This window comes from Paralichthys olivaceus, chromosome 4 (assembly GCF_024713975.1).
Source record: "Paralichthys olivaceus isolate ysfri-2021 chromosome 4, ASM2471397v2, whole genome shotgun sequence".
Taxonomy (NCBI): domain Eukaryota; kingdom Metazoa; phylum Chordata; class Actinopteri; order Pleuronectiformes; family Paralichthyidae; genus Paralichthys; species Paralichthys olivaceus.
In genome coordinates, this window is record NC_091096.1 from 15287230 (window position 1) to 15431408 (window position 144179).

At 42.1% G+C, this 144179-nt stretch overlaps 1 protein-coding gene and 2 long non-coding RNA genes across 18 annotated transcripts; 1 reads left to right on the forward strand and 2 right to left on the reverse strand.

Annotated features, from left to right (window-relative positions):
- Positions 1-5565: 5565 nt before the first annotated feature.
- Positions 5566-41453, reverse strand: LOC109633710 (uncharacterized). The gene is made up of 4 exons (XR_002203010.2): positions 41032-41453; positions 27474-27580; positions 9376-9474; positions 5566-5877 (listed from the first exon to the last, which is right to left on the reverse strand). It is a non-coding gene; the product is annotated as an uncharacterized lncRNA (long non-coding RNA).
- A 1038-nt stretch (positions 41454-42491) lies between these two features.
- LOC138407488 (uncharacterized) lies at positions 42492-45951 on the forward strand. The gene is made up of 2 exons (XR_011240906.1): positions 42492-42895; positions 45172-45951. It is a non-coding gene; the product is annotated as an uncharacterized lncRNA (long non-coding RNA).
- Positions 45952-47549: 1598 nt separating this feature from the next.
- Positions 47550-119689, reverse strand: mef2cb (myocyte enhancer factor 2cb). 16 transcript variants are annotated; one of them, XM_069523890.1, is made up of 13 exons: positions 119428-119689; positions 111948-112075; positions 87973-88223; positions 78582-78785; positions 62830-62973; positions 62486-62623; positions 59829-60006; positions 58961-59008; positions 53499-53671; positions 53005-53028; positions 52052-52181; positions 51585-51720; positions 47550-51341 (listed from the first exon to the last, which is right to left on the reverse strand). In XM_069523890.1, exons 3-13 carry the CDS (start codon positions 88024-88026, stop codon positions 50993-50995), a joined length of 1578 nt encoding a protein of 525 aa, XP_069379991.1. In that variant the 5' UTR covers positions 88027-88223; positions 111948-112075; positions 119428-119689; the 3' UTR covers positions 47550-50992. The 16 variants fall into 16 exon arrangements, with proteins under 16 accessions (XP_069379991.1, XP_069379989.1, XP_069379998.1 ...); XM_069523888.1 differs by having other exon boundaries at positions 59829-60009; XM_069523897.1 differs by lacking the exon at positions 62830-62973.
- Between the last annotated feature and the right edge of the window lie 24490 nt (positions 119690-144179).

The window sequence follows — 144179 nt, forward strand, 5'->3', positions numbered from 1 at the left end:
CCTATGGGTGGTTTGACACCGGCATATATCTCAGAGGTATAGGCTTCAGCAGCTGTGAATTCCCTCAAAGTAAATCACCAGGCATGTCTGTCTCTTATTGACCTACATAAGGAATTCCCACCCACCACCTTCAAGGCGGTGGCTCATTTGAGCCAGCAATAAATATCATGTTATATATCAATAAACCCATCAGAGAGGAGGGTACAGTAGGAGTAGCAGGGAGGAAGAGGGGTTAGATTGAAAAGGGGGAAGGATGTGGAAAAAAGTGAGGCGCTGCTCGTCTGTTTTGGCCCCGTGGTCTTGTGCCTCCTGGGATAGGCCGAATACTCTGTCAAGATTCCACACTTCAAAATCAATCACTCTCGACCGAGCATGCAGGGAAAGACACACACATGTGCGCGCTCGCTCACGCAACCGAACGTACTTTCAACATCTTCTGTCCTCGTATATAGCTTCTACACGGCAACCTCAGCATGTCACTGTGGTGTGATGTGATGATTGTAGGGGGAGAAGAGAAGTCATAAGATCAAGATTTCCCAAAGTTAAGCAGACATACTTTTATAGTGTTCAGCTATATCAACGTTCTAGGGTGAGTTGCTTGTGTATACATGGAGATATTGTGTAAACTCATTTAACAAAACTGAACAAACACAAAACAAAACAACAGAAATGCGAAGAGCATAAAATAATGGATAAACAGTTGAAATAGTTGGCTAAAAATCACTCAGCCAAAGTGGCAAAGCTAAAAGCAGCCACCTAGGCCACAGAGTACTTGCTTTGAACTATGCATACACATAATGGCTGCCTCGCATTTCCTGCATTCAGTTGGTGCATCGGCACATAATGCCGGTAGGAGCAATGGAACAGTGGATATCCGCCATTGTCACGTTGCTGATTTAAGGGGCTCTCTCACCTTTTACAATGGCACTGTGTTTGCTTTTTCTGCCGCGATCTCAGAAGTAACCATAAACTAACCTCCTCTGGTGTGGCCATGCTTGTTCTTCAAAACTGCAAATCTGGAAGTTCTCTGCGTTCTCAGGTCTGTGGTTTGCCCTCTTGTGGAATACTCCTATGGGTAGAATATAGCTATTATGTGAATAATTACACTCACGGTGTATATGGTTATCTATGCCAACACTTGGATAAAAAGCAAGTATTTCTCCAGTCTTAATGGTTGAAGCTTAGCTAAGGTCCTCATTAACTGTAAAGCTTTCATTTCTGTCGAACATCACAGAGGAATGTCACAACAAATAAGAGAACCTCCAAAATAACCTTCAGGAGATCATATAGCTGATGTTTGCCAAGGACCTTATTGGGATAGTTTGTTTTTCACTGGGAAACATCTGACAAATTAAACAGTTGTGGTACAAATGCAAACATGATCACACCGACCTAACCAGTGACGGTTAATTTACAGAGTGATAAATAACATCCAGTTTGCATTCAAATCAAGGCCTGTGGAGGTACATCAGTCACAAAATGGTGGGATCCACTGATCAACAGAATTATTTTGGTTCAAGTATGTGATACAGACTGAAAAGCAGAAAAGGAAAAAGCGAAACCCTTTTTACCTCAAATTTTGAATAATCTAATCAAACTCCAGTTTCAAGCACCACATTCCTGTTTTGATTATAAAGATACTCCTTTTTTAAAATCAACACATCCCTGTGTTGTATAGTACTGTATAGTTCTCCAACATTATACAGCCACTATGGTTTCCACATCTTTTGAGGGAAAAACCACAGAGTTTAACACGCACCAAAGGTAGTTCCGGTAAGACCTCATTTTTCTAGCTGTAAAGTTTCCAGACTTGGAGTTCTGTATCTCGCCGTCTGTTGGGATCATGGGGCGAATAGTTCTTGTGAATCTTCTCCCAAACAATATAAGATAACACAAAGTCCTGCTATCTGCAGATAAAAGTGAAATACTGTGCCGTCTAGTGGAAAAAAAGAGGAGGGAGACAAAAGGAGGAGCAAAAAAGGTTCTATCACATAATGGAGTTTAGAAGTTTTATTCTTTACTTTTCCTCGCCAGCAGCTACCAAGGTCATGTTCATGGGCCAAAAAAACACTTTGATGTAAAAAAGAGATTTACTTTTTCAAAGCTCTAAGTCAATAGTAGAGTTCTTGCATTTATTATTTTACTGCCTTCAAGAGATCAATCTTACGTAAGTGCCACGTGAAAAGTCATTTGAGATCTATGTGGTTCCCAAATGCTTTTGGCTTGGTTCTGTCGTACTGAAAGAAGCAGACAGCTGCATTATTATCCCAGAAAGACCTATTTAACCATGTCTTCACGTGTTTGAGTCTGTCTCTGTTGGATTACACTTCACATTCATCCACCAGCCCAGTGTCATTCAATATGATATGTGGAGAGGATTCTCTTTCATTGATAATGCCAGATAGTTTTTGTCAAGATTAATATTCTTTTAGTAACTTATTTTGGTCTCTAACAATTAAACAAACTACAATCTTAAAAACCTAGCTCTATGTAATGTAAGCTTGAGCTAATAATGTAAGCTTGAGCTAAATTGTGCAAAAGTGTATCTCAACTTATAGTGTGCACACAAAACAGGCCTGTGACCTATTCTTTGTCCTGATTCAAACTGTCCTCGTGTTACCCAACACAGAAAAACAATGGCTTTGCAATGGTGTGATGTGCTTTCATGAAAAAAGATGTCGCTGCACAGCATTCCCATGGGTGCACAATAAAAGAACCATTTGAGCACTTGTGAGAGGAATAGTTTATTCAAAATAAGGCTCTGGCATATTTGTCATGGTGTGGATAGAAATAACATACAGAGCAATGCATTCTGTTTTCTATTAAAAAATAAAATCCATACCAAAATATATCATTAGGGATTGTAAACACAATAGAAATAAATTATATGATATTTAACAAATCTTCATCAAATGTCTAAAAACAAAGAGATCTCTGTTTTATATTTGTGGAATCTTCTTACATTATTCCGAGTGTTCCCAACAATGTTTAGAGAAATGTCCAATTTTATCCAAGATAATTGGACTTTTCATTTTTGTTTTGATTTCGTTGTTTCCACTTTACGCGTGGCTTTGTCCATCTACAACATACGATGAAGGAAAGCACACTGCTTGCCAGTTTCCCAGTCTGTTGTTTTTCTTTTCAGTTTGTATTGGTCGCTCTTAATGGATCACAATTATTTTTTTGCTGTGTAACGTATAGTTATATATCATTATTATATATCACATCAGTTACATTTTCAGTTGTGGCGAAGACAACCACTACCATGATCCCACACTACAAACTACAAACCATTTTTTGTTGTTGTTTGGATCGGGAGATCCCTCGTAGCTGAGGTTACATATATTCTACATTTAAATTGACAATTTTTTGTCCATTTTCATTTTTTGCCGTGCGTTGGAACAACTGAATTCTGTGACCAACATAAGAATAAAATAAAATTTGAATAGAATTTACTCTATAATTTTAGAAGGTTACCAGTCTGGTATCTTTACCTGTTAATTAGCAGTAAGATGAATCCGCAGGGTTTTTTATCGTTTAGGCCAAAAGGCCCCAAAATGATTTAAATAAGAATAAATCTCTTATATCTCAAATAAAAACAACTTGTGTTAAGCGGTCACAAGCCAAAAAGTTAGGAATCCACGGAACTGCTGTATATTAATATGCATTATAAAGGCTTCTATAGATGTGTGATGACCTTCATCTTCTGTTGAAGCATTGCTGGAGCAAAAATGTGTTTGATATGTTTGTTTCTTGGGCCACACCCACAAACACTGCAACAGGAAATGGGTTGTATTAACAGTTCCTACAAGTGCTTTAATATTTATTTCATAATTCAAGTACATTTTTCAAATATTTGCCCTTTAATAGACATTTCATGACAAAACTCAAAACTTACAAGATCCTTGAGAATTGTTAATATAAATTATTAACAAAAAAATTGATTTGGTGAGAATTTGAGACCTATAAAATGAATTAAGATTGTGCAGTTGTGTAACAGTTCTGAAAGACCTCTTGTCAATAGAGGTTCAGTCTGCTTTTTGAAGGCATGACCTTATCTGTGGTCACTGCTTTTCTTTGGATGGAATTGTCCTTGTGAATAATAATTTCATCATGTATAAAAACTGTAACAGTATATTTAAAGTCTGTAGCAGCAGGACTGACTGGATTGCACACGATCTCATGTTACATCCTTCAAGTTGATACCGAGACAAGTTGGAGCTATTTTAGCCTCCCGGGGAAACTTTATTGTTGACGGTTCCTTTATTTACCTGTAGATGTGACACTGCTGGCTCCAGGGCATCCTTTGTCTAATCACAAAAGCCACTAGCAGTTGATACAAACATCTCTGGACACTCTCGGAATACCACACCGTCTCACCTGTCACACTGTAACAATCACATCGACAACTCGGTGCAAACATGAGGTGTAAAAATGTGCACAGACACAGCCATCAGCTTGGATTCCTGTCCCATACGACCGCTGATGTGTTTGTGTGAGCATGGCCGCGTGTACAGTTTGTGTGTGTGTTTGTTTGTCTGTACTGTACGTGAGTGTCTGTCTGTCTGCGAGGGGATAGGTGGAGGCGATCTTTCATCTCTGGCTGTGATCAGGTATTCTACATGATATGATATGATGATACAGGCCCAATTAAGGGATGGGGTTGTGTGAAAAATGTGATGACAGGGCAAGCGGAAGACTAGACTATGATCTGACATCTGAGAACGAGAGAAAGACAAGGCAGGGAGGGAGAGATAGAGAGCAAGAGAGCTTGCAAAAGAATGAGCAAGGGTGGGGGAGGACAAATGGGGGGGCAGATGGGACTGAAAGATGTAGGAAAGAAGGGAAGAGTGATGCGGGTAAAGGAAATGAAGACTTGGCAAGCAGGAGATATATAGTGAGAATGAATGTTAAGCAGGGAAGGACAGAGAATTAATACGATTAGGAAGTAGAAGGGAAAATGGTCACATAAAAATGAATGAAGGGTAATGAACGACAGAAAAAGGGAAGAAAAAATAGGCTTCGTCCCCACAAGAAACACTTCAGCAGAAGTTGTGAAGCCTACTTTTTATCCTTACAGTTATAGTGTGAATACAAGCTTAGGGAATTTTTACTATAGGAAACAAAAGTCAGATTGTCCTATTTGTCTTTCAGAAACCTACGCCTGATGTGCATGGGCAGAGAAAGGCAGAAAAATGTTGTAGTTGTAAAGAAGGTGCAGAAGATAAGCAGAGAATCGTTAAAGTTTCAATTGTTGTTTCGTATTTTTCACCTGCTTGATTTTAAAGATCTGCACTAAACACTTTGGAATGAACTGATTTCAACAGGGAGCCTTCTTGCCTCCACGTTTCATAAGTCTGTCAGGATAACTGTGTCAGGTGTGTGATTTTGATCAGTACGTTAGCTGCTTTGATCACGCTGTTGCCTTTTATCGGCACGCCTGCTCTTTTCGCAAAACTAAATGGGACCCAATTATGTCAAGTACTATTGTTCTTTACCTGGGGTGCACAGAAACAGCATTGCACAGAAACAGGAGTAAAATAACTTACACTTAAAAAACATCACTTAAAGTAAGAAAAGCGCTTTTATTAAGCTGTCAAAAGATAAACTTGTTAGACTCAATCAATTACATGAAATAAATGGGAAGTTTATTAAAAAAATAAACATTGAAACAACAAGTTACAGTTTGTAGTATATTTCCAGTGTATTTTAATATAATACATATGCATATTTGTCCACGGCCGCAGTGATTGCATCATTATAGGTCATTGCGAAGGGTATTTAACCAGTTGAGAGAAATACAGAAGGCAGTGTTTAGTGTTGTAGAGAATATGATGAAGCTCCTGGCACTTGTCAGAGACATCTGAGTCAGCTTACCTAAAAAATGAGAAAAATATAAAGAATTATTAAAGGACATTCCAGAAATCTCAGTTGATCAGTTGCATTGTTTCACATTCTATTGCATCAAAGCTTTAGGGAAAACTTCAGAAAAGTTGCCCTTTATCCACAACAGGCACATAATCTCTGTGTGCAGTGTTAAAGTATGTGTAACAGCACTGGTTGTAGAGTTTCATCTCATCCCGATGTGAAATCCTTGAATGAAAAGAGTTCAGTGAGTCCTGAGTTGCCAGTGTGTACTTGAAGGTGACAAAGGCCTCGACAATTATCCACTGACATTAGTCCCCCCTCATATCACACTGCACTTTCCTCCCATTGTTCCCGCTGCACTTCTCACATGTATTGTCTTACATGATATCCTTAGAACCCGATAAGACGCCCGGTGAAGGTTTTTGTGGCTGAGGACACAGGCCTGGGAGTGTCTCAGGGTTACAGCTGCTTATTATTCTCCCATAGAAGAGACCGAGAGACTGCAGGGTCCAGGGAACGCCTTATCGGATCCCCTTTACACCAAGCCCAACCTGGGGTCATACCTGCATCTCTAGCCCTTCCTCCATTACTCCCTCCATACCTGACACTCCCTTCATCCAGACAGACATTAAGGTATTACATTTCTGCCAAACTATAGAGACCTGCTGACAAGCACTGGAGGTATTCTGGGGCCCGATATGAATGTATAGGGCTGTGCAAAACAGCTGGGGTCATTTGAGAACTTAACTAACTCAGTTATATCTTGACTGTATGGTGTCATTGTCCACATTGGTCAACAAGGACATAGATGCATGTTATTTTAGCATCCCATGTGTTTCCTAAAGGTTTGCTGTAAATATATTTGGAGATTTATCTTGTGAAAACAGCTGCAATAAGTCATCAACTCCCCTTAGTGTTTTTTTTTCCTTTTCAGGTAATTCACATTGCACAAAACTACTGCTTAGAACGGGCCTGTGTTCTACAACCCATTTCTCTGATGTTTGGCTGACAGTACAGAACAGTTTGTGGTTGGCAGGGGGTCCCTGGGTCATCAACAGCCAAACTCAGACCAACTCCAAAAAGATGAAGGGAAGTGGATTCAGACAATTCAAGCAAACTAGCCTGCCCGCTCAGAGCACCTCAAGGGCACAAGCTGGCTGCCTGGCCTGCCTGTCTATCTGTGGCAGCTGATCTTAGCTACATGTGCCTCTCATCTTTTCTGCTGACACTGCACTTTAAAACCTATATACTATATAAGGGTGATGTCTTCAGTGTGTGTGAGTGTGTGTGTGTGTGTGTGTGTGTGTGTGTGTGTGTGTGTGTGTGTGTGTGTAGGTGTGTGTACACATGGTTCCAGAGCCTCGCTGATTTTTCTCTGTATGTCTGATATTTTGGTTGCATCAGACAAAGCATTGACAGTCACCAGTGTAACAGACAGATTATATGAAATGATTTTAACAATGTTCTTTAGAGGTTGATTTAATGTTAAGCAAGTGGCATTTCTGGCCGCGAGTGATGTAAAAGCAGATGTTCTGCCATGGATAGAAGGGAAATTACATCAGTTACGGACGATTGTGCTTTATTAAGATGAGAAATGAGAAAAATCCCTGAAGACAGATGTACATGTACATGTGAAACAACAGTTGTAAAAGTGAAAAAAATGTTTCAAGGAGATTTTGGCATGTTGGCGAGATAATAGGTGTGATGTCTATCTACTCTACAAAACGGGATATATTTTAGTTTTTCATCTTAACAGGAAACAAATCTTTCAACATCATAGTTTGGGGTAGTCTTCATTACCCGTTGACCTGGATATTCACTGACCAAATCTGTTATCATGCTTTCAACCACAATGCACATTTATGTGGAAAAATACAGGAATTTTTGGGAGTGGTCTCCCCTCATCCACAAAAAAGGATTTCATGTCAAAGTGTCCCTCAGGAAATTGACAAAGGCAGAAAGCGGTGCCTGGTGTTGCCCCAAGTCTGATAACAGGAAGGAGGAGATGTATGACTTGTTCTCCGTCTGCTAACTACTCCCAGTGGACCGCAGTCACATGCCTACACTATGAGGAGGCAACTGATGCTGCTGCTGATCTACTGAGACTGATACCTGACTGAAGCCTTTCAGGTCTGAAAGAGGCTCTATATATATGAGCTTGGTGCAGGAGAAACTTGATACATACACATGCATGTACATGTGTACAGGTAAACATGTGCTTGCACTGTGTGTAAGATGACTTCAATTGCATTTTGTAATTTAGAACCGTCTCAACTGTCAATCGTGATGTTACACCATTTAATAGCATCAAATGACTAATTAAAACCAAACTTACCAAGAACACTTGATCATACATCATTGTGATAAGACCCATACTGCAGCTAACCAACAGGTGGCGATCATGACACTCTGGCTTCACTTTTGGGGAGATGGTGTGTCGTTTATATTTATATACAGTCTATAAGCAAGAGACTATTCAGTATTTTTTTAAACATGGCTTAATACAGAGGTGTACCTTTGGAACCGTTTTATAACATGTCATCTATATTGTGTTATGTTTTATTTGTGATGTAAGGTTTATAAATTGTTGTATTGTCAAATTACCTTACAGCTAACTCTGGTTAAATTGTTGTGTTGTACATGGGCCCTATTAAATCCATTAATAAACTAAACTGAACTAATGGTCGATGGTCTCAATAAGCTAGCCTGTGACAGGCTGCTGACCTGTCCAGGGTGTACCCCACTCTCACCCAGAATGAACTGGGATTGGCTTCACCCTTCCGTAAAAAGGTTATGAGGTACAGCCAGTGGATGGATAGATGGATGTTTGGGAACATAACACTGTACATACAGATTCTAACTAACAGACTGGGTTAAAAATAAACGCACATGTTCACGAATGCACAGACATGCACAGAGATATGACTGACACACACAGAAACACATCTCCCTGCCATCCCATCCCTCTCCTCCCTTCTCCATCTATCTCTGTCCATGCTTCTGAACCTTGGGGAGACATATTCTTTTTCATCTGTCAGTATGGATGGAAACAGACATGTTCAAAACACACAACAATGGCCGCACCAGCACCAAGGAGGCTCTATGTTTTGTATGCTTGAAGCACTGCATTATTTCCTAAGTGTCTTGCAACCCCAGTATAGTAAATAATGGATGCTCCCCTTCCTTCTGCAAAACCCCCTTTTCACTTCGGGGACCAGTCATGGTTTACCTGTATAAATGCCCTTTCTGTGTCTTTGGAGAAATGGATAGCACTAAAGGATGTGGGTCAGACGATTTCATTAGCACAGCATTTCTCTCTGTCTTCTCCGATCTGTCGTTCGACAGAGGCAATGTCACTCAAACTGTCTCACAGACACTTTTATATGGAATTCAGAGGGTTCAGAGTGAATGCAGAGGCCGTTGATCTATAGCAAGGAATTTGTGAAATATGGCCCATATAACAAGAGGGCAGAAACAGTAATGCTTGAAAGGAGAGAGCGCAGTCACCTCTGATATCAGCTGAATATCCTTGACATCTTCAGCCTGGAGGCTTCAGTCATTATGCCATTTGTTTCTGGGTCACAATCTCCGAGGTCTCCATGCAACCTAAAAAGACAGGATAGACATCATGTTTAGTGCTGTATGTTCGTATACACTCAAACATGCGTACATACAGCGGATAAATATACAAAGAAAACATGTTGCTGTACACATTTAAAGACATGTCATGAAATCAGACTTTATTAGACGGTGAGTCATGTCTGTCTTATCAGGTTTTTGCGTTTTTGACCTACTTGTTTTGCTATACTTTGTAGAGTTAAGAAAAAAAAACTGTACAAATGGTGTGCAACTACACACCTACATCTCTGGCCTCCCTCCCCCATTCATTCAGGGCTTACATCGAAAGAGTTTCAGCTATTGTGAATTATTTACTTGATTCACTGTTCGGCCCTTTAACCCCTCAGCAAATGCACAGCCAGCCAAGGTTAAAAATATACTCCCACTGGATCTGAGTTTGACTCTACATACGTTGTGTGTGTGTGTGTGTGTGTGTGTGTGTGTGTGTGTGTGTGTGTGTAGGGATGTAGGTTAAAAATATAAAACAGTATATAACCCATGACACATAAGGCACCATCCATTCTCTCTCTTTTAAAGACACTCTCACACACACATACACACATACAGGAACTCATCAGAGCATCATTATGTGGTTACTTTCTGAGTGAGAATACAGGCTGTCCCTGATGGGATTATTATAACACAGCTTGATCTGTGCTAGAGCTGAGATTGTGATAGTGCGAGTGTGTGCGTGTAAGAGTGTGTGGATGTTTGTTAGACATTAAGCGAGCCCTGACCCCTGCCTTATGACCTGAGTGAATGTGAGGATGCACCTCTGTGAAAGTCTGAAATATATAGTACAAGCTTTTAAACTGTTCCATGCCAAACCCCTTAGCGAGAAGGTGCTAAAACACTGCAAAAAAATCTGGCTTACATGCACTTATAATATGGGAGTATGTATACAACGGACATATTCACGTTGGGCCTCTGAGTCAAAGGCTGCAGTAAAGGTGCTTGAGATACATGTGTGTCAAATAGTGAACTGATTGAGGCTGCAGCAGTTCGCCATCTGAGTGAGTGAATATTAATGTCGCTGAGATATGTGGGACTTAAACACACACACATTTGGCCATGTTGCCGTGGTATGTCCCTGGCATGCAGCAGTGTTGTCATGGATACCCTGAGACACATCCGCCATCCCATATGTGGGGGGATGCTGAGCACTTCAGAGGGGCTGGCGCCACCCCCCCACCCCCAAACCCCTACTCTTTATCCCCTTCCCCCCAGAAGGAAATCCTTGTCGCCTTATTCTCCCTCCCCAAAAAAAACCCTCCTCAGCCTCATCAACTGAGTATAGACCTGGAGACACACATCAGCTACAGTATCTCCTCGAGTGTTGGTGTCCTCCTCCCTCTTAACTGGGATGGCTTGTAATGTAACCCAAATGTGGATGGAACAATTAAGAGTGAAATATAGGTGGAGAATACTTCGCCAGCACCAGTTTAAGTCTTGTCTCAAGATTAGAAAAGGTAAAATAGATGTTGCACAGGGAAAATGAATGACTTGGTTGAGTGTATGTGTGTAAATGTGTGTGTGTGAGTGTGTGTGTGTGTGTGTGTAGCCCTCAGGGCTATGGTTAAGCCTGTAGTTCATCCTGAACTGATCCTTTTCATTAGCCATTATCAATAATTCAACATTGCACTTGCTTTAATGGTTTAATGTGGGCAAACCCTCAATCCGCACACATCCACACTGACACTCACACACTCTACTTAATAGCACTCAGTCTCTTGGCCTGCACCCAATGCCACTGAGGTGAATATAGATGTGTAAACGTGGACATAACACAGTCAGTGCACCTGAAGCTTTCAAAGGTAAAATAGCTATCAGTCAGAAACACCATTTTGCCTATATACCAGGCAGTCACACGATCCCTTGATTTAGGGAAGAAATCATTTATTATTTCCCTACAAAAGTCTGTTTTACTGTATATCCAGTTATATTTGCAATAAAAAGGCACATCAAACCCTCTGCTCTGAACTGTGTAAATGAAAGGGTTAATCTTTTATGACGTGTCCCCTCCTGTCTCTGCTCTCTCTTGCCCTCCCTTTCATATTCTCCGGTATGGCTGTGCTCTCTGCCTGCACATATGCCGAAGAAAAAAATAATAATCCTCTTTGATTGGAAGGCTAATTTGAAGTGTCAATTATTCTTATGCAAATTACGGTACAGATTCTCACGTCTGAAATGGGTTGGGGCACAGATGGGTTCATGTGTGCCGTGTGTGTTTGTGTGTGTGTGTGTGTGTGTGTGCCAATCTCTCTCCAAAAAACATACAGCACCATTCCATCCCCCTCCAACTGTTCATCTATACCTCTTAGGGAGGATAGCTGACATACAAAGACAGGCGGCATAATGGGACGAGGATATTTGCATGCACATTGTCCACACTGAACGCCAAACAGATCCTAAATTGAAGAGCACAATGCCAAAATAGTGACAAAGGTGTAGAACTGCAAGTCAGCGCCCAAAACATTCAACAATGCCCAAGCATGGTTCTATGTTGTAACGTAAATAATGAAATGATGTTGGGTAAACAGGAACAGAACAGGAGCCTGCCTGTATCATGGAAAGCATTGTGGGCCAACAAAACAATTTACCAGAGCTTTTGTCATCTAAACACTTGCCACTAAATCTCTCTTTTTGCGATTGTCACACCAGAGGTGCAGGCAAGAAATGTAATCCTTGTGTCTGCTGGGAAGAGACACAAGAAGATCATGTTTAGAGAAAAAAAGGGAGAAATCAAGAGCAACAGCATGTGCCTGAAAGAGTTTATCTTGTGTCCAAGTACAGTATGTGAATGAGTGCACATTCCTCTTTATGGTAATTAAAGCTTTGGGCACAAATCTGGAGTCTGGATGAGATATTTAGTTCGACAAAGACCAACAAAGTGAGGATGAAAAAGGAGAGAGGAAAAAAAGGAGTAGACAGACAGAGAACTCTACAAATAGAGTCTGTTGTCTGACCCTCTCAGCTGATGTGGTGATTCAAGTAAAAAAAAAAAAAAAAGGGCTTTTCAGGCCCGATACAGGATCAAACAACCTGCTGTAGAGTCCGGTTACACCGTAACAATGGCTTACATTCACTCCCAGCCTCAACACACAAGCTTTTACCTCAAAGAGTGCAGAGCGAGAGAGAGCGAGTCTAGTTTGGAGGGTGGTGGGTGAAAATGCGGGTATATGGAGTGGAAGTATATAGCGATATCTTATACGATAATGGCGTCCAACTGATTAGATGGTATCGGCCTACAATGTTTGTTTTCAACTGTCGGCTGCTGCGGCTTCTACTGAGATCTATGGTCGACCCTGCAGGCACTCTCAATCTCAAGGAAACCTTCAGATATTGCCGGAGTAAGTGAAGCGCTCTGATAGATAGCATTCAAAACTCCCAGATAAAGGCAAATGGTGAAGAGGGAGCAGCTGAGGACAGATCATTGTCTACCGAGCGAAATGCGCCGACATCTTTAAAACCAGCGAACCTGCCATTCTCAAAATCATTTATTGTCCGACTGATCGCATTTGAACATGTGATGGACTTTTAATTGACTGCTGAATGAATTTTTTTTTACTCTTCCATTCAATATCTCAGGATTTTAAACTCAGACATATTGACGGATTCCTAAAGATACCTTCTGGTCAGACCACAACAGTGGCCCCTGTAAGCTGCTCTGTCCACAGCAGACAATCTGATTAATCACACACCCACAACAATAGCTACTATATGCTAACCTTCCATGGACCATGCCTCTCCAGCGATGAACGGCAGCCCTGGCAACTCGTATTTGTTTTGCATTGGTTCAGTAGTTCTGGGGGAAATTAGTATGCAGCCAGGGATGGGTGAGCTTGTCAAGATCAGGGGGAAATCTCTACCCACCCACTGGGTGGATCTACATGAACAAGGTTGACAAGAAAGCTGACTAGTGTAAAGACAAGGAGCAAATAAAATGGTGGAGAACACCCTGAATATTCTTTTTCATATGAGTGCACTGAGAACACCTTCATAGACAGCACTGTGCTTTATCTGGCTGTCGTGCACGTCTGTTCATCTGTCAGGACACTCACTCTCGCTTTTTTTTCTCTTTTTCCTATTTTCAAGCCCCTCGTCTCTTTTCCACAACTCTGTGTCATGCACGTCAAAACGCTAAGGCCAGTCCTTTTTGAGGGTGTTCTGGTGGACCATGGAGCGAATAAACATCCATGTCAGGAGAAAGCGATCTGGTGCCCTTCTCTCACTGAGCCTGAGCTCTCCTGGGAAACACACAGCTCATACAATGGATAGAGGAGGCCTTTTGTTGAGTCGCTGGGAGCTGCAGGGCTAGCTCTGGATCAAACAGGGGTGTGTGTATGTGTGTGTGTGTGTGTGTGTACATTTTGGTGTTTCACACATGCGCATGAACACATGCACAAGTAAACTGCACTGACACGCGAGAGTGCACCTTCGCCCACACACACACTTGAATCACAGACTTTCCTCGTCTCCCTAAACTCAGTGTGACTAAGTAAACTTCTTCACCCTTTTTGCAGTAGTTACCGAGGGCAGGAAGATGAATTTAAAATAGCCAGCAGGAGAGGAGACAAAGAGGAGTGGTGACGTAAATCAGTGTTGGACTGATTTAAACTGGTTTAGTGTCCGTCTGAAGGGGCTTTCTGTTGTACTATACACGGTTCAAAGCCGGTGGCTAGGCTCCCTCCTGGGGTCCAAGGCAGGGAAATCCTGCAAGGCAAGTGTCTCATACTTGTGGGTAGCCTGTGTGTGTGGTACAGTTGTTTATTATGAAGGTGAGAGAGATATCTCAAATATATGAGATCACATTGGAAAGAGATTAAGTGGTAGGGGGCTACAATTGTCAACAGAAAACTGTGGGGGCAGGAGGTAAGCGAACGCACACTGCTTACATTTTTTTAAATTTAGCACATTCTGCTGATTGTCTGTTTATTGTGTCTGGATAATAGGAGTAAACATGGAGATAAACCTACACCAGGATAAGTTTCTCTCCTTATCCCAGAATGCATTTTAATACATTTCCATTCAAGCCACTGCCTTGCTCCTGGCTGTACGTCACACATTTATGTGATACTGCTCACAGAGGTGAACTCACACCATATGACCCTGGGACTCCCCTTTTCCAGTCCCCCAGTTTCCCACAGCGCCCCCCCTCTCCTGTTCCACTCTCCCTTTTGCAATCCTTCCCATCTTCCTCCCTACCTTCCCACTGCCCCCCTCCCTCCCCGCACTCCCCTCTCATCCCGAGTCTCTGCTGTGCTTTCAACTCCAATTTTGGGCACAATGAAGTTGTTCTGGCTGACAGTTTGGCCAGTAGAATAAGTGTTGTTTGAGCCCGCTGTGTGGCCCTATAGTGGTCCCATTCTCCCCCTAGCTGGCTCAGTTACAGAGGTCCTCGTTGGTGGGACATGGAAGCTCTCCTTCCCCTCGCTCCTGCCCCTCGCCCAAACAATTAACATGGAACCACACTCTGGCTCGCCTTCACCTTCTCTTTAAACAAACCTGAAACAACTGGTGCTTATCATCTAAGCATCCACTTTTTAGTGGAGTAGAGTTTTCGAGATTGCTAAATACCCTTAGACCTCTTTTCCTCCTCATTGTTTTGACTTGATGTGGTTCTCTTCCCTGTTGCATCTGTCGTAGTGTGGTCGCAGCCTTACCACAGCCAGGTTGGCCTGATTTACTCAGTTACTCCACGTCTTGTAGGACGTGTCAGAAAGGACTCTGTATTGGGGTCAGCTGGAAAGACAAAGCCTGCAGCCCTCTCTCCTCTGTCGCTTTCGCTAAGCATCAACCAGCCTCCCCTCTGCACCCCCACCTCACCCCTCACTCCTTCTGTTTCTTCTCGATGTTTTCTGTTTCTCTCTGTTCCAATGAGATATCAAACAAATATAAAAATGCAGGCTATAAATATTCTTCTTGGGGACCGCTGACATGCACGCACACAACAGCACACACACACAACAGCACACACACAGAGAAGCCATGACATGAGAAAGTGACTGGGAGAGGCCCTGATGGGGGGACCATATGTCCAGGCGTTGTATATCAGTGGTCTCACCCCCAGCACTCTGCTAGACCACCATAACTTAGTTTGTCTTCAGCACAAAGTTTGGTCCAAGCTTGGCTGGGTTCATTAGGAAGCTATTCTCTGGAGCCAATGAAGCTCAACAGACCTCCAACAAAGGAGCTAATCACACCCACTGCTGCTCTCTCTCCCTCTTTTCCTCACCTTCACTCCAAAATACTTCATCGCTACTGTTGTCACAAGGTCTCACTGCGTTAGTAAATAAAAACCAACTGTGTGCAATCGGACAGCACCAAACAATGGAAACTGTCAAGCACATTTTATACAATACAGGACAATCTGTAGCTGAAGAGCATTAGGAATAAATTATCACGTTAAAAGAGCTGCAGAAAAGCTAAACTATGGCCCGAAACAGCATTTGTCCAATATTCACATCTTTCATTCTTTTGTGTCCATACACTCAATGCTTCATAAACATAAACTACTGCATTTCCATTGAAGATCTGCAACTGTTTGTGTTTGGGATTGGACTTTCCAAAGTGTCACGTTCTCACCTGACAGACACTTTGCTAACATCTCTGCTGTTGCTAGTGTTAGTGAGATGCCGTGTGTAGCCTGCACGCCAACCAATGTGTTGTGTGTGCATATCAGTGCAGTGTGAGCAAAAGGATGCGATGCACCAACAATGGAGAGCCCCGGGCTGCTGAATACTTGAAATGACCTTGAACCTCAGCATTCTCCATTCCCATGGCTGCAGGGACGGTGAGCATGTCTGTATGTTTGTATGTGTGTATGTTTGAGAAGAAGAACAATGAGGCATTGCACTTTGTCTGTGCACATAATAGCTCTTCAAAAATGTGTTACACAGACAGCTGGGGACAAGATATTTGCAAATTATCTACTGCAAATAATGTAGGTTAGATTGTATGGCCATAATATGTATAAACTAGTTTTTATTGTCCTGGAAAAAAGTGAAATTTGTATATATTCTGTAACATTTTAAGACCGATTGTCATCATCAGGATATCCCTCATGTGTTTGTTGCATCATGTCACATCAGCCTGAGCTCTCCACTGTCACATGTGTACCACACTGCCTCCCAGCCTACAGTGACTGTATTTGCTCCGCCTGCATCCAGCAGAGAAAGAGGCTTGTTCCATACTATGTCCCCTACTGTGCACACAGGGCTACAGGCAAGCATGGACGTGGCTGATCTGGACATGGCTTAAACACACAGACACTGTACACACAGGAAGGACCCAAAGCATGCAAACACACACAAACAGACACCTATCTGTGTGCACGCTGATGAAGAGGACTTGGTGGGTTAAGAATGACCGTAGGGGGTAGGGATGGTGAAGGGAGACCCAGCGAGGGGTGGTAAAGGCCATGTCAATGGGCCCTGCTTGGACACAAATGTCATCAGCATGACTGCCTGTACATGGAGAGCCAGCGGTGTGAGAGCACAGAAGATGATCAAGATAAAATGAAGAAAGAGAGGAACAGATGCCGCCGCCCAAAACAAACGGATCTGCAGTTTACCAAAGAAAGCTTATCAACATAAAGAACATATTTTGAGATTCCTTTACCTTGAACCTTAAACAATTTAGGATTTAAACACAGTGCAAAAAATAACCTGTGTCTTTTTATCTTTCATATTTTGTAAGATTTCTAAATTGCCATTTGTCAAAATGTGACAAAAAACCTCTTTCAATGTAAAAACAGGTTTTCATTGTTAACTTATTTGAAGACCAGTGGCATGTTAATGGATCTGACTTTACTTAAGCAAATCTCCACACAAAATCAACACATGGTGGTTTTTATTTTCCCCGGAACTCTCACCCCACAGCCAGATGTATTACTCAGACAGATGCAATAGTGTGTGCAGCCCTCCCCCTCATGCTCCATGTTCCCATCGCTGCTGCCCATCCATTAGATGTTGAGCATTTCAACTTTTAAAGTGGAGAGACACAATGCCCTCTGCAGCTTAAAAAATACTGAATACATTATAAGCATTCTGAGACTTGCACTTTCTATTCTACCAAATATAAATATATAAGCACACATACAGGAAATACTGAGATTCTGAGGAGAAATACATACATTTTCTTCTCTCTTTGAAAGGTCAAAACACAATCCTGCACCAGTCCAAGGCACTCTGAAGACCGACAAAACACTTCTACACATGCACTCAAAGTGAAGAGATAAAAAAATCCACTTTGTAGCTCCTTAGTTAACAACAGACACAATATACAGTTTGACATATTTTCTATTCATCTGTTTGTTAGTGAAGAGGCTCGTACAGAACGAGTGTGTAAAACCAGTAGCCTATAGGATTTCCTGTGCCGGTGATCAACATGTGAGTTTGTGTTTTTTTATATACTGGTCCAAACATCACACGTGTTGCAAGACGTAAAGAAAAAGTCAGTCACAAGGCTAAAGAAAGACAAAATTACATCAGGGATACAAGCTTGGATTCCGATGGATAAATATTAATAAATAAAATGATCCATTTTTATTGAAGAATGATTGACACAAGAGCTTAGAGCATATTGTCTTCATTTTTACATTGTAAAATATGATATATGTCATGTTGCTCCAATGAAGACCAAGGTTTTACATGCAAGATGAGGCGCAAAGAAGACATGTATTGCTAACAAAAAGAATGTGGAGTATGGTATTTATAGAAATTCTATTATCTGCCCATATTGCAGATTCTGCAATTGTTGTCTAAACACAATGCATCCTCAAGATACACACCAAACATAATGGCATTCCAAGTATTTGGCTTGTTGTCAGTGTAAATACAGGTGGAGAAATATATCTCTATATCTCAAACAAAATAGCTTCATAGTAATTTAACAAAATCCAATTATTATGTCAAGAAATGTTTTTTTTTAATGTAGCGTATGATCATGTGATCTGAGGCCAACTTAAAAATGCAAAATAAAATTAAAACGTGATTGAAATACACACACATATACACACACACAAAGCAATAATGTAAAGTGTGAAGGCTATGGAACCCAAACCCAATGCCTTCTTCCTGCAGCATGCGACTTTACAAAAAGAAGCAAACACATACAGAAAAAAAAAATACATCCTGACTTGTGATACAAATTTTCTTTTCTCTTTTTTTTTCCTTCATTTCCTTTTGTTTCCTCCATTTCCAGCCTCGGCCCGGAATCACATCTCAAGTTCCTTATAGCAGAGGCAGTGTGCTCTACTCATCACCGACACTTTCTGCAAATCCAGACAGTGGTGATTTGTGCCTGTGTTAAGGCAGAACTACACTTTGCCTCTTTCACAATATAGATTGCTGCCATTATCTGGAGCTATTCCTCTGGAGCTGACACAAAAAAAAGAAGAAAACATAGGAGGCTGGCGCGGTGTTGGTTATGCTGGTGGTGGTTGGGGTGGGATGAAGAAATTTCACCCAAATGTTGTATGAATTGCTCATGAGACCTGAGTAAAAATTAGATATGCAACTGCCAGGGTTAGTCATATAGGGTCATGTGTGATTCTCCTCTTGCAGGCCCAAGCTTTGGTTTCCAGGATCTTAGACTCTAACGTAACCTGACTAATATTCCCGCTAACGTGCAGTGAATATGGCGGGAATGCAAATTTAGCAATGCCCCCTTTCACACTGAGGAATGAAATCAAATCTTTTGTGGCCGCTGGGCATTGAGGGTGGGAAAAAAAAGTATGGCGAGGAGAGTGGGGGGGTTCCTCAGGTCACCCGTTTGGGCTGTGAATGAGCCGGTGCCAGAGCGCAAAAGATGGTGTGCCACTGGTGCGCTCACTGCTAATTGATTGCCTCTACTAACAAGAGCATAATGTATTCTATTGTGATCATCCTTCGCCCATGTTCATTAAGCCAGGAAGCGGCGTGATCTTCTCTTTTTGTCTCGCTCCTGCCCCCTTTTTCTCTCCTCTGCTTCCCTCTTTCCCCCTCCCAGTTCTCTGTCTCCATTCCCCTCTTCCTCTCTCTCTCTCTCTCTCTCTCCCTCTCTCTCTCACTCTCTCTCTCTCTGCGCTGGATTGGAAAGGTGATGCAAAGACGGTATGACAGGCAAAGCATCCCTCACCATCCCAAATGCAAAAACGAAGAGGAACAAAGGACAGATGGAGGGAATAGAGTAGGTAGCTGGTAAAATGATGAAGGATGGAAGTATAGATGAAAGGATGAGAGGAAAAGACGGGGAAGAGAGGTGATGGCTGAGGAGATAGAAGGATATGGAAACAAGATGGTGGAAAGAGAAGACATAATGAAAGTGTGGGAAAAAAAAGATGAGGATCAGAAAAGCACCTCTCGCCCATCTCCCTCCATCTCTATCTTTTTCTTCCACCTCCCCCTCCCCACCCCGTCCTCTGCTCCTGTCAGGTTCCCACCCGCTCCTGCCCCCCCCCCCATTCCCATTCTCCCCTCTTGCCCCTTTTTCACCCACCTCCCTTCTCTGCCTCTGCTACTCACTCCATCTCTGGCTCGCCTCTCTAATGAGAGCTGGCGGGACAATAGTGCCATTGTTGTTCGTGTTTGGGAACCCCGGACTGAAACAATCGCTGTTTACCCAAGCAGTGGTGCAGCCAGGACCCTCTCCTTCATTACGACCGGGCCAAGTCTGATTAAGTCGTTCCACAAGTGCCACAATGAGCCACTGAGCCGGCCACTACAACAACCCGCATCTCTTTCTCCAACACTTCCTTCCCTGTCTGTCCTCTGTGGTCTTAATTTCAAAATGATTCTCTCAATCTGTATAGTCTCGTCCTTGCTTCCAGTGGCTAGCTTGTGAGTGTAAATGATAAAGGTAAGCATCTCAAAAATCATTAGTCGAATCTGGTCTATTTTCAAAATGACCTTCATAATCTAGGACAAAGCTAATTTCTTTATTAGAAACTCCCACAAGGGTTGAACATGCTGCAGGCAGCAGCAACATGACTGACTGCAAGAAATAAGAGAAAACTCTCCATAATGGTCTCAGATCATAAAATAAATTGGCATGGAGGTAGTGTTATCAAGCTGATGCTTGTGGGGAGACGCACTGAATCAGTGGATTGAAAACCTTTTCACTCAACCATATCCCTCAGCTCCGCGGCTTGTAACAGAAGTATGCTACCAGCACTATGCAAAACAGCATCATGAATATGCGTAATTAGGTGGGACTGGTGTAATTTTTCTGGGTTATGGGATGTGACATTTGTGGGGCAGCAGCATACATCAATGTAAGCACGACTGACAAATGCATAATCCCTTTCTCTGCAATGAGGAATTTTACACTTTCAGTACAAAATATGCAGTTTGCCTTCCCTGCACTTAAACAGCCCGAAAGATGCATGCACAAATGCACAAAATCATCCAGATAAACATGCACACTCGGGCACGCATCAGCACTGTCACACACATGCAAAGACATGCACAGTTGGCCACATGCAATAAAGACATAGGGGAGAGAAAAGCACTGTGCATATTTGGCACTAAAATAAATCTGTGCATTTGAACAGAAATATTGTGTTGACTCTAAATCGCAGTCCAATTGTTTTAAAAGCTACAAATAAAACAGCAATAGAGAGACAGATAGTCAGAGTATATTTGAAATAAAGCTTGAGATGTGATTAAAGGGCATGTGAATATCAGATGGACACAATTCCTCAGTGATAATGGTGCAAACCAGATAGCTAAAGAATTAAATAAAATATGGTGCAGCCTTGGAAGGCAGAAAGACACAAAGACTGCTATTGCCAAGCAACAAGGTTAAAAGAGGACTGATCCACATGTTTAACATAATACGAGACTAGATATGAGTTGGCAATGAGCTTTAGACGTAGTAGTTAGTGACCAGGAAATGCAGCAGAAGTGTTGAGAGACTAAGAGCAAATTTACCTCCACACTCAAATGAGAAATACCTGGAAGTCTTGTATGATTTTATGCTTTTGTTACAACACTGAATTACTAAGCATCTATTATAATATATACTATGTTTTTTTTTCTTTGCTTCTTTTTTGTGCATTAGTATTCAATTTAGATGAAGCTTCAAAAGAACTGAACATGCGAATGCTCAAATAAGGACGGACACATAATTGGATCATATTCTTACACAAACACATACGCGGGCACACACGCGATCAACACACCTCTTCCGAGAGAGCCAATTTATAGCCACTGTAGTGAACCCCCCGCACCACCTCTCGTCTCTCTCTTTGCCTTACCATGCCCCTTCCCATTCCCCATTCACCCACACACACACACACACACACACAACGCCACTCACAGCACCCTTCTACAATCCACCACCCTGCCACACATACCGAAGGGGAGGACACATCCCTCATAGCACCCAGGAAATTAACTTGACATTTGATGCAGACAGAAAAAAAAAATATTTCGGTGGGGGGAGGGATAAAAAAAAACAAGAAAAAAAAAACTAAGTGTACCAAAGCCGAGATAGCATAAACCCATCGCTTGTTCACCCTCCTACACCCCACCCCCCTTAAGCCCAGGGATGCATTCGAGGGGGATTTCAGCGATCTGCAATGCAGACGCCACTGGGTGCCCACAGAAAAAATGAGCTTCATCTTTTGCCTGTCCTTCTCTGTGTACACTGTCTGTCCCTCTTTGTTTCCATCTTTTACGATGACGGCACTCCATTTTCCTACACACGTCCCCTCCCTTGTTTGTCTCTTTCTGTTTGGGAGGAAGTTGGAAAAAGAAATGTGATAGTATTGGAGGATCACTTGATGGTGCATTTGTATGAAATTAAGACACACCCTCTGGAAGCCAATGGTATTGAATACAACATTTTATTTTCTGAGGACGGAGGTGTTTTAAATTGCTACTGCCATCCCATTTCTTTCAGGTTAGCATTTATTTTCTAAAATCCACGATCCCTGTTACACACTGCTTTCCCTTTGTTGAGTTACTATATTCAAACAGCTATGTAAATCTGGGTTAATCGCTCCAACATTAACAATCACCTGAGAAAAGCAGCAATAAACACATATCCACTGGTTATGATTCTGTTCAAGGCAACAACAACAGTCGTTCCCGTTACTCAGATTGCGTCGCACCTACAATTTCATGCGAGCGGGCTGGAAAATGTAGGTGCGGTGATCTTGCATATGCTTGATGAGATTAACGATCGCATCAAAGGCCTTGTGGTAACCTCGGCAAGGAGCCCAAACACCACGAGAGAGCAGGCCACAATTAATACATCGTTATGCATCGCTACAGTGTACACCCATGAACACACACACAACGCACAGCAAGACCCCCAACCAGCTAGTGTCTGTCTCAATATCCCCTGCATTAGACATGCAGGAATGTTAACATCATTATGCACAATTGTGAATGTCTGTCTGAGCCCTCCCCCTTTTCTCCCCAACCATATTGTGTCTGCGGTTTAGTCCACATGTGTGTGTGTGTGTGTGTGTGTGTGTGTGTGTGTGTGTGTGTGTGTGTGTGTGTGTGTGTGTGTGTGTGTGTGTGTGTGTGTGTGTGTGTCTGAAAGAGGGCGGCACTATTTAAATATGATCTATTTTTGTATGCAAGTTGAGACAAATTACTGATTGTCATATGTCTATGAGACTCTGCATGTTAAACCGTGCATGTTAAGCCGTGTCTACATTAATATCAACATTTTTCCACAGAGGGAAGTGATGCTGCAGGAATTAATTTCATGGAAAAAATACTTGCTTGGCAAAAATGATTCAACTCATGTGTAAGGACATTAATGCATCAGTCTAGAATTTATCTACAAATTAGGACTGAACCAAATAATTAATTTGTGATGAAACGCACATTGGCATATTTTACTCCACACACACACACACACACACACATTTTAAATGCTGTGCAATACTGTTTAGTGCTATGAATTATGAAAATAATGATATATAATTTAACATGAAAGCAAAGAGGCTTTTAACTGTTAAGTACTCCAGTGAATCTTTTTCTACAGTCCACACTGATGCATTTGTGATAATGCAATAACAATATTAGTGTTTTATCCACAGTGAGGATCAAGTCAAATATCAAGAAAAATAATAAGAGCGTGTTTTGCTGTATTCAGGCTCCAGGAGAATTGAGGCCGACCTGCACCATCATTACCTAATCCTTCTGTAACTGAACATAATTATGAAAATGTCACATGTTTGATAAAGCTGAAGAGTAGGAGAGGCGTGACTTTCATTAGCGGTGAGTTGCTAATGTCTGCTCTGCATTTCTCTGTGGCGGTACGCTCCAAATATTGTATCATGCAAATACACACATATGCTGCAATGCTGTTAGCAGCCACTGTATCGCAGCTGTATTAACACTATGCATCTTTTGCACCACAATAAAATAAACAGATAAAATACAAAGCACAATTTCCATCTCAAAAAGGAACAATACAAAGCTAAATGTTATTCAGGCATTGTAGGTTCATACACATCTATCCAGCAGAGAACACTCTAGGAATTCTTGAGATCAGATTTACAATCAGATTCAAAACCAATATATTTTTAGTTATCTGCCACAACTTGACGTGAGATTGTCCAGCAAGTATCGTACACACAATCCTCCGCTTATACAAACTCTCCTCCTGCCACCTCGCTGTTCCTTGCTGCCAGCGATTTGCATTCATTTGCATGATTTTTTACGATGTGCATATCCTTTGTTCTGACTGTATGATGATGCAGAAGAAACCCTCCCTATGCAGCGCTATTACACGGCCCCCTGAAAGCTACTTGAATATTAAATGAAAAAAAAAAACACTGTATGCCCATCTCTTTTAATTATAAACTGATACGACAACGATTCCACAAATAGCAGACTCATCCCCTGGTGTGCCCATGATAATGTGGTACATCAGAATCTGGGGTGAGATGAGTCCAGTTGATGTTCCAGTTCTGTTTAATTTTTGAAAAACCATGGAAAGGACACATTGTACTATCGCTAAGAGGCAAGAGCATCTGCAATGTATAGCACGGGAAGGAATTGCGTCCAAAAGTGAAATATGGATTGACTTGACAAATAGGAGACAGGAAAAATTAAAGAAGAAAACTAAATCAACAAAAAGAATGAAAAAAATACCTTTCACGTATTTTACAACACTCTCATAAATAATGTACTATTCTCTCCCTCACTTTCCTCCATGGTTTGAGTCCATTATTTATAATTGTTTGCTATTGTATTACCAGATTCTAAAAAAATTAAGCCTTTGCATTTACTGAACAATCCTCATTGTGAGAAATTGTCATTTTGATGTTTCTGAATGGACCCACTGCGAAGCCTTCCTGTTCGCTGGCATCTTTTGTTCTCTGTTGTTGTTTCATCCACGCACACAAACTCTCACACACACACACACACACACACACTGATGCGTTAGCGCTCCTTAATCATGCAGACACAAGCAGATGACTTCATTAATGGCTGAGGGCTACTACTGATGATACACAGACTGGCCTACAAGACCGGAGGGTTTATATTCACAAATGCGGGCGCCGCATTCTAAGTGCTTACTCCTGCTGGCGCCTTAATAGTAAGCAGCTGCACTGCAAATATGCATGTCTGATAGATGATTATGAGTATAGCATAGGAAATGAGGTGATGCCATGTAAACAAACCACACTGTATAGCATACACTGTGGGTATCTTGGGTGCTTATGTCTTAAATATTCAGCAAATGGCACGAGGCTAAATTTACAGTGTAAATGTTTTTGTGTTGTTGGATCTGCAGAAATATTCATCATGGCCGTAGAGATTTAAATACGGAGAGGGAGAGAGAAAGAGAGAGAGAGAGACTGAGACAGACTGAGAGAGATGGGGTGGGAACATTTACTGATATTCTCAAAGTACATCTGTATCTAAAGATGGAAAGCTGTCCTTGTTTCCTGTTTCAGCTTCAAACCCATGATCCCGACGTCGCCCGTAAAAAAGTCTACCTTTCTAACTAAATAATGCAAAGTCAGAAATATAGGGGCCACACTTAAAGGGCTGGGCTTTCAGCTTTGAGCGAGGTCTATTCAAGGTGATCGTTTGTAGGTAGAAGTCCTCCATAGATTTTGTGTTTCACCAAAAACTGAAAACCACCAACTCGACTTTTTCCAGAAAAAAGGTCGTCCTTTAATGTTTTCAGTGTACATCCTCTAATTATTATGCAGTGAAATGATCCCTAAGTCTCACGTAAAACCTTTTTTTTTCAAAGAGTCAGTGGGTTTCATTTTGGCTTGACCCAATTAACACTCATGTCACCTTTCACGAAAAAAGCAGTGATTCGCGGATGTTGATGTCATACTGGACAATACATTTACAATAAATACAGAAAATCACCAATGTTTAAGATATAAGATATTCTATGTGAAGCAGAGCTACGGAGGTGAAATGGTTAATTCTATACGAAAACATAATTCATCACCACTAGACACCATCTCTCTGTGGTATAGTACGGACTTCAGTGCTGGCTTTTCCCACCCAGTGACTCGCCCTGCCCTTCTAATTGGCCCTTCTGAGCAGTCCACCAAATGTGTGTGAGTATTGGGAGTAATTAGGACGAGTAACACTAACACACTGGGGCCCATGGGCGCTGACATACCACTCCTCCTCTGCCCCTTATTTTTATTTTTTTCTACTAAGGAATAAACTTTTAACTCTGAGAGCTCTCAACACAGAAGATGTGGAGTCACTGGGGTGTTTTTATTTGGTTTAAGTTTGTCATAGCAGAAGTGCACCGTGTGTGTGGTTTTGTTACCAACCATCAAGAGCAAATGCCAGGCATATAAGTACATGTGCTACTGTATATTTTCTGCTGACAGTGAAAGCTGTCAATCACTGCAGTTCGCTGTGCTCAGTGTGTATACTTCATAACTGAGCACTCTACGCTGCCTCTCCAGGTCACCTACACGTAAGAGAAATGGTGTCAAAGTTGAAATAAATAAAGCATGAATGGAAATTGACCGCTGCCGCTGCCAGCTAATATAATATCCTTTTCCTTGTCATAAGAGGAAGCTCAGCTCATTAAGGTTTGTCTTCAATAATGTAAAATGTCATGTGTAATAATGGCTGGAGGACTAATTGATAGAGCAAGATGTCCTGCACGCAACGCAAACAACGGCAGGGCGGAGGGCAATAACTGTTGCTGCATGAATTTCAATGGCTAGAGGAAATTTTTTAAATCACATCCTGGTTGCAGCTAATGTTGGTGTGTATCTGTGTGTGTGTTGTGTTGTGTTGTGATGCATTGTGTTGTGATGATGAACAGTGAACAATAACCTCTGTTTCCCCTGCGCTTCTTCTCTTTGGTATGGACCACAGGGCAAAGAATGGGTCATGGGATTTGATATTGCCCACGATCACCTCGCCTGAGCTCCCTTCAAACCACTGTTATTCTGTTTACTGTGTCCTCTGGACCAATGCTTACATCTATGCCTTTATCCGACACACACATGGGCTAACTTAGCTGCAGGCAAACAGACACACACACATCAGAGGAGATGGGCACAGAGGGGAAAAAAAAACAAACTCAAACCCCTGCCAACAAAGAAATGTTGCCAATATTTGACAAATCTTTCAACACTTGGCATAAAATTGTCAATAAGAAGAACTAGAAATGTTGATATGAATATCAAAGAATTAAGAGGATCACGTTTAATATGTTAAATAAATAAATCAGAGCTCAATAATTGTGATTCGGGAAGAAATTAAATAAAACATCACTGATTTGCAGAATGAGTTTCATTGACTTTTTTGTCCATGAAATTAAAAAGAAAAATAATAATAATTGTTGTTATTGCTATTCAAAATATCATGGTAAAAAGAGAAATATGGGATAAAATAATTTAGGTGTGATCAGCTTAAATTTTAGTTGTTTTTATGGATAGCAGAAAAAAGACATGTTCTGATTCTGCCATGATATTGCACATGCTTACACATGTGGCCATACACACCCACACACATTTTGGTTTATTAACCCAAGCTCACCTTATGTGGGCCCAGCGAAGAGCAAAATCCCAGAGATCTCATGTTGACCTCTACCTCTCGCTGCAGCCTGCAGTTCTCCACAGCTCCCTGTCTCCATCACTGCAGCACTAGGAGACAAACACAGGCAGGGAGTCAGTACATTTACCAAGTGCTAACCTTTACATATTGAATAACTCTTCTCGAGCAAATCACAATTAACGTGTCTCCACCACAGTGAAAAGAGGAAAAGCAAACGCTCAGTTATCACAGTTATATGGCAGAAGCAGGAAACAGCATTCGCCATAATTTTACTCGCAGGAATTCAAATTGGCAATAACTTTGTGCAAATGTCTTCTCAACCTTTACACTTTGCCACAAATAGCGAGAAAAACTTGGGACCTTTATGGCTCAAGAACAGCTGGTTTATAAATCATTTGAAGGTCACAGGAGGCGTGTTTTTACTTACTTCAAAACACCAAACAGAGACGTTGTTTAAATGTTAACTTCAAGACGTCTATAATTAAATCATCCAATTAGTCATCCAGACTAATTCTGGTGTGTTTCAGAAGGTATGTTGTTGAAACCAGTCACACTTGACCTCTGCCTCCTCTCACTGGAGAGTGAGCAGGTCAAAGGTCAAATGTCAAGGCCAAGGAAAAAGTCCATTTGAGGTCAAATGGTCAAACTAAAAGCTGGAGCTGTAAATGGTTAGTTTGAGACCTAAGTGTTGAGCTAAAATTTTAATTTTTAAATGTGAATGGGTGTGGTTTCACATATAAAGTGCACTTTTGACATCACAAGGATTTTTCCACATTTGTTTCCCTGTACATTTTGGTTTTGATCCAAAAAATGTGCAAAGTTAATTGCATTTTGTTAAGTTGACTATGCATTGGGAGGATATAAAGGAATGTGTACTGTATATAGTTCCTCTTTCCTCTGGATTTCTTTCCTGCTGTGTTCTGAAGTCATTGCTAGGTTCTTCTGATGTGTCAATATCAACAGATGCCACAATTTTAGAGCTTCATACCAAAGCACACACATGAACAAAACCACACACTGTGTCAGGGAGCTGCATGGCAATGATCAATAACACAACTACACGTGATACTGATGATTCAATTCTAAATTTTATTAATAATTTCTCAATACAAAGTACAAAAATGCATTTACATCAAGGATCATGAAAAAAAAACCTGTACATCAAACAGTTACATATTCAGTGAAAAACACTTAATAATATATCTGGATACAGATATGTTAACATAGGGCATATTCTCATACTCCCCATTGCAATGTTCTACACTGTTTTGAGTGTGTCTTGCGGTTGTGTGGCAAAGTGTGTGTGTGTGTGTGTGTGTGTGTGTGTGTGTGTGTGTGTGTGTGTGTGTGTGTGTGCGTGCGTGTGTGTGTGTGCTTTTAGCCCTACGGCAGGGTTTAAGGTAACTATACAGCGACTCCCCCTCCCCACCACCCTCACCCCGTTCCTTTTGCGGCTTGTGTGGCTTGTCTCATCCCATCTCCCTCCTGCTCCTCTATCTTCTTCCTGCGCTCCAACATCCCCCCTCCCCTTCTCCCAACCACCCCTCCGCTCCCAGCCTACATGCATGTGTGGAGTGGGGTGGGGGTAGTGGGGGTAGTGGGCTACGCTGGCGACGACAGTGCCAAGAATCAGACCCTGGCTTCTCTAAAGCAGCAGCTAGGCGATGCAGGGGGATGCTAAAATCTTGTGTGCTGTATACATATCACATTCATGTAAACACACACACGTTAAGTAATCTAAAGAGGAATATGAGCAGCAGCTGCAAGGATTGTTATTATATTTTAGAAATAAGAAATAGATTTAAGTGAGCAGCACTGATTTGAAAAATATCAAGAGAAAACTAAAAGAGGAAAAACGATATTTCAAGACAGGGCCTCTCTCACATTATGTGACTCCTCACCAACTGCACCTTCCTAAATGACAAAAAGAAGTAGTCATAGAACAAAAGCATTTCCTTTAAGAGAGGTGTGTCTACTCTCCACCCCGGTGGCTTACAGTCCCCCATGCTGCCTGTCTCATTTCCTACCGGTAACAATCCATTAGCCAACTCCAGGCTCAAACATGCAGCCGTTTAATTATCCTCACTTCTTTGGCAGCACGCCGGGGCGTACCACTCATCAGAGGAAACAGGGCGCCAGGGACGCAGAACAGCTGATAGTGTATACATACTTTGTGTATGTAGAAAGGGACAACAGGCTGAAAATGCTCACCTAGACATAATTTCCACTCATACACTTTAACACAATGGCTTCCAGGTGAATACGTACACTGCAATATACATGGATCTATAGAAACAAATTTACACATCAATGACGTATGTAAACTGAACCTTTAATTGTGACAATAAACACCTCAGATAAAATACGTCCTTAAACTGGGGAACTGCATATATATCGTTGTGTGTGTGCGTGTGTGTGTGTGCGTGTGTGTGCGTGTGTGTGCGTGTGTGTGTGTGTGTGTGTGTTGATGCACGGCAAATAGGGATGATGTGTGGTATAATTCATCTTGAATAATTTCCTGCGCATTCTTCTTCATGCTTTGCCTCAGGAGCACTTCAGGATGAAAGGAATGTTAATGCTGTGTCTGTATCTGCCCGAAGAATGTGTGATTTTTCACTCTGTGTGTGTGTGTGTGCGTGCGTCACCTCACTAAGCACATTTATGATAATTAACAGATAGGGGAGGTCAGCTAATGTATGTGTATGTGGCAGCGACAGTGAGTAAGAGAGGAGACAGAAAATGAGAAAGAGTCGAGCGCTGATTTACATAAATTGGAAATACTGCCATCGACTTCCTTTCTTTGCTCCATCATCGGTATTGTCATTTTTGATATAATAGTCTTAAGAAAATCATCTTTACTCTCGGAAAAAAACAGCAAGCTTTTTCAGTGACTGTTCACAAAAGGTAGAATGATGCACCTTTGTTCTTCACGTCGGTTAACGTACACTGATATATTTGTGATATAAATGAATAATGTGCAGACTTTTAGTTCTGATATTTGGAACTTTAAAGTAGCCAGCTGTTGTGAAAAATGAAGCCAATAAAATAGTTTAATTGAGACTGTAAATAAACACATGCAACTTGAATTATTTTAAAATAGAAATCCTGTGTCATATTACGATGTTTCATCTAACTGAAGCCAACATTCATAATGGGCCCTAAAATACATGAAAATACTGAAACTACTTAGAACATTAGCAAATACCAGTTTTTCGTTCTAATGACCACAGTGTTCTTAACTCTCCTAGCCAATAAATTGGGTTCAACGGAGAACTAAAATGACGGCCGATCTCGTAGGTGTCGGTAATCGAGGGAATTAATACATGCAAATGAAATGCTCAGCATGCATAGCCGCTGTTGACAGTAACTGAATAATTGACTTTCGGAGCTCCATGTTTCTGGTCCACATATGCCGCACACAAATTTGTATGCATTAATGTGTATGCGTGCGCGCGTCTATGCCAGCGGACATTTTAAGTCTACCCTCCTCACACTCTCACTACTGCCAAACGCCTTAAGATGGTGGCACCTTGAGGCAGAGAGAGACACTCGTAGAGAAAGCCAACCTCCTGCTCCCTCTCCCCCCTCTTCCACCTCGGGTGCTCACGACAACACAGGACAGAACCCCCCTTCCTCACCCTTCGCCCCCCAAATAAATATTTAATTCGCCCCTCTCTAATAAGGATATTAGGCAAGTACACCCCAGCCCTGGCTTATATGCATGAGTCCTTTCTCATCAAATTTACATAAAAGGTCCAGATGCTAATGCGAGCGTAGCAACTACTGCTCACTATTCTATATGCACTCGTACCAGCTCCCCGGCCTGAGAGCCCATATAATTTAATTGCCGAACAGCATATATTTTTCAAATGGTTCGCCGTATTCAAATTGCATCCAGGCCTCAATATGGTGCCTTACAAAGAGTGGAGAGATGGCCGTATTTTAATTGTGGTGGCGGAACGTCTACAGTATTTATGCTTATTTAATGTTTTCTGAGGACCCTCCACTTTTATGAACCCCTCCATAATACAGTGTTTATGAGTAGCATGAAAAATAAGGTAGACATACATACAGTGTATTATATATAGGAAATAACATCTAGAACCTTTTTAAATACGGAGTATAGCATAAAGCATTTTGAATGAGTGCCACGATGTTTGTAATTAATAGTGACTGAATAATGCAGACACGAAATATATTATTTACACCCTTTCATCTTTGAGGAAGATTCAAAGCATATTTCAGATGCAATTATACTAATTTATTTATAGTGCATATTATTTGCATAATCAAAAGCCAGCAGAGCACAGATATCTTAGGAGCCAGGCTGACAGCCAGCTTTAGACCTGTAGTGCAAGAATAGCATTTATGTACACAGCCTTATTGTGCACTGCTGCTGCCACAGCAGTGATACCTAACCATGAAGTATATTGTAGCAGCTTTCAGCATCATCATCGGTCACAATGTAAGTACAAAGTGTATAATAATGTTGTATTCTTCCAAATGTCCTGCCAATTCTGCAGTAAAATTATGTTTCAAAATAAATGGGTATCATTAAATGACAATGACAATTGTAAAATCAAGCAACAAACAAAATCTTAAATTCTATGGTTTTAGGAACATGATTTAAACTCTCTGAATTTCTTGCGCTACATGTTGTGATGATAATGAAATTCACACAGGATAAATAATACATTATCTTACTAATGTTTACAGACTAGTACAAATATATATATATATATATATATATATCTTTCATGTAAAAAATTCAGTTTAATTCAATGTGACTTTTCTTTTTCAGTTTTTATCTTTTTCGTCCATGTAATGAGCTTTTTTTTCAAACAGTGACCAGGGTCTGTGTTTAATACATTTTAGAGACTGAAATATTAGATATCTTGAAATGAAGGGAAATGTTATGGCAGGCTTTCAAACACACTGATGGAGATTTTCAATCAATAAGGCGGGTTTGGGCAAAAACCTCGTTGGCATTATCAATTTTTGAAAAAACTAATTTTTACTTCTCTATGGTTTTACATGTATACTTCACAGACACTAGAAAGATAACTACAAGCTCACAATTGTATTAATATTTACAGAACCTCTTAATATTTGTCTTGAGTCAGTGACAATTTATCCATTTTAAGTTTTCCTAACTTTCATTTAAACTCCATGTGTCCATGACAACGGATGAGAGGATTTTAATTCCACAAGAATAGCCCTATCATCCCAGATAACAACCGACCTGCTCCAGACAGGCAACACAACGCCCCCACTTTCAAACACAACCTCATTATGCTACATATGGTAGAGATCTTTGACGATATGTAAGTGACAAGGGTGCCTGGCAAACATGTCGGCCATGCATATCCATGCCGTTAGCCGAAGGGAAGGGTCGTACAGCGTGGCAGAGCACAGCATGCCCGCTGATCCCCACAAGACGCTCAAGTGGCCATGCAAGATGTCATTAAAAAGGGCCCAACCATGACATTCCTCAGTGGATTATTGGCAAGTTATGGCCGGTTGGTTTATTACGGAGAGGGGATTGATCAGACCCCTGTTAATTGGTTTGACACCATTAATGAGGCCAACGACACCTTTTGAGTGTAAGTGCGTGTCAGTATATGTGTATAAGACCTTGTTCTGCCTCAAAGATGAACACGCACAGTTTTTAGACTCACCTCTCATTAGGTAGCTGGATTGGTGTTATGACTTCACTTTGTAGAAAAAATACTGAAAATTAAACTAAATCAATAAATCAAAGCATGTGAGGTTACCTGAAGATACTGTGAAACTATTATATATATTAGCCAATGGTGAGAGGGTAGGGGGCATTCTAGTTTCTTGCATAGAGTACACACACACACACACACACACACACACACCAGGAACCTGTCCTGCATCGGCAGGGGCTGATGCTGCCATGCGCACGGTGATCTCACCTACCGTTGCCGTGGCGACACCAACCAGAGAGGAAAGCCTTGTTGTGTGTGCGCATGCGTGCGTGTGTGTGTGTGCGACTGTGATTGTGACAGAAGCTTGAGCTGGAGGAAGAGGAGGAGGAAGAGGAGGAGGAGGAGAAGGAGACGAAGAAGGAGGAGGGCCTGCAGGAATTCACATTGTGCCTGGCTTGTTTAAGGTTTATGCTTCGTTCACTTACTACCTCTTACCAGGGGAAATACTGAACTGGCCCTTTCAATTATCAAGGCAATAAATTCAGTGTGGCTGTGTCTTTATAATGGCAGCCCAGTGCTTTAATAGGAAGAGGGCTGGTATATGGGAAGGAAGGGGCTGTATGTCGGTTCATTTGCATATAGGCTGTATCCTAAGATAAAGATTAACAGGGATTCATGAATACACGCTCAAACACCGACAAGCATACAGACGCATGCAGGCTCGTATACAGCACACATTCATATAAGCTCCATACTGGCACATCCCCACTCCTGTTTCTCTTGAGGCAAAAATAAACTGCCCTACTACCAGCTGGTATTGTTGAATTCTATTAGTGATGAAGAGCTAACTCAGACTATAGGGGTCATCTGCTCATCAATGGGTGGCGGTGGCCTAGGCCTGCTCCACAGCCATGAATGCACTGAATTCATTACTCCTGGTGCACAGATGGTGTCTGGCTGCCTGTCTCAAGTTCAAGTTCATGTCCAGGAGACACACACACACACACACACACACACAGAAAGAGAGAGACATGGCCCAAGCCAGACTGACAGACGTTGTTGACTGAGACACAGCTATTGTTCCCTTTCATGATGTCGTAGCCTCACTAGCTATCCAAGACGCCTGGGTCATTTAGAGAGTCAAATGCACAGGGAAAACATACACACATGCAAACACAGACACACATGTATACATGCGTGGAGCCTCTCATCCCATCACAAGCTGCAGTAGCATGAAAATAATCCCTGCATTTCTGCTCAGAGAACGTGGGGGAAATAGTCTTGACTGGAGCTGCTTAATATCGAAAATGATGTTTCATGGTTGGTCAGAATATGACAGCGTTTTCAAAAAGAAGCAACGTATCTCATCACTTTACCATCACTAAACAATCTGGGCCACAACGAGAAAAAAAAAAAGAAAAAACAGCCATGCAATACATATATTAACAAATGACACCTGTATGAGGTAATAATCATATCCTTTGTCTGGTACAGAAATTACCCCGAGCTGACAATATTATAAAGCTGCCACTCACACTGGAGAGAGGCACAGAGGAGGCACATGAAAAGCACAGGCACGCTCACATAGAATATGCTGATTGCCCGCCCAATGAATATGAATACCCCCTCCATGGTCGCCATGGTTTTGTTACTCAACAAATCACGTGACATCAGTGTCTGTAGCGCACTGTATGTGTTAGCACAGAAGAAGGGCACAGCCAAGCGTGTAGTCCCCGTTTACTGAGGAGAGGGACAGGGGACTGTCGCCACCCATACACATAGGGTCACACGCCTGTGATTATATATAAATTCATACATGGCAATGGGAAATAAATGACTGCTTCCTAGTATTGCAGGAAAAACATGTTTTTACATGAAAATCACTTCTCATCGTCATTTATAGAGACACAGTGAAGAATAGAGCTGCACCTTCAGGTAAATGTGGAATTTATAGATATGGAGGCCACAGATGTAGAATACGGTTCATTATTCTAAGGACTCGTAGCAGCAGGGGTTGTCAGTGTTAATAACAAGCACTAATGTGAACCACATTTTACAGAGATTTACACGGCATCCAGAGAAAGGCAGTAAAGGCCGTGCAAACTGCTGCCGACCCACACTGCATTTCTCCTCCGTGCAGCCCGGCCGAGGCGGGAGACGCATGCATGTGTGATTTGCAGCTGTTTGAGACATGTAATACTGCTCTCGCCACTGAATCTCAGCAGTACATTACATACCCCACTGACTAGAGGCTGGACCTTTTTGTTAATTTGACAAGGCTATAGGGAATTATAAAGTCTTGATGTCAAAGCATGATGACATTAGCCTTTTAGCCTGAAATATACTGAAATTGAAAATGTTTGCCTTAAATTTGAGTAAACAAGAGTAAATTTAGTCTCTGTTTCTTGATTGATGAAGAGCTCATAAAATGAGCACAAAATAGGAAGCACACTGGATACGAAATGAGATATAAGTTTAGTTACAGACATTACGTTTTTTCATACTCTGGACTAACCTTAAGTGTGGCCCCCAGACTTGAACAACAGTGTTCCCTTTCATAAACCCAGATGACAATTTCAATCGACTTAACAGGACAATAACTTGTTTTCTTCGCTGCTGCTTGGCCCAAATTGTGTTCTCAAAATTTCTCTCAGGCGAACGACCAGGTATTGTGTGTAGTCTTTGGCAGGGGCCCGGGAACAAGAGACACTAGTTTTGACTGACGGTGTGAGAAAGTCAGCAAGAGACCTTTTCAGCAAAGGAGTTAGTGCTGGATCCAGCCACTGTGGCTCTGTTTAACAGTGCATTTGAATAATCCTCCCTCTGAACATGTGTTGAACTTGACCTATGACTTAATCAGATATTGGATAACCTGCAAGACAGGAAACTTTAAAGCAGGATAATCAACATTACTTTTTTTTTGTTCAAATTGTCATTTCAACAATCAGGCCTACTTTACACATGTGGTGTTCAGGGGGAAATGGCCTATGGTGGGCAACATTCACAGTAAGCATCAAAACTAAACTGATGATTAAACAAGTGCAACTCAGCTAAAAGTTTTAAACGTCTTATTGCAGTGTTTTCACCTATATGGCTTATATAGGTGCTATAGATATTTTTCAGAAAACATGTATTTTCTGAAAGTATGTGTAATATGTAAATAAAGTATGCTTATATTCTGAAAGTAGTTATACAGATTTAATGCTATAATAAAAACACACAACTTAATCTCTAATTGGTCTCAGTTCATGGTCAAGTTCAAGCTTGAACAATGCACTGTGATGTCACCTATTTATAAATGGCCCAGATTTCTCTTTACGCGTCATTATGTGCGTTATTTCTGATTCTCACGAGGAGTGAACGACGCCTGGGTCCGCGCGCTCGAGTGGGGTCCGCATGCAGGATTACAGAGCTGCAGCGCCTCCCTTTCAAATTCATAAACTCGCATAGTTTTAAGATAATGACCCGGAGTTCTCATCATCAGCACAATTGGCGAGACATTACGCATTCAGGGGCCGTTGCTACTCCAAGTTTAGGGAGCGCCGCGTCGGCTGGGGCTGGGAAAACGTCGCCTCTTTCTTTGGGGATGCAGATGAGTCTGGTGCACTTGACGTCTTTTCATGACCCCTGTCGGCCCCCCCCCCACCCCCTGTCCCCCCCTTCCTCCCTCCTCCCCAGCCCCTCCAGGCCCTCACGGCGCTGTCTGTCATATTGGGCCCGGGCATGGCATTGCCACTTGCCCCACCGAGCGTGGGAATGGGATCGTCCAGTCGTTCACATCTCCTGCACTGCGGTTAACGGAATCAATTAAGCAGGCCCGACCCCCCACACCCCCCTCCTCCCCACACACACACACACACATCTCCCCAATCCCCTCACTCGCACCCTCCCTCTTCTGCCACCTCCCTCCCTCTCCTAACCCCACTCCCCTGCTCTCTCTCTCCCTCTCTCCTTCCCTCTCATTTTTTGTCAGTTCAGTATATGTCCTAATTATTACTGTTTGGGAGGCCAGCGCCGTTGCCTGGCCGGACTCGAACATGCTGGAACAAGACGCGTGTAGCCGCACACGTGGGTTTACAAGTGTCACTCGTGAAAATCAGAGTTACAACGTCCAATTAAATTCAATAAAGTTTAAAACCATTGGGTAAATAAATAATGCAATATGTGGTCTGAAGTCAACCTCAGTGCGCGCGCGCGTGTGTGTGTGTGTGTGTGTGTGTGTGTGTGTGTGTGTGTGCGAGAGAGAGACAGAGAGAGAGTATACAAAATGTTTAAATGGGGATGAGTGCGCGTAACAGTTTTTAACAATAAACTCCATTATTCTCCCAGATAAAATGAAATTATAGAGAGCGCACAAACAAAGCTGCCCCTTCCTGTAACTTAGAAACGTATATGTTCATTCTGGAATAAATGATAGCATAAATCAGAATAAACTCAGTTGATTTAAAACATTTTCCATCTCAGGTCCATGGGATAATAAATGTCAACATGTCATGAGTCCGCCACAAGTCCTCGACGAGTCTGGAAGTAGTTTTTACTTTCGGTTATCTAGCTTTATGACGAGCAGAACACTCATACAGCTAGATAACCAAAGATAACAACCCACTTCCCACATCTTCAACAGCAATAATCCACATGTGCACGTCCTCTTCGTGGTCTCCATCCCTTAGAACTCAAAGTATATTAAGCAAAAGTCATCAGTGTCCCCTGTTCAAGTCACACTGCGCTTTATATTCCTCACATCCCCCTTTTTGCCATTGAGGGCCACTATTGCACAGCCTGAGCTGTCATACACCCGCTGGTAGAAAAAGGCTGCGATTCTTCGCAAAAATGATATAATCCCAGTGTTCGTGTCATATTCACTTGACATTAACCAATATTACTGAGTTGAAGTAGGCCTTGAAAATCGCGGGTAAGGTGCAGTCATCCTTGCACGGGGGCCCTAATTTGCAATGCAAATAGCTTCAATCCCACAAAAGGCTCTTTCGCCTCTATTAAGTCGTTGTGGCAGCAGCAATAGATATCCTGAGAGGCCGGCGGAGAAGAAACACGGCGGAGAAAGGGGGGAAATCCGGTTTCCTGTGGAAAGTGCAATAACAACACGGGGAATTACGACGCAAATGTTTCGGATTATGAAGACAGGAGCTTTTTTTTTTTTTTCTTTCTTTGACCAAAGAGTGTCAAGTTGTCCGTTTACATCCAGCGTGCACTTTAAGGGAAGATAAAGCCGATGACTGAGCCCAAAAAAGAGAGAGTCCGTTCTGCAGGCTGCGTGGTCGGTCGGTCTGAAAAGAGTGGGGGAGAGGGGGGATAAGGGCCATCCCCACTGGGTAAGGTGGGGGGGCTGGGGGTGGTCAAAATATGGACCAACCCCGGTGAGGTCAAAGGCCTCGGACCACGACAATGTAACTGCGGTGATGTCACGAAAAAAAGAATCGCAAATCGCACCCTCCTATCCGCACAATCTCCATCCATTACTGAGCGCGCGCTGGAAGAAGTCCGCCTCGCCACGAGCGTCCTCCTCTCTCTCACACGCAGGGTTTTTATTCAGACTGAGCGCGATTCAACTGCTTTGAATGGAGGATGCGATCGGACATACAGCAGCTCTTAATAAAAACGAAACAAGTGAGTGAGGGGAGCATCCTGGGGCTGCCTGAGCGCCTGCATCTTCCCTGTCTCATCCACCGCAGGCTGTGTTTTCTATTCGCTACAGCACCGCCACACGCACATCGCATGTAGGACCGCTGCAGGAGTTCACTGCGCGCACCTTGTCGATTTTTTTGCGTCGAAATTCAGACTGCTGTGTTTTCTTCGTGTGTGTGTGTGTGTGTTTTGTGATCGTCGCATCCGAAGGGTATAGACCATACAATGGTGTTCAGGTATATGGATGTGGCCATGTCGCCCTCACCGTGCGAAATAAAGCCCAGTTCGCGGTTGCAAGTCGTGCACACAGGCTATATGTCACCTTCCCACAAAAATGTAAAGTCAGCCCGATAAGCTGAGCACAATTGGGACAATATGTAAGATCTTTGCAAGTGAGTCAACAATAACAGGCAGCGGGGACATGTGATGGATCATGCGCAGGAGCGTGCGACTGCAGGTTAGACCGAGTCGGGTTGTGTTGAGCCTGTGAGGACAACTCTCAGTCCAGACCATAAAACACATGTGTATTAGAGGTAAAGTTAATCTCTGACAGTGATTGACTTAATTCATGCGCGTCTGTCTGTGAGTGAGAGCTCGTGCATGAGGGGGTGTGCCTGTGAGTAAATGACAGGAAAAGTGAATTATAAGGTGGTGATAAATATCTGTCTGTTAAAGTATTTGTCAATGGCATCATCGGCATATTTTCTCTTTTTCTTCCATCAGGCGCCCCCTTTACTCGCCACAGTTTTAAATCTGGCTCTCAAGTTTACTCTGCGGTGGGAGGGGCGAAGCAGAGATGTCTTAATGATCCGGTGTGAGCCACAAGGCCTGTGCATCTCAATAAGAGGTTACTATAAACATCAGTTTTATTCTCACATATTTACAGTCACAACCACTGCATTCTTACCCATCTCTAAATATCACACTCCACCTGCAACACATGACACCAGCCAGCAGCACGAATTTATCCAAATGTCCAAATGTGCCACGGAAAATCCTCAAAATCCCCTAATTTACGCACAAATTGTTCATTTATATATTTTTATTAAATGCATCGTCAATTTCCATTCAATCTGTTCCCTCTCCATGAGGTGGCTCAGATGAATGGTAAAGTGTGAGGCCAACTTGATATCATTAAGATCCACGATATAAAGCAAACCTCATTAGGCTAAAAGAGGCTTCAGAATAGGCCTCACACAAAGGCCATGCTTTAATTGTACTACAACCATGCAACCTGCTGATCCTCTTGAAATTATAATAAGCAATATATTTCCGCGAAGGTTAATGACACAGTAATGAGAAGCCAAAAAACATAAATATGTCAGAAAGGCGCAATTATATTCTTGTTACAGTAACGCGTAATTTTGTGCGTATAACAGAAATAAACACCTCAGTGAATGCTTTGTTTTCGAGTCATTGTGTGACGATTTTGGTGACGTTGTTCTTTCAGTGTGAGGTTAACTTTTTGTTTCATCACAACTGTTCAAGTCGTTTACTGAAGTTAAAAAATGAACTGGGTTTTTCTGAGAATCTTGTGGTTGTTTAGTTTTTAAATTTGTAAAATCTTATTTTCTCTGAAACCATCTCGCGCATCGCTGCCGGAATGATACCGAACCTAGTTCACACACAGACAGTGTTCTCACTAGTGTTGAAATGTGCCTCATATAAATAATAATTACAATTATTATTACTTCAGTCAACAGTTTTACAGAAGCTGTTTATGTGTGTGTTAATGCTAAAGCAGAGAATCCCAGATTGTATCCAGTGCATTCGAGATACTGCCGAATAAAACTCTCAGTTGGAGTCAATACCAGAGGACAGAATATAAAGCAAAGTCCCCAATAAAGTGTCAGAAATATCATTGATTTTAAAAATGATACAAATATGTAATCAGATCTTGAGACATTTTTGAAAGAAGCCACCGGTGAGTTGCGGTACCTACAGTTGCTTCGAAAAGGTGCCAAGAATGTGTTATCGTTGCGCCCTGGTGCCAAAGTGTGTGAGGAAACATCCTCACTCACAAACTTCACATTTCCCAATAAATACGTGGAATCTCTCCACGAACCATCATTCCACATCAGCTCTTAAAACAACACACACACAACCTCCATATATTTATAAGGGATACGCTTATATTAAACTCTTTTGCGCGAGGAGACCTTTTACGCACAAGATAGCCACAATACACGCAGCCCATCAAAGCAGGCACACAAAGTTGTACTTACTTCCCAAAGGTGAGTCAAATCACTGCACTCGATCAGAAAGGGTCCCGAGCAGGAGAAGCAGAACAGCGGTGATGAGTTGGGTCCGTGTCTGTCGGGCTGCGGTCGTGTACGTCCCCCTCAAATATCCCAGCCGTGTTAATTTGGTGGGGGGGCATCACTTTAAAATTGCCGCTAACAGTCAGTGTGAACATAGCCTGCATCATCAGGCGTGCTCCACAGCTGCTCTGTGCAGAGCCACGAGCACATCCCGAGCACATGATAGACGGAGGGAAGATGGAGAGGGACGGGGAGGGACGGCGAGAGGGAGAGAGATGCAGGGAGGGACACAACTTTCCCAAGCACCAAATAGAAAAAGTGCATGGCACAGTTGAGCTCTCAGAGTGTGCAAGTTTTTTTCTTCTCTCCCTCTGTTGGTGGTGGTGGGGTGGGATGAGAATGGGGTGTGTGGGTGGGGGGTGATGATGATGATGATTGGGGGGGGGGGGGGGGGGGGGGGGGGGGGGGGGGGGGGGGGGGGGGGTGTAAAGTCCATCCTTCTGTGTGAGGAGAGGACGTGCTCGGAAATTCAAACAAGTTCCCTCGGTTCTTTTGTTGCACGCACGAACTGAGGCAGCATTGTTCGCGCGGGGTTTGGCGGCGTGGACCTCTCCCTCCTCTGACACCCCCCTCTCCCCCTTTCCCCCCATCCTGACCAGGTTACGAAGTGAGCCTCGCAGCCGGGCTGGTAATGAATTTGCTGCAGGCGCTTCGCTAACACGTTTTGACAAACGGAACGCATTTACCGGGTTCCCAGACAGGGGGGGGGGGGGGGTGATTTGCTACATGCAATTCCCAAACTAAGTCTAGAATGAGGTCAGTAATAAAAAAGAAAAAGGGAAAAACACACACAACACTTTAAACTTCACTCCAAAATGTTTCGGGATTGGATCTGTGCGTAAAGTGCAGGCCTGAACACCGCATCGCTTATGAATTGACCTTGCTCCCAGTTGCCTAACAAGAGGTAATCTTATAAGACTCACACACACAGGCGCGTGCCCCCTCCCAAACTGGACACACACGCTAACACACAACCAAGAGAGAAAGAGACATAAATAGGGAGAATATCTAGAGAGAAAGACTAGAAGTTGTGGTGACCTATTTGACAGACTTGTTTTGCTTTTGTGAATCTGTTATAATCTTCACATTCTTGTGCAAAAAGAGAAGGAGCGCTTTACTCTGCAGGAAAACCATCCATCCATCTTTCTGTCTTTGGCATAGACGCGTCAGGCTCCCTGCTCGGATTTTTTTTTTAAAGTCACAATATTCACGTACTTGTTTTTCTCTAAAATGTTACTTTCTCTGAGAAAATAAAATGTCAGAAAACCATCTTGGATATGTTTATATATAAAAAACAGGCAATAGGTGCGAAAAGCAGCCTCTCTCATGGACACCCCCCTCCTCCTTGCCTAATTGCAGGCGTATCCATTACATTCAACCGGATTCACGTTTTAGTTTAACAGCGAGGGCACGTTCAATGACGTAGACAAGCATATCAGCTACGTGCAGCCATATTTAAATACATCAAGGCAATTAGCGCATCAAAATATGCAAATCCCGCTTACTAGGCTACATAGTCCGCCCTGCCGCAGTCGGAGTAATTTCCCCCTAGCCAGTTTCTTGGGTGTTTGATTGCCGTTTTGAAAGCCCAACATATAAAGTCTTTTGTATGTTTTTTTTCATCCAAAGAGGCTTCGTTAACGTGAACGGGACAGAAGAGAGACCATGAAGAGAAGGGGAACCGTGGCTCCTGCATGGAAAAACCGCCCATGCGTAATGAGACGACCCGCTCCGCCATTCTCAATTCTCCGACGCCGTTGGCTCTGGTGTGCGTATTATTTTTAATATTGATGCATATTCAGTGGCTAGATTTGCATTTAAACACTTTCTCGCTTATAGAGCTTGTATACGAGGCAGTTTAGCATGATTTTTGCTTCTTAAGATAGATTGTAACGCCCTTGTGCGTAGTCTGCTGCAGCGATGGCATTTATTACCTTTAAATTTCACACTGCATATTCAGGCTGTAGGTGAATATGATGCTGATGTGCACAGAGCCGCGATTTCAGCATCTCTGTCGTGTCAATAATTAAGATTTACCCTGATAATCTGAGTGATGTAAATGCGCTAAAGGCTTTGAATACGCATATACAGCATGCATGAACAAAGAGCTGTGTGCTGCGCAAACAATAGAGGAGAGGAGGAGGTGATGTGTTTCAGCCGCGAGGCGACTCGTGGCGCATCACAGGAGAATGTCTGAGTCTGAGAGGAAAAAACTAATAAACCAAAAAAAGTCTCCTGCGCTATTTGTGAGAGATCCAGTGACGCTGCGCTGACATTTAAGGCAAAGATTTCTCAGGCTGTCTTCCCGGCGCCTGTGCACGCGCGCACCGGTGCTAGCGCGCGCATGCAAGTGCAGTGCGCAGGGAGGATGTGTTTCCAATCATCGCGTCAAAGAAAATAGAAGAGAGACATTTCCAACATTTACAAGTACATCTTTTTTTCTTTTTTATATGAAACTGCCCTCGCTGCATGTATGTGTGTCTCCACAAAACCAAAGTCAACCTGTCCTGAGTCCAAACGTTTCAACTCACCTCTAATTACCCAAAATCCACTCAGGCTGCTGTTGCGTTATTGCTCGACATTACGCGCGACCTCTCCATGAAGTTTGGTGGGACGTTTTTCCAGCAGGGCAAACTTTTTTTTTCCTCTGCCGAAGCAGATCCACGCAGGCTACTCCCCTCGTCATCGAACCTTGCTCTGTCTTAAACTGCTCGTGGCTGAACACCAGTGGCCAGGCTGGCTGCGCGTAAAGACATTCAGAAGCCACAGGAGTCCGTCACTCCACCTATCCTGAGCTCCCCACGCTAAAAAGAAATGTTTAGCCCACTCGGTACCTGCAGCAAAATATTAGGATGTTACTTAATGTTCTTGGATGCTCTTAAATTCTCCACCCAGCCTTTGTAATGGCCACATCTCCTAAAATATGAAGGTGACACACACCTTCCTATTTCAAAAAAAAACAAAACACACCTCTTAAATAACACTTTGACTATTGACTAAATGAAACCACAATTATTCCAATGAGAAAGAGTTTAATTTCACGATGTGCTCGTTTATGGACGATCTAACAAAACCAATGTAATAAATTAATTACAATTGAGTGATTCGTTAAAAGCACTTTTCTCTGGATAAGGCAGACATTTCATTTTACTCTTTACTCACATTTTATTATGTAAAAACTCTAAATATCTCACACACAGGTCATTGGTGGGAGTTAGAGGGAACAACAGTCCGAGTGGTTCTCTGTTGAATCGAGTATTGGACAGAAGAATTCATAGACACCGGATTATCTGCTCCCGATCATACAGTAAATTGAATTTAATATAATAGTGTGGTGTGATTATACAGCCGCGTGGAAAAAACACCTATTATACGGATTATAGGAAAAGACAAGAACGTGTAATGTGAAAACAGAGAGAAACAAAATACAAGAGTTCGACATTAGTTATTTTATTATTACTTTCAAATGTAAGATGTGGGCTCTATTTAGCATATTTATATTCGATGAAATAGGAATTTCATAATGAGGCCATGCAGCACGTACGGTATATTTTCTTTTCAGAAATAATCAAGGAGTCTAAAAATGTGACTAGTCTACATTGAATCATGAATTAAAATGTGCAGTTTGTATCAGAAACCTGCGAGTCTGGACTAAACAGTAGAAACAAAGACAAAGAAGCTTGTTTTAGTTCTATACTTTCAGCTGGAGTGTGCGAGGTGTCTGCACCGTGAACTAGTGAAAAGTACAGGGAACAAATACTGTAAAAATCCTCTACTACCTCTCCTATAATACTAATTACACTTATTATTAATCTTATTTTATTATCATTATGATTATTAGTATTGATACTAGTGTTGTTCTTTCATTACTGCAAGTAGAATCTAATCGTAAAGCTGGAGGCTGTGTAAGTGATGAGGGATGAAGAGTCCCCACATTATCTCCATTGTTCATCAGCTAATATATGAAAATGTTGGTGAGGCAGTGAGTGTCGCACTGAGGCTTATTCACGTCTGCTCCATGTCCATGAATGGTGCTGGAGACAGACAGTGAGGAAGAGGAGGATGAAGTTTAGGAGCCTTGTCGACTACACGACTAAACGGTGACATCTAGTGGCGAGTTTGGAGAGCGTCGATGATGGGGAGAAAAACATCCTCCACGGTCAGTGAAGTGCACGTGCACCTGAACACCCCCCGTCCACTCATCCACATTCAATGCTCCAATCATATTTACTTTAAGTGAGGTGTGCACGAACAATCCAGGAATGGGTTTAAGTTATTGAAAGTTAGATAGATAAGATGTATCTGAAGTACTGACGTGTGTTTTAATTTACAGACACTGTCAAATTAATTTGTATTTAAAGAAAAACATTCATGCTTAACTTATTAAATGGATACTATCTTTAGGCCATTAACCTTTATTTAATTGCTATCACTATATTTATGTATATTTATATATTTTATTATTTATGTATAAGATGTTTTACCGTGCACCTTTTGATTATTTACCTCAGGTCTTTATGTGTTTAACAGTTGATCAGACAGTTCAAATGTGTGTTTGCGTCAGTCTGACCATCTGAGAATCTGTGAGAACCATCTGTCCCATTGTTTCTGACGGATAATAAACATGTCGTGTTTATATACAGTGACTTCATAAGCGCAGGCTCCTGGAACAAACCCTTTAATTCACTGGTCTCAGGTTTAATGTGATGAAGCAGGAGGAGGGTTTCATGGAGTTCAATTAAAACCTGAGAGGACGCACAGTTTCCCACGAGAATTCAAATATGACCTCAGTCCCTGCAGGAATGTAAGTGAGAGCAACAATAATAACCCCCCCCCCCCCAAAAAAAATCCAGTGTTTAGCAGCGGAGACTCACAGACACCACCATGGATATTGTTTGGACCAATACCACCACAGTTGGGATTTAATGTGAATTTCAAAATCTTATTCCGTTTTTGTTGCTGTGATAACAACAAGACTTTTTGTGAGATATAATAAATATATATTATATAATAAAACTAAATATGTTATAAAATGCAACTTTATGACACAACCTTATTATACAATGAGTTTTTTTCTTTTTCTTTTCTGTTTTTGACATTGTGGAGAAAATTTCGACTTCATTCTATATAACTATATCTATATAACTATATCTATATAAAGCTATATATATATAGTACAGTGAAAATACACACCTAATAAGACTTTTAGATTCAAAACGATCAATTAATTTAATGAAAGTATAATTGCATAATTTCGAAAAAAAAATGCTTTTCTACATTGTATTGCCATAAATATCTGTTTTTTTTGTTCGTGTTTCAATGTACTTCATCTTAACGTCTTTTTAAAAACTGATTTAATCTAATTTGTTGGATTAAATAAGAAGTGATGTGGCTCCAAGAGTTTCCAAAAAGCATTTGAACGCATCTCAACCTAAAAGCTTTGATGCACATTTAACTACGTGATGTGAATAAAATAGAAAATTAAAAACGACAGTCTGCGACGTATCTTTTCAAATTCTAACGAAAAAAACTGATGAAATAAAAAAAAGTCAGATAAAAGATCCTGATTATTATATAAAATAAGTTGCAGTGAAGGGACAAAACGAATAAAAGGCTCCAAAAGCTCGGTTTCGAATTTCAGTATCGGAATGGTTTCGTTTGATTATTGGTCCTCCTTCATATTAAAGCTCTGGTGGTTTTTAGGTTAAGGAAATGACACGTGTTGTGTTTATGTTGTTGGGAAGAAGAGAAACACAAAGGGGGGGGGGGCTCATCTCTAGCATCGCCACACTGAAGTCACATCAACACAAAATCAACAACTGTTGTTACTGATTGTTGTGTTTTCACGAGTCAGAATTTAATCAGACACTGGCGATGTAATTTTAAAAACAATTAGAAACCAGTGAGGAAAGAAAAAGAGAGATTTTAGTGATTGTTCTCTTTTCTTTCTTTCTTCTTCTCATGTGTGCTTCAGGGGGATTTTTCACATCCCTCGGATATGCAGCTCCCTGTGTTTGTAGATTACTGATGAACATACAGGGTTTTTTTTTCTCTCATTGTGAATTGAGGATCCATGTGCACTGTGTGTGTAGAATGATGTATCACTGAGAAAGATGATGCTTCTGTAAATTTAAGTGAGATAAACCTCGGCTTTAAATGTCAAATAAAAGCCTTTTTTGCATTAATATTTATGGCAAAGTGTCGGATTTGTTTTATTGTAAATGCAAAGAAGCAAATGTGAAAATGATGCCATTGTCATTGTTTCAGTGTCATGTAGTTTATACAGTTATCCTGACGCGAAGCAGAGTTTCATGCATAAATATGGACGTGAATGTGTCTTATTTGTTTGAGTCTGCAGGAGCCACTGTTTCTGGAGTGCATGCAGGAACAAGTCAAACACAATGAAATCACACCAAGTCATATCAGGATAACTAAGAAAGCCAGTAACTTTACTGAAATCTCTGCAAAATACAAATAGCCTTTCCCTCCAGCAGAGGAGACTTTTATTTCATCCCCATACGTTTTCACTACATACAGCTGAATCAAGTCCCTTGAGTTACAGAGATGTGGATTTAATTTAATACCATCTTAGTCTTAAGTGGCGACAAAGGCCAGCTTTTGCCGCTGAAAGCCGCTCTTGCGTTTCCAGAAAACATTAGTTCCAAACCTCCCCCATTTTCAGGTTTATACAAGCTACATTGATACTACAGACTGACTTTTTTTAAGCATTTTAACATATTACTCATTTTAAAAAAAAAAATCCTTTTCAGCTTCTGAATACAACTTAAATAAACCACAAACACGATGGAGCAACAGAGAATCCCATGTGAATACTGGGACCTAAAGCAATGGTATGTTACTACACATGGCTGTACAGGTGTATGGTCTCCCCTTTGCGCTGCAGGTGACTTATCAAAAACATCAGCTGAGGTACTGCTTGGGTCAAATTTGAGGTACCAACATTTAGTCTGTAATAATAGAATGACAGAGAACAACTGATCAACAGATGATGGAAAAGAATGGCTTCCGATTTAACAAAACACAAAAAGCAAAAGAAAAAAAGATATAAAGACAAGCTTTCTCCATGTTTTTGGTTAGAATTGATTCAAAACTACATAACAATCAGGACATGTTGGCATTAATTAATAATAAGTGTGTAAATGTGTTTCTGGTTTCACATGATCAGGCCTGAATGATTCTGTTGATTTTAAGTGAATAAAAATGGTAAATACAATATTTCTTTTTCTGTAGAAACCTTTCGTTGCAATGCACAGGGAGACAATGAGCAACAGAACAGGTAAAATACTGTGGTTTAGTAAAAGACAGTGCAGCTCGACAACTGAACGCTGCATCTGACTGAAATTCAACTGTGAAACCAATTGTACATTTGAGCAAATTCTTTTTATTGTGTTGTTTCAATGCTTGCAAAAAACCATAAATGAATGTGAAAATAAAAGTTGAGTTTACAACACAAAAAAAAATGCCACTGGCTTTGGTTTCTCCACACTTATGCTGCCTGAAACATCATGTTTATATATATATGAATATTTTTTTCTCAGCCTTTTTGTATTGAATTTTAAAAAAAGAGAGAGAAGAGAGAGAGAACACCGTTACAGAGGCTCTGCCCCTTTTTGACTACACAGACTGTATACAGTAACAACAAAGTGAACCTGCATGAATTATGCACATAGAAATATCATAACACTTAAGTGACAGCAGATACGGGAGTGGGAGGCAGAGAGATATGTGGCTAGTTTCGTTGTTTAAAAAAAGAGAAAATCAAAACAGCTGTTTTATCTAAAATAAACAATTGTGCTTCTCCCAAAACCAGCGTGGCCAATTTGTCCCTGTGTGTCTGAACCGAGCCGTCAGTGACACGTGGTACATGATGTGGAACCCTGCTCTGAAGAGTGGAACATGAGGAATCCACACAGACTGATGATTGGGGATAATTTATCACAATGCACTTTCAAAAATCATGTTACAGAAAAAAAATGATGATTCAAAAAGAAAACTGTATCGATTGGCCCTGTGCTCATGCAACATCCTGAGCACACGCTTGAGATCGGGGTGGAGGAGAAAACCGATAATGTCAAAAACATGTCTGATGAGATTAAATATATTGAATTAGATAATTAATGTGACGAATGAAATATCTGATGCATAAAAATGAATCTGGACTGAGGCCCGGTCATATTTCCTCATCAGTGAGACAATAATGTACATCGTGTGTCAGTGTTCATTTCTGTCATCCCCAGTTCCAGTCTCGTGACATTTTCCACTAACAGGTTGTTATTTCAGCATTCAGGCCCGTCTCTGCTCCGTCACACAATCTCTGGCAACGCCCTCCGGCTGGTTTTTTAAGGTTAGACTATAAGTACACCCCCGAACAGCACTGTTCAGGGCTCAAATGAAACAAACCAGACAAAATGTGCAACTGCACATAGAAACTCCACTAAGAAAACCAACAAAAAAAAAATCATTATATATATTTATATATTAGAAAGCTATACACAAGCATGTTAATTTCACAGATTTTTTTTTTTAAAAGATTCTTAATATTACCGTTATTATATATAATTAGAAATACACGTTTAAAAACAAACCTCTACAAAGATAAAACAGTTCAGCAAAGCATTGGATCTCAGTCTGTTTTTCATGGCTTAGGGCTCCGAGGCCCTGTCACTTCCCCTCTGGGTGAACTATCCATCTCTTATTAGCAAAGCTATCAAAAACACATTCTGGCTTATAGAAACTACAAAAAGCCACAAAAATGCTTTGCATTGTATTCCTTTCATATGAAAATATAAGCAAGTGTATCGTACAATTGTTTTTTATTTTTCCTTTTTTTTGTTTATTAATACTGAATAGTTAATACTAGATCGAGAGTTTTCTTGATTACACTAACGTAGCTCTTAGATCAATGGGGTGGTCCTCATGCAGCTCCTGTCTTTACGGGGAGCGCTAAAATTGCAGAAGGTCCCACACGTTTAGCATCAGATTTGTCTGTTTACCTGTACAATCCTTCAAATGTTGCATAAAAGCTCCTCATTTAGTGAGTAAATAAACCTTGTAACGTCTGGCAACTCGACCCATGCCCGTCCCCCCCTGTCACCCTCTATTTACATAAATACGTTGAACCTGCAACATGACATCATCTAATGTTAACACACATTTTTGCAAGGGAGAACTGCAGAGAAGGTATATAGCAATGAAACCGACACTGTACACATGTATTGTTTGTCCAACTCAAGTGCTAAGGTGTTTTCCACTGGACACACTCACATGTTAATGTTTTTTTTTCTTTCTTTTTTTCGTCTCTAGTCACTGATATATCGCTGAGGCAAATTGTAAGTACGTTTTATGAAACAGAGTACCTGACTATTTTTTTGTTTATTTGTTGATATGCATATATGTACACATACACACACGTGTAAAGATATATGCATACGTGATTCTTTTTATCCACACACAATACAATTTATGCATAGTTCCCCAACAAAAATACCCCCCTGATCCCATCCCAATCAACGCCCACCCTCCCAAACCCCCCATTACAACACCCCACTGGTTTATATAATGCCAATATGTATAGCACACACACACACACACACACACACACGCACACACTCAGCAAAAAGAAAACAAAAGGGAAAAGAAATTACAAACAGATTTTTCGAAAAGGGTCGTTCCTTTTCTTTCCTTCAGCGTTGGAAGAGATAAAAGGAGGCCATGGGGTTGGGTGGTGAGTGACTCGTCACGTAGAGCGAGAGGAGGAAAAGGAGGGGGCTGACTTTGGGGGCACTGTGACGATGCGTTGTCGGGGGGCTCAGGGCAACTCGGGGCACGGGAGAGAGGACAGCTATCATGTCGCCCATCCTTCTGACAGGCGCACCCGCTTGATGGAGGGGCTCTCGCGTTCATCCAGGGCAGGCCGGGACAGTCCCAGAGGTGAGTGGAACTCATTCCTGTGCTCGTCGCGGTCGCTGCCCTCGTGGGAGCTGCTACAGCTGCTCAGGCTATCAACTGGGGAGCGTCCCGAGTCCTGGCGGGACGAGGTGTTGTGGGGAGGTGGTACCCCACCACCGTAGCCCCCCGATGTGCTGCTGGTGCGATCTCTAGGAGGAGAAACAGGTTCGGACTTGATGTGCAGGCTTTGAGCAGAGGGCAGGGAGAGATTTGAACCCTGACATAAGTGAGAGCTAGAGCAATTTCTGTTGGAAGGAAAGCAAACAGAGGGGTTACAGAGTTACAGAGCAAGAAAATATGGGATTTTTAATGTCAGTCTGCAAATGTGACACATGCATTCAAACTCATGAAAACAGCAAGGTGTCATATTTGTGTTGGACCTTGCAAGTCCGGTTGAAAACATCGACTCTTAGATTTGTGAGTGTGGTGAATCTCTAGCGATGATTCATGTACGACCATCGTGCATTTCACAACACCTTGTCACTCACCCTAGCTGGCCGAGGCCTGAATGCTGCATGTTCTGAAGGTGTTGCTGTTGCCACCCACTCATCGAGCCAAGGTGAAGGGAGCTGCCGCTGTTGAAGCCGGACAGGGAGGACAGATCTGCACTATTCAGGGAATACTCTGTGTACAAACACACAGGGGGGATGAAGAGGAGGAGGAATATTATAGGTTGTTCAAGGAAGGTCAGAGAGCCTCACTGACAAATGCTGGGTCTGTGTTAGTGAGTGGGACAATAGCACCCTCTGCTGTTATAAAGCTGTATAACAGTTCAAAGATTTTCTAAAAGCATCACATACATTTTAACTGACGTAAAACCCGGAATTGTTGGGAATATATGGGTTTTGTTCTGAATTAAAACACATTACATTATCTAAAATACACAAGGTAATTAGAATAATCCTGCGTTGATGGAAAAATAAGAACTTGATGCTGACGGTGATAAGATACGTACCGGTACCATAAGAAGTAGAGATGGCAGATGGGTAACCACCCATGCCTTGTCCTGGTAGAGTGGGAGTTGCTACTGATACCACAGGGGTGGCCAGTGACTGAGCCGACTGAGAGTTGTTTATTCTCTGGTTCTGAGACAGATAAAGAGAAGGCACAGAGAGAAAAGAGAGATGGAAATAGCATGAGAACATGAAATCACCTCCCAGACAAAACAAACAAAAAACTGCAATAAGCCCAGAAAGTTTTTTTTTCTTTTCCATTTCTTTCTTCCACTCAACAGATGCTGAGAAAATGAATGTGATGCCAATTCTGGGGAAATTAATCACTTGACGTGCGGCACGGCTGAACCCTGCCAACCCTATCATTTACCACCCTTTCCGAGGGCGCACTGTCGCTATAGTAACACCATCAGTCTCCACAGCAACACAGGGTAGCGACGGCAAGGGAGAGGCTCTTTACTGTGGCAGAGGGGATGGTTGGTGCTGAATCTAACTGAGGTTTGGTGCAAAATCAAAGTGACATTTTTTGTTGATGTTCATTTCTATATTCTGATAAATAAAACTGTGAGCATGTAACGTCATACAGAGGTGTATTGATACAGGGAGCGGTGGGAAGAAAGGATTGATGAAGGCTGAGGCAAAAAAAAGAGGCCAGGCTGATTTTACTCTGATGCACCACTGGATGGCAGTATGTGCCCTCACAAAATGTCATGTGACATTGGCGTCTTCAGCGCAGTCAGCAACAATAAAGGTTAAAGTTACAGTGAAGTCGGAACCACTTGCCTATGACATCCTGTATGTGACTGTGACAATCATTAAGATGTTAGACTCAGGTGACTGCTCTTCATTCTACAAGGCACATTATGCTCTTTAGAACGACATTGACCAGTTTCAGACTGTCAAGGCCCTACTAGGGAGGTTTTGATTTCTAAATTTGAGTGGCAGTCCAACTTACCAAAAGCAGATCAACATCCTCAGACTGATGGCATTAAAAGCGGAGGGTGATAAAATCAAATTAGTGAGTGAGAATAGAGAAATACTGGTGAATCTAGGGATGGAGCTGCTGTTGGAACAAGGGAACAGAACTAGTGTGAAAAAACAGGATGCTAACTATTACGCACTAAAAAACTTTATCAGAAAGCGAGGAGAAGGTAATATTGGGGTCTGTAGTTTAAGTACGAACATTCACAAACAGATACAGCTGATGAAATATATCAGTCTTGGGGAAAAGGACATTTTGAAGAGGACAGTTGCTGATTCAAGAAGCTGCAGAGGCACATGAGGAAACAAGAAATGTGCCTAAAGTTAACCTCATCGACCCAAGTCTGATACAAAGAGCTGGAAGCAGCATAGAGGACGAGAGAGGAAATAAACCACAGTAACCTAAAAGATACAACAGGGAAGAGAGGGTGGTCAAAGGAGGGAACGATGGTAAGTAAGATTACTCACGATGGAGGGCATGTTGTTCTTGGCGCCGGGAGGGATGAGCACACGTAGGTCGGGTTTGCGATTGTTCATGCCCAAGTTCATGGGCGGGGGAGACTTTGCCTGCATGTTCTTGTTCATGCCGCCCGGAGAGACCAGCAGACCAGGCGAGTTGCGGTGGTTCCCATATCCATTTCCTAAAAGAGAAAGAAAGATATTAAATATACCTCTACCCCTGAATAGTATCTGAGCCAAAGGCACAGCTATATGTTATTAAACCTGTTACAAGAGTTTAATGAATCTTGGAGATCCTGCTGTCCATGATGGTGTAGCCTAATTAAGAACTACGGGAATCCATTTTCACCTCGTGCTCATTTCCAGTGTTTCTGTCTCATCTGCTCTTCCTGTGGTAGAATATTTTATGAGCTCACCAGTCTGAGTCATTAACAGATACTCAAACAGACGACTGTTTTCGCCTTGAGAATCGCCGCTGTTTGTTTGGCAGTCACACAATGAAGGCATCCACTGGAGAGGACCTCACCCTCCACCTCTGTCACTGTCAGTTAAGGCTACATGTGCCCTGCAACAGCCAGTGAGTCGTGTAAAAACGTCTAATTACGGGTAGCAAGACCACAGAGGGATGGGACCCATCATTTGGCCATCAGAGTTAAACACATGTGGTTCTTCCAGACAAAGACCCTGCCTTGGGGTTGCCACCAGATCTGCGTTCCCTTAACTACAGAGGGCCAAGTGCAGCACCCATTTCTCCCTCAAAAAACCGGTGGGGCGAAATCCTAGCAACGTCATTAAAAAAAATTGAGAGTGGAGCATTCTTGTGAGCAACATAGTCTTTGTTTCTAACCCAATGCCGCAGGCTGTTTTTCCCCTTACTTCTCCTTCCTTCTTCCACGGGGTAGAACACAGGGCACTGTGTGGACGATCCCACTTGAAAGACGGGCAGGAATTATACGTTAGACATAAATGAATTTCCTAATCATATACTCCAGGGGAAAATGAGTCGCAGATGTCTTCCTGGGCAATTTCCCTTCGCTGATCTTTGTTTAATTTGAGAGCGAGGTTTTTGTTGTTTGGAAATGAAAAGTCTAAAAAGCTCAATTTCAACAATCTGAAGAGTAAACGACCGCTAGCGGTGAGAGAAAATGAGACCGTCTGACAGAAAACAAGAACAACAGTGTGTGTGACTGCCGGTGTGTGTGTGTGTGTGTGTGTGTCTGCTGGCATGTGTAAAGTGTGAGCATGTATAAGTTGATGTTAACAACCCAGGGTGTGTGTGTGTGTTATTGTATGTTTTCCTGTAGACAATTTTACATGATTCTCTATCAGTACCGTTTTTCTGTCACATTATAAGCGCAGACATAGGCACAATATGACTTAACACCCTATGAGACACGACTGCTTATGCACGAGCGTGATGCATATGGATGCACGTGTGTGTTTTGTATTGGACCCTCTTAGTTCCAGTGTCGAACTCACATTGGCAAAGAGGCAGCTGCCTCTTCAGTTTCCCCACTCCCTTATTCTCATGGCTGGCCCTTTGTGCGACTGAGTGGGTGCATGTGGAGCCAGATGAATGGGACCGCACACACACATAAAACACACATACACTGCACACATACACACGCTTTAGTACATAACCCAGCAGGAAGTACATCAGTGTTTCTGTACGGATGAATAAAATTAAAGAGACTGAGCCATAGAGAGACATTAATACACACTTTGGTCAAGATGACACAGACTTCATCTTGGTGACGGTTAATCAGACATCTGTGTATTGCCACCCTGTGAAGATGGTGGCTGTCCAGTCAATTATGTGCAAGATGACTGTGATCACGAGCAGCACAGGCCAGTCACTTAGCACTTCAAAAGTAAAAATCACTCGCTAATTAAGCCAATGAAGCAAGAACTGTGGCTCTAATCTGTCCGTTCTGAAGCTCGATCCCTCTGATTTAAGGACGGTTGCGTTCAATAACGGCTGCAGCTGAAGACATGATATCAAGTTAAGAGTTCTTTTCCACTCTCTTCCTCTTCATGCTTCTTCTCACGCTGTGGCGCAGGCTGGCGTCAACCATTTAGAGGAAGTACCAAAATTAAACTCAGCTCACTCTGGGGTTTGTGTTGTCACTGTACGAAAGTAACGTGTAGAGAACGACATTTGATCTTAGAGTCCGATAAACTGCTTTTTTGCTATTTCAGTGGTGTTGAGGGACATCTGAGGTCATACCTTGGGGACGAGTTGCAATCGGCCTCTGTAGGTGCCACGGTTGAAGCACTTCAAGACGCACATGTGTGACAAAGCCCCCCTAAGAGTTTTTTGTTATTTCTCTCTCCCTCTCTCCCACACACACACACACACACACACACACACACACACACACACACACACACACACACACACACACACACACACACACTCACACTCACACTCACACTCACTCACACACAAACACACACACACACACACACACAGATACAGATACACACACACACAGATATAGATACACACACACACACACAGATACACACACACACACACACACAAAGGATAGGTGTGGTTAAACTCATTTTTAATGTCCTGTTGTGGTCTAACAGGCGCGCTCCATCCTATTCCCCCATACACACACATGCTTCCGTTGCGGTTTGGCCAAATGTGCATTAAACCCTGAATTCTCCAACTGAACTGAGGTGTCACACTCGCTAACAACTGTACAGTTGGTGTGAGGTGCTGCCAACAGTGAAACAGACATCATCTGATCTGTTGAACCCGACTTGTTGTCAGTTTCTTATATGTTTTCTTTCTTAACTTGCGTTTCTGTGGGAATTTGACCAGAGACGTTTTAAAGATGTACCTCGTATGTAATCCATCCGAGGATGTAGTTGGCCTGTGATCAAGGTGAGAGGCGAAAGGAGTTTCTCGTTAATTCCTCTCAGTGCTTTTTAGAGTGCTGATCCGAGTAGAGATGACAGCTACATAATTGCACAAATGGAGGTGGGAGGTTTTCACATGCTGGGTCCATGGTCTGGATCTGCGTTCATCAGCTCGCTTTCACTCACGCTCTGTCTCGCTCCTCAGCTCGCGCTCGCTCCTCACAAGCAAAGGATTTGACAGATTGATGACATACTGCATATAAATGAACGAACATATGCGTGAATATGCACATTTCAAAGTAAATTTATGTAATATATGATAACTCATTGGCTCCAGGACCCCCAGCGTCCCTTAAAGGAAGGATGGATGTGATAACTCAGCCTTTCAGTAACATGCCTTATTTGTACTAAAAAATGATCTGGGGACCTCGTATGAGTCAGAATTTACCTCCACAACTGAGTTTCAAGTAGCAAATATTCACAGGATAATCAGTAAGTCATTTTGAATTGAATATACAGGCAAAAATATAAAGGATTATCTTCAGATATGTCCAATCCTAATGCTGCAAAGAAAGGGAACTCTTAAGTTTGTATTTTCTGCATGGGAAATCAAGTACGTGATGCACTTGGAGTTTAAGTAGTTTATGAAATCACTGCTGCTTTGTCTTTCAAAAATGTGTAAATGATTTTGTTTTTTGTTATGTCTGTAGTCTATGCAAGAAAATTAAAAACTAAATTTCCCAGGTTCTGGCATGACAAAATGTCAGTTTTGTGAAGTGGGAGTTCTGTTTCAGTCATGAATGCCACATCAGTTCTTGTTCAAATGGACTATTCTAACAAATGCAGAAGCCATAGACCCTGGTAACCTTTAGATACATGAGCCTATTTTTACTATCAACACATCAATCAAGACATTGAAAATATATAAGACAAGAGAGAATTTAATTGAGATCAAAATTGGCACAAAATTTTAATTATGATGAGATCTATTTGGTGAAAAAAGGTAGACAATCAGCAGTGGAATTATAACTTTACAGAAGTGGCATCTTCTTACAGGAATCCTTCCAAACAACAGGAGGACCCCAGGTAATGCAAATCCCATGTGAGTTGGGGCTTTTAAAGCTGTCATATTCTCTCTGTGCAGACATCTGAGACACAAAGGAGGCGTTGTGTGTTTTTGTGCATGTCTGGAACACACACACATAGGCGCGTTCAAAAAGACACATAACTCGGCTCCTCCTATTTCACTAAGGCCACACCACTTAAGACACTCATGCACCGGCCAGACGGCTATTGTGCGATCATCTTATCAAAACATGTGGCGAGGAGCAGAGGAGCAGTCGCTGTGGTGCCACAGTGGCCGGGCCACCTCACACTGAGTCACTAAGAGGAACATCATTAAAATGGCTGACCAAGTTCACAGAACACTTCCATCTGTGTTCTCCCACTGTTTCGTCTTAGCACACATGCTTCAGCCATCAGTGGATATTCATCACTGGGTTCCCCCCTCTCCAACACACACACACACACACACACACACACACACACACACACACACACACACAAGATTTAAGAGAGCTTTGAATGGAATCTTTTAGCTCTGACATGATTCTCTCTCTCAATGTCGTGTTTTTCGCTGCTGCTGAGCGACGCAGCTCTCACAGAGTGCCTCTGTTCCTTCTGCGCGGTGACACAAAGGCTACATTCGAATCATGCTCTGCAGCACGCTGTCGACAGAACACACGCCACAACAAACGGTCCTGTTGTGTGTGTGTGTGTGTGTATGTCTATGTGTGTGTGATGAGTGACCAGACAGAGAAACCAAGCATTGACCCCTTGTGATGGAGCCCTAGGGGCCAGACAAGGCTGCCCAGCTGTGCCCCATTGACCCCCCCCACCATTCTCCATTTTTACACTCTGCACTGCCAAGGCTGTAAAACTTAACCCTTTAATTGGGAGTCTTTTTACCATAAACTTGGGATTGACATGTCCTTGGGGACAAACCCATTGACACACAGAGGCTAACACATAAGATTCCTTACAAATGCTCCTCAAATGCGGATTGTTCCTCGCGCCAAGGGATCAATATTACATGGTGAGCCACTGAATGAATCTGGTTGCACAGATATGATAGCAGTTATTGTATGTGAAGCAAGTTTCTCTGGCAAAACAAGTTGCTCCAAATAGGAGCTATGGGTGTTGTCATTTTTTATACGTACCCAAAGCTAATAGAAAAATAAATTATTGTACGGGGAAACAGAAAATTGGACTATTCAAATCTCATCAGATTACCTGTCAGTCAATCTGCTGCTGCAGCATATACTGCAATTTTATTTGTCTCCACCCCACTTGTTCTAGCGTTTTATAGCTGAATGCAGGCAGGATGTTTCACAACCCCAGCACTGTGCAAACATTCCCAGATGAACTCCACCACCACTAACATCAACACATCATGGACAAAATCTCCATTTGGGTTTAGGTTACTATTAGTCATGCAATTTATGGCCCTGAGTAGGTGAGTGGGTGCCATGTATGTGTGTGTGTGTGTGTGTGTGTGTGTGTTAGCAGACAACTGTGTGTAAAGTAGAGGCCGTTCTTACCAGCACTGGTGCCTGCGCCAGTGGTGAGGTCAGCACCCATGAGGCCACCTGAAAGATGAAAGAGAGAGAAGAGGAAAAGAGAGAAAACCATTAGAGGATAGACACCCACGTAACATCCACTATGGCTCCTGTCTTATACCTTGCTGACCTTTCAGAAACTAACTCAATTTAATCACAATACGCTGTGTGTGTATGTGTGTCGGCGCCTCATATGCGCAGTGATACCAGAAGTAATGCTGCTTCCCACTCAAACCTTAACACTTCGAGCAACTGGACACTGCGAGTGGATACATTACACAGGCGTCCAAGAAAAATGACACATTATTATTTTTAATCCATGTGAGGTGGAAGAGTGGGAGGGTCCAGAGCGTGTGCGGTTTGGTGTGGACGCTGCGAGCGCCAAAACTCATATTTAGTTTATGCTGGCACTCCTCGGATCCAGTTGTAATGACAGGGTAAGGGTGTGGGCAGCAGCCTTCAGACCAGAGGGACAGAAAAAGGACCTTGGACAACAATAACAAACCAATAGGCCTGATTTACTTATGTCACCAAGCAATTCAGTGCCCATACATAAGGCCAGAAATGTGTAGAACCTCACGTTAAATCAATGAGACTGTGGGCTGGGGTTTAATGTGTTCTTAAATCATCAACTCTCTTTGAAGAAATCACTGAGCTGACATTATGTGAGTACATACAGGAGACTACAGATTCATTCATTGCCTTTAACTGCCTTCATAAAGAGTCTCTGTCATAAAAGAAATTGAACATTTGATGTGTTTCTATGAACATGACAGGCAGATACACAGATGGAGGGAATGACAGTGTGTACATGGCTGCATGAGTGCAAGTGAGGCTCTACCTGTATTACCTGCACTGGGGGGTCTGTGTGTAACTCCAGGAGACATGCTGTTTCTCTGTAGGCCATGGTGTGCCAGTGGCAACAGGTTGTGGTTGCCTAGGGAACCACCGGGATGGCTGTAAATGAGATTGTTCTGGTTGCTGACAGGAATGGACACGGGCATGTCGTAGCTTGATGGGGGCACGGCCTGCTGAGAAAGAGAGGGGGAAAAAATAAAAGAGACACGAGTTTGATTAGACTGAAGATGCCAACGATGGAAGTGAGTGCACAAACTAATATGAGGCCTTCGAGTAAAGGAATGGACACAGAAGAGAGAGAAAGAGACATGACATGTCAGAAACACTCCAGGAACGCAAAGGAATTCAAAAATCCTTTGACCAAGTGTAACTCCAGAAGCAGTTGCACACAAAAGAAAAGACAGACAGCCAAGTTCAAAAGGACAAACAGGGAACTAACAATAGACAGCCATGCATAGTTGAGGAGAACAACTTCTCAGAACAAAGACTAAAAATACAGGACAGTGTGGTCGGTAAGAGGGAGCACTGCACAAAACTAAAGGGTAAGCACCTAGAAAACTCCTTTCAGAGCTATTTAAATTGCTTCCAAGATGATATATGGGCTAGAAACGCTTTGTCATTGCAGCTTGATGTAGCATAGGTAGTTAACTTTGAAGGCCACTAATAACTTTATGTAAAGGAGTCAGGTTTTGCCCTTGACATTTGTCACTGTGATGGCAAAAAGTTGACGTGAGGAAACGCTCCATTTATACTTCAGGTTTATTACATTTAAGAAATAAGAAGGCTTTGGTTTACTGGGAATAAAGCCAGTGGCGTCCCACTGTTTTAAAAGAGCTAAAGATAATTCAGTCTGTCTTCACCTCACGTAAAAAAAAAAAAAGTCTGCATGAGTAGCTTCACGACTGGAGAAGTGAATGCAATGTGGAATAATTTATTTTTCTGTCACAAGGAGCTAAGGCAAAGTGTTTATAAGTGGTGGACTCAGATCTGACAGCAGTCTCATCAGCAGAGGTAGCTCTCCAGCCCCAGGCATCTAGTTTGTCATGTTTATTGTGTCACTTGGCAGAAGGACTTAACCTTGGGAGTGCCCTGGAAGTGGTTGATCCTGCATGTTAGCTTTAGGAAGTAGAAAATAGGGCCGAAATTATTGCCATGTGTCTCAGTGCCGTGGACAGAGTGAGTGCATCAGCAGGATCATCGGGCCACCTTACATGGACGAGGGATGGGTTCCTTAGCACTATACTTCATCTTCTTTAATTTTCCTTGGTCAAATATTATTTCAACACATGACTGTTACTTTAACTGTATCTCATTGTGGGGCCTCTGCGCATTTTTGCTTTTACTGCAATTTTACACAAGAGTGGGCTCGCCAAAAACTATGGATGCTCTCTTTTATAACCAGTAAGGGGCTGTCTCTGGATCCGTTTTGTATTTGTCGAAGCCTTTGAGTAATTTCTTCCATCTCGTAGTCCTAGCAGGAGTTTTCATACCTCATGACTTCTCTGTGCCATGCTTTTAAGGAGTGCCGGAGCTGTCTGTGTGCACGTTTGCGTCGGCACAAACGCCCCATTGCTGTGAGCTGTCCTTTAACTGGTGCCATCCTTCCTGTTTCACTCATCTTCCTCCTCTGCCTCTCCCCCACACAGTCCCCTCAACAGTCCCCTGCAATCCAGAGGCCCAGTGCTTGGCAGCCGCCCTGACCACACACCGAACTGCCACTTGTTGTGTGCAGAGTCCCCCACCCGCCCCCGCTGTTCCACCCCCACCATCCACACTCAGCTCTGATCCCAAACCCACCCCAGCTCACAAACCCCTGCCTCGCTTCTAACCACATCTCCCCCAGCTCCACGTGGCTTAGACACTACTGTTCTTCTCTGAATTATCTACTGTGGAATTATCTCCTTCTTTGTGAGGAAAGAGCTCTAACCATTCCAATATGTTGCTTTCTGAATGAGGGGCAGGCTAAGTTTACATAGAAGGCAGCCTCTATTTTGTGGTTTCTGACAGATGGCTATAGATTAGATTCTTCTGTAACATTGTATAATATAAATCCAGCAGCTGAAGTATACTGACATTTCTACATCCACTAACAGAGATATCTTCGAAATGGTGTTTCCGTCCTTCATTCATTTCAGAGAGAAGGAGCGATCATTAAATATTCTGTGATAAGTTTAGGCATGTGTAAACGTCTGCTGATGCTTCGTTGCCGCGGCGTCTGTCCTTGTTGTCGTGGGTGACTGATTGCTGTGTTTTGGTGCAGGAAAAAGGAAAAGCACATGCAGACCACACCTCCCTGGGGAGCCAGGCAATGCATTATGGGTAACGGGTTCAAGGTGGGGAAGCCAGTGAGGTTAAAATTTGTCATGAGAGAAAGTCTGCAATTACTTCAGCAAAAAACGCCTGCTTCTTATGGTCATAGTTATGTCAAATTAGAGGACTGTACTTCAACTGTAATCAGGGGAAATCAAAGAACTGTAATTTTTTGTCATTGTCAGTGTAAACTCACTCTCGTCTTTACTGCACTTTCACTTTGAGTATTTAGTCTGGTGGCAAACAATGGTGGTTAGCTGGGTTAGCTCAACAGTTACCAGCCAGTCAGCATTTTGTTAGCCTGCTGAGGAAGCGGCGTGGCGTCAACCCAGTACTTACAGGTATCTTATGAGTTTTAATCATGTGATCAAACTCCTCGTTAATCTGTTTGTATTTCTCCTCAGTGCGTGGGGTGAGGATGAGAGCAGACTCGAGCTCCGGGCTCTCGCCGCCTTTGTTCTCCTTCTTGCTCAACGCCTGCCAGGTCCCACAACCACAGAGACGGACGGACAGAAGGACGGAGGAAGACACAGATGAAGTGACGTAGAGATGGGTGGTGGGAAGATGTGACGAGAACAAGGAGGAGACGAGGACGAAGCAACAGAAAGCACAGGAGGGGTGGGGGGTAGAAAGAGAGGAAAGAAAGGTGAGAGGAAGACTCGGGTTCAATGAGAGGTACTTACACACAGTCTCTGTCTGCTGATCATCAGATCAATGTCCTCGTTTATTTTCCTGTACTTGTCCTCGGACTCGGGGCTATGGCCAACCGAGTCGTCTGCGTCGGGGTCTGGGCTGTCACAGCCGTTTAGGCCCTTCTTTCTCAATGTCTGCAAACAGAGCATTTATACAACATAGTTGAAGGGGTGTTTGGGGTGAGGGAACAATGACCCAGGTGAACAGCTTTGGAGAGACAAATGGTCATGAACTTTGAGGTGGTAACTTTGAGAATCGATCCTGACAACACAAAAATCCAACCAGAGTTGTTGAAACCTTGTAGAGATTTATTTAACAGAAGTACTTCTTGTTTTATTTCATGGGATATATTTACAATGTGTTCTACTCGTTAGAACAATAAAAAATCTTTGACCTTTTTTTTTTTGATGACTCATTTTGGCAGGCTTCATTCTAACCTCCGACAACACGGGGTGACATGAGGATACACTGGCTGCTTTGTGAACAAGTAGACATGCAGCTAAACACTCAGGATGGCACAGGAGGATTTAACTGCGTCCAATAACCAGACATAACAAATGATCAAACTCTTGACCAAAATGACAAATCATGGGACCTTGAAACCTCATAATTACACAGAGAAACGTCATAAAAAACAAAACACATAATTTTTATAACCATAGTCATCAGTGGATCATTAAATAGATTTGAAATACAGCGGAGGCGCTTTGAGTTCATGTGCTGTTAAATGTGGCAGTTTCTGTTTTGGCCACCTGATGGCCACCTGCCCCCATTAGAGTGGCCAGGAAACAGTAGAAGAGCAGAAAAGGCCCACATGCTCTCCACTTGAGAGAGAGAGAGAGAGAGACAGAGACAGAGAGAGCCAGCGAGAGAGGGAAAAGGAGAGAAAGAGAGAGGGAGAGACAGAGAGAGAGAGAAAGAGAGAGCTATACCACTGTCCTCTTGTAGATATTGTTGACGGTCATAACAACAGGGACAAGTTTCAGAGCAAATTAGCGTGTGTGTGTGAGATAGCAATCTATGAAGTGTGTGTCTGTGTTTGCTCGCGCTTGAGCAGGCAGGCGTGTGCCGATGCAGGTGCTGTCTTCATTTGCCTCGCAAAGTGAGTGACAAAGGCTGCGCGGCAGAAGAGAAGGAAAAAGTACAGTAGCTGACAGTTAGAAGATCTCATCAAAGCTGCCCCCCTCCTCCTCCCCCACTATCTCCCTCTCTCTCTCACCCCCATCTCCCTCCCTCCTGGCTTTAATAAAGGGAGATTAGTCTACAGGAGGAATATCACGGGCCTGCTCGTGTCTGAGCAGTCGTCGCTTCACACCGCGCTCTCCTGCTTTCATCTGAGGCTCCATATCAGACAGACATAATTAAATTTACTTTAGCACACCCTGTATTTGATGCTGATCAAGTGTGCGCGCCTCTCTCTCTCTCTCTCTTTCAGTGTATGTTGTCGTGTGTGTGTGTCTACGTGTGGGAGGGGAAAGAGGGGAATGAGTCTGTTTTTGTGTGCCTGTGTGGGTGTGCGAGAGTGGGTGTTAGCGTCAAGAAGAAAAAAAAAATGAAAGAAAGAGAGACTGAGCACGGAGAAAGGAGGAAGATAGATGCTAAGATAAGTTAATCTCAGTGAACTTCTTCCTCTCATTTGTTTGTCTCCATCAATACTCACTCACGGCAGAGATACGAGCGTGAGCTACTCCATCACAACCAGCAGCAGAAGTGACAGGGAGTGATCCGCTTGCTTGGAAAACAAATAACAATCCAGTCATCTCTCATGTCGGCACAACAAAGGCCTGTTTTGAGTGTGGTTTTAGTGAACTTAGAGGGCTGCTTTTGTGTGTGTGATAACTGTTTGATTCCTGAGGCGTCTCGTGGTGAGGCAGCTACTGTAAGCGTGTCAACATTTTGCTGGCTCTCCTCTTCTTTCTCTGAATCCTCACTTGGCCCCCAGAGTGGAAATCTGGAATTCTGAATTTGAAAGCGTCTCTCACATCTTTGACAGTCTTCAGGAAATCACACCAAACAAATCAACCAAGGCGAAGCAGGAGATCTGACTTCTAACAGACCTACAGTGAATCAGGCTCTCTCGCTCCATCTGAGGTGGATGAGTCAAAAGAACAAAGGGGTTGTAGAGGTTTAGCATGCTGTCTTTTTTGGCAAAGGCGTGAGATGTACAATTTCTGGTATTTCTTTTGTGTTAGAGTTTCGTTCTGGACTTGGCGATGCATCATGTCGAACTGACAAGAGCTGAACCCCTGGCCTTTTTTTTGCTCACATGAGGATGCATGCAAGAAACAGAGAAAAAACGACTTTTCGTCATACTTGCAAAGATTTCCACCACCTACCACCACCAGCAGCACAGAGTGCAAGAGAGATTCACTTCCATTCTAGGAAAGACAGGAGTGGGGCTTCGCTGGGCGATGAGAACGAGGGGCTGGGATTAAGGTGACATCCAAAAGGGGAAACTGAGCTGGTGGTCTTGCAGGGGGTTGGGCAATGATTGCGTTGGGTGTTGATGCGTTGCAGGGAGCCTGTGCTTGAGTGTTATATGACTTGGAAGCATGTGGCTGAGGCTCAGCTTTCCAGCAGGGCTCAGCACATTGAGGGTGCGGTACAAGGGCGCTATGCCACTCATCCCAGTTATGCCCACCTGTTAAAAGTCATCACACCTGTTGCCAAAAGTTGACACCTGACCCAACAACCAATGAGAGCTGCTGGTGTCTTCATATAGCCATAGAAGGGCCTCTAACTCTCGCACTCTCCGCCTCACCACTCCTCATCACCCTATTCCTCCTATGTTTTCCCCTTCGCTAATAGCCCACTGCTTTATCTGTGCCCTGAAGTATTTTATTGCCCCGCTGCTTAAAGTCATCAGGCGCTGCTCCAAATCACGCTTCCATGACATCATCACTATATAAGATGCATCAAAGACAAATGATCATTGGAAAAAAAAGGTATAAAGAGCTGCTATGGTAATAGTCTTTGGGGAACATGCTAATATGAGACTTAAAAAAAATACGACTCTTGTGCTGCTTATTTAATATTATGCAGAAAATATTCACCCAAATTATCATTCTTATATTAAAACTATTCAAATTTTCATGTAACAAGAATTTTCAGCCTATAATAGTGCATCATTTACATCTACAGCAATTGTATTGACCCTGTTTACACAAGTCAATTTTCTTGCCATTAATTCATTATGTGTTTTGTATTTCGCAACCAATGTAGTTAGATATAAAAAAGAAACAACTAGCAAAATGTGGACAGAGTGAAGTGGGAAGCCAGATCATAAGGTAGAAATAAAGGGGAGTTAATTACAAATTACTACAATGTGCTAGAGCCAGCTACATAAATACAGGCACGCTACAGAGTGAGCGCAGTAAATATGAACCAAAGACTGATAAAACAGATGACGACAGGAAAAACTGCTAAAAAGATGTGTACGCTCGCTTGGCTCAGTGTCTTTCTCTGTGGCCCCTTTGGAGGCTTGCTCCTAATTAAACTCCTTCTTCATGATGCTCCCTCATGACTCGACTTGTCACAGGGCCTGCGTGAAGCAGGCACAGCATAGACATGGCGTCCTACATACTTAGACACCCGTCTCAGTTCTGCACCCTCAGCTATAGGCTGGCCTGCACTCGTCTACGGACGCGGTGATAGAGGCACAGTAAGGCAACCTGGGCTAGACTTAAATAACCACAGGCTATGTTAATGGCAAAAATGGCTATTGTTTGAAATTAAGATTTAGACTTATTTCTTAGTTTGGGGTGTGGGTGATACTTTCATGTAGCTCTTGAGAGAAAACTGTGGAGGGTATTTGGGTGTGAGTTCTGGGTGGCCCCAGGGGGTCTGCTAGGGACAGCTGACGCCTGCACAGAACTCCTGCCATACCAGGACCCGTCTGCTCGGCATTCTGCCACCCTGCTCACCCTCTCTATCCGTCTATCTGTCTTTCTGCCTCCATGTTTGTGTCTCAGTCTGGTGCTCAGTCTGTCTCACTACCTTTCTGCAATACTAACATATCTCGACAAAAGCTGAGTCAAAACACTGTTGGCTTGATGGGTACATCTCTATTTCTGATAGGTTGGGCTGGTTGATGGGTTTTGTTTGGAAAGAACTGACCATTCCCCTCTGCAGTTATCTTGGCAGTGGCTGAAGGGTATGACACATTCAATATTGTGTTTATGGCCATTGGCGACAGCACGACCAGTGAATGTTTCTCAGTGTCTTCTGCCCAATGGCTGACAGCACCAGTACAAAAAGCCTCAACAAAAACAAGCAGTTTATAATAGAGCTTTTATATTTCTGCCAACACTGTATGGTCTTCAGAATACACACCATTGTAAGCAAAACCAAACCTTAGAAAGGATTTTGTTTAGTAAGGCACAAAGGGTTTTACCCAAGAAGTGTGTTTCAGCAGCTGATGGAAAACAAGTTGCTGAAAGACGAGAAGAATTTAAAAGCATTAATACCTGTGCCACTTATTGTTAATCATGTTTGCTGGGCTGTTGAAATATAAAAAAACGGTACTGGAATGAACAGCTTTTGTCTTGCAGGCTCTCAGCCTGTTTTTGTCACACAGTTAAAAATGGCAGAGAAACAGACAGATTCACTTTGACTGTGAGAGATACTCCTTGGAGACATGTGAAATGTACAGACCCTGCCTTTATAATGTACGAGCGTTTCGAGGTGTGACCACAGAGTGCAGTAATACCCACGAGAAACTTTTCTGTAGCTGGTTCAACACCTAAAAGTCAATCACAGTGGAATTTAAAATGGCACCCGAATAATCTTAAAGAAAATGTCATCCAAAGCTATGATAATTAAATTAGAATTCTTTATTCACTCAATGTAGAAAAGTGTAGAATACATTTTATCTGAATGGTGTTCACACTAACTCACAATCCTAAGAGATAAATCATGATCCTTTGGTGAGGAAAAGGTGAAAAAAGACAACTTGGAGCACTCTCACTTTTTACCAATTGACTAACTCAATTTCATCAGAGCAGATTGTTGAGAAGCAGTGTGGCTCGGTGTCAGTAGTGGGGAGGCAGTGGGGAGAAATACTGTCTCTTCCCATCACAAATAACACAATGGAAGTGGTGGTGAAGTGAATCTGCTGGAGACCCCCCCAGCACCACTGCACAATAAGCACTGGTGGCCTTGCTGGCAGCACGCAGGGATATAGGGTAATAGCATGTTTGAGATATGCTCTCATTCTCCTTGTTTTTGTCTTTTTCTGTCTGTCTGGCTCAGTCTTACTTGCTCTCGTTTTTTGTCTCTCCCCCCCTCTCTCTCTCCCTCTTTCTTTTTCTCTGCTTTTCAGAGTGGAGGGAACATCAGAGGGATCAGGCTGGCTTAGCTTATTAGAAGCAGATGGCAGACCAAAGGCAAGAAGGCCACAGTTTCATGAAGCGTGGTTTGAACATGCCAGGGCCATGTCGAGGGGCATGCCCATGGATGATGGCTGCATGGTGTGTGTTTGTGTGTGAGTGAGCATTAGGGAGGAGATGGTTGATTTTGTAGGTTATCAATCTGAAGAGTGGAACCCCCAAATCACAGTCTGTCCCTCCCTGCTTTTTTCAGTCAGCGTCTGTGCATCCCTATGCACTAGTTGGGGCAACATTTGTAAAAAAAAACTATTGCATCAATGACTTTTCAGTTATTTGGTGGCTTTGAAGCCCCTTACTCCTGTGGTGCCCTGCTGCTCTATAATCTCGAATCAAACACTTGCGCCTGGCATCCATCATCCCTGGGCAAAGTGGTTGTGTAGCACTGGTTAACTGTGTAATTACTAGCTGTTTAGGGGATATCTAGATTGCCTGAAAATTTAGAAAGGAAGTGAGAAGTAGAGCAAACATGGAGAAAAGTGTTGAAGCAAGTGAGAGGGAAAGAAAGCTGCCCAACACGGTTCCTCTAAACTGTGGCATTGTGGCGGCGCATGTGCTAAAATTGCCATTAAGAAGAAGCCGCTCGCAGACAGACAGCCAGTACACAGCACAATACCAGATGGTGCAGCGTTTCCCATATGGAAGACACACACACTAAGCACATGTCAGAATCCAACACTGTTTGCTACAGCAGCATCCCAGCCCTGGGAACAAAGTGGTCATTCAGACTAGTCACTACACTGTATAATTACCCAGATAGACATTATTAGACACAATGCCAGCTCAGTCAAACTGGATAAAGAGGGCACTTATGTCTGCACCCTCAACCTAGCCATCTTTCATCCCGTCTACGCTCCAGTTGCATAATGCGTCTCTACAAAAATAAGAGACAAAGTGAATTCGTTTACATGTTTTTCTGACTGATGTAAAAAATTACTTTGCCAAGGCCGATCGTATGAGGAAAACACAAATTTCTAAATATTTGCATCTATATCTTAGGGTGACAATGGGTTAAACTTCAATTCAGGCCACCTTCTAGTCCTTCTTTGTCTGTCCACCAATGGTCACTTATCGTCTTTTGTCTCTCCGTCTCTTATCGCGTGGTGCCACAGCAGGAAAAGGGAGCCTGAGGGAGGCCTTGAGTAACAATGACCAGCCGGGTGACCTCTATACTGTGACCTTGAGTTTCCACACCCTGCCCAAAACGGCAATCATGGCAGGGTAGGGAGGAGGGGGGCCGTGAGGCGAGGCCAGGGGGGAAGCTCTAGGCAGGGCAGGGAATGCCATCTATAAAAATAGATCTTCATTATTCTGGATTTTCCACAAATAGTTTCAAAGAACAAGGCATCATTTCATCTTAATGGCTGGCGTGAATTGTTTTGGGTTGTGTAGTGGAAAAGCATTGGCTTTTGGCAGCGTGGCCTCAGAAGTGGCCTGCCTTGTTTCACCACTCCGCACCATGGGGACCACATATTGGCACATTTCAAACAGTCTATTTTTAAAATCCCCTTTTGTTGTTGTGTGAGTACCTCAGACTTCCGCTTAAGAATACTGACCTTGGAAAAAAAAACACCTCTGACAAAGATCCAAGTGCTACTTAGTTTCTTGTCTGAGGTTCTGCTTTTCTGGGTAGAGCAGGGCGTTTGATGTGGAATAAAATGCTGAGCCTGTAGATCATGTACATTATCTGTCATCTTGTTTTTTGGCCTATTTCTAAAAAAAAAGAAGTGGAAGAGGCGTATAGTCGTCTATAAAATATGAACTCAGTTAACTTGCTCTCTTTACGTCTGGGGCTCTCACCGCAGACAGATGTTTTCTAGTGTGGCATCCTAAAAGTGGCACACTAGGAAATGGTCAATGCAAATAAAGCTATATGAGGAGACTTAACTTGGTTGTGTGAGGGTGACAACTCTGAGGATTTTCCCCTATATCCTAGTCATACCAGCTTATTAAAATAAAGTACATCAATCATATAACTTTCCAGAAATGTATTTCCTGTAATAAAAAAAGAAAATAACCACACAGGAAGCCGCTGCCTGGCAAAATCTGTGTGTTTGTGTGTGTGGTGTGGTGTGTATGTTTGAGGGGGTACAGCAACAAGTGAATTACTATCTTCTTTATCCAAAGAATCAAATGTTTATAGGCACAACAGGGTCACTGAGTGCTGGTCTTATGCATGTGGTCGCCGAGGGCAACTCGTCATGGTAGATCTTCAGAGAGAGAGGGAGAGAGAGAGGAAGAGGCTGAACGAATACCCTGATAATTCGCTTACTCACTCCTCTGTTTCAAAAACAACCCCCACCCACCATGTTTCAGACACAAGGAAGGGGGGAGTGAAAGAGAGAGAGAGAGCAATTCCAGGCCTATTCTTCTACCCTCTCCCAGCGAGGACCGCAGCTAGGAAACTATTTTTAGCTTCACCACAGACTATTTTTAGATCACTACCACTTTTTGAAGCATTTATTAGGAAAAAAAAAGAGCACATCAAATAGAAGAGCGTGATGGTGGTGGTTGTTTTGGGGGTGGTGCTTTATTTTGACCATCTAACACTCTGGTTTTATGTGGTGAGTTTTAGTACACGTTGCCAATCACACTGAAGTGTGAGAAAAATATAGTGCCTGAAAGTAAATATAGTTGGAGGAAAACATGGGCAACTGTTTCTTTCTGTTTTCCTCTCTAAATTTTTGTCTCATCAACCTTTTTTCTCTGTGCGTTAGAAGAGACAGTTTTCTATCTACAGCTACAAGTCCACGCTGAAGAGGACAGAGCAGCATGTGGACAGGAAAAGGAGGAGGACAAAGGCCGACTTGGTAAAGCTCATGATACTTTGGATGCCAGAAAGTTTTACATACAGCTCCAGAATAGACCCTGTCATGTTTTTGTTTTCTTTACCTATTGTGTTGTAGCTATAACTGTAAACTGATAAAATTGTCATTGTTATAATAACCTCCAATGTTAAAGGGGAAAAAACAATTTCCTTAAAATTCACTGTGATGGTTCACTGTAGGGATGGTATTGGTCAGGTGAAAGGCATTCGCCAGACTTTGTGCTTGGAATTGAATCATATTCCTGATGCTTTCCGATTCCTTTAAATGACATTTGGCAAACTCCACAAAAGCTGTCATGTGCCTTGTCAAAGCCGCTTCAGACCCACCATAAAGGCTTGACTGATGGAGTGCGGTTGAGATGGTCTGGCAGGTTCTCTCATCTCTGTGGAGAACTTCTGAAGCCCTCATTGAGGGACTGTTGGGTTCTTGGTCACCTCCCAACCTAAGGCCCTTCTTGCCCGGTTACACAGTTTGGACAGACGGCCAACTCCATTGGTCCTAGTGGTTCCAGACTTCTTGCATTTCAAAATTACTGAGACCACTGGGCTCCTGGGAACACTCAGAGATTTAGAAAAGGATTTATGGGCTCACCCTGATCATCACAGAGGTCAACTGAGAATTCCTTGGACTTCATGGTTTGGTAATACTCCTGACATGTGTGTGACTTGTGGGCCCTTATGTACCGATATGCATGTCCAGTTAATTTAGTTTTCCACCGATTGACTCCGATCAATTTTAGACACATCTTTAAGATAATTAAAGAAAGCAAGGTAACCCTAACCCTGACCATAATTTGAAGTGCCAAAACAGTGGTAGTGTAGTCTGATGGGCAAAATAGGCATTTTCATCTATTCAAATGTAAATCTACAACACATCATGTGCAAAAGGGACAGGGTCTGAACACTTTCTGAAGCCACTGTGTAGCTTGTACCATTGAGCTTTTTTGTAACTGAGTGTTACTCTGTGCAATATTTCCAGAACCAACCCTACCCTTGTTGTTGAGAGTGTAAACATCAACAAGAACAGAGGGTGTGTGTCTGAAAAGTTATTGACAGTGGAACAGTTTTCCTCGCCCACTCTTCAACTTCTAATTAATACAAACTCAACCCCACATACTCTACATTCTGGCCCCTTTTTTTTTGAAGATGTGCTGAATCATGTATGTGGCCTGTCATCTGAGTCTTTGTTTTAACAAACTGCTGTAGTATTAGCTTGCCAATGTCACAAGGTTAATTTACTTAGTCAGTCAAAGCAGCTTCAGACCTTAATCCTCCAGGAAAAACAAGCCATGTTGCCGATCTCCCTCTTCACTACTAAACACTGAGGCCCTGTGATTGCCGTGGCAACCCCGCCCCCGTCCTCCACCGCACGTTACACCACATGCACCCGAAACGACTCCACGCAAAATTACTGTGGACAACTGTAAAACAGGAGATATGATACGACTCCCTTATTTCTCTTGGATGCAAACACATGTAGAAGTCATTGAGGATAAATTAGTGAAGGCATTCAAGCTGGAGTAATTATACAGTCTTTGAGAGGCATGAGAAGAAGTCATTCAGTGAGCTGATCAGCACAGAAAACTCCTTAAGGCTAATGTTCTCCATGCTGTTTAGAAACCAAATAAGCATATAGAATAGCTTGCATGCTGGAAAATATTTTTACAAGAGTGAGGCAGAACATTAGCACACTGGCACTTCAGAGACGGGGATCACATGTCCCGTTGACTTGCAAAAATATAATGAGAGAGCAGAGAGAAAGGAAAGCGTTTGAAGTAATAAAGTGGGAAATTTTTGAGGTAAATGACAGTGAAATCAAACAAATTAGTCTCTGTTGTATTTAAAGTGTGTGAAAAATCCATTTTGTTTTATTTTTGGCCAAACGAAACAACATTGTGTAAGGCCTGAGAGGAAGTGGTGTGGATATGCTACAGTTTTTTTTTGCCTTCTCCCAGAGCTTCTTGATTTACTTTCTCTTTATGGTTCTCTCCCTCCTCCTCCTCTCTCTCCCTCTCTCTCTCCAGTGGACTGTCACTGTGCTGAAATCACACCTGTGCTTCTCACACATCCCGGCACATGGGTGAAACATACGCAGGGTGAAACATGGTGAGGGAGCTTTGCTGAATCTCATTAGCCAAGCGGGTAGTCATTAACAGAATGACCTTTGGAAATAATTACCAGCCTTCCTCCCCTCCATCCCTCTTTCCCTCCCTCCTTCTCTCCTTGCACTCATCCATCCCTCTGCCACCCCCCCCCCTCTCTCATTCAGTAGTTCCTTCTTGGTGAGGACAGAGGCAGAGGAAGGAGAAAATGAGTCGAGGATAGGTGGGGAGGCAGGTCCCTGCTGCTGCTGCTGTTTAAGATTACAGGGTGATCTGAACTTTGAGATTAGGTTAATCTGCTGGAAATGGGATTGGCCAACAGCCTTTCCTCTGGTTGGTAGGCAAAGCAGGCAGGTCAGCTCAGTACCAAGAGCCATGTGCCAGTCCATGTGATACTTGAGCCAACGGCAGGATGGTGTGCCACGTTGGGTGAGGTCATCGCAATGCCGTCAGATCCGCAGGGTTCAAACCAATTGTCACCATGTATGTACACATGCATACACCCATGCAGTGCAGTCAGGACTCACATAGCTACATAGGCCAGACCTACTTGTGCTTATGTGTGTGTTAGCGCACATAAGCACAAGTAGCTTAGATTTCATATACCCATAAAAAAACGGCTGTATCCTGGCATTGAGAGGATATCGCTCCCTGTCGTTGCTCACTCAATAACCCTTTAGTTGTTTCACAAACCTGTGTTCTTTGTTTCAACAGAGGGGAAAATAAACACATTGTGGAACAGGGGATTTGGCACAGCCCAAGTGTGTTGTTGGATTTGGGGCTGTTCAATCACAGCGAGAGCAAGCCAGCGCTGCTTAGGTTTGGGCTTGATCTGCAATCATCGAGAGGGGAAAGAAAGGACTCTTTCATGTGCTATTGCAATTAACAACCCCCACACTGGCATAATAAATCACCAATAAGAGCTCAAAGTGATTATTCTTAAGCAGAAATAAGGAAAAGAGAGAGAGGAAAAAGGGGAGAGATGGATCTATTCTCTTGTCATTTCCCAACAAAGCTTCCCATTTCTCCTCTAATGCCATTCACATGTCCAGGAAACCGGCCTGGCAGACAGGGAGTATAGGAAATCTATCTGCGTGTTTGAATGTTTTATCTGGAGCCAGACTCGGAGTGTACTGTAGACCTGCCAGGACAACACACTTTGGACCCGGCGCTCGTACATGCAGTGATGGAGGATCACTGGATGATCTGTGTTTGCTTTCATCAGGCTACGTGAAGCTATATGAGCACCGATGTATCTTTGAACAATTAGCATTAATTAAGAGAACCTCCCCACGTTTATGTAACAGCAGATAACTGTGCATACTACGTGTTTATTACAGTCTCCTGGGGGAATCTCTGTTGGTTTAGATACCACTGTATCCTCCATGACAATATGTGTCTAGGGATTAAATGGAAGCATTAAAAACATAAGAAAAAATAAATAAACAAGACCTCAGTTTGTCACTGTGTTTATCAGATTATTATGGGTTTCTGGGTGTCATGCATTGTGAATGTGACAATAGTAGCCGTTTTGCTCCTTTCATTTTACCACTGCGCTCAGAGGAGGGTTAGCTTTGGTTTCTTGGTCTTTTGCTTTCACAGATATTTGTGGAAGTGTCATTCCCAGCAGAGACGGTTTACAAGTGAGTCATCAGGACCATCTTTACCACTTCTCTCTCTCTCTGTCTCTCTCTGTCTATGTCTTGCTATCTGCCTGTTTCTTTTTCTTACACCATTTAATCCATACATACATATATTCAAGATACTGTATGTAAGAAGTGGATACAAAACAGGAAGACAGAGAAGGAGTGAGAGAGAGAAAGAAAGAGAAAAGCCCTCCAGCCTCTTGTAAACATGCTGTAGCTAGAGAGGCTGTAACGCTCTCAGTGCCACTCTCTCAACAACGCTAATTATCAACCAAAGACATGCTAATTACATAGAGCTTTATTGCTAATGTAGCAGGCCTCTATGCCAGCCGCCCACACTCTGAGCTCCGCTCCCCTACCTCTGCCTCTCCTCCCACTACACCTTCAGGCACAGCAGCAGCAGAATAAGAGAGTTTGCTTCTGCGTACTTCTTAAGACGAGAGCTTTCCATGAATTTTACACTATATGTCATGTATTAGACGCCATATTTAGGCTCTTGTTGTTGCAGTAACTTTGTCTTCACCCCTACATCCAACCCTTCATCTTGTACTTGACCTCGTAGTCATCATCCTGCCAGCTCAACAGGAAGTCCACTTCGCTCCTGCCTCCCCTCAAACTCAACCAACCCACCCACGTTCCTGCACCTGTGACGTAGCCTAGCATCGGCGCACAGGGCCCAGCGGGAGCGATCCAACCCACCATTCCCTCTCGCTCCCCCCTAAACCTCCTCCTCCTCCCTCGCCATGCTAAACGTGCCAGTGTCAGCCCCGTGGCCAATCCCGTTAGCAAGCCGTAGCTAAGGCTGAAGGCCTCTTCAGATCGATTTCTCCCACTGCGAGTCGCTCAGAGATTTTGGAGCCTGAGTCCTCCAGGGATCACAGTGTAGGAAGTGCTCCACAGTACTCTCCCCCACCAGGCTCTTTAGCGTCTTCCCCTGACACAGCTGTTTACACGTTAACCATCCCCTGCTCTATAATGGAGACAGTTAAAGAGAGAGCTTCAAAGCAGGAAGCTCTTGTCACAGGCACTTGCTAGAACATGTGACGATTCTCTTCATGGGTTCAGCTGGGGCAGGCTAATACACTGAATGAAGCGTGGCTGAAGGGCTTGGTGCATAAAGGATATCAGTGCTTATAGGCACACTGGGAATACGAGTTTATGCTAAATTGGTTAATGTAAATTATATAATGCATCGAGGATTATTCTTCATTCCCTCTGATATGGATTTCTTTTAAGCCTCAAACCAAGCATTGGGGAACAACATAGATGTAAACAGCTTTGCAGATTATTTTAAGTTTTAGAGTTGCACGATATAACTATGGAAAAACTGTTTCAAATAATCTAACCTTACAAAGTTGCAGCCTAACCTACATTAATAATTCATAAAAGCCATAATAATATTAATTGAAGGGACTAAGAGCTCATGCTATATTGCAGAAGAGGACAAGTTGTGTCTAGCTGATTTATTTGTGCTTCTTAATACTTTCCATGATAATGCACCCAGTCCATTCTCTTTGTTTTCGTCATTAGGTTGGCTGTATGTTGAGTGCTGTATCACTTGATGCATGAGCTACATTAACACACATACATACATACATATTTGACTGCGGAAGAATGACAGCAGTAAATCATTGCTTCCTTTGCATGGGCAATCTGTGGATTTAATGCTGTGATTGAACTTGAAGACGTCCAAAATATACTTTTCAAGTATACAGATACATTTCCAACTAGATCACTGTGCTGACTGGAAAAATGATATCACTTATTTCTATTATTGGGTCTCCATGCGTGAAGTATTTGAAAAACAATTGTCAACATCATCAATTAGCGGAATGGTGTATGAGGAACTTGTGCCAAAAATAGTGGTTTAGCAGTCAAATATTTCTCAGAGCAGAGATAAGGTTTCACAACAAATCTTCAACCACCTTAAAATGAAAATGGAAAATGTTTTCACTCAACTCAGTAAAAACCCCTCATCAATAGTTGTAAAAGTCCCGTACCAAAATACAGTCGAGAAAAAAAATAAAAGCAGAAGACAATAAAAAGAAAAGACTGACTTGAGCAACATATGGTACAATATAAAGCTGTCAGACTTAAGATACTGGTGCGCATGTTAGATGCACAGTAGGATCTTCCAGCATCTCTTTAATGTAATATTGTGTTTAAACAATGCAAATCAATACATCCAAAGGTAAGTTTGGTATTCTTTTCAGTATGATTAAAATTCTGACTGTGGATTGTGATTGTGTATGAAAAAAGATTTTGGTATGATTTTAGATCACTCAATAGTTTTGCATTTTTGCCTCTCAAAGCATTTTGACTTAAAACATGCTGGAATTTGTATTTATATAGAATAAAGGAAGGGGAAATGCAGGACCAGATTTCTCCCAAAGTGAAACACATTTGTTATCAGTGTGTAAATTCAAATGGTTTGTCGTCAGGGGCAGAGTGCCATCTGGAATAGGAGTATTCCCGGAGGACTTGTCCACCCGTGGGCGTGCAACAAGCCCACAAACACCCATATGAGAAGATAAAAAACATGTCCCACGCTGTTTGATCCTGTATTTAAGTGGCCAGCCTGCGCCAATACATTCAGTGCTGTATCTATCCTCAGTTTTCCTTTGGAACATTTAGTCTTTTTCAAACATTGAGCTGATAAAGACAAACATATGGTGACAAACGTAAAGATGATCTTTCAAATTAACATTATAAACAAAAGGGAGAACATTTGAACACAGTTGAGGTTTTTCAGACCTCTAAGCTAAAACTAAATATACAATAAAAACTTGAAAATTTCAGTATAATTTGAAATATTTTAAAACTAGGATGCATAACATGTATTAAAATTGTGGGGCAGTGGGTGAATTGAATGTGTATTCTGAATCATAAATTACATTTTCATGCTGTATTATAGTAGAATTTTCAATATAGTTTATCTGAATTGGCAAATCTAATACAAAATAATCATCATATCGCTATAAAGATTCCATGTGACAAGCAGAGAGAGAATATTTAATGTACTATTTGTTATTCATTCAGCACTACTTTGTGGGACAGGTGCAGTTTAATCTGCGAGCGTGGTGCGAGTATAAATGCATGAGCAAAAGAGCGAGGGATAAACTCTGCATGAATGCATGGGTCCCTATGTGTGTGTGGCCCAACAGGTTTGTCAGAGGTCCAGCGTGAATGTTGCATAACGGGTTCACAGTGAGAGCTTAAGGACCTGGTGTCTCTCTGTGTCATTTCCTGCTTTATCTACCTGCCTGCTGCCTGGCCTGCAAGGCTGCTTAACATTGCCTTGAGCCATACAAGTGACACGTGTCCAGACCAAGTCCGATCAACGGCTCTAAGAGGCACATCGGTGGTGACAGGACACAGAGGGCAGGCGCTGGTGATCACACAGCACAGGAGCCACTCTTAAAGGCCCGGATCAGTGATTTACTTTTATATCGCAAAGTACATGCAGCGAGAATAAGATGATTTAAACAAACATATGTTGTTGAAGTAGTTGACATACTGTGAGTCTTATACCTTTTCTAAAAGTGATTGATATTGTGACTGAACCCTTGGGGAAGACTGACGAACTATGGGAGCAATTAATTCTTACACTATGCTAGGTGTGAAGACCAAAAGAGAGAAGTAAGGGTTGCTGAATGAGTCACAAACACAGTTACCATCTGTCTACTTTTCCGTTTCTGTGTGTTTGCATGAGTGTGCGTGTGCGCGCTCCCATTCGCGTGAGTGCTTGTGCATGTGTGCCGTCTGTGTTTTCTTGTAACTCACCTCCACAATATCAGAGTTGGTCCTGCTCTCGTGGGGCTCGTTGTACTCGGTGTATTTAAGCAGAACCTTGTCCATGTCTGTGCTGGCGTACTGGAACAGCTTGTTGGTGCTATTGAAGATGATCAGGGCGATCTCACAGTCGCACAGCACGCTCAGCTCATAAGCCTTCTTCATCAGGCCAAACTTTCGCTTTGTGAATGTCACCTAGGTAAAAGATAAGAGAACAGAGAACAAGATCGATGTATAAAAATTCTAATTCTTATTAAAAGGAGGAGACAGGTTTTATTTTTATTCTCACACCCACATTAAACTGAAAATTGCCCTTACAGTCAAATCAGTCTTTTTTACCTGAAATACTGTAATTCCAACCCTAGACCTTTTCATTCTGTACTGAGTGAATAAATCTAACTTTTACTCTTTCAAATAATTAGTTCTCAGGAAAACAACATTAAAGGAAAAGCAAAGTCTACTGATTGTTCAACAAACCCTGACTGTAACAGTGTATCCTCTATACCAGGAAAAAGTTAAGAAAAAAAAGCTGGGCTTTCATTTAAGGAACTGAAAACACTCTGTCTCAGACAGATAACGGTAAGGAAGATCAGTTATTTCTTCTGCATCAAAGTGTACAGAGGTTCATCGAGGAGCATATATGTCAAGTTAAATTATCACCTTCAGATGACCTAAATGGGCTTGGTCTATAAAACCTGCTTTGTGCTCCAAAGCAATGCACAGGACTGTTTTGATCTAAAAAAAAGAAACAGACAAGACATAGCATTTTCTCACAGTGATATTAACACACATTGTTCTGTTGCCCAATTAACTGCCTCATAGTGAACAACACGCCATTGATATAAATAAAGAATGGAGTCCCTGACTCTGTTTGAGTGCTCAAATAGCAGCGATGAACATAAACCACAAAAATTGTCCTTTGTAATGGGGCCTGTTTTCTTCTCTCTCACTCCGTTTGTGGGCATGTGCAAGTGTGTGTACTTGTATGTGAGGCCTTAGACCAGTTCCTTTAATAAGACGGGCATACAAGTGCCCACATTGTCAAAATAGAACAGCTTCTATTCTTCCTCTATTGTTTGGATGAAAAAAACTAGAGCAGTGAAAGTGAGTTAATTCTGGGGAGCTGCACCTGGTTTCTTCTCTGAACCATGTGTGCGAGCTCTCGTATGTCTGCATGGGAAAAAATGCGCCTCTGCCAGCTTCTCTCTGAGCAACACTGCTTCTTTTTATTAGAATTTTCTTTTCTTTTCTTCAGTGACTGTGTGTATTAAGGACACTGGAGATCTGTATTGACAAAGATTTTTACTGAGCGGAAACACTGCCAGCACAGTGCCCAGCTGGTAGCTAATGATCTCAGTTTGTTGATTAACTGCATGTTTGTCTATTCTCTTCTGACACTTAGCTGGGCCAAAAGAATACAGAGAGAAAACTCATAACTCTCAGTTATGTTCTGAATACATTAATACCGACAGTAACTGTGGGTTATAAAGGCCTTTAAAAATAAGAGATCCATGTGTGTGTGGATCATGAATAGATTTGTGGTGAAAATCTATTGTGCACTGCCCTTCACCTTTTCTTTTTACAACTTTGAGACCTGAAAGAGGAGAAAGGGTTGAATGGATATTGATAGATAGCTTTGGATTACCTGAAATTATATCTTCCAGGATGTACCAGGGAAACTGAATATCAAATGAGTTTTTTTCTCCTTGTCTCCCTGTCTCTCCACTAAGATTTGGTAAAACCTTGCATGAGCTGCAGTATCCTGGACCAGCTCCACAATCACCGCCCCCCTTCAAAAGTTTTCCAGTGATGTCACAGCGTCGTGCCTATCTTTCAAACAACAGAGACAAGAGACACGGATGACGTTCTCACAAACCGGTGTGCGCAGTGTCAGGTTCTGTGGCTCGGCACAAACGCTCATCTGATTCAGACGACATGAGGAGAAAAGCTCCCCTGGGCACTAAATACCATGCTGACATTTACACAGAGAAACTAAAATGTGAAAAAGAAACAAGCCTCATCTTTTAACACCCTGAGATGAAAAGGTGTCTTGTGACAATAAGATTAATTTTCATATCAAACCCATTCTGGTGTACCGTCCGAAACTGAAGTACAAGCACCCTAAAGGCGTCCCCCAACAGAAGAGCTACAGAGCACAAGTCATACATGGGCAAGTAAAAAAGATGACAGCACTGTAGGACACAAGGTCAAGGCAGCGTGTTCGGGAACAGGACATGTAGAGTGTTGTCTTCCCCTGGTGTTTGGATGCAAGGGGCACCAGGGGCAGGTACAGGACACAGCTAGCTCCCGGCCCAGCTCCGTTATCACCCACTCACTCAGTCACATACTCTGCTGGGGCCACTAATGTTTCCGAAGGTTGCACACGGCGCACACACGTGGGCTGGGTGTAAGTCCCACAGGTCCACAACTCTCAAAGGGGAGGTCCAGCTCAGATCACTCACGCATTTGTGGAATATTACACACACACAACAAGGCAGTATAAACACGCTCTCTTCGCTTCTCGTTTTAACATGTAAAAAAAAAAAAATTCTGAGTAAAATTCAGTCAAAGTTGTATCACACTGCAAATGGGGATCTGTGCGTGCTTGTTTCCCACATATTAGGCTATAATTCACACATAGACTGACTTTAACAACACCACAGGAAGAGAGTGAGTGTGATTATGAAAAGCCTTAACTGACCAAACAATAACACCTACATAAATATCACACAACACCCCCATGTCTCAAATGTGACACGTACAACCTGCTACCGCCAAATCATATACATTACTAATGCTATGCACAGGCATCCATAAATACACAGGCATACATGGAGGTATACAGTGCATGCTTGCTCGAACACACACTCACACATAAATGCTATCTATGGTAAAAAATGACTCCTGCAACATCATGTGGGATGTGCTAATGTGCACCGTATCTCAGCGATGCAGGTTCACAGTAGCAATTTTCACTAATCGAAGGGACTATGTAGTGACTTCATGGTCTCACTTGTCATGTGACCTTTTCAGCCCATTAACGTCCGCACTGGTGATGTCACCATCGGCCCTTCCTGTGCAAGATCAAAACAGCTGCCCGAGCCCACACAGAGACGTGTAAACTAGTGCACTTTTCAGATGCTACTGCTCGGCCCCTCCAGTGGGTAAAAAACAGATGCTACGAATGATCTGCAAACATTTACAGAGATGTGACAGTGTCGGGCTCTGACTGCTTTTCACATCAGAAACATGCAAATTATTTTTCCATTACTGAAAAACCCCTGGTTCTTAATATGATAATTTCTTTTGTAAGTAGCACATCGAATGGCTGATTATTTCTAAATAGAAATAAAGTTATGAAACTAATATAAACAAAAAATAAAAGAATCTGTATTATTTTTATTCTATTTCTAATTTTAATTTGTAGAAGCATCCACTGTAGATGTGACACGTGGGGGGAGCGACCATGCATCAAAGAGCCAGATTTGAAAGTTTTTTCATTTATACAAAATCAGCATTTTACAACCTATCACATATTCAATTTTAGGATTATCAGTTATTTAGACTACATTTGAAACAAAACAAAACACTGGTTTAGTTTTTAAGTGTTCATGTCACAAAAAAGTAAGTTGAAAAACTTTTGAATACTTTCTTCACAAAGTACTTTCTGAAGGAGAACAAAATACCTGTTCATAAGCCTCTGTCTACTCAGTTTACACAGGCTGTCTAGTACAACTCTCAATTACTTTAGCGCGTAATGAGCACTAAATCATAGTGAACATAGTATATGACACACAGACTTTATTTGTTCAGCCCATCCACCTCCACAGCCCTATCTTAAGAGATTCTCACACACACACACCCACCCTTGTAAACTCCCAAACCATGTCGCCACAACATCCCCTTTTTAGAGCCATGAACTCATTCTAATTCTTTCTCTCTCTCTTTTGTCTCACTCTCTTCAATCATACGTTTATTGTTATGTTCATGTAATACTACGTATACCACCACTGGTCAAAATTATTAATAAAAACAAATCAAAAAATTATACAATTTAATAACGCACTCTGCTCTACACAACTGACCAGTCGCGTCTCCTCCAGGCGACAAAAAGAGGAGAAAAACAACCCTGTGATGAACAGAGGGATGAGAAGAAAGGACTGATAGCGGCTGCTTCACTGCCACATGGGTGAGAGGGGAGAGAGAATGACAGGAGGGGGGGCGGACGCACAGGAAGCACATTTGTATGCATTTCCTCTCATAACAGGAAGAGGCCAGTGGCTTCCCCTTCACAATGGCTTCGCTTCTCCTTCCCACCTCCTGCCTGCTTCCCTGGGGGAGGAGGAGGTGGAGGAAGAGGAGGAGTGGAGAGACAGGCACCAAAAAAACTGCTGGTTAGCAAACCAAACATGGACGGACACACACATGTGCGCACACACACACACATAGAGATGTCAGTCAGCTATAGAGCGGCACGATTTGTCTTGAGACAAACACTTATCCCATTGTCAGGGGCCAGGCAGGAAGACACGGGCTTACGCAAAAGGAATAAGAGGAGCCCAAGACCTGGGCCTGAACTCTGCCTCACAGCCAAAGAAGCTGTTAAGAGGGGTATTACGACAAAAGAGGCTTTGTCCTACCTCTAATATATGCTATGCTCCTCTCTCTCCTCAAAACCCCATTTATCATTCTTCTTCTGCATGCCTTCATTATACAGTCGGAAGAGGAGACTCCTTCATCCAGTGTCTAAATCAGAAGTGTCCACTTTGAGTTGCTATAACCGAATCTATGTAACTGATTGAGCAGCGTCTTAATTATGCCAATTCTAGTAAGACTCTAGGTACGCGTCTTAAAATACATGCTAGTTTATATTGTTCTCCTTAGCAGAGGTAGTAATTACATTTCAGTACAGCACTGAAATGGCTGGCTACGCTCCTTCTGTGTATGTTCCTGGTTATACTGAAAAACCGCAACTGGAAAAGGATATGCCTACTGAAAAAAAAGAAAGTGGATGTTATACTGCAAGGTCCAAGTTAGTGGCCGGAACGACAAAAATAACTTCGCTGTCATTCATTTGAGGTGCATAAACTTTTTGTCGTTGCACCGTCGCAAATATAAATAAAAGGAAAAGAAAAGAATAGAACAAGAAACTCTAAGGAGCTGACTGGCTAAAAATAATATTAACATGTTCCCACCTACTTAATTGTGTTTTTTTTAAGGGTTTTCTGAAGAAAAGAAAATTAGAAATTCTTAAAAGGAACTGCATTGTTTAATAAAAAAAAGTTGTAAGTAGATGCTATGCTACACATTTAATTGTTTTAGTGATTTCTGCTGCAAGTAAATAACTTAAAACTTTTCCTACTTACTTTTATTTTGAAATAGTAAGGCCCTTCATAATGACACCGACAGCTAACAAAGGAAACAAATGAGATGAAACTCAGAAAGAAACTTTAAGACTTTCTCGTGAAGAGGGAAACATTAGAGAATGAGGTGAGAGAGCAAAATGAGCCACACGAAGAAGATGAGAATGAGAAACAAAAAAGGAAATAAGTCGAAGGAGGCAAAAGAGAATAAAAAGAAAAATACAGCAGCACGAAGGTGAGAGCTCAGTGAGCCCTTTTTCAGTTGAGGTCTCACACTCGCTTTGGTATAAGAGGAGATGGTAGAAGGTGGGAAACAGGGAATTAGAGGAGGGGAGCAGGAGTGAGGAGCTACCCTGTGGGCCTCATTATTTTCCTGCTGTTAATTTCACTCACACATTTTCTCACCCCAGTGCTGTTGATTGGAGAGAAAAATGCTTTGTCGTAGAAACAAAAACACCCCTTTATTTCAGCTGCGGTTGAAATAGTGAGGAGAGAGTGGACGAGGCGTATATACGCAGGATAACATAAAATCATGTATCTCTCTTTTTTTTTCTTCCAGCCAAGTATGTCTTTGAGTTGTTTGTTGTGGAGTTGGGAAATCCTGTTGTTTTACTTCCTGTTACTGATGACCTTATCCATGCTTGACCTTTGGCCCCCAAGTCCCCTCCCCCTTAAAACCATGTCCCACACATACGCACAGATTCGCACAGATGAGTCATTCTTAATTATGTCCACTGAATGAACTGGCTGCTGAAGTAACACTAATTAGAGCCAATTTCTGCAAATTAGTCGATCCCCGAGACTGACCCCAGAGAGATGGATGTGTTTAACATGTGTTTACAAGCAGGCATGTGTATGTGCTGCATTAACAGGACACTAAATGCACCTAAGTGTTTGTCTGAGTGTGTAATCTGCAGTTCCTCAAACTATGAATCTATGCCCGTGTGCGTACAAACACAAACCTGCACGTGCATCTTGTGCAGTACAGTAGGTGTGTGTACTTACCTACCTGTGTGTGTTTGTTCTCTGTGTGTGTGTTGGGTCAAGAGAGTCTGCTGTCTGTGTGCAGCCCATGAGTTTATGGCACAGGGGGCTCTTTCATGTGCCCGAGGCTGGGAGAGGGTCTGAGTGGTCGGGGGGCTCGGAGCCAGGGCTCGCACACTGCTGCCCAGTGTCCAGAGGTCCGGGCAGCCAGTCAACACCAGGGAGGCCTGGTCCTTCTGCCGCTGCTCTGGGGAAGTGTTTCAGGGCCTGCGGGGTGGCAGCCCGAAGTGGCCGCCCAGAGAGAGCCAGGCCCTGTGCCCACTGTGATGCTGCTGCAGGGAGGGCAAGGGTGGACACGCGGCACTGCCCCGTAGGTGGCAAGGTGGTGTTGACAGCCACGCACACTGGTGCCACGCTTCAACGTGTGTGTGTGTGTGTGTGTGTGTGTGTGTGTGTGTGTGTGTGTGTGTGTGTGTGTGTAGACTCAGACGGAATGTTACAACGGGTCTATATCGTTATTTTCAATTTAATATGTGTGGTACAATGTCCTGTTTTATACAACTTAATGAGATGTTATATAGATATATACAGCATCTGTTAAATTTAACTATATCACTATATATTAATATAATAGTAATATCAATCTGTTGATTAAAAAAAGACCCGAGAGGAGTTTTCAGAAGATTGCAAAACTTTTTTGATGTAAAAGTATGTGAGGAATTCGAGGTTCAAAGAAACACTATACAAACTCCCCCAGTGTTTATTTGGCTTGTGCTCTTGGACATTTCCTCAAAAAGGAAGTGAAAATATGCAAAGCTAAAGCTTCCGTATTCTTTTCTTTTTTTTTTTAAAAGAAGAAATTTTAGGTTTGCTGTTTCTGTCTGTGTCGTTGTCTTTGTCTTGTGATGTCCGCCTCTGTAAAAATGATGTAATTTAGGCTCTAGGTTGAATGACACTTAATGCCATATGCTCCTAAGAGAGAACTTGGTGTTCTCCGCATGACTTGTTGACATCATATCCGAAGGAATAATTATTACATGGAGCCAACAACAAAATAAGTAATCTATCATTTAAGAGATCAAAACAACAAAATCCAGTGATATATTGATTTTCCTTTCCCTGAACCCTCTCCTCTCTCTCTCTCTCCTCCTCCTCCTCTGGCTGTAAGTAAAGCCCGGATATCTCTGGCATCGATTCCCTTCAGGTGTCCTTCCTGTCTCCCTCTTTCCCTCCTTATCCTCAGGAGCCGGAGTGCTCGGTGCTACTGGCGGGCCCGGTCGACGGTGGGATGAGAGAGGAGGGCTGAGATAACAGTAAGGAGGAAGTGTGGGTGCTTCTGCAACACGATAGCTTTAGTCCTTGTCTAAAACTCTGTGACCTCCTCCTTGTTCTCTCTCTGTCTGACTGCTTGTCTCACCTTCAATAACAAATACATGATTTCGATTATGAGCACACAGGAAAGTATAGTGAAACAACCCCTCCGATTTTTCGTTCTCTTTATATTACAGCCCGACCGATATTACCTTAGCCTTACCAGTGAGTCTCTGCATCACTCATTTCAAAGTATTCCTTTTGAGAGCAAATAATTCAGTTCAAAGTTTATCAACATTTTATTTGTTCTCCGAAGATGGTGATGTAGTTGTCAGCAATACTTGCAAGGGGAAAATAATTCAAGGATCTATATCAGTATCTCTTATGCAGAAGTGAGAACGTTTATTTCTTGGAATAAACAACATAGAGAAGATGTGCATTCATTGTGTTTTCTAATTTGTATAATTCTTTAAAATAAAGTTTAGGATTAAACTGTAAAGTATCAGCCCTCGATCTGTCCTGTATCCAAGGTGAACAGTAAAATCAAGGTATCAGTAAAATCATAAATCATTACTGAAAGCTGCTTCTTTATTTCAGGTACACTCTGTCTCTCACCCTCTTCACAGGATTCTCTTGTTACCATCACATTCATTGAGTTCTGTCATCACAATGGTCAATTACTCTTCCCGCATGACTCAATCGATTCCTCGTGCCTCTTTATGTCACTTTACTCCGGCCACAAATGAATGCTTTTGACGGAGCGCATGGTGAGAAACTGTTTGTGGACCGTTATTGTGGATAAAGATGAGGCAGAGGCAATGAAGCAGGCCCTGTGTCTGCAGAAGGTGCGTATGTTTGACCTGTGATCCAGGGGGCCACATTAACAGCGTATGGATCCAATTGGGCTGCCAGGAAGCTGACAAAGTGTCAGTGGTCAGTTGTGCCACAGGAAGTGATCGATTGTGGGCCTCGAGGGCAGTGTGGAGAACTATGTCTCTATCTATTTCCTGCCACAGACGCCGGTGTCTGCTTGAATCACGTCGTCCGCTATTTATTACGTCTCTCTCTCTCAAGTAATGCCAGCTGTTGTGCAAAAAAGTGTCCTGCAAGAACTGCATAATTGAAAAGTAGCTGTTTAAGCATGAAGTTTTCTTTTGAATTATTAGATCAGTGATTTAACACCTTACCTAAGTGCAATATAGAGGAAATCTACTGCAAAGACATACTGTCTCATTGTTTGTTTCGCAGGCCACCCTTAATCTCCACCCTGTCCAGCGTGCGTCACTTCAGATCATCCATCTCTGTTGGGTTGTTTGTTAACAAGTTTTCTCACCCTCTTCCACTGTCAGTGAGCTAAACTGGGTGGCATGGTGTGAGAGGTTGGGTGCCTCAATTGGCAGCAGCCCTCAGAGAGAGGGGCACTGATATGCCAAATTAATTTTGAGACATACAAATGTACTCATGCAAATTCAAACATCCTGCAGTCCTCACACTGGTGTTTTTAGATGGAGGAGAAACAACACTGCTATTATAACCCAATAGATCTTCTACACCCGAAGCAATAACTGTGTTATCCCCACACACGCCTCTGTCCCCCAGTTCACATATTGCCCAGACTCCCAGAAGACCTTCATTGTTAAGGGCTGTGTGGGGTGCAGGGTGTTTCTCCTTCCTCCCTTCTCTACCTCCACACTCATCCATCCTCCCATCCCCCAGGGACTCACCTGTCTGTTGCGTTCATCCATAATCCGCGTGATCTGAATCTTTTTCCTCCCCATCGTCCCCGTCTCTTTTCTCTCTCTCCTCTTTCTCAAAAAACTTTATGCTTTCTTCTCTCTCCTCTTTCTTCCTTTCTTCCTCGTCTTCTTCTTCTCCTTCCCTTTCTTCACTCTTCTGCTCTTCCTTTATCTCGTCGTTTTTTTTCTTCCCTGCTTTCTATTTGTTCCAATCAACTCAAAGATTCCAGCATCTGTACCTGCAAGAAAGGAAAAAGGGGGGTTGGGGGGAGGAGAGGAGAGGGTGAGCATTAAATGAAATGAAATATGGCAAAATACTGAGAGAAAAAATAATAAAAGTGGCATCATGGCAGCCACAAGGGAGGTTGAAGAAAGACAAAGAATCTGTCAACAATGTTGTGAGAACCGCTGTGTTTTTCACTGTCGATATCATGCAAATCAGGTTTTGCATTTTTTTTTTCCCAGGCACCGACTATGAGAAGAGACAGCGCTGTCAGGATCTTGCCTCGTTCACAGAGACTTTGACAGTGTTTTGGAAGTGCCGCTAACTTAAACGCTCTAATCACCAACACTGTTACATTACCTCCAGACTGAGAAATACATTTTGTTTCTTCCCACGAAACTGCACTGTATTGACAGTGGAGCTGCCAGAAACATCTTTTTCTGCTCTATCTGCAGCTCATCTACAAAACTGCAGGCGTGAGTGGCGAGATAGGATACAGATGTAAAACTGAGCTCAGTGTTGCCATGTTCTGACAAAACAAAAGCTAAAATAAAAAAGAGGAAAATGGGGGGGGGGAAGTGCCAAAAGTCATCGTTTGATAGTTGATAGTAAAAAAAAGTTGTTTCTTAGAGACAGAAATCAAACAAAATTCCAACATGAAGTTAATCCAGCTGGAGATAGTGCACGTCAGTGAGTGCATCTGAGGAGCAAATGCACTCCTGCATTTGCATGAGTGTGCAGATTAGTGTGTGCGTGTGTACCTGTGTTTCATGAGCGCAGGCCAGCGCGGCTGCTGCTGTGCTGGACTGCATGTGCGAAGAAGAAAGCTGCGCTCCAAAAAGTTTGCATGAGTGAGTGACTGTGTGTCCATGTGTGTGTGTGCACGTGTGCGAGTGTGTGTTCTTGTGCGAGCTTGGCTAAGCCCGAGCTCCAGTGCATCTCTCCAGAGTGCTAAAGTAGGCCAACCCAATCTATCTCAGGGAGGAGCAGAAGAACTGTTGTTGTGTTTTCTTTTGACAGTAGAGGTGATAACGTCCCTCGTTATGCAAATGAGCATCCCATTATTTAAGCTCAGTGCAATGCAGGGGAGCTGTCAGCGCCGTCACATAAAAAAAAATCTTCCATCTACCCTGCCTTTTTTTTCTCTCTCTCTACTTTCCCCTTCTTCTCTCTTCTCTCCTTTCTGAACCAGATTTCCGGCACCTGGCAGCACAAGCATCAGACGCTGATGTGGAAGACGACACCGCTTCACCAAAAGACATGTCAGTCTCAGTCTCTCTCTCTATCACTCGCTCTCTTCTCTCATAAACCCTTGCTCTCTTCCTTGCTCTCTCAGATTCTCTCCTTTGCAAGCTCCCACACACACACACACGCACACACACACACACGCACAGGCACATTGTAATGCACTTCCTTTACCCTTCTTTTCTTTTTTCCCTCCCTAACCTGAATCCATGTATTTATTGAGTAACATGCATGAGAAAGCACAAGAAAGCTCTAAACCCCTGAGGTGAGTGCAGCACATTGCTATGCACTTGACCTCTTTGTGCTGGAGTGGAGGACATTGATAATGAAAGAGCGTAATAGGAACATCCAGGCGTACTAGTAATAGTGACAGACAAAAGGCCTGTAGCAGTAACTAGAATGATCATGTGTCCCTTCAGAGTCCATGTGCAAAACACACAGATACCTGAATTTATTTCAGATTTAATATGAAATAACATCACTCTGAATATATTTCAAGAATCTCTGCCCCGAAAGTTTCACATGCACAAAAAGGGTAAAACAAAACAAGACAATACAATTTAAACAATGATGAAATGAGCAACAAAAAGCTCCCTGAGTTGATGTTTGGAACACGCCCACTTATGGAAGGAATGAGATACAAACACAAACACATCACTTGACAGTTTGGACAAACAGCCGATCTACGCCATCACAATAATAACAAGATCTAAAATAACTCTGTGGCAGCTCTTAAGAGGCTACCCAAAACATTTTAGCATCACTGTGAGCAAACACACCCAACCGATAGACGGGAAAACAAAACGCTGCCCCCTGGAGAAAAAAAACAAAGACGGATGTTGTCAGACAAACTCGGATTACAAACCAACACTAAGGCACTTGGCACAAGACAGCCAGACAAGGATATCAATCAAGCTGGCGTACCTCAATCACAGGCTGACAGCATCATCCCCACCCAGTCTTTGTGCACAACAACACTACACGGCCCAGGCATCGCTCCAAACAAGGAGGCGTTACCGACGTGATCCCTGCCTCCTGGCCTCCACCTCCTCCTCGTTCCACCCACAGCTCAACGAGCAGAACTGAACCTCTCAATGTCAACACCCGCTGGGGCAACACCTTAGGCCTTACGTAACATTAATGCTAAGACTAAGCCCGTGTCCTGAACATTTAATCCCCGCACACTTGGCTCCCAGCGCCAGCCAATGCTCCCCGAGGTGAGGCTCTGGTGCCGCTCGCCGCTTAGCCTCGTGCCTCCCCACCTCTGCGCCCCCACCCCTTCCACCCGCCACATTTCCTCTCACTCTTGCCTCCTCCTACGCATCGACTAAAGTTCCCTTCCCGTCGTCCCAACCACCCCTTTTCCCGCCACCATCCCCCACTCTTCTTCACACCCGCCCCCGTCCCATATGAGTGCCAGGCAGCTCCTGGTTAAACACTGCCCACCTCCTCATCAGGCTCCCTTCCCTCTCCTTCCCTTGTGGTGAACGGAGCATCAGTTAACAGATTACCACCGAATCACTCAATCCAATTTAGCCTCATAACGCCATGGCAGTGAAACAGAGCGAAATCAAGCCCTGCTAAGTAAACATGTTCAAGTGGCAGAGGGCAGAGATCCTGAGCAGGAATTTTTCACAGGCACACCTGACCTTGAGAGGGCAAAGAGGTGAGAATGCAACCAGAGGAAAAATGAAGACGCACAGCGCAAGACAGGAGAAAGAACTAACAAGCTTTTAGACATTAAGCCAATTTACTAATCCCTAAGTAAGGCGTAGGGGAAGAGGGAATGAGCTGCGAAAGATGAAGAATACACTTAAGAGTTTATTTGTCTTCTCTGTGGAGTCTGACTAATGGTAATGCCTGCATTCACACGAGTACTGGTAACTGGATGGAGACCGGGGCAGGCGACTGCTGAGGTCAGAGAGCACGCTGGCACCGAGTGGGCCGAAGCGCAACGGTTGCTCCTCTGCTTGTTTCATACCCTGGGTCCCAACTCTCTGCTGCTTTGAGTTGGAGAGGTGACAATGAAAGAAGGAGATGGGCAGTGAATGGGAGGAGAACTGAGAAATTGAAGAGGAGAGAGGGGGAAATGGAGTGAAGAAGCACGGAGAGGAATCTTTTTGAACAGGCACCAGACCTCTCCAGGGGGAGGGGAAGAGCTGTACCCACGACCCTCCCATCTGTTAAGCAGACGGACGGAGAGAGAGAGGGGGGGGGGGGCGAAGGTTGGGGGAGGATGGGAGAGATGGAGAGGGAGCAGCGATTCACCATAGATCTAATGAGTATTCTCTCTCTCTCTCTGTGTGTGTCTCAGAAGTGGAGCTGAGAGGACGACGAGAACATATACACTCAGTGCACCACAAGGCTTGATTCTAGGTCGCCTCTCTCCCAAGTGTTTAGTCACTAAAAACTAATATACAGCACAAAGCGCTTTTTCACATTCTAATAGACAGTCTGTGGGGTGCTTGTTAATGTGGCTTTGTTATTGAGGACAGACACTGGAGATGACTCCTTCGAATCAAGGGGGGGGGCGACAAAAAGAGGAACTTTACCTTGACTCATGCTCAGGCCTGCAATTTGTCACATTGAAAGATGGTTGCTAAGGTTTTTTGTTTGCGAGCTACTGAGAAGGGATGTGACATGAAATGAGAAGAAATGTGGGGCTACACAAATTCTCCTTCCAAGAAAAAAAAGGTTGAGCCCAGTTCAGCTTTGCCCTTCAGAGAATTGAAAAGGGGAAAGATGTTAAAAACGAAAGTCGCAGTCCTGTAAATGCGACGTGTGCAGGATTCTGCTGATGCTGACATTCTCAAATCCTAATTCTACATGTTGTAGCAAATTGGGGAAGGTGATTTATCACGACAGGATTGGCGATGTTTTTCCAAGAAACCCCACCTCGGCAGCACAGCCTCGGCTCATGGTACATCTGCAACACATTTGGTACTAGCATGTGTCCTGGATGAAAAAAAAAAAAAAAAAAAAAAAAAAAAAAAAAAATATATATATATATATATATATATATATATATATATAATGCCAGTATCCACTATCCTCCTAGGAAATGTGGTTGTGAGGATTTGAAATAACATATTACACTGCAGTAAGTAAACCTTTTAGTAGGTGTATGGTACATTAAATAAACGCTCTCTCTTTTTAAATAAACTCCCATTTCCTTGAAGAAGTAGACGGAAAAAAAGAAGCTTTAATATAGTTTTCTAAATACTATCTGAATGTCAGTACACTGACAGTGCTCCATTTTCATTCCAGCATTCCTGTCATGTCGATTTCTTTTCCTCAAGAACATATTTCTTTTCAGATGTGTAGATTTTTGGAGGTTTCGTCTCTGCGTCTGAAGCCACGCGCACATACGTGTGTGTTTGTAGGCACATCCGTGTCTATGTGTTTGTGCTTTTTTTTTTTTGATTCCGAAATAGTGGCACACAACACTTTATCTCTTGTGAGGATGAATGGAGATATATATGAGAGGTGGGGAAGGATCAAGCGAGAAGGAGCGAGTCGATGGCCAGGCGGGATGGAAACAGAAAAATGTGTATCAGGTCTCATTGTGCCTCTAATGTCATTACAGGCAGTGACTCCTCTATGTGGCACCCAGACTCCCCATCTGTCAGAGCGAGATAGGCAGGGTGACGAATGGCTATCACTGCTACTTCCCTCAACCCCCACCTCCCCCACCACTCTAATGTCTCTATCTTTTTTTTTTTTTTTCGACTGCTGGGGGAGAAGAGTGACCTAAACCTGGGCGGTAGCCCATGCGTAGGTGGGCCTCTGTGCTTCTGAATCCCAGCAGATATTAGGGCTAATTTAACATGTTAGCAGCTAAAGAGATTAGCAACATGTACATCTGGGGATTAGAGTGATAGTGGTGGATCATCCTATAATGTGTTCATTCCATCTTTTTTATTTATTTTTTCTTTCCCAGTGAGCATTCTAGCTAAACTTGAATGTGAGATGTGTGTGTGTCCTTAAGTGTGGTGTGTGTGCTGGAGGATATGTCTTCACCTGTCTCTCTCTATTAGCTCATGGTTTAGTTGGATCATTAGCGAGACAGAGACGGTTTCACATGTATTCTATTTTCAATCTCCACGTAGCTTAGAAGTGAGACACCTGTCTATTGATGAGGAGGAAAGTGAGCCAGTAGCCCGTGGCTGGCACAAGTTTTACAAGTGTGATTGACATTATGGAATAAAGTATATTGTTATAAGTAGCAGCTCTAGTTCCGCAGCATGAGTTCTCAATTCATCACCGACCCCCATTCAACCAATTCCTCAACTTAAAGCTTCATACTTCAACTTTAAACCTAATTGATTTTAAAACTAATGACAGCCTCCCCGTGCTGTTTCCCCCTCTTATCCTTCAATCCAACAGCTCTGCCCCAGGGTCTAGGAGGACAGAGAGACAGGAAAGACACACACACACACACAGCGGAAGGACATGACATCAGCAGGCAAAGACAATCAAAGGTGCTGAAGGTGCTTCCTTCACCAAATCACTCACATATTAAAGTGCGAGTGAACAAAAACAAAATGATTTCTGAATATGAAATTACATTCTGCCTTCATTTGAGTTCCCTAATATATGTATCCTTTTGCTTCATATATTTTAAAACTTGCAAACTCATTTATCATGAAGCAACAGATGTATTGGGAAAACACTGGGAATTGGATTGAAACTACTTCTTTTTTTTACAAAATATAAATATGAATACTTTTAGGTAATGAATCTGACTAAATTAAGTCCATATACAAGCAAAAATAAATCCTTGTGAAACAAGATCAGAAAATAATTTTTTTAGGATCTACTTAAAATTCATGAAATCAAATAAAAGTTGAATATTTCTAGACTAAATTGCGCTGCTTCCACTCAAAAGGCAGACCTAGAAGAAATTCACCTGTCCTCAAAATACATGTACCTAAGAATAGAAGAACTAATACGAGGGAGGTAAATGATTGCGTGGTAAGTGATTGCAAATTCAAAACCTGATAAAACCTGTTTAATCAATTCTTCAACCTCTAAGTATCCACTCAGCTAAGTGATTTCAGATGTACATAATTTATTGTGCATTAAGATTTCAGCCGATTGCTTTATCAGTATCAGTTAATAACAATGAAGGGGTTGAAATGGAGGTATGACAGTGTAAGGCCCTGCCCTTCGTTTGGGCAGCTGCACGTCTCACTCACCACCAGTGAACATGGGCCTTGGGCCACCAGAGCCACAATGGAGATAGGTAGCCATCCGTCAGAGCCAGTATGGAGGCAGGTGAGAGCTATCTTTCCATAACCCATCGCTGACTTCCCCAAGGACAAAATGACTTGACACAATGCGTCAACCCCTCTGTTTGAAAGGAGGCCAAGGGCTGTAGAGCTGCAGCTGCTGGGCCAAAGGCAGATGAGCAAGAGGGCACATGTGAAAGCGAGGTGAAGCTAGACAGACGGGGATAGCGAGGAAGAGTGGCCTTTGTGGTTCCCTGCCGATTATCAGCAGCTTTTTTTCTTTTGTGGCGATGGCTTATAGAGCCATGAGCGATAAACAAATAAAATTAGCAGACCACAATGACAAACTTGCCACACACATGCCCGTGTGCCAAACTGGGGGAAAAAGTGGTATCAGAAAAAAAAAGAGAAGAAAAGAAAAAGCAGAAGCAAAGGCGAGCCACAATTTGGAGAGGCCCCGGAAAGGCTGGAATGAATCACCATTTACTGCATTCAGTCTTTCCATGGCATGAGCATAGGGAGGGGTGATGAGCATTCAAGGATGAAGTAGAGATAGAAACGATGATGGAGAGAGAGAGAAAAAAAAGAATGGACTTAATAGAGGTGACACAGTACAAGGTGGATTTTGGCAAAAAGAGACAAAATGAGAGGTACTGAAATGGTTTAGAATATGGAAGTGGTGCAGATTTTCAAACACGTCTAATGTTTCAACATAAATAACTGCACTTAAGTTTCCCTTTATTAAAAGAGTCACATTTTCTTTCATTTCTTCCTCCCTCTTTCTTTCCAGTAGTAAAGTCATTTAAACTGCTCTGCTGCAGGTCAAGTTTTCCAGCCACTGTAAACCACTGTCCCAATGCACACGTTGCCCTGTGCACCCAGGTATGTAACCGACCGCGGACAGAGACTGATCACACGTTTGCAAAAATCTTCGTCCATGTGCGCAGGCAAGTCGCTCTCTGGTACTGTTTTTTTTTTTGTCATGATCGCGAAGCAAGCGGCACAAGTAATGAACAATGAACCCATGTTGTGGAAATGCACTATATGAACCCTTCAATGAGCGTTCCCAGCCCCCACAGGAACAGCCGGGAGTCATGTCACTAAGAACACAAAGCACTGACATATTCACCCAATTATGTTCCCCGCCGAGTATGACAATGTCTCAGGATGTTAGCAATGTTCTCCAGTGGGGGGAAAAGGGCAGAGAGTGTGTGTGATGTGCGTGCGTGCGTGTGTGTTCGTGTCAGAGGTTTGAAACTGAGGCTAAGGGCTAATTTGCAGCATGGGCCAGGCTTTGCTTGTGTTCAAGCACACAGCAAACTTCCCCAGTAGTCCCATGCACGCCCCGGCACCCTCCCTCCCTCCTAATCGCCCCCTCACCTCCACACTGTATCAACACCAGACATCATGGTTAAGATGATCTGCTGATGATTTCATCACACCCACCCCAAGCCCCCTACCCCTTTACTCTTTCTCTTTGCCACAGCATTCTAATCACCCTAATTAAAAGCTTTGTTCGTTTAGAAATCTCTGATGACAATTTGTTTCACTCTACCCTACAGCAGTGGTGGCTGTGAGGAGAGGAGAATTAAATTTGATCTTCTGACAGCAATTATTAAATGCTCCCTCCTGGCCTCAATTAAGGCCTGCAGGCTGATGCTAACGTGGCTAACCCTCGTGCAAACCGCGAGGTTCAGGCGCGCACTTGCTTTTTCTTCGCTACCTTCATTTTGTCATCCTTAAACATGAATGTGGTGGTGTATGTGCAGGTGTATCTGTGCGTGTCACTTTTATAGGTATGGAAATGCATGCATGCCTCTCATCTGTTTTGCATTTGCTGATGGGAAGAGGTAAATAAAATTATTTCCTTTTTTTGGGTGGGTTTGTCGAAACTAAGTCAGCATGTGGAGAGTGGTAAATCTACAGGGAAGTTGTGGAATTTACTACTTTTTCTTGTCTCGCTTCATCAGCAAGTTTCCACAACGTTACTATTGCATGAAGTTGTTGTTTTCTAAGTTTAGACATAGGCTTATTGGTGATTTTCTCATCTCTACTTCTCACTTATCAAGACCATTCACTGTAATGAGAATCCCAACATATATACAAGAAAAAAACTATATAAGTATATAAAACATAAAGAGACAAACAGTTGTAATGATTATGACGCACGCATGGATTCAGGTTTGCCTGCGTATGTTATAAAATGACCCATAAAGAGCAAACAAATAGTACAAACTATAAACAGTTAGCACAATGCTGCCTCTCCATGTTGTTGTTACACTCCAACAGCATTACATGCCATGGTTGTATCCTTTCTGAGCTGTTGAAGTGAGAGCCATAGCTCCGCTTTGAGTCCATGCACAGCGTGTGGGTAATTTGCGCAGAAGTAGAAGGTTGCACACTTCAACAAGGATGTCCTTCATAGATTCGACCTTCTGTTTTTTCTTTTCTCTCATTTTTTTTTCTTTTTTCTTCTCCGAACGGTCCCTGTGCTCGGCTAGGAAACCAAGTAACCTAGATCGTAGACTGAGGGGAGAGAGGGATTGTGACAGAGAAGAAGAGAGACGGGGGTTGAGAAAGAGAGAGAGAGAGAGAGAGAGAGAGAGAAAGAGATGCAGAGCTACAGAAGCAGTAGGATAGATTGAAGGTAGATAGAGACTTTGACACCTTAACGCCCAACTCAACCTTTAAAAACCAAAAAAAGACAAAAAAACTCAGCTAGAATGATGTCATGTTCACTTGGTTACCACAAGCTGATTGTGGATGATTATTGGTGAGCATCATTTCCCTGTTGATGCTGTGCATCATTAAACAGAGATTGTTCCACTGTTAATGTTTGTTTAAGCAAAGGCAATATAACGTTTCCAGGCTCTGTCTCCTCACCACAGACACACACAATCACACACATACACACTCTTAGACACAACGTAAACTTGAGACCCAAGTTTCAAGTTTACGTTGTGTCTAAGATTGCTCTGAATCTATAATTTAAAGTCATATTTAGATTACTTCAAACATAGAGAAGGCAAATACAATATAAAAGCATCTATATCAAAAACTTTTTCAACCCCCATTATGACAAATATAAATATATATCAAATAAGAACACATATATAATAATATATATATATTATTATATATATATATATTTATATACATATAAATATGTATCTTTTCCAGAACATAGCTTGAACTCTTCTACTTTCACAGTGCCTTAGATTTCCCAGAGGACTGCCGGTGGTGAGATGTTTGAGACGAAAGGTTGTGCGTAGTGTGGAAGGCGTGTGGCGGCATACAGTACCTACAGATCAACCTCTGTTTAGGGGAGTGGCCCCACCAAGGCCAGAACTGGGCCAGACTCAGTCCAAGCCTCTCATTAGTCATCGGCTGGGTGCCGCTTTCCCTTTTGGAGTGGTTATGGGGGAACCGGCGAGGGTCTGGCAGTTCCACTGTACTCCACTCCCAGCACCATCACAACCCGACCTCATCAAAGCGAGCGCTCGTAATTTGTCACAGAAAGCAGCCAATTAACATATGTTAAAGGAGGAGGGAGGACGAGAAAGAGGGAGGAGAGGAGGGGAGGGCGGGTGAAAAAAGATAGCGTATGATTAAAGAGTCTGCACAGCTGCACAAAATCAAGATGGCAAAGAGAGGTTTGAAAGAGACCTCAGACCAAGTAATCTGATAAAGCTTACTGTTACTTAACCCCATAAGCAGGAGCGAGAGGGAGAAGGGGAGAGGGTAGAATGAAATAATAGAGAGCAACAAATATTAAATTACTGCTGTGAAGCTACAAGCTTTGGCAGAGAGCCCCTGCTCTCGATATGTGGCTACAGTGAAGGCCACTGTATCACATGGAGTTGACCCCTCTTGCTAAAGCACTACTGCTGCTTGACCACGCTCTATTTTTAGCCCGGTGCTCGCCCTCATGCCTGACGCAGTTCACAGTTACGCTAAAATCTGCCAGGAACTTTCTCTTTTTACCAAAAATTTGAGCGCCTGGTGCACCGCAGCAATTATGTTCCCTTTCTCATGAAACAAAATGTGTCATTTCGTTCTTCATTTATTTTTTTCTGTCACAAAGTCTCCGACAAGTTGCTTACATTCCAACTTGTTTGTTTGCTTTCAAATACTTGCTCCTCATGGTTGTTTTTTTTTTTTTTCAACATGCAGTGTGCGGTTTATTTATGCATGTGTGCACACCTGTGTGTGACTGTGTGTCTGCGCGCATGCGTTTGTATGTCTGTTGTTGTCGATGTTGTTGTAGGAACATCTTGTGAAGTGAGTTGTGTGATATCCTGCCTTGTTGTTGGATACGGTGGCAGGCTGAATGCATTAGCAGTGCACGATGCTGCCATTCTGTGTTCTGCCGTCTCTCAGCCACCTCTGCCTTGTCTCTCTCTACAGCGACTGATCACACAGGGCTGACAAGCGAGTTCGGGTCTGCGTCTGCTGCGCCAGCCTTCGCTACGTGGGCTCTGACTCGTTCAGCGACCAAACATGAGAGAGGCACGGAGGAAGCTTAAACAAATTTAAGTGATATTAGAATTGTATGTCAAGTCGTGGGGAAATCCCTGCAACAAACAGGCTACAAACTTGAACAACAGTTTTATGTTCCTAATACAGTCATTTGAGAATACATATTGATTATTATGATTTTAATTATTATTATTCGTGGTAGTAGTACAACTATTGAAAGTTATTTTGATAAAGTATTCCCTTTACTATATATATATATATATATATATATATATATATATATATAAATCATGAGTGTTTCCTTTTTCCCCTCCTCTTGCATTCTTATCTTTACCATCAAGCGTCAATCGTTATTTATTTATTTTCCATATTTAGGGAAGTAAAGGGCCAGGGAGTGGAGGAGTGGAGGAGTGGAGGAGTGAAGGGATGGAGGGAAGACGGACAGAGTGGTGCGCATATGACTCTCGCCGCTCAGTTGATTTTTTTCCTCCCCTCTTCCTCCTCTGCGTTGTGAGCTGGTGGTTCAGCAAAGGACCTGGCCGCCTTGAGTCCCCCCCCCCACAGCACCACCACCCCTCCGCTCAAATCCCTCCGCTGCAAAGCACAGCTGCACCGTTCACATAACCTCGCCTGCCCCCTCGTACTACCCCACCACCACCCCACCCCACCCAGCTAATGATAGCAGAGCACGTCCCCTCCACAAGGCAACAGCTTTTTCCACTTCATGTACATACACACAAACTTGGCACAGACACACAAGAGCATTCGACACACACACACACTAAGTAGTGGGCACATCATATCCCCTTTCCTTCTCTTGGTTCCTTCCCTTCATTTTTTCTCACATCATTCAATTTCTTCCCCTACTCTTCACCCTGAGAAAAATCCCCGAGTCTTGTGACCCAAGGAAGGCCTGAGAACATTATACACACACACACACACACACACACACACACACACACACACACACACACACACACACACACACACACACACATACCCTGCACAGTATAAGTGACCTGCATCACAGCTGTGTGTGGGAATTCGTACGGGTGGGTGTGCTAGCGGGAGGGTTCACTGAATACATGTATTTGCACATATACCTGCGCACGTCAGTGTTCACACTGCATATGGTGCATGTTCATTGCCGCGTATAGCTCCATGTGTTGTACATTTAGTTTATGTGATATATCTGTTGCGTGTGATGTGCGTCTACTTTAGCAGAGGAGGAGGGAGGCGGGCAGGCGGGTGGGGGGGACTCTGGGCTTCTGCTGCGCCTACTGTGAATAAACAACTCATTACACGTGTACTTAACCAAGGTGAGCTGGCGAGCAGTGGAAGCTAATCCCCGTTATCGTTCCCACCGTTTCTCTTCCGATTAGACTACAGGGAAGAGGAGCCCGGGAAGGTAGGCTGCTCAGTGCGTATAAGAGGAGGAAGAGTGGAGGAGGCGAAAGGGAGAGAGAAGAAAGAAAAGCATGTGAGTTAACTTCCCACAAGTGCCTTTCTTACTTATATTATCCTTTCTCACTCGATCTTGCTCGCTCTCTTCTCTACCCTCTTGCCTCCTCTCCTTCCTCCTCCCCTGTGGATTTAGCGCTGCTCTTCCTTGTTTTTCGACCATCTCTCAGAACTGGGTCATCGACAGACTGTGCGAACATGGGAGGGAGGAGGGAAAAAAAAAAGCATGTTCTTTCTATGAGAACAATCCAAGGCTTCTTTAAGAAGTAGTCCGCTTATCAAATTAAGCTGTCAAAAGCACATTATTAACAGGCAGCACAGTTTCCGCTGCAGAAAAAGAGAGAAAAAGCACAAAGCAAGTAAAAAAATAATGATTTCTCTTTCGCTGTGTATACACACAGTCCACCAAGGGCAGTAGAGCTTTTAAAGATTTCTCCTTCCCTCTCTCGTTCTGTCCCACTCTTAACATGATTATGGGGCCTCTATTATGAGGGGCCAAGATGGAGAGGGCCACTCATTTAGGGGGTGAACAATATAGGAACAGGATGCAGCAAGGATAATGCTCAAGTTTGAAATTACAGGCTTTGCATGCAGTGTTTTTCCACCTACGACTGGACACTTGTGCATCTCTGGGTCAAAACGTAAAGTCAAACAAATAATTATCCTATTAAATGAAGGAATACGTTGCCAGAAAAACTACAAATGATTATCTGCCCACATAAACGAGACATTCAATATCTGTTCTACCCAAACAATCAGAACCTTTTCAGAAATAAATGAATGCAGACTGCCTATAATAAGTCAGCTCCACTCTTGTATGTCATTATCAGGAAATCAATAGACTTCTTTTTTTTTTATTCAGTGATCCATTATTCAAAAAACTGAAAACATGTGAAGCTAACAGATGATCTGTTTGAAAAGTGCAAGCAGAGTGTGAGGGAAACAGAGAGAAAGTTAAAGCTAACTGCTGTTCACAAGACATACTGTATGTCTGAGACGCAGAAATTAAATTAACGAGACACCTCAGCATACAGATGGCAGAGAAGAGAGAAAAAGAACCGCCTGTGACCTTATGCTCATAGACGAAGTATAAAAAAAACCACACCTCTCAATTTGAAGACAATCTATTGTGTTGCCATCTTGACACTCCTCTTCAAGTCTGCTCAGTACTCGTAAGAAGGAATTAACTTGTTATATTTTTTTAATCCATGCTTGACTAAATCTGACAGTGTCAGATAAGGCCACTCACGCTGAACTGTGAGCCTTTTTGGGTTTTTACTCCAGAGACGGATTTTCTCACACCCTCAATCTCAGTCCCATCCTGTTTGCTTGGCCCCTGGGGGGGGGGGTGGCTGTTTGCCGTACAGCCTGGAGAAGGCTGACGTGGAGGCGCTGGGACTCGACTGGAGGCAGGCCGGAGCCACGACAGGTATCCCCCCACATTCCCTCAGCTATTTATAAAACCGTGAGTCCAGCGTGGCGTCCAAAAATAAGACGGAGGCAAATTTTTTTCCCAAATTAATAAAGGCGGCTCCTTCATCGGCACACTTTCAACCCTTGCATGCCCAGACACAAACACCGGGATACAGATAACCAACCAACGTCACCATGCAACAATTATTAACAAATACTAACAAAGTAGAAAAACTCCTCACTAGACAATAGAACCATCCCTGTAGTCGCAGTGAGCATGCTCGAATGTGCACATCCTCACACATACATACACAGCAGACAAAAGTCAATATCAAGGCTGGGCTATTTCTGTAGAGAGCACTGTTTAGGAAGTGTGGGCCTGGTGCCAGTATTCTCCTCAGTATCGTCTGGGCGTCATTGCACTGCTGCTGTTATACAAACTCACCTCTTTCCTCTCACACCCGCTCCTCACCCTTTCTACCAAACCCCTTGTTCCATTGTCAGTGCTCTGTTAGTGTGTGTGTGATTCTTTTATACACACAAACACACAAGGTTATTTGGTTTTCCACCGGGTTGAACCACTGTGCCAGGTGAAAGCATCTATTGGCAGAATAAAGAGAGTGGTTGGTGTGAGATCACAAGGCCCCACTCTGCCCAGCAAACCTTGAAGTGAAGCGCCGGGCTGGAGTTTCAAACAAAGTGCCCCCCTCATTCATTATACATGCATCTGCACTGAAAATCTCCTTCCGCAACACCATCTCTTCTCCTTCTCTCTATCTTCCTCCCTCTCTCCTCACATTGTCCCTCTCCTTTTTTTTTTTTTTTTTTTTATTAGACAGAGCATCCATAAAGTATGAATAAAATTAATGACATCACGAGCTGCACTTTGGAAGAGCCACTGTAGAAAAAAGCCATACATCATGGGGCAGAAGGAGCTGGGCCGAAAAAAAGTGAGCGTCAAAGAAAAAAAAGGTGTGTGTGTGTGTACGGGGCGTTGCTTCACCCTCAGGGCACCCTTCACATCGCTGTTCATTATTACGTGTTATTACGTTTGATACTCTTCAGCTGAAAAGTTGGAACACAATTCATTTTTGTCTTTCTTTCTTTTTAATTTCTTCATGTCGCTGCAGCACAATTCCTTTTTCCTACATTTTCTTTGTCGTGCGTTTTTACTTCTGGTCAGCTAAGTAATGTCAAGTGTTCAAAACAGTCCTGTTGCTGCACAGTATTTTACAGGCCGGCCTTTGGTGTGGGAATGGCACAGATGACAGTGGAAAGGAACACTGGTGTGGACTTTGGCAGGACGATGCCTGGTTGAGCTGCGTGCTCGATGGAAGAGGGGGGAGCACTGAGCGTGGATTCTTATACAGCTTTTTCTCAACTTAGACGGTGTTAACAGCATTTTTAACAGCACAGTCCCCTCAGAGTTGAAAAAGTGAACCTTCTTGATGTTACAGACTTTGCCCAAATGTCTGGAGAAAAACAAGCATCATCTTTAAGACTGTAATATACTTCCTTGGAGCAGCACAAAGACATAAATACAATAACAGTTCTGCCAATTGTTTGGAATTTACTCCAACAATCTTCCTGACTGGGTACATTTTGACTCCCTTTTCCTCTTAATCCAGTATGAGCATGAGATCTGCTGAAAAAAGAAATACCCGGTAGCAATGTGAGGCTCAGCAGCAGCGTGGATGGGGAGCAGTGGCGGCAGCAGCGGCGGCAGATCGTGGCAGCCGAGAGAGCAGGGGTTTCAGATGGATGTGAGCTTGTGTGAGGCCAAGGCACAGAGCTGCCTCTGTGCGACTATGTTGCAGAATGACTCGGCTATGTTGCAGTCGTGACAAAGATAAATTACAGCCACTGGGAAACATTTCTAGTTTTTTTTTTTTTCTTACTCTCACCGTTTCTCCACCCCCCTCCTCCCTTTTTTCACATTGGGTGTCGTCCAAATGTGTGCCACACCAAAGGGAGATGGAGGGGGGGAGGTTTCTGAAAATATATTAGGGGGTGAGAAGTTGCCCCTCACCGTTCACAGGTCAGGTACTGTGTTTTATCATGGAACGTGCCTGATGTCGCCACATTTCTGCACACAGACAGCAAATACCTCTCCCTCAAACTAACCCCAAAAAACTAAAAAAAAAAGGATTCTCAGTTAATTTTGGATTTACCGCACAATATGTTTGCAGCAGTAATGGATAAACACTGTATGTGGTGTTACTATGTCTGGATTCTGTCTGTTAAACTGAATAAAAATATAAAAAATCTAATTTCTCATTAGCGTAAAATCTCTTTTACAACTGAAGTAAAAGTCTGTTATTAAAGTTGATGAACTCATCTTTAAGCATTATAACTCTCATATGACTTGTCTTTAACATTAAAGATCAAGTCTGGATGCTGAAGCTGAGGCATTCAGTCTGGTGTGTTTAGACAAAGAGATGCAAACTCTCGTCTAGTCTAAATGTTTCTCTTTGTCTTATCATCCAAAATACTCTGCTCCCTGCTCTCCTCCAGCCTCACTGCCTCCCTGAACTCTCTCACTGTCCAAATATCTCAGGGAGCAGGCCTCAAGTATGGCAAGGTGTTTTGGGTGTCTCTTTAGGTGGGCTCCGCAGCTGACACCATGATCGTGTGGTCAGCAGTGCTGAGCGCGGACCACCCAGCAGGCAGCTGCCGCCATATAATGACCAACAGGCCAGGCAGGAAAAAGGAAGCAGGAAGAAGAAGGCAGGACATCCTGTTCATCTAGATCAATGTGTTGAACATGACATCACAAATGCATCTCGCGTTAATGAAAAATACCTGATCTGGGGCCCAAAAAAAATTAAAAAATGCAGTGGTTCTGCTTTTAACTCACTTCAGCTAAAATACATTTCTATCTACGTTTTTACTGTGTATGTGTGTGTGTGTTTTGTTTTCTCTCTGTCTCTCTGAGCATCTATTTTCTCAGTTTGCCTTTACAGCCCTCACATTGACACCGTTTTCCAGACTGCTCCATCATCGCAGACATCAAATCCTCCCCTCTTCAGCGAGAGAAGAAAGGAGAAAGAGAAACACACGCAGTTTCATTTGAATATACACCAGCAACACGCTCACAAAATTCAGACAAAAAACAAAAAAAAAACAAAAGCACAAACATTGTGATGCGCAAACAGACGGAGACAAGGCACAAACTTGAACACACACACACCTCCCAGACACACAGCACACACTGACAGACAAACACACAAAGAAAGAGCAAACACAAAGCACAGCACAGCCAGAAGTCTACTTTATGCAGAAATATTCTAAAATGTGTTTTACAATACAATTAAACATCAAAGCCTGATATATTCCTCTGTGATCTTTAACACCCCAGTGAACAAACCCCACACACCCCCATCCACTTACAGTGTACAGAGAAAGTTGCGGAACGTCACCGCTAATTACTAGATAGAGACAGAAGAAGACTTTGCATCATTATGCAGAAACCAGGACATATTCAAATATATGCACTCCATCCACCATAAACCATTCAAGGACTGTGTTACTTACTTTGGATTATTATTATTATTATTATTTATTTATTTTTTTTAAGTTTAATGAGTAATTGCAGCACTTATGAAGCTACACAGACAGTGCTCCTAAGGCAAAGAAACATTTGGGTAAACATTTCTAACATGCACAACAGTTAGGACAATGAAAGGGAGATCTGTTGGAAATGAGTAAATAAACACACTGCGAGGTTGAGCCCGATGCTTTTCATTGACGCGATAAAAATGTGTCGAAAAAACAAAAAAAGGAGACTTTTCCTCCCATGCAGCAAGAGCGAACACCTGCCTTGTGCAATAAACACAAATACAACAAGCCCTTGAGTTATTATAAAACTTAAGTGTTTTCATCTGCTTATAAACAGGCAAGTAAAAAAAAGTTTTTCTAACAAATGACTTAACAGTTCCACATTATTCGTCAGATGCATTTACTGAGAAGAGAGCTTATCTTTGCTTTTTCACATTTGGATTTCAAGTGCATCTCCAACGTTTATATAAAATAATAAAAAACAACATGAACTATATTATTTACAGGAAATTCAGGTGATGTCTCCTGACAGTTTATATGCTTCTTATATCTGAGGTCAATATGATTCCCTGCAATTGACTCTTATATTAACCTCCCTGTTTGACCCAAAGGGCATGAAGTCCAATTACACTTTCTTCAATATCTACCTCCGGATCTTGCCAACCTGCAATCTGCAAATGAGCGTTTCACTGAGCAAACTCTGCAAACCCCTTCCAAAATATTTGAAACCATTAGCGAAAGAAAAAAATACTTTAAAGCATAGGAAAAGGGGGGTACTGAATTATTTGCTTAAACGTAAATGCTTCGGATGTTTCCATTAAGAGGAAAAAATGTTTTCTTAGATCTGGCTTTCCACGAGGAAGGAATCTTGAAACGTGCCTTCTGTACAGTACGAAATGTCTGTGCAATGAGGCAGGACAGAGGTATACTTTCCACCTTCAGTTTTTTTTAAAGATGCAAGCTTGATGGCACACGTCTTTACAGCACTCGAAGGCTAACTCACTCTTTCTGGTCATGCACATCTTGGCCTGCCAGTGAAACCAAGTATTCACACAATTATATTCATGATTAAAGATATTAGCAACTCTTTATTCAGCCGATATCAATACACATGGATACTGAGCATGGCACACAGTGTGTCCCTCTCCTTCACTTAACTAAAGCTTCACTGAGCCCCTGGTGTACAGCAAAGTGCCCTGACAATCGGCTCAATGCCCTGGCCAATCACAGGGACACGTGACCTTCTAATCCCTCTCTGTGAGAAGGGTAAGAGTGTGTTGTCACTGTTGGTTTTGTGAATCAGCACCCAAAATCCCAAATGATTTGTCAAGAGGAAGAGGTCTTAAGAGAATGAGAGAAATAAAGGCAGCGCAGACCAGAGTGTGGTTGTCGCAGTGTGTGTGTGTGTGAGTGTGTAACTGTGTGCGTACAAAGAAAGACAGGGGTAGAAAGGGACACACCATGCTTTTGTCTTTATGCATGTGTGTTTGCGTGCTTGTGCATGTGAGTGTGTGCGTGTTTGCACAGGGTCTCTGAGATTACACAGCTTGGCTGACAGAGTCCTCTGTGTGTAATCGTAGGTCCACATGCGAGCGCTCACCTTCCTCTGAGCGGATTAACCTAACGCTAAATCCCAAGAGAGCAACAGGCCAGACAGGCCACACAGAACAACTTCATTGACGATGGGTAGAAGAGGGAAGGCCATGTGTAAAATCTTTTAATGGAGTAATATGCGTTTATATTTTTTTATGAGTACACAACTCATGTAAAAACAGCATAATGGATTATAAAAAAGTGACGGAACAATGCTCAGGACACTTCACCCTCTTAAAATGTGAAAAATGCATCTTAAATATTGCCTGAGCTTTATAAAGGCTTTATTTTTTTTAAAGAAAACTATAAAATGCAATCAAGCAGTAAATGACTTAATGTATGCAGTACGCTTTTCACAGAGTCACAAATTAGGTCGATATGCAGCAGTAGACAGCAACACTTTATCACTTAAAAATGTACTTTTCCAGAGTGCCTTCAAAATGCCTTACTAATAAACCATATTTCAAATTTAATAGCTTTTAGTTCTCTTAGATCTAAATAGTTCTTTTAGATCTCAATAAAAAAAGATGAGGATATAAGAGTTTTAAGTTTAAAAACTGCAGCTATCTCAACATTAAAATGGACAGAATTTATTTAAGTGATAAAATTAATGTTTATAAATTCACAATAAAATGATAGAGATTTACTTCGATGCTCATTTTTAATGAGCATGAGTTGTATGCACACAACCTAGTCAGTGCCACAATGGGTCCAAATTAAAATTAAGTGCGGTGTAGTAATTTTACATTTTATCACCATCCTTAGTGCGTCTGCACATTTCATCACAGGGCCTCATATCAACTCCTGAGTTCAAAACAAATAAATCTCATTTTTTATTTCTAAAGCTGCAACCTGTGAAAGTTGTCACAGGTTAATTATGATGTGTTTATTAATCCTCTGACTGCAACAGGTTCTTTTGAGCCTTATGAGACTGAACTAAAGTCCCTGTGTAAATACTACCTCCTCAGTGTCGTAGAATTAAGTCTAAACAAGCTCAGACCTAAAGTCACAGAGAAGAAAGTATAATTCAGCCTGAACACGCCAAACTCTGATGTACAGTACGGTTACCACTGTAGGAATAAGCGTCCAAATAAATCTGACAAACTGTGCTCTTTTATATTCTAGTTTGGAAATGATTAATATTTACACCACTCTCTGTATTTATATTTATGAAAGTTACCTATATGCATCTCTTTCTGATTAAGTTTAAATCAATGCAGGGCAATAGTGTACCTCAGTATAGTGCGTTCAAACTACTGGAAAATAATTACAGTTGCTTTTAAACCCACAATATAAGGCTGCTATCATGATTGACTCTTTTGCTGTAACACAGCAAATTATTTTCAATATTAAAACTTCAGAACTATATTTGTTCATTGCCTTTATCTGAGTTTTTTAAGGTTTCTTGTCAGATCACTTGGTAATATAAAAAAAATAAATACATGCACAATAGCTTTAACTCTACGTTTTAAACTACTGGTGAAACTTTTCATCACAGCACAGGGGATCAGAACATGCTTTATCAGGTTATATTACGGAGGGCAGCCTGTTCAGTAGCTGCAGCTTCTGGGGCTGTGCGCCTGCATGTGGACACGAGAAAGCTCCACAAGGTCGACACTCACACTCCAGATCAAAAACACGAAACAGACCTTCACTCTTCTAATTGACCATAAACAGATATTTGGTGTCAGCCTGTAATTATATCCCAGCACACTGTTGTTACCGGGATAAGTCGATCAGGGTCATAACAAATCGATGGACACAGTTACTTTACTTTGTTGAGGAGGCAGCGCGCATCGAAAAATAGACCCCCCCCCACACTCCTCCACATAAGTTTCATCCTCTGGAAGATTAAAAATAAACGTGTAGTCTATGATGCGTCCCGGAGATGTTTGCGAGTGAATGGAGAAGTGCTGTCTGCGCGGTACTTACTTTGTTTGTGCGTGAAATCGTGTCCGGGTTGAAATGAGAGGTACAACAAGCGCCGGTCCGCGCCGGTTGTTTGGCTCCGGCCGATTGACAGGAGGGTTTTCGCAGCCGCTGCTGGATGAGGATGGACTTCGCCAAGACGCACTTAAAATCCAGGAGCGCAACTTAGCGGAGGACGTCGCCGGGAGGGGGAAAAAAAGTAACCTACAGTGCGTGGTACGAGTCTCTCTATAATGTCAGAGGAAACTCTCTCTCTCTCCCTCTCTCTCGCTCTCTCTCTCTCTCTCTCTCTGATCGGACAGTGTCTGCTCAGGAGGCGGCGAGGACGCGTCGCCTGCTCTCTCTCTCTCTCACTCCCCCCCTCTCTCTCTCTCTCCCTCCCTCTTCTCTCTGCGCTGCGCGGTGCCGGTGGACAGGAGCGGCGGTGGAGCGGCGGTGGTGGCGCTGTGCGTAAAGCCCCGCTGCTGCTGGACGTCTGGAGGCTGTCGGGGTTTGATGTTGGAGAGCTTGTTTCTGCTCCTTCCCACACAATCCTGACCGAGTCGTTTCCCCCCTAAACCCTCTCTCCTCTACTTCTAGGCGAAATAATCGATTCTCTCTCTCTCTCCCTTCCCTCTCCTTCTTTCTCTCTAATTTTTGACTCCTGGAAAGGGGGCGGTCTCACATTTTCCAACTCCACTTTAATGAAAGAGGCACGGCTCTTTAATGCGTTATTATCGCGCCGGTCCCGATAGAGTGGACGCACAATTAACTGCTCATAGAGACGGAGCGCATGGAGGAGAAGGAGGAGGAGGAGGAGGATGGGGAATGTGTGCTTTAACTAATGGAGCAACGCACGCCACCTTAAGTTAAACGTCTGCAGCCCACTTTAGACTATGAGGCTAAATCCATGCTGAAAAAGTTGTGTTTTAGTTTTTGGCACAACCACTTTTCGCACTTATTGTTTCGTGCATGCCTCAAAACAACTTTATCCCAATCAGTCCTGACAGAAAACCTCCCTTTTTAAATGAAAACACAGCAAAGTCAAATCCCCTTGTCCTCAAGTAGAGAAAACTTTACACAATTTTCTGCAAAGACCTTGTACATGCATCACATTCACTTTGAGATTTTAAGACTTATTGTTGCATTATGTGTTCAATAACCCTCTGATAATAGGCCTATTCAATTCCGCAACAAATTCCTCCATGTCTGTACAGCATTAATGATGCCTCCTGTTTTTCTGAGTCTCTATAAACCTTCCACCTCCCGCATGCGTGCTGCCAATCATTCTCCAGGACCCAGCTATCTCCCACAGTATAGATAAGCGCTGACACAGACAGTGAGCATGGGGGAATTACCAGGCCTTTATCCATCCAACCACATGATTTCAAAACATCCACTCTATTAGTGTGAAGGCAACAATTAGAAGAGCAAGTTTGCCACTTCAGATAAGACACAGACAGGCAGCGTGATGGCTTTTTGTACAGAGATGTATCGCCTGATAAGCCTTGTAATACCACAGTTGTATTATACTCACATTATACGGGGGGGATGTATCGTTTTAGAAAATGTTTAATGGCTGTCTTGAATGAAGCCTGTTATAGTCAGATACACCATCAGGCCTCATTCTTGGGTTTTCATGAATCCGTCTTTGTAAAAAAGAAAAATATATAATCCCAGATTTTGATTAACATAAGTCTTTAGTTCTTCAGCATTTTTTGGGATGTCATTTGTGCAGTGGCAGATCTAGGATTTTTTTTTAATCTAACTTTTCACAGAGGAGTCAATTAAATGTCCGACATCCACGCAAGATTCCTGATTCAGTACAGTGCACATTAAGGTCATTCCTTCTGTTAGCTCTATAGATTTATGCAAAGCCACTAATCATTGATTGTATTTTGAAAATTCTTCTTTGTTCAAACACATGAAAAGCTCAGAAAATAGCAACTCTTAACAAATTGTCATATGTATTAGTTATATAGTTAGTAATTGACCAAGGGGCCACTTCCAGGGCCAATCAGATTTCAGCTGGGGCCAGTGCACCCCTGGCCCAGCCGCTGGATCCACCCCTGCACTTTCAGTATTAACAATAATGATAATAATTATAACTTGAATTTATGAAGAGACCCAAGGACAAGGACACTTAACTTAGGCCAAAGACCTTAGTGAGCAGGTGGTGTTTGGTTTTACCAGTATCCTTACCTTCATTGAATTGGCATCATCCACTTTTTAACTGAAAGCATTGATCCAACCCTTCTTGATTCTATATGTAGATAAATTGAAGAGCATTTTCCTCCAAGTTTCCCTTGTCTGAATTGTAAATGCCTTTCATAAGACCGTGTAAAGTGTAGGTAGACACAAAGCAATCTCCCCCTTCCCCTTAAGTTCACCTGTGAAGCATCAGCCATGAAGGCAGCCGCCCGCCCATTCAGTCCGCCAGTCATTTGAGGTAGGAAATGGAGGGACATGAAATCAGTTAATAAATAAATCAAGCTGGCTAATCTGCTTGACAGGCAAACATTACAGCCTGTAACTGAAGCTGCTGGTGTCTGATGACTCGGGATACCACCTTCACATCACCTGACCCTTTAATCTTTAATAGCCTTTCCTCTGGCCCCCAGACCTCCATGATAATCAATAGGGTGCAAGTCTGTTAGACACAGTGCGTTCATGAATGCAACATGGCAGACATCAATGGCTTCACATATCAGAAACGTGAAAGAAACATACAGATGTGACTTCATAGAAACAATTCCCTCCTTTTAGACGTATTACCTTGTGCTACTGGCAATTGCATTAAATCGCCCACTGACATATGAACACCTATGGGTGCCATGAGTGTTAGTACGTACCACATTCAAGGTTCCTTTCGTCTGCTGGCAGTGTTCCTCAGTCTTCTAGCTTCACTGTGCTGTCAGTAGTTCATGTATAGAGGTCTTTTTCAGCATTCACGATGCTTGAGGTTGTGTTTGGTTGGCACCTGGGAGGAGAAAGAAAGAAGGACGTCTTAGGAGTGAACCTGGAAGTAGTTTGTGCATGTGCAGTTCTGTGTGCGTGTGCTCAATAGCCATATGAAATACAGAGAAGTAAATGGGGGGAGGTGGATTGAATACATTCTAATGGTGAAAAATCATTAAACGAGGCAAACACTGGCTCATGCATATTCATAAACGACTGTCTGACTTGTCTACAGGGATAAACTTATAGTGAAGGCGCACTAACAGCCTCATTCTGAGCTCCCACATTTAATGCAAAGTAGGGAGGACCTGCTGTACAGTATGTTCAGCTCTCATGAGTGGGGGTCTACAGCTTAATCTAAAGACGTTAGAAATGGCTCGAAGTAACGAAGCCTGATATTACATTTGTGTAAAGTCAGTGTGTTGAAGTTAATTTGGAGTTGTGTGAGTGTGTGCAAAAAAGATGAGTGTGGAGGATTTGGCATTTGTGTTATCCTGAGCCAAAGCATTTTCTCCTTAATTAGAACAAACTAGATGATTAGTTTCTTGCCTTCTGAAACTTTCCTAACTCATTAGCTATTGTCCCTTTCTGCCGACCTTATGTCTTGAGGTGAGTGTGTGTGTGTGTGTGTGTGTGTGTGTGTGTGTGTGTTTAAGTGTGGGTTGACAGTGTCATCAAGGCCCGGTGGAGCAAAATCAACAGTTTGCCAAAACAATTATGTAATTTCAGATATGTCACAGTGTGTATACACACACTTTAGGCTTTTGGGTAAATGCAATTTTGTGAGGTTTGGCATCAGCCGTGCATGAAAAGAGGAGAGGGAAACTGCGACTGGATGTTAACTCAAACACATAAGTGCGGTTTGCTGATATTGATCTTGCTTGGATTGTTTCTTAAGCCTCTCCTGGCAGTCACTTCACAGAATGTGTCGCACGCACACACACACGCCCACACACACACACATACACAGAACAGCTCGCCTGAAAATGTGTGCGTTTTTTTTTTTTTTTGAGGCAGAAAGAAAGGAATGTCTCTCTCAAGCAAAAGATAAAAACAAACACATTTCCAGGGCAAACAGGAACAGCCCCGGCTTAGTGCAATCTGTTGTCAATCATGTTCACGTGAAAACAAAATCTGCCTGTCAGAATAGATGATGTTGTCAAGCATGCTGCCTCGCTGCTCCTGAGAATTAGCCAGCTATTACTGAGGCACTACGAGACACATGGAGTGTTTGTTGTGCGTCAGATATGTCTGAGCATGATTCCATCTTTATTTGGTGTTTACCACTTTTTTCGCAGTCACTCTCCCTGCGTCCGTTCCCTATTGACTCCAAGAGATATTTAGTGTTTTGACACCAGAATGATGCTACATGATTTGACGACAAAATTCTTCACAGGGGGCACGGAAAGACCTGCGGGCCAGTTTTACTCACAGGCTCAGCTGGAGATCTATAGATCTTACTCCTGCACATGTGTGCGCAGGTGTTTGTGTGTATGTCTGTCTTATGGCGAGATCAATATGATTGTTAGGAGGCAGCGCGAGAGTTGATGAACATGTGATGTTGAAAATTATGGCTTTAGTTTATTTTGCCGTTATGTACATGTACGGTAAAAACTGGTAAAAAAAAATCTGGTTGCAACAGTTGCCAAACACTCACCATCAAATTATAGTAAAAACCCTGAGTTCTTCTGTATTTTTTTAATACAGACATAAATACAAGCATTCAGCAATGGGATGTGTATTCTTTCTATTTTGCATCAAATTAAATTTAACATTTAAGACCATTGATTAATTGAATTATCCTGTAAACAAATATATAATTTCCCAATGTATAAATTAACATATTTCAACTTTTATCTTAAGTTATTTACAGTATTTTTTATGACACTGACAGACACTTAATTTAGGAGAAACAACAAAACTGTAAATAATACTGTAAATTCCTGTCGAATAACCTTTTATTTTTACAGTGTATTATTGAATTGAGTAGGCACATATTGAGTTAAATGGAGAAATTAAGCCTTGACAGAGGAATCTATTTGCAAAATAGTCATAATAAAAAACAAACAAATGCATTGATTTAATGCCATATCAGCAATATATGGTCAATATTTAATATCGATCAGATCAGATCAATTAAATTGCAATGTGATGTAAGTATCAGCGTAGTACTCTGTACTGCAACTTTTATATATACACATTTAACCCACCTATAGTTCAGTAACTCTATGATCATGTGAACAGATCAGATATACATTGTAAAGGACTCGATCAGCCCGAACATCTGGGTTCAGCTCTGAGGTAAAACTCCCCAGCCTCAGAAGCCGCCTCACACTGGAGAGATGAGAGATATTTCCCCGTCGATCTGCGCTCGGTCTTTGTTTAAGTCATCCAGAGCGAGATATTACACATGATGATGGAGCTCCTTATTAATAAGGTTTATAATGAAATTCAGGGGGCAATATCATTAGTAATTATAGTCACATGTATTGTACCACTGTACAATATAATTAGAGGAGTAAAGGTGAGAAAATCAGTTAATTAACTGAAATCATACGTCCTCATATTACAAAATATATAAAACAAAGAAATCCATGATTCTGAGGCAAGTATTTATTTGTATACTCAAATGAGCTGAAATATGAAGGTTCCAGCCTGCTTTCTAAATTTAGCTTGCAGGCAATATTACCTTGAGAATTCTACCACTGACAGAAAGCAGTGGTTTTAAACACTTTTTGATTTGAGCCATATTCTATAGCAACTTGAGGTAATTGTCTTCACAAAAATATGATATATATAATTACAATTTTATGTGGTTTAAAAGAATATGTCGCCACAAAAATTGCTTCCAACTATGTAATGTTGTCCTGGAATGACAGCATATAAACTGCAGGCGGTTCATCTGTCGCTGAAACAAAGTAAAGAAATCCCTCCACAATCAGCTGATTTTTATCTGCACAGTTTGGACATTAAATGATCCCACATATCTCATAAACATAAAGCCACTGCAGTAATTATATTTATCACCGCTCTGGTCAGCACTCTGCTATGTCTGCTTATCATTAGCAGCTGTGTTCCGTAATGGTCTGACTAATTTTTCAGTGAAGCCATAAAGAGCGTTCATTTCCATAACACAGTTTTTCTGTATGGCTTGGCCATTAACCGGGTCTGGCGAGCTTGAAACTCACTGTACCATTTCACACACTTCCTCGTCCTCATGGTTAACTTTCAGAACAGCACCCTCCTGGATCAGACCCACACAAAGCAGAGTCGAGCTCAGGAATAACAAGACTGAAACCGTAGTGGCCGAACAACGGCCCCTTACCGCGGGAAGTCAAACGAGAGACATCACCGGTGATTTGCATGTGTCATGTTTAACCAACACTATTCTGTCTGTACACCTTGCATGCATTATGGATGAGACACAAGCTGCTCTGCCTGACGCTCCAGTTACATCATAGGAAAAGCCCCATGGTCCTGTGACTGCACGGACAGTGCCGACGGGTGAGCTGTTGATCAGACCTGTTGCTTCTTCACTTTGTCATACTACCATGTTTTAACTATGTATGAGTACATGTAGACACGTGCACACACGCAGATACACGTGCACTCATACCTACAGTCGTGCCACTGTGAAGCCATATTAAATAACTGGAAACTTTTTCATGCACCTTTTTGTCAAGATGAGATTTAACTTAAGTTTCGACTTTAAGTAAGAAAGATGATTGATTATTTATTGGGAATATAAATGAAACTGAATAATTGATACAGCTCAGTCGATGCCTCCTTTCATTTCTTATCGTTCAGTAATAACTGGTTAACAAATCCTGTGCATAAGACAAACATCCAAAAAGCATTTTGATATCTAGAAGAGTAGCTGTTGACTACATGTATTTGTATTCACTCTTGATCTTGTCTGCAGAGTAATTAACTTGATGAAGATGAAAATTTTACCATCGAAGTGTTTTAATGTTATCCATGTCATAAATGTATGGCAGATGAAGTGTGACACCTGCTACATATAAAAAGCACATTGTGTAATTAAATGTGCTGCCTGCAGGGGAGCTCTGCCTCCCTCCTGGCACAATATTAGTAATTATCCCACATGCAAACATAGATTGACTATATATTGTTATTTTGAATTTATTCCATGCTACTGACACTTTTCTCTACTCTCCTTATCTCCCTCTAAAGTCCCTCTGCTGTAGCAAGGGCAACTGCACACACTTTCTATCTTATATCATGGACTCCTTTTTTTATTTTTATTGTCCACATAGGGGCCATGACAAAGTTTTTTTTTGTCTCTATTCAAGAGGTGCACCCTGGTGTTTCCTGAAATGGTTCCAGAGCTGTGTCTGTAACACAGTTAGATAGTATTAGAACCCAATAGAGCTAAATAACTGCATCTGAGCAAAATCCATGATCAATATCTGAAGGTATAAATACAAATAAGAGCATTTTACAATATGTTATCGATATCACATTATTTTGCAGCTGCTGAAAAGAACATTCAAATGAATCATATCTTAAATAACCAACATTTCAAAGAAGATGTTTCTTTTTGAAATATCTTTTAATTCTTGACCAGTAGTGGATCCCACTGATTTCAGATCAGGGATCAGATTACACACAGATCTGGTCAGGTTGAGAAACAGCATCACCACACAAGATGACAGTATTTTACTGAGTATGTTTGAGTGACAGGTGTCCAACCTGTATTTTATTACAGTGAGCTTATAGCACATAAGACTATCACTGTTTCCGATTCCCTTTGTAACCATTACAGCAGAAGTCCCCTCTGCTGGTGTTGACCTCAGCCAATTCCCCTGACAATTAAAGATCACTCAGCATGGCTGTGCAACTTCTCCCACACTCCCAACAAGCAGCTGATAGCATCTCCCTGTGAAGAAAAGCAAGTGGAGCGGAACATAACGTGTGTCTATAAGAGGGTTCCCCAGCGCTTATGTTTGATAGCGAGACCTAGCGACCATCGGCGCAGGCCCGCGTTACACGCCAGAGCTCAGCAGATGAGCGGCAGCGTCTAAAGCTCTTTGTGCCTCCAGGATCACCCCCCCTCTACTCATTCTTATTCAGACATGATCTGAGGGGAGGCAGGCAACTGAGATTAGCTGCAGATCAAAAGAGCTGCCTCGCGCCAGCACTCATGTTTTGTAGATTTAGGCGGCCCCGGCACACAGGCGTTGTACAGTGGCGGCGGAGCGTCATACTGTTTTCTGGCCTCGACAGTGCTCAGGGGGGTAGATGGAAAGAGAGTTTTCAGACAGGAGGCCAGACTGCTGCTGGAAATCCTCCAAAATTATATAATAAAGATGATAGAAGAGAATGCAAAGGAAAAATAAGAGCAAAATGACTGTGTCTTTACTGTGAGCCATTACGGCGGAACAAAGATACTTTTGCTTTCCATGCCATTGCAAAAGAAACTGCTTCCATATGTGAAATAGGTCTCAGTTCAGTTATAATTTCTTTAAAAAATGAAACACTATTTCTACAGCAAACCAGGGCATCTTCAGTAACTCAAGAGCATATGGATCAGTGGTGCCCACCACATAACCATGGAAACTAACGGCTACCCTGACTACTGCTATGCTTTCTAGCAGCTATTACAGAATAAAAACAACAAATTACTTCTCTGCTGTATCTTAACCTTCCTATTAATGTACACAAAAACAGTGGAAACCAGAAAACAGCATATCTGCACTGAATCACTAAGTTAAAACAAGCAGTGACCACAAATCTCTGTCTTTGATACAAGATTTAGCTTTTGAATCATGATGGACATTAAACATGCGAGTGTCAGGAACTATGACTAAAAATTGGTGTAGTCTACATTCTCCACTGAAGACCAACAAGCGGTCCCACTGTTCATGGTGCATAAAGAAACAGCCACAATGAAACTCATGGAGCAGTGTGAAGGTGAAGTGACAGGATGAGGTGAATTTCAAAGGCAGAGAGGCAACTGCGTAAGAGCGCTCGCTTCCCTACAGAGAACAAAAACAACGTGTTTCCTCAACTCTGTTGACCATCAAAGCTGTGGAATTCAGGGGCAGAAAACGTGTAAGTGCTGGACAGAGCGGTTCCTGTAAACTGGGTCAAAGTTTCCAAGGTTCGGCCTCTTTGGGTTGAGGACAGTAACTCTCATCATGGTATTAAGTAACTGACACGAGTGCATACACTTATGTCTCCCTGTTCTTTTTTCATTTCATTAATTTTCCTCTATTTTTGCTTGCTACAGTTTTGTTTGTAATTCGATGAGACAGGATGAAATTAAACGGTTTTATTTTTCCCTAATGAGTGTTAATTGTATTTTAATTAGCAATAAATACATTTTATCTGAAATAAAATCATATGGAAACATGTTATGAAAATATAAGGATATCAAATTCAGGAATTCTCCTCATATCTTATCCAACGAATACATTTAAATAAAATGTCAGAGGAAAATATCCAACAGTTATTCACCGCTCATTAAACCTAAACAAAGCCTTTGGTTTAGTATAAATTTCCACCAGTTTGGTTTGAGACTATTGCCCGACAGTAGAGACATTTTTTTATATTGTCAGGGAGCCCCTCTTTGTGATATAACTAAAGTTTCTCATTTGTTTTAAAAGTTTTTCATAGTTTATCTTAACCACTGAAGTGTGTATTTGCCACTAAGGTAGCTACCTTGAGGGTATGAGTCATTTCTAAAGCAAACAGCATGTTAAGGCCATGCTCTTTTCTCTCACTGATAATTCCAGATTGTGCAATGAGACGTTCTGAGCAATTACCCTCGAAAGTACCAGTAACCTAAACTGACTGTGAAGAATTAGAAGCAGAGAAACAACACAATAAAGTTCCACCGAGGTGACTAAAACCATTTGTCTCTCCTCCGAGACATAAATGTAGACTTAAAAAAAAAAGTACGATCCTCAATCCGCTATTCCCTAAGAGCTCCGCAGAGGTGACTGTCGGCAGCTGGGACCTGACTCCTCCTTTAGCTGTGTTCCAGTGTCTCTGGTGTCTTTTTACTTTGTCAAGAGCAGGAAAAAGTCAAAGTAAACACCAATTAAATGTATTTTTTTGCCTCACAGGATAACCGTTTCTGTTTTTGGTGACATGACAAAGGCATCATTCACTAAATCCAGCCAGGGTATAATGAAACAATTAGTCAACTGCACTTCAAAATAAATTCATACAGTCAGACTGAGCAGCTCAAATATCAAAATTATGGCTTGATCTGTTAAACATGTCATGACCCACTGTGCAGAGTGCGTTTTGAAAATCCTGACGGAGACAGGTTTTCCACTGACAAAGTGAGATTCAGAGGAGGGGGGAAAAAAGGAAGGGAATATAGGTGTAGAGAGAAAAACTCACCCGTGCCGTTTCTCTGCTTCCCCAGGAAGTTACACCCTGCAGCACCAGCTGAGGCCTGCTTCAATCAAACAGGTCTAAAATTTAAAAAAAATATATAAAGAAATGAAAACAAAAGAGACAGTTGAACGAAAAAAGAAACAAAAACTTCCTGAAATAAATGTCCTTCATGTGATAAAGCCAGACCAGCTGGCTTTGAATAGAAACCCCCGATTTGGGTTTGTGTGTTTTCCCCCCGATCTCCGTCTGAACTGAAACCAGGTTTAGTTCTTTCCAACACCCCCCCATCGCCACCGCCACCCCCACCGCTCTGTCCCAGCTGAATCCACCTGTCCCCATCACTCTTGAGTAAATTTAGCCTTCTGAGGGATCAGTGACAACCCCCCCCCCCACCAACACACACACACACACACTCCAGACCTTTGTCAGCACTGGCATATATGCCCTGGATTATTGCCCCCCCAAGAATGCTGCCATCTTCACAGTGGCAAAAAAAGACCACCCCCTCCCCTCCTTTTTCCCCCTTCACACATCCACAACTTGAAACTGTGTAGGCGACATTCTTCTCATTAGTCGAGCTACAGTAAATATCCAAAGTTAACACAAACTTCAAATGCGTTTCTTTAACCTTTCTATGGGCATTTTGAAAAAATATACACGCTATATAAACCATATCCATATCTAAGACTTTGTATTATAGACATTTCAAGATTAAGAGCTCATTTAAACATTATTATTTCTCTAATTTGGTGACCTAGGGTAAAACATATTAAATAAACTCTGCTGTAACAAACAATGTTATCTGTTTCATAACCCGCATCAGCTTAATATATGTGAATCATAAGTAAATTATCCACTGGGAGAGATTAACATGGCATTGATAGCATCTTGTCAAATGTCAAAATACCAGGTGCAGTGGTATACACCTATAATTTGGTAATTATAAGCTCATTTAATTGAGTATATCTATGACTAAAATCCACCCACAGTTTTGTTTTTTTTCCAAAGAACCATAATGTTCAGGAAATGTTTCTCATTTAAAACCTGATAAAAATCATGCAGGAGGAAAGTTGTACGAGACATTTCTCCCTGTTAATGATACATTCAGAGGAATGTAAGTTTAAATCATAATATCCTCTGTGACTGTTTGCACATTAGACTGTTGGGGAGGTGGCACAGATGTAATTGTAATTTTTAATCAAGTATTTTCCAGACAGGGTCTCATACCTGATGCCAAAATCTAATAATCTAATAATAAAAACACTGAATGATGCATTTAAATAAGTATTTTAAATATACCTCTTAAATCAACAAATTAGCTAATGTTGAGTTTGATGACGGAAATATGAGTTAGAACAACAGACTGGTATTTCCCAGAATGCATTCAAAAGAGGAAATCCACCTTTACAGGAGATAAAACAGTGGCGTTCCCTTGACGATACATATTCACACCCTTGTGACGGTGAAATATATTTTGTATTGATCTGGTTGTATTGTTTACATGTTTCTGGGCACAGATAATTAACTAATCTTTTTATTCTTGGAAAATCCTGTCACCATGACTACCTGTACACTTACACATTTAGGCGTCTGTGTCTGTCTCTCTTTTTTTTTGTGCTATGACCTCATTGACAGGAATTCAGTTGTCTTTTAGGGTGGGGGTGGGGCGTGGTTGATGGATGTCGGTGGGAGTTCATGTAATTATGACAGCGCCAGATAAGGGAGAGATTAGGTGTTGTGATCAAAGCAACTTTAACATGGTGATATCATCTGTGTTATAGCCACAGAGAGAAAGCTTTTTATCACAAGAGAGCTTGAACAATACACAGCCATTTGCATGTGCAGACGTATCCACATTGAGCGGGGTTAATTTACTGGCTTGTGTATTTTGGCGGAAGGCTTCCTCTGATTACACTGCACTGCCAGTAAGGGTCTGGCCAGAGGGCGTCTGAGCCGTTTCTACCTTTTTTTAATGGAGCTTTGGAGGGACGAAGTGGAGGGACAGAGGACTAAAGCCCAGTTGTCTTTTTATGGCAGGGTATGAGTGTGGCAGGGTCAAGAGGGGGGAAAAAGCAGCATGGAAGTCTGTCGACCTCAAAAACCACAATGGCTGCAGTACAGTCAGTAAACTTAACTCAAACAAGGAGCAGCCAGTCCAAATATGCTCTTGTTTGTTCTGGGTTAAGGGATTTTAGTCTAGCCCATGCATTTATGCGTGTGTTAATGCATGTGCATTGTAAGTTCGGAATTCACTCATTAGTGCACATATGTGTATTCTGGTGCATGCCGAGGGTGCATCTGTGGCTCACTACACTGTGGGCCATGCCAGTGGTGAAATACAAAGGGTCCTGTCAGCTGAGAGGTGACAGGCGCTCAGCAGGAAACATGCCGTGGCGTCCTCTCTGAAAACTTATTTCACTTTGTTTTATTTTCTCTCTTTTTTTCCTGTTGCTTTGTCCTTAAATCATCAACAGAAAATTAAAGTAATTATCGTAATGAACCCACTGACAGGTTTATGTAACTCTGGGTGGATTTATGAGTGTTTTCATAACAACTCTACAGTAGTCTGGGACAAGCCTACAGTCTGGCTCGGAGCTGATGCTTATGAGAATCACTTGTACGAATATGTGCATGTGTGTCAGCTTTCTGGGTTTCTTTTTAAATGATAATTACGCAGAAAACCGTGGTGGACGTTGGCCTTTTTGGGTGAATATTTGAATGCGTAACCCAGAAGGATCGTTTCTTCTTTCGCCCACAGTGCAGTGCATGGCGTGAGCTGACTTCAGCGGGTCTGCCCAGCCCTCCGCTGCACACAAGGTCGCTCTGTGTGTGTTCGGCCTCGGAGAATGAGGGGAGGCCGCGGCGCACAATCACCACTAAGCACATACCTTTCTGCCCCACAGTCCCACCAGCCCAGACACAAACCCCCGGGGCTGTATGTTTATCAAGCGTCTCGGGGTAAGACTGCTGATTTAGGACCACTGCTCAGGTCCCCCTTTAACCCCCCATTTTCATCACGAATCACTCTCAGTTAAAAGGATTTGAAATGCTGACTTTAAATCAGCACTCCCAATCTGATGTGCTTGATAAATACCATGCCCAGTCCTCAGCCCAACCTGGACCATAGTTAGATTAACAAGGTTTGACCAGACCGGTCCTCTGGAGCTCTGTCCTGATGAGCTGTGTTGGTTTTATAAGAGGCCCCCCTGTGAAAGGATCTGATAAAACACAGCAGGAGGAGGGTTTGAGAGAGAGTTGCGGAGTACAAGAGTTCGGGAGAGAAAGATTGAGAGAGACAACGACAGTGAGAGATTGAGAGAGCACGAGAGTGAGAGAGTGAGCACACACCTCAATCCAAGAACAATATTTGGACTGAAACCTTAGCCTCTCCATCTGGCTCTTTTGAAGGGTGGATTATGACTGGTGCCATGGCTGAGTCTTTATCCCACACTGTTTCTTCTGTAAGCCCAGCCTGACATTTTTCCTAAAGGACAGTTGTACAGGAAAAGTAAATTCCCTGACGAGTATCAAACATTCAGAGAGTAAATCACACATAATCTACGTATTTTTTTGTGAGATAAAAAAATCACTCCTCTGAATAGACGTGAAGTAAAATATGTCCAAACACAATCTGTCTAATCATTAATTAAACCAAATGAAATTCAGGTCTAACCAACATATTTCTTCTCCTTCTGCTTCCCTGTCTGTTTATCCTCTCCTGTGCTGGAAAAAAAGAAAATTACAGAAAGCATTTTCAGGTGACCATGGTAACAAAGTGAAGCACTTACCCTTGCACTCACTGCTCCGTGTTCACTTTAACTTCCACACAAATCTCTCATGGTTCTTTCTTTCTGTTACAGGGGGTTGAGCACAAATTGGGATGGATGGCTCATGTAACCATGGACAAAATACTTTATATTAGCTGTATATGAACATAATCCAAAATAATTAAACATGTATGATATGGTGCTTTGTGAAAGCATAAGTGGATTGTGAGTGGCAGCAAAAGAGAGCCTCTCCTCCCCTTATTTCTCTCCTCCTCTTATTGTGATTCAAGCTACGGCCTGAGGCACCAGCTTTTAAGTGACGGGCGGTCCAATTGAAACGTCAGTCCCATATCTAGAATTCAGGGAGGACGTCAAAGATATTAGCTAAAGAGTAAGAAAGAGCAAAAAAATTGGATGACTTACTGATTTGCCACATCTCATAAGCTTCCATGAGTAGATTGGACCAAACTCAAAATACCAGAAAAAATTAGCACTTGATTAATATTCACGCTTCAAGTTTTAATCGTTGACTTAGATACAGTGCCACCACATCATTCAATTAAATCTCAATGATTTAACTCATTTTCTCCTCATATTGCTCTTTGAGTGCTCTCACCCCTGAGTAAACCTCCACTGCAGACAATTCCATATGAAAACCAATGGGCACTTAGACAGTGATAAACTTGTGATCCCATTCGAACTCAACTTAACTACACACTGCCACATTCAATACGTCCGTATTCACTCAATATATGATCCTGACTTCCTTTGAAAGCATGCCAAGCAAGAAATTGCCTATTAGCATGTTTTTCAAAGTAAAGCTATTTATAGCATCAACTCATGAGAAGTTCATACTAAGCTTGATGAATCAGACTATTACATATGTTTGTGACACCAATGCATTTAACTGTGCTGAACATAAATTGTCACATTTCAATGCAGGTTATTGAAATTTAAAGTAGGATAGTAAAACCTGATATATAAAGGAAATATCAGTCTCTTGAAATAATCAATATTTTTGAAGACCAATGAGTCTTGAGATGGCCAAAATATAAAATTTCTTGTCCCTCTGTCAAGACTTTTAGTATATTTTAATTCAAAAAGTATATTTAAACCCTTTTTGATTATATTGTACCCTTTGTGTAAGTGTTTAATCAAGTATTTATAGGTAAATTCATCAACAGCCAAGCATTACATTTTTTTTCCATCAATCCTATTATTCCTTTCTTCATTCTCAGGGATCATTGTGGCTTTTCTTCAGTGACTGAACTGGGAATAGAATGTTAAAGACAGTCTGCACCTCAATCTAAAAGTATATTTGCTGACGTGACAAAAAATGCATTGATAGGTTTATAATGTTACTAGATCACTAACAGATATGATAAAATCAATTCCCGTCATGCACACATCGGCAGTACTCACAGTAGAGTACATTTCTGTTATACTTGTTGTATGTGCAGTGATATCAGGTTGTGTTAGATCCATACGTTTGCGTCACCCTTTGAGATCATGACAGACGAGTGTAACACTCGGTTATGTCAAGCGTACGACATAAGAAAGTATAGTGAAGCAGCCGCAGCCTGTAGCCTGAAGCAGAGGGAAGCTTGAGGGAGTAGAGTACTGTACAGTACTGTGGTGCCCAGGGAAAACAAAGTCTCAGGCCAGAGGTTTAGGGTGTTGCCTGGCTCCTCTGTCAACTGCATTTAACATGACAGAACACAACTCTGAGAGGAAAAAGTGATATGTCAGTTGTTTTATTTTGGCACGTACTGTATGGCTGCCACGCATGCAAGGGACTGGAAGTTGTAACTACAAGAAGAAAGAATTTCAAGGAAGTCATTGTTGGAAATTTTCTGCACAAAAATGCACAATTAATATATCAAAATAGATATATTGTTTTTTTTAAACAAGTAAATGGTCTGGGTAATGGTATGTGTTAGCTCACATGAGCAACACTTTCTCTATCACACTACCGGCACAGGCATTAGGGGCAATTTGGGTCCAGTATTTTGCCCAAGGATGATTTGACATGCGAAATAGGGGAGATGGGGATCGAACTGCTGGCCTTGTGGTTTGTGGATAACCTGCTCTACCTCTTGAGCCCCCCCCCCCAAGTAAAAACTTAAAGGGGAAAAAGATTGTCAATTACTGAATTCAACTAAAGAAAGAGGTACATCGCCACATCAGGCCATTTCTACACTGTACTGCACGATTTGTGATTTATATTTCAGAGCACAGTGTGATATTTCTTAAATGAGTGTGTTCATTAAAAGGTGTCTTGGTTCTTCCAGTAGTTGCTGTCATGGTGGTAGCACTGTTATGTGTGTGATATAAATCTTCCCTGCTTTGTGGTGGCTCTGACTAAGGAAGTCCGCAGGGGTTAACACATCCGCATAAACGCATGAGAGGCAAAGACACGCTCACAAAACCAAGCCAATACACAGACCTAGACACCTTGCACATACATTTGCTGACGCTGTATGTTAAGGTTGAGAGAGAGAGAGAGAGAGAGAGAGAAAGAGAGAGAGAGAGAGTTGTCAGCCATCTGTCAGGAGCAGTGATCGCTTGCGTTTCTCTTCGTGGCCTCTGCATCACGCCCTCCATGTTGAACGCTGGAGAACAATCATTTAAATGTCTTCCAATCAGCCCTTATGCCATCTTCAATTACACCTTGCCACCCTTGCATTTGTATAATTTGCTAATCTAGATGAGGCGTGGAGCTGTCAAATGTGCCAGAGAGAGAAGCAAAGCATGATGGAGAAGCGTGTCTCTGGATCCTATATGCCCTGGCACTGCAGACAGATTATGATCTCATCCAACTGGATTATTGCTATTATTCTAATCAGAAGTAGCCTTCAGTGGTTTTTTCTACCTGTTAACAACCATACATTTCTTTCTTAACAATGAGAGCAGAAATGTGTTGAGCATCTTGCAGTTCGACCAGTTATTCTGAACTTAGTACTATCGAGTGTTTTGTGCTTCCAGTGCTTTTTTTTCTCCAGTCATTTTCCAAAGTCCAGGACATTCTACCATTGTAGAGGCATTAATGGGTGAAAGCATTTTCAAAAGGGTGGCTCTTGGTCAAGCCCAGGACCTGCTAGTTCTGAGTAGATGGATGTGGAGTGCCAGTATAACCCTGCATCCCCAGTCATTACAGTGTTTTGGTTTAAAGTGGCCAAATGCTTGCTACTCTCCGAACTGCAAAAAAGCACCTAAAAGTACAGTGATTGGTCAGGGACACTATTTTTCTGGAGATAAAATCAACTGAAACCAACCATAAAACTTTATTATTCTGCATCTATACTTTACCATGGGTTTCTCACTTTCAGTGATATTGGAATTAGCTTGTTTAACAAACTGTACATTCACGAGCAAATGGCAAGATTAAATAAATAAGTCTCTTAGGACCATGTCTTCAGCAGGTACCTGGAACAAGTTCAAACATTTAATAAGCATCATTAGGAGGGATGAAAATGTAATCAGTGTGATTGCCTGGCAATGACAATGTAAATAAGGTTGTTAAACGCTTCTCAAAGGACAGAAATAAGAGATCAGTGGTAATCACTGCCACGATAATTTTCAGATTGGTCAAAACACACACACACACACACACACACACACACAACGTGATTAGTTAGTGCAGTTTGTTATGAACAACTGTGATGCTTCAATTCTGCTGGCAAATCAAACAAGTTTGGCTTGTGGTTTCAGACTCATTAGAGTAGATCTAAGGGATCTGCTAAAACGGAACATGTGTCCTTGGTACCGACTCAAATACCTGATCCGATCCATCAGCTCTCACTGTGAGTCGGAGCCAAGGCACATTAAGACACATTCATCTGCTCTGGAAGTGTGAATGGAGAAATATACAAGAGGTTTCGGTCCAGTGGAATGAACACACACACAGTATCTGCAAAATAATATACATACTTGAACAATGTGCAAATATACTGTAATTACAAATTATATTGAACATTATAGTCAAACTCAGTGAGTGTAATTCAACTTTACAGATTCACTGCTGCTCACAAATTTTAAGATCCTGTAAAGATTTCCTTAGAATATCTCTTGCATTTGGTTTAAGTACTGTTGATAAATTATGAGTAGGAAAGATGAGGCTCAAATGAGGTTTTTGTAAGAATTCCTGAGCCGGTGATCTCCTTGAATTAGGAGCAAAACTTAGTGTTTCTGTTTTCTGCAATTACAGTTTGTTACTCTAACTCGTTCTAAAGTTTGGATCACATGCTGCTGTAAAAGGAAGAACTCATGTATGGGGGATGTATCCTGCTTATATCCTTACAGAACACATGACTTTACTAACATAACGTTCACAGGCAAGAGAAAACTAAAGACGCAAATATATTATGTTGTATTCATGTGTGTCAAAATGCATAACATATAAACAGTAATAATACAGACATAATAAATAATATTCCTAACACTCCCATATCTTGATGATAAGCCTGAATCAAAACACTACACCACTCAAAAAACTAGTATTAGTTAAAACCCATAATACTGTATGTTAACAAGTAAAGCTGTAATCTATATCAATCTGTTGTTTCAAACAGAAAGAAAAGAAAACAAAAGAACTCAAGCTCTTTTCGTGCAACTAATTTGAATTGAGGAAAGTTATTATCAAGATCATTTTGCACACAGGCCCTCAATCCAAACATCGGACAGCCACTGTAGATACAGGAATGAACAACTTAAATGAATATCGACTCTTTGTAAACATGATAATCATTTTGTATATGTATCCTTCTGAAAGTCGAGGACATCCACTGATATTTTCACATCTCTTCTTCTTTTCAATTCTGTTTTACTCTGAACTGTGTTTCCCTGTGAGTGTGATAAGATTCAGTAGCAGGATTGGCTGCAGCTTTACAACACACATGTAAAAAGGCAAGTGTGTGGTCTCCCCCCCCATCATAAAAAAAACAGCCCTTCTTTTGTAACCATCTGTTTAGAGTTGTTTAAGCCGATGCTCCGTCTCCGTTAGATATTTAGCGTCATTCCTCATTTCTCACCAGGCTGTTTGATGTTTCTGAGCGACAAGTTTCATCTCACCAAGGTCTGTGTTTTGGTTGCAACGTAAACAAATCAACAGAGGACATATTTACCTTTTGGCTCCGAAATTAAAGGCAGAATACGAATGAATGAATGGAAATAGTACCAAACTCTCAACAGCTGTATAACATGTGTTGTTGTTTCTATTCTTTTATGACTGTGTTTTTATTTGTTTTTTATGTTATTTTTATGTATTATTACCCGCATGACTTATTTGTGAAGCATTTTCTAACTTTGTATTGAGAAGTGCTACATAAATAAAGATAATATATTATCTGCAGCCTATGTAAGAGTAATGGCGAGAAAAGAGTATTTTAGCACAAAGCCTATCACTTTCATGTTCTCACCCTCATCAAAACTTCATTCTCCCCTCACATTACTCTGGTCCTGCAGTGCTGTGCACATGCGAGCTCTGGTTATCAGATTAATAATGTCTCGTTTAACAAGCTTCCCATGTTGAACAGCTTTCTGTGTGAGGACAAGTGTAGCTGTTCAGAGTTTCCCAACTGGACTCCTGACGGACACTTGCACAAACAGAAATGCAACACCTCCACATCAGATTCCTCACGGCTGAAGGAAGGAGCAGAAGCGGCAACGAGAGGGAGGGAAAAACAGACAGAGTGTAGTTACTAATACATATATACTCTGTGTGTGTGTGTGTGCGTGTGTGTAATGTTTGTACCCGTCTATTCAAACGCTACACCACTTCAGTGCACTGATGAACATTTTGTTCTCACACTGTTGAAAACACCGTCGACTAGCGATGAATACGACGCATCTGTCAACACTATTTTCAGACTCACTCTCCTGTGTGTATCAAAACTAAACAGGGTTTTCTCTCACAAGAGAAGAAAGTCGACACAGATCACACAATATAATCTTTATATTGAAAGACAGCTGTACTAAATCCTTAATTGAATGTAGGAATCAAGCCACCATGAATGATCTCCTTTACAAGTTTAAGGCAACACACAGAAATGTGAAGTAATCCAATGGAGCTGTCTTCTGTGCTGAGGCATAGCGCGGGCACTTTTATGCTTTTTCCTGTAATGTAAAATGACACTGAAACAGCAAAACCAATGTTTAACACTGACATGTGGAGGCTGAATACTGTTCTGTACATGAATTTTACATTGCAGGGTAGTCATAGTGACTCATAGAGCAACTCAGTCGCATGCTGTTAGGCACAAAACCTGTCAAGTGTTATTTTTCTTTTAATCCATATATTCTTAAACTTAATTTGCAGCTCCACTCAGTATCAAAATAATGTTCTATTTCCCAACCAATCAAAAAGTTCTATGTGTCAGTAAAACATAAAAATAATTCGAATTTTAAAACATTCAGCAGCTCCGTCCAATATATTATATAGATTTATATATAATTTAGAAAATATTTAAAAACACATCTTTGTGCAGCTTGTTCTTTTCGGCCATCTACAATAAGTGCACATTTTTCTATGGCAGAATGGCCACTATAGAGTGCAGCAGTTTTTGCATGACCTGTTTCACCCTTGAACAGGGCCGTATCTAGCTTTTCAAGGGCCATAAACAAAACCACTAATCTAAAACCCAATATTCTACATTAACTGTAGGTATGTAAATAAAAAATACGTTTTTGCAGTCAAGGTCACATAGTAACATATTTTTACATTTCCATTGGATCAGATGGGAAAGTAGGCGTCGTACAATATCGTGCAGCACCAAAGAAGAATAGTTAAAGAAATGATTTCATAACTTTGATTATATAATCCTCAGAAATATGCAGATGATCAGGCAGATGAACATACATTCAGTCATTGAAAGTAGTATTTTAGTTGTTGACTTTCACATAGCAGTTATGCAGTTTCAAAAAATGTCAGTATTTTTTCAAATAACACTTGGGGCAGCTGCTCCACCCACATTTCGCATGGGAAGAGGTTGAAGATGGATGTGACAGTGTAAAACTATGTCCACACAGAAAACATAGTTTCTCTGAAGACGCACTTCAACTACTCTGATGTGTTTCTGTTGTTAAATTCTGTTCCACGCATATTGTAGGTTTACTGGGGTTTTCTGTCCGGGATGCATTTGTATCTACAACTCTACTTTTCTGAGTAAAATAATGATCACTAACTACACAAATTCCATTAGGTTTGCCCCTGAACGTAAGACACATGGGATTTGATGATAAAGATTTGAAGTAAATATTATTTTACGTTTATATTATTGGCTATAACGTGAATCCTAAGTTATAAAAATATCATCTAAGTGTAGTTGATAAACATGTAACATTTTCACCATAGTTGTTACTTTAATATTCATACAGTTTTTTGGAAGCATAATATTGCAAAGTAATTTAGCAGCAGTTTAGGGAATTGTCAAAGAAAGGTAGGTTAGAAAAAATGTAGAATGTAAAATTTGTTCAAATATTTTACTGAACAAAAAAATTACATGTGGCTGCATTACCAAGCATAGTTATAAATTATTTAGACATTAAAAATGGAGAAACAAGTTTTACATGGGATAAAAACAAAGAGCTCTGCATAAAGAGAATTGCTTGTATAAAAGCCTTACATGCTACAAACAACTACGCAAACAAATTATCATAAAAAGCTGAAAGTCGTCTGCAGTAATTGTCAGAGCAGAACTTCCTTCCTGAAATGAAAAGCGAGGGCTTGGACCTCCGCAGCAGCTGATAAGGCTTAGTGTGTGGAGTTAGTTATTTTTTTGGGGGGGAGTGGTACAACCCGACTAAGAGACTTTATTGATTCAAATTAATTAATCCACTTAGAGAGGAAGAGGATTCTGTAGCTCTGCAGCGACTTAAATAGTCCACACAAATTGAACTGTAAATTTGTTGTCTTTAATGATATTCCCAAGTAATTGAATTGCAGGAATGTTTCAAAATATGTGGCATTAGCATGCAAAAACCGTGTGTTTCAGCAATGGATAATGCAAATACATTTGATATTAATTAATTTTTTGATACGGTTCAAGCCTATTTAGTGTAATTGTAATTACCATCTCTGCAGTGAAGTAAAAGCATGTGGGTTTACTGAGGAAGAGCAGATAAAGCTAATACAAATTTACGTTTCAGATATTAGTAAATACTATACTGAAAAATGTATGTCAGAAGAGGCTGCATTTAAGTACATGATTTCAATTTATATAAGAAATATTATTATCATGAACTTCAGAGTTGTGTGTAATAATTCCACCATGTTGTGCACTGAAACAACAAACCAGCATCTGAGCTCTTGTCAGTTTATATTTTTAAACTTTGTTATATATATCCACTGGATTTGGTCTGCAAGTAAAGTTGTAGGTGTCCCATATTGCCTCTGTTCCTCTTTTCCCTCCTTAATACTTTTTGACAGCCGTACCACAGCATCTTTGGCTAATCCCAACAGGAAAGCATAGATTAGACATTTTGTACCTGCACAGACGATTTTACATGCACCCCATGACAACTGCCACGACCTATGCCAAAAACAAACAAAAAAAATGAAAAACATAGTGTGGAAGAAAAATAAGTACGAAACTAATTATCCCTCTCTAATTTACCGAGTGAAGTCAGTGGGATAATTGATGCAGCGTTGTTCCTCGCACATCTGTTTTCAGTGACATGTGCCACAGTGTGTATATGCATCTGTGTGTGTGTGTGTGTGCGTGTGTGCGTGTGCGACTGTGCGTGCAGGTTTGGCATGCTTATGGAGACAGGTGAGAGTGCCTTCACACCTTCACTGTGGATGTTTTTGTCACACACAAAAGCTAACTACACACACCATCCCCCATTGTGTTTATAAATTCAGTGTGCATGGTATACATTGTAGAATTACACAATACTATTCAGTTTTGCATGCAAATATTTGAATGCTACATTCTGGATACAGCCCATGTTTGTCACATTCAACCAGCCACTAAAATGTTTGTGTTGCACAATTCTCCCTCAGTTCCTGCAACAAGTTTTCAAATAAAGAAGGGATTGAAGAAAAGTTCCTGCCATTTCATATAGCTCAGTTTTTAAGAGATAACAACTTGTGAAATGAGTACAAATGTATATGAATCCCATTATTATTATTATAAAAACAAAAGCCCAACAGAAAAAGATCATTTTCAGATCTACATATGACTCTGCATCTCAAGCTCTAGCAGTTTGCCTGCACTGTACCTTTAATCATCATCTCCGCCAAGGCCCAACAGTCCTCTTATAAAACCACATTTAAATTCACTAGATCCTGATTTTCATTTTGATCAGCACCAAATTGCACACACTCATAAATATCAGTCCCCTGAGCATGCCTGATTTTTCATTAAGATCCATAAATTACTCTCTGAGAAATCAAGGAACATGTGAAAAAACTCCCAATCTCACAGTGTTAAAGAAAGTGAAAAAAATATTGGATCCACCCCCTGAACCGAGAGGCGGATCCGAATCATGGAAATTAGTGAATGAGTTCTTGCATACTCAACAAACAGAGGCGCAGGAAAACATAACCTTTTTGGCAGAGGTGACAACTTCAAGAATGTTTGCTGAGATGAGTGTGTATGTAAAACCGAGTAAACATCTACAACTATTATGAGTATTGAACCATTTCACGTAATCTCTATTGAGATGTTGCAGTTTCCCCAGTGTCCACCATATTTGTTGCCAACAATGCTGAATCACTATTGATATCATGCCTTTACAGCAGATGCAACAGGATGACCTCCCCTCCTCAAAAGCTGGACCCCCCCTTCTTTACAAGGACCCTATGGTGAGGGCTAATGAAATGCAACTCCTCTCCAGTTCCCCAGTGAGTGGAAGAGGATTTCTCTGATTGAAAACTTCCTGGAGGTGTCTTGCTTGGTTTGTGAAACGTTGTAATTACTGCTGGGGGTCTCCTCCTGCTCTATTTGCAGGGGGGCTGAGCAGCGTTTGCTCGCACTCCAGGGTTCTCCCTCAGTTCAGCACACTTAGGCCCTTCTAATTAGAGCCTCTGCCACGTCTCCGTGCCGCTGTCTCCGTGCGCAGCTGGGGACAACCCCCAAATCAAGCTGCGGCGCACAAACGTTTGCCGATGTTCAGCGAGCAACAACAGGCGACACTCTCGATGTGATGTGAACATTAGCTCCTTCTCTCTCTCTCCCTCTCTCTCTTTCTCATTCATCCCCTCCCTTCTCCTCTTCTCCACCACCACCACCACCTCAGTCCTCTTTTCTCCATCCTTCTGTTTCTTCCCTGGCTTTGTTCTCCCTGTTCTCCTCACCAAGCTCAGGCACAGCGGCTACAAAGAGCCCCACATAGGAAGATGAGAGGGAGCAGAGAGTGAGGAGGGTTCAGATACCGCACAGCGCTTGTGTGTTCCTGCGTGTGTTTGTGTTTCCGTGCGGTGCGAAACTCTGAGAGTGTGAGGCGGCAGGAGATCGCCAGGGTAGTGAGAGTCGGTAGTACACCCAGAGGCACTGAGAAAGAACAGAGAGAACACTTGCCCCCCCCCTCATCAAGAGCAGTTGCTCAACCCCCGAGGTGAGGTGATGCAGGGATGGGGGGTGCAACGAAGGGCAGAGAGGTGGCAGGCAAAGCTTCATTCGTCTGCTTTTCTCTTTCACCTGTTCACCTTTACAGTCTCTTCAAACTCTCCCCCACCGTTCTTTATACCCAGTGGGTTCATGGAGACTAGTGATGTAGTTCTTTTTTTTTTTTTTTTACTTCTTCTTGTCTCAGATAAAGTTGAGAAAACACCAGCTGCCTGTATACTTGCAAATCTATACGATACAAGCAGAGGTGCTAATCTCCTGCGCAGGTGAAACTCCCATGGATGTGTGGATGCTGATGTGTGTTGGTGTGCATGTGTTTGTTGGGCTGCAGTTCAACATGCCTTAATCTCAGTGTCCAAGATTTTGGGGGGATTTTAATCATCCTCTGTCGTCTTTGATACAGTCTGCTGTTGTCAAACCTCACCTCATGAACCCAGAGCGATGTTGTTCTACTCTGAGCCTCAGTGTTCTGCTCCTATGTTTCTATGCACATATGTGTGTGTGTTTGCATCTAATGAGTTAGTGTTTGTTTTGATCAAGAGGGATGGGTGCATAAACATAGATGGGAACAGCAGTCTTTCAGTCATATACAATGAGGGATGAAACAGTGTGCAACATAGTGCATGATGTGCCCTCTGGGACTCATTCACACACACATATCGTGAACACAGACAAACACACATATATAGGCTGAGCATACTAGCATCCTAATCAATTGGGAAAACAACACAAACCAAAGAGCAGCCATGATTCTGATCCAAAAATGCATATGTATGCATATGGATTTTCTCCTTTCTCTTATTCGGTGTATACTTTTATTAAAAGAAACTGAGAGTGAGGCAGCCTCTCTCCCAACAATGTGACGATGCACCTGGACATTTGAGGGAAGTGACCATATACACCAAGATCACTCTCACTTCTGCTCTTGCTTTCCTTCCATCCCTTGTGTTTAACAAGACACACCTGCAGCCAACCACCAACCACGTGCCATCAGTCACTGAACCACCGACTCCCTCTGATTTACAGCTTTATGTCTGGTGAGTAGCCGAAAAGAAATCCGGCTGCCCGGTAACTGAACATCCCGTCAACTACACGGTGCATCGAAAAGACGGCAACAATTGGCTTCGGCTATCCAACTTAAAGAACATGAACGGGTTACTAAGATGTCAGGGAAGCTGACAAATGCTGCTCTTTTATACTTCTGGTGTAGTATAGTTTAGTTTTATTTTGAAAGTAGATATTGTAGATGTGATATGTGGGGAGAGAAGTGGGATGACATTCAACAAAAGACCTGATTTAAGACAGGAACACTTTTTTCAACATTACTATATAAATATCATTATATCATCATCATTACTTTAGCTTAATTTAAAATCATGTTTACTATCAGTGTTCATATGCGATTTATTGTGTCACATACAATTCATTTAATTGTTACTGAATTTCAAATGTATCATGGCTGACAAATGTGAGTATGAAACATGAAAGGAAAAGATAAATAGAGAAGAACAGGGAGTGTATAATTTTTTTGGCCAACTGAGAGAACTCTACACTACATGCAGCTTGGACTCCTCTCCCTCATGACTTCACCAGTAGCCTAACTCTGTCATTAACACTGTCAAGTGAGCAACTCTTAAAACTGAGTGTGTCTCACTTTTTTTCCCTCCACGGTGCGGGCCGTGCGGATGGAGTTGTCATCACTTTAGTCCTCGCCCTTGTTTTAACACATCTCCAGGGATCGCTGCTTTCTTGAAAGACATTTACATTCACCGTTTTTACACAGATTTTTTTCTCTCTCCTCTTTAAACTTCTTTCTTGGCAGGTTGACCTGTCGAGAGGAAGCCCACGGTGCCTCTCAGCCAGTTGAGCTGTGTTCAAAAGCTGTTAGAGCTGTGTTCAAAAAACGCCTCATCTGGTTTCAGCCTCTGGGGAGCTCAGAATCCTCCAGAGAGCGTCTTTCCCATCCATGCCAAACTCGGGATTATGAATTATAATAACAAGAAATTGATTAAAACATAAAAAACAAGAATTTATGAAAAAATAAAATGATAAGTCAATCAAATCATGTAAAGAGGGGTCAGAGTAGATCTTTTGACATTAATCTAATTTGTTTCACAAAGCTGAACTTTATGCTTTCTATGAAAAAGAAATCAAGGTGTAATGCTCATGTGCGGACGTCGTTGATGAGGCAGAAGATGGTGATAGTGATTTAACTGTCTACAAAAATAAAATCTGTTATGGTCTACTCCCTTGTCCTCGAGAGCAAAGACATTTGTAAGCAGTCGCCCACATGAGCATAACCTTAAATACAAATGTTTACATAAATTCGCGAGCATGAATTTGCATGCAGCCGTCTAAACAGAAACACAAAACACATACATGTGCAAGCACGTGCTGAATTAAACAAAACGTGCATTATGTGTTTTTTTCTGTGCATGTGAGACAGAAAGTGAGAGAGCAAGAGCGCGGCAGACAAAGAGAGAGCCGCACGGCCTCCCATCTCAAGTAGCGAGAGTGATATAACTGAGAAAGCAAGAGGACGTGGGAGGCGACAGGGTGGGTGAGGGGTGACGGGGTTGCTCGTCTAAACTCGTTTTGAAAATCAGAACTTCTTTTCTAAAGTCAGCATTTCAAATCAGAGCGTGTCCCCTCTCATTTAATGCATCATTTTGCGAAGTGATAAATTTGTGAATTAGACATACATCCTTTTTGCTTTTAAGATACTGGGCCTCATAAGGGGAAGGAGCAGTGTGGAGGATTTAAGAGCGTTTCGCCGTGTCAAACATTAAAACCCACAGGGAGAGCATCAGCACAATTAGACTGGGGTGAAGGAAAGAGGGAGAGAAAAAAAATCCACAGACAAAATCAGGATCTTAAGAGCAGCGGCGTTATTCGTCTGTACAGTAACGTGGTTATCTGTCGCGGGTGATCCTTTTAAACGCTTCGTTTGCAGGGATAAAAGCAGAGCGGAGGAAATAAACTTAGTTCTGCCTCCAATCTGTAAATCCTTGGTGGTCATGGAAGATGATCCCAATTTGCTTCTGAGCAGCACTGTCAGATCTCACAATAATAAATAATTTAAGACTTTAAGCGGCAATTATGCTCGATAAATGTGGAAAGCCTGTAGACCACTGCTTGCCTTAGCCAGACGACGCTGAGGTTCCTGCAAAAACACACCAGTCGCTACTTATGTCATAGCCAATAAATCACGGAGAAAGGCTAATGAAAAATATTTGAGTTAATATCAATTACATTCCTGCCAGTCTTTAGGTTTACATAAAAATACTTGAAATACAACATCAGTTATTTTACTATAAACACTAACATTCTTTGGGACCCTGGAGAACCTGGTTCCTCTTCAACAGTTCAACCAACATACTTCAGACTGTCTTATCAGCTTGATAATGTTTCATGAGAACTGAGAGCCTGTTCCAAAAGTCTGCAATATAGAAAAATGTCACATTACTCCTTTTGGGTTCTTCAGAAAGAATCCAGCTGTAAAATGTGGTAAATTGTACCTGAACTAAGCGGTTTTACTCTGGCTCAGTTTATTAGGAATAATGAACAAAAAAACCAAATTGAGCTCTCCATCCACTCCTACTTCAGATGAAGACTGAAAGAAATATTTATCTGATTTACTTAGATTGGATAACAATCATTGTAAATCCATTGCCAGCAGGAATTATAGAAATGTCTCTTAAGCAGCACATGAAAACAGGGTAAATGTGTTTCATTTAATAGTATACGATGTCATAACACTATAATTATGCCATTGTGTGTTTGTCTGTGCTAATTATTTGAATGTGATCATGTCAGTCACTTTCTATTTGACATAATATTGATCTTCTCCTGGGTACAGTGGACTTTTCCTGTTCTTCCTCTCTCTTCTCCATCACCTTCATCTCACCCTCTTTTTTCTATTCCCTCATCTTGTACCATATCTGTTCCTTTCTCAAAGATGAGCTTTTCATTTCCGCATGTGTCCAAGAAATTTTTTTAAAAAAGGGGTCAAAATTAAATTAAAACAAAGGCAAATTTCCCTGATAACTCCCGTCTGAAACTGGATGGACGGAGTGGATGTCGATTAGTTGGTGCGTTTTATGTACCACATAGGAGCTATATCAGACAAGGGATTAAAGGTGTGTAAAATTCTCAATGTACCTGGTTTCAACTGATTTAGCGGCATTAGCATAATCGAAGAAACACCATGTTGGGTAAAAGATGTCAAGATTCTTCACTTCACCCTCACACAAGAAATGAAGCTGGTAATTGAATGAGAAAATCAGTTTTCTTGGAATTGTACAAAATCTTTGCAGCACCAAAGTAGAGCTAATTTCAGGTAATTATTTCACTACTTTAAAGAAGAAAAAACAGACCTCAGTGATCTTTGTAGGTAGAGCCATGCTAGTAACTTAAGTTAAAATTCAGTGCAAAACCACCTAGGCAATGATCTGCTATACTTATATACTGTGTACACACAAAGTCAAGACAGATAAGTAAAAAGATATTTTCTATTAGACTGTGACAGTTATATTTCCCTTTATACCTTCAAGAAAGAGAGAAAACAAATATGTGCCCGTTTGTTGGTGACTTGGCAGCTCGTCCGTTTTTCATCACGTGTGTTTAACACATCTGCCAAGTGTTTCAACATTATCATTCTCACAACAACACCAGGGGGCTGGGCAACAGATAACAAGACCAAATTGTTAATGATATAATTCAGTAAGTAAATTGTCATACCTGATCAGACATCTGCATGACCTTTACTTGGGCCAGGATCATCTGTATCCTCATTTCCAACTGTTATCTGTGGACACAGATAATGAAACACTGATGTCTTAGATTGTGACCTGATCCTTGGATCTCAAATAAATAATGTATTTTCCCATTAAAAAAATATTTCCTGCCTTTGTTTTTTAAAGGAAGAAATTGAGAGACTTAAAGAAGGTTTTATTTCTAGAAGACTTGACTTTCATGCTCTCAAGTCTCCTGAAGAACTCTTAAAAACACATTCAGATGTTTCAAAATGCAGGAGCTTCTTGTTGTCTTCTTACCAAACATGCTGAGCACATCTCTCTACTTTTACAGGCTAGTCAGGGAGAATTTTCTAGACCTAAGATCCAAAGATTTTGCATTAAGTGCCATCAAGAGCCACCTCAGTAAGAAAAGAACACCTGTTCCACTAAATAAAAACGTACTCATTTTCATAATTTCTATTGGATTTTTGAATGTATTGGCTCCCCCTCTAAGGTATTTATATATATATTATTGATATGAAGCCGTTGCTGAATGACGCTATTACTGTTATCATTATTGATGTTGATATGTGACACAACACATGATTTGTGAAATAATGAACTACGGACATTTCTATAATTTCACACATAATTTCCATACACTTCAAAACTATAACACACACTCTGCCTACTTTTACAATCTTAATAAACTCAGAGAAATAATTCTGGGAAATGTTTGATTTTTAAATTGTTATTTAATTTCATCTATTCAAATTGTCATAAAAATAGAGTTACGTCATTTTTGATAATGATTTATAATAGTGATTGAATCACAGTCAACATGTAGAGGCTCATGTGCAAACTGTTGTCATGCACCTCACAGTTGATAAATCAAGCTAAGTTGTCATGTAAATACAGGTGTTTGCTCGCCTGTGTATTCACAGTTCTACCTTTTGTATGGGAACAAAGCAACGCTGGTTAATAAAAACATACCAGAACGGTGTTGAAACAAAGTTCTGCGTACAGACAATGACTCCCCGAAAGCCTGAAACATGTAATTTCAGATCATGTCACTCCCAGTCTGGGTTTAAACCAGTGAACCAGTGAATCAGTCAAACAAACAATAAGTAGAAACAGCCTGAGCCAAGGGATGCTGGGAGATAGGGCTGTCTGGTTTCAGAAGGCTGTGCTTAGGTTTGATTTCTCTCTCTGTGGTGTGGTTTGTTCTCTCATGAGCTGTCTGCCTCTTTCTGAAGCCCCATGTTTGCCTTTTGTTTCTGCCAAGAGATATGCCAAATCATCAAGTCTCCCCCAGCTACCACTGCAGCTTAGGTGAGTAACTAAATGAAGAACAATAATTACACAATTCAACAATAAAGGATGGGAAATTACTCCACTGCTTGACATGTTTGTACTTTTTTTTTTTACAATTTAATGTCATTCCATTAATCTTTTTATAAACGTGATTTGAAGTAAACCTCCCCCCAAATCATCATTAGTTCTTTTGCTCGAAAGGAAATAGTGCCAACACAGCATTCGCATTTATTACTGACTGGGAGCTCTTAATTCCAAGATGTGAGTTGTGAGGTCTGTTAAACAACATGCTCATTTTCATTTTTAGGCTGGCAAAGGCTGCACCAGGGAAACAAAGCCAGGGAGCGCCAGAAACTGAGAGAGAGAAATAGTCAGAGAGAAAAAAGAGGCTACACGGTTTTAGATTTTAGCACCGCCGACTATTTACCTAGAAGAGTCACTGTGTCCATTCGGTTTAGATGGAATCCTGTTTGTGAATACCTGCATTGAGCGGCCGGAGCAGACGCGAGGCTGTGCAGGCCACGGACAGGCAGGAGCCACTGGTCACCACAGGTTTGAACACGGTGCCCTCATGCTGTTTGCTCCGTTGCCGCCTCCTCTCCTGCACGGCCACCGCTGTGTTTGCTCATGCGTGGATATGAAATTGCAGCAAATATGATGTGATGTGCGGAACTGAGTGCCGTCTTGCAAGGAATCAAGATGCATGTTTATTTTATTTCAGCAAAGTTATTCTGATGTGTGTGTGTTTGTCTAACTCCTGACAATCCTGGTATAAATGATGTGTGTCCATCAATAATTAATCATTGGAGGTTTAAGGTTAATATGAACGTGTACCTTTATTTGAATTTGATCAATTTTTAAATCACATCCTGCTCAATATATTTATATATTATAATTCTAACTCTTAGTTATATTCGTTCGATTCAAATAAATAATCGAGCTTTTACTGTTTTTTTTTAAATTGCTGAACAATCCCTCAAACCCAAATCAATGGCATCCCCATGATGAGCTGTTTCACCAACATATTCCCACCACCAGGACAGCTGGCACATTTCCCTCGCAGACATAAAGATTAATGTAATTCCATTGTCTAAATAAATAACTCAACACTGTAATTGGTATTTCAGCGCACAAAAGCATCACACATTGTAATTGTTGCTATATAACAACGACTATCAGTTGCCGGAGTTGCAGCAGTATCTTGTGCTAAAGGCCAACGCAAATGAGTATTTATGGATTCCATGGATGTGGCCATGGGGGAACCAGGAGTGCGGAGGCATGAGGAGAAGACTAGAGATCAGGGGTTTGAAAATGAGACGAGGGAAAAAGAGAGAATTCCCAAAGACTTAATTCCACTCCATTCCCTTTTTGAGGTCAACAATGTCTCTTTTTTTCCCAATCGTTAGTAAAGAAGGGATTCTACAGCGACAACTGGAGAAATCAAACAGCATAGTGACACTACGCACTGTTGACAAAATCTTTTAAAGTTAACAGGCCATATAATTCATCCACTAAAATATTAGCTCTTTTCCCAGAGGCTGGGGTTAGTCATGGGGAGCAGGAAGGGCTGTTTGCTGTGGTGTGTCGTGGTGGGGGCTGAAATAAGCTCATTATCAAATTTGACTCTGAAACTGCCTCATTTCTTGGATTCGTGAAATGCCCCGTCTCTTCTGTGAGGGCGGCTAGTAATGCTGAGTGGCAGGTACTCCAGAACAGTGCCAGAGTCCGGTCTGTCGCCAAGGTGATGACGTTATGGCAACCAGCTGTCAAACGCCTGGATAACCGCCGCCGTCGACAAAGACAGTCAGCAGAACCAGATGCTGCTTGAGCTTTTCCACCAATTAGGAGTCAGGAGCCGGGTGCCGTTTGGAGAAGGAGGAGGCCAATGGTGAAAGGAGGAACAGAAGCATCACTGTCAGACACATGGGCTACGACCACTGAGGAACAACAGAGCCGGAGGAGAAGAAAAAACAGAGGAAAGAAAGAGAATAACACCGAAAGAGAAAAGGGAAGGTTACTCATGCTAATTAATTAACAAGGGAACTTTGACTTGTTCCATGAAAGAAAGTGAGAAAAAGGAAGAAAAAATGATTGGAAAAAAAGGAGGAAAATAGATAAAGTTGAATCAGATAGATAGACAGATAGACAGATAGATAGATAGATAGACAGATAGACAGATAGACAGATAGATAGATAGATCTGAGTCATGGTTTGGAATGGGAGGGAAGAAAAGGAGATTTGTAGTTTGTTTTTTTACAAAGCATTGTTACAGCAGCATAAATGTCCTCTGAACATGAAGAGCCCTGTTGTCTAGTCAAACATGTTCTGAATGGAGAGTAATTTCATGTTCTTGTGTAAAAGTACACCCTATTGTTTGAGAATTAAGCACAGTGTATAGGCCTGTAATTATACCTCCACAATAGCGGGTTTTCAGAAAAGAGCTGGAAATAGCATTGGAGGGTTCCGGTCTGAGCTTTGAACTGCACAGCTCCTAACAGGCTGACAGACTGTAAAGCGGCAGACAGCAGAGAATAGAATCAGAGACTGCTATGCTATCGTTTTACTGCCTGCGGATTGGAGGGGGCCACCACCATTGTCCAGCAACTTCCTGATTTGCACTGCGGTGCAGGGTTTATAAATGCGGGTGTAGTGCTATGAAAGTGATTTTTTGCGAGTGTGGGACCATCATATAAAGAACATTTAGATGCAAGAACCTCAGGAGGAGAAAAGTGAATGGGATGACAGAGGACGGAGGAGGAGACGAAGCCAGAGGCAGAATCAAGTAGAGTCCAAGTCAGGCTTTCTGTCAGGCCCACTCCATCGCTGTTTTGTATCCTGAAATAACATCATGCTTTTACCCCAATTTCATAAGTGAGCCACCTGGCATGGTGCCTAACTACCCAGCAAATAGAGGGAATAATATCATTATATCATACACAATACAGGGAAATCCCAGTGGTGAGCAGGCCTGCATGAGCAGCTGTCTGATAGAACAGTCAGCGTGCACACATTTCAGTGTGTGTGTGCATATGTTATAAAAAAAAAGTGTGGGGAGAGGTGTTCAGTATTTGTGCACGGGTGTCTGTGTGTGTGTGTGTGTGTGTGTGTGTGTGTGTGTGTGTGTGTGTGTGTGTGTGTGTGTGTGTGTGTGTGTGTGTGTGTGTGCGCGTGCGCGCGCGTGAGTGAGTGTATGAGTGTGAGTGTCGTCATTGACTTTGGCTTTACAGCAAGCTCCCGGGCAGTGCTTTACCTGGGACCTAATCAGTCAGTGAGCCTCACTACCTCCCGGGACCTCCCAGCTGGAGGGGTATGTGTGAGTGTGAGTGTGTATGTGTGTGAGTGAGTGAGTGAGTGAGTGAGAGAGAGAGAGTATGAGTGTGCATAAGAGAGAGTGAGAGGGAGAAAAAGAGAGTCTAAAGGGGGGCTGTAGACGGCTGTGCTGAACAGAACGGCCTTCTGGGAGCCAGTTCAACCCCTCCTTCTCAGTTTCAGTGCCCACGGCTCTCTCTGACTGGCCACAGTCAAGGTGATCTTCCGTTTTGCAACACACGCCTCCACAGGTACACGCACATATACACACACAGACGCACACATGCACAGACAATGGAGTTGTGGTGTAGTATCACTGCATCATACAGACAGATTAAAAATGTCCCTGTTACATTGATGCATAGAAGGTAAATCTGAGTTTCACGCACTGCTCATTCACACCCACACATACCACACACTCTCAAACAGTACAAAATTGCTGAATGGTGGCAAATAAGGACATTCAATTTCTTTCCATAGGCAAATCTGGTTTGCGCCCAAATTTTGGGGGGAAATGACCTGCACAAATTAATCAGCCATCAGTGTAGCCTGTAACTGCTTCTGACAGTATTTACTGGACATGGCAGCCTTTGTCTGGAGCTTGGAGCGCTAACTGTGGCCAGGCGGCGGTCTTGCTCGATGAGGAGAGGCTGGACGGCAGCCACGCCGAGATCCATGAGCCCCCGGGGCCTCCGTCCCTAGAGTGAGCATGGGTTCAGGGTGAAACCGCGCACCAGTCAACTGCCAGTCCACAAGCCTCTGAACGGCCAACCTCCACCTGGAGAATCACTTTACACAGAGAAAAAAGAGGCGACAAGATGGAGAAAAGGAGACCAGTGGGAAGAAGGATGGTGAGGCGGGGAGGAAACATAGCAGGTTGCCATGACGAGCGAGCGGGGGAATAAAACACAAACAGAAGCGGGTGGCACAGGGGTTGTCAGCGGTGAGAGCAGTGACAGCTTTCCTGGTGTGCCTGGCACCCTCTGATGCAGAGGTCTGGTGGACAGAGAAACTCAGACTCCTCTTCTCTCCTTTCCTCCTTTTACAGTGTTCAATGAGTT

Bases quoted from the DNA above. Each gene is read 5' to 3' on its own strand.
- mef2cb (XM_069523888.1), bottom strand. From the start codon at position 88,026: ATGGGGAGGAAAAAGATTCAGATCACGCGGATTATGGATGAACGCAAC. The intron at 59,009-59,828 runs GTAATACAGGTA...TTCATCTTTCAG, and splicing joins ACACAGACCCCCCAGTGCAG to GTGGCCTCATGGGTGCTGAC. The intron at 53,672-58,960 runs GTAAGAACGGCC...TTTCTCTTTTAG, and splicing joins TGGCGCAGGCACCAGTGCTG to GAAATGGATATGGGAACCAC.